Here is a 144,179-nt window from a genome sequence, read left to right on the forward strand (position 1 = left end):
TGTGTGTATATATATATATATATATATATATATTACACACACACAAAAATATGTGGACACCCCTTCCAATTATGAGATTTGGCTATTTCAGCCACACCCATTGCTGACGTGTATAAAATCAAGCAAACTGCTTTGCAATCGCCATAGACAAACATTGGCAGTAGAATGGCCTTACTGAAGAGCTCAGTGACTTTCAACGGGCACCGTCATAGGATGCCAGCTTTCAGTTTGCAACAATATCTGCCCTGCTAGACCTACCCCGATCAACTGTAAGTGCTGTTATTGTGAGGTGGAAACGTCTAGGACCAGCAACGGCTCAGCCGCGAAGTGGTTGGCGACGACACAAGCTCACAGAATGGGACCGCCGAATGCTGAAGCGTGTAAAAATCGTCAGTCCACGGTTACAACACTCACTATCGAGTTCCAAACTGCCTCTGGAAGCAACGCTAGCACAATAATTGTTCATCGGGAGCAGCCGCACACAAGCCTAAGATCACCATTCGCAATGCCAATAGTCGGCTGGAGTGGTATAAAGCTCGCCGCCATTGGACTTTGTAGCAGTGGAAACGTGTTCTCTGGAGTGATGAATCACGCGTCACCATCAGGCAGTCTGACGGACTAATCTGGTTTTGGCGGATGCCAGGAGAACACTACCTGCCCCAATGCATAGTGCCAACTGTAATGTTTGGTGGAGCAGGAATAATTGTCTGTGGCTGTTTTTCATGCTTCGTGCTAGGCCCCTTAGTTCCAGTGAAGGGAAATCTTAACACTACAGCATACAATGACATTCTAGACGATTCTGTGCTTCCAACTTTGTGGCAACAGTTTGGGGAAGGCCCTTTCCTGTTTCAGCCTTGACTATTTTATTTTATTTTTATTTCCCCTTTATTTAACCAAGTAGGCAAGTTCTCATTTACAATTGCGACCTGGCCAAGATAAAGCAAAGCAGTTCGACACATACAACAACACAGAGTTACACATGGAGTAAAGCAAACATACAGTCAATAATACAGTAGAAAAATAAGTCTATATACGATGTGAGCAAATGAGGTGAGATAAGGGAGGTAAAGGCAAAAAAAGGCCATGGTGGCAAAGTAAATACAATATAGCAAGTAAAACACTGGAATGGTTAATTTGCAGTGGAAGAATGTGCAAACTAGAGAAAGAAATAATGGGGTGCAAAGGAGCAAAATAAATAAATAAAGTAGGGGAATAGGTAGTTGTTTTGGCTAAATTATAGATGGGCTATATACAGGTGCAGTAATCTGTGAGCTGCTCTGACAGCTGGTGCTTAAAGCTAGTGAGGGAGATAAGTGTTTCCAGTTTCAGAGATTTTTGTAGTTCGTTCCAGTCGTTGGCAGCAGAGAACTGGAAGGAGAGGCGGCAAAGGAAGAATTGGTTTTGGGGGTGACCAGAGAGATATACCTGCTGGAGCGTGTGCTTCAGGTGGGTGCTGCTATGGTGACCAGCAAGCTGAGATAAGGGGGGACTTCACCTAGCAGGGTCTTGTAGATGACCTGGAGCCAGTGGCGACGAGTGTGAAGCGAGGGCCAGCCAACGAGAGCGTACAGGTTGCATTGGTGGGTAGTATATGGGGCTTTGGTGACAAAACGGATGGCACTGTGATAGACTGCATCCAATTTATTGAGTATGGTATTGGAGGATATTTTGTAAATGACATCGCCGAAGTCGAGGATCGGTAGGATGGTCAGTTTTACGAGGGTATGTTTGGCAGCATGAGTAAAGGATGCTTTGTTGCGAAATAGGAAGCCAATTCTAGATTTAACTTTGGATTGGAGATGTTTGATGTGAGTCTGGAAGGAGAGTTTACAATCTAACCAGACACCTAGGTATTTGTAGTTGTCCACATATTCTAAGTCAGAACCGTCCAGAGTAGTGATGCTGGACGGGCGGGCAGGTGCAGGCAGCGATCCGTTGAAGAGCATGCATTTAGTTTTACTTGTATTTAAGAGCAGTTGTAGGCCACTGAAGGAGAGTTGTATGGCATTGAAGCTCGTTTGAAGGGTTATTTAACACCGTGTCCAAAGAAGGGCCAGAAGTATACAGAATGGTGTCGTCTGCGTAGAGCTGGATCAGAGAATTTCCAGCAGCAAGAGCGACATGATTGATGTATACAGAGAAGAGAGTCGGCCCAAGAATTGAACCCTGTGGCACCCCTATAGAGACTGCCAGAGGCCCGTACAACAGGCCCTCCGATTTGACACACTGAACTCAATCAGGAAAGTAGTTGGTGAACCAGGCGAGGCAATCATTTGAGAAACCAAGGCTACCGAGTCTGCCGATGAGGATGTGGTGATTGACAGAGTCGAAAGCCTTGGCCAGATCAATGAATACGGCTGCACAGTATTGTTTCTTATCGATGGCGGTTAAGATATCGTTTAGGACCTTGAGCGTGGCTGAGGTGCACCCATGACCAGCTCTGAAAACAGATTGCATAGCGGAGAAGGTGCGGTGGGATTCGAAATGGTCGGTAATCTGTTTGTTAACTTGGCTTTTGAAGACCTTAGAAAGGCAGGGTAGGATAGATATAGGTCTGTAGCAGTTTGGATCTAGAGTGTCCCCCCCTTTGAAGAGGGGGATTCCAATCTTTGGGAATCTCAGATGACACGAACGAGAGGTTGAACAGGCTAGAAATAAGGGTTGCAACAATTTCGGCAGATAATTTTAAAAAGAAAGGGTCCAGATTGCCTAGCCCGGTTGATTTGTAGGGGTCCAGATTTTGCAGCTCTTTCCGAACATCAGCTGACTGGATTTGGGAGAAGGAGAAATGGGGAAGGCTTGGGCGAGTTGCTGTGGGGGGTACAGTGCAGTTGACCGGGGTAGGGGTAGCCAGGTGGAAAGCATGGCCAGCCGTAGAAAAATGCTTATTGAAATGTTCAATTATAGTGGATTTATCGGTGGTGACAGTTTCCTATCCTCAGTGCAGTGGGCAGCTGGGAGGAGGTGTTCTTATTCTCCAAGGTCTTTACAGTGTCCCAGAACTTTTTTGAGTTTGTGTTGCAGGAAACAATTTTCTGCTTGAAAAAGCTAGCCTTGGCTTTGCAATGCCCCTGTGCACAAAGCGAGGTCCATACAGAAATGGTTTGTTGAGATCGGTGTGGAAGAAGTTGACTGGCCTGCACAGAGCCCTGATCTCAACCACATCACACACCTTTGGGATAAATTGGAACACAGACTGCGAGCCAGGCCTAATCGCCCAACATCAGTGCCCGACTTCACGAATACTCTTGTAGCTGAATGGAAACAAGTCTCCGCAGCAATGTTTCAGCATCTAGTGGAAAGCCTTCCCAGAATAATGGAGGCTGTTATAGCAGCAAAGGGTGGAAGATTCCCCGTCCCTGGGCTACTTTTGCACATTTGTTATCGTCTGAGTGAGGGAAATGCTGTTAATTGAGAGGAGTCGATGTGTTCTGAAAGATGAGACTTTAAGGATTATAATAAATTCCCATGATGTCACACAAGCAAACCACACCCATGAGTCCATATGTGCAGTTCACATTTCCATATTTGAAAACTCATGTCATTTACAGTAGCAACGATTTCTGATAGCTATGTTCGATCCACAGTTACAAGGATGAAATGCATAATACCCGGGGGTTGTCCTGAAGAGAAAGAGCCTGTGTTTGTCGTATTGTGAAGGACAAGCTTTCAAATGATGCCACACCTGATGGTGGGGACACGGGTCTGTGTTCCAAACCAAAAACTACTAGTGTGATTGCTTCAGTTCCTCAATGGCAAAGCTAGGAGTACTCAAAAAACAAAGTACTGTGCACAGTTTGGAGTGGTGTGTGTCCACTTGGAGACACCAGTTCTCCCTCTAACCCTTGTAATAGTTTTTTCTTATCTTGCGCTCCAAAGAAATGCACTGGATGTTCTTATTATGTTACTGAATGTATCCAGAGTACTTTCAGATGTTGCTATTGACAAATGCTGTGAAAAGTGCAGTAAATGTTAAATGCACATAAAATCAAAAGTGTAATGTTTGGATTCAGTCTTGTGTCAGGTGAGCTGTTGTGACCTCACCTTTTGGTCTGATAACTTCGCCATAATCTCCCAAAGTGTTATCTTTCAATTGCTACCGTGGTCATGTATATGCTTGTTATAGTTATTTTGTTAGAAACATTTAAATGTTGTCCCTATAGGCCAATTTCCAGAGTGTAAGGGGTATTAATGAGCAGCATGTCCTAGTGTCTGTAAATAAGAATGTGTTCTTATGACCTATTCTTAGGATCTCCTGACCTGCCTGTTTAAATTAAAATCAGTCAATTTCATTTAGCTCTCAAACTGTATATGTCTAGCTGCTTTTCTAAATGCAGTATTTTTAGGAGTGAACTTGCGATTTCAAACAGTCCTGCATTAATACTTCTTGGTTGACAAACTTTGGCAATTCATGATAACATGACTTGGAACTCATACCAACAATTCCTATTGCTTCCTGTGGCAACTGAATCATAATGAAGAGTGATGATAAGAGTTGATTAACTGGTATCCTGTGTGATACACTAAGAAATATTCTGTCTACTTTGGAAATCATTCACAATATCTTAGTGCATTCTATACGATTTTTCTTCAAATGATTATCAGAAATGTATTTCTCACGTCATAGACATTTTTGGCGTTCCTAAATGAATTGCATTTGTCTACAACCTATAGAAGGTTAGAAAATATGACATAAGAAATCTTTCATGATACTGATTTCTAGAAGAAGAAAAAATTGTATTCAGAAATGTTAGTTTGTGTATCTTGGATTACATCTTGGGGATGCTGATATCAAGATTACAGTTGTAGCCTACAAAAAACATATAGGATTAAATAGGCTATACATTCGATAAATTCTTAACTAAACAAATGATCAGCATATTTTCCCATTGGCAAGTAAGTGCTATAGAATAACCGACTCACCTTGATCTGTAACAGACGCATTCGTTATACTTCCGATGATAACCCTTTTTGTCAAGGTTCTCAGCAGCGCATTAGTATTTTCAAGTTAACATTAAATAATACCCTATATTCAAGTTGCAGCATTTTTTTTTTTATCACCACATGTCCTAGGTATCAAGCCATTTTATTGTATCACACATCAAGTAGTAGACATATCAAGAAATCCAGACAACAAGCAACTGACTAACTGAACGGTGATATATATTGGCAAAACTCCACGGCTTTTTTCCTACGAGGTATGTGCTCAACAAGACAAGCGCACTGCGCACGCTGTGGACTCCTGTCTTGAAAGGAGCGCATATTATGTGTGGCCAGCTTCGAGAGTGTGCGCCATGGGGAGGGGGAGATGATGAAGCGCACTAAATGACGAGGGGGCGTTTTACCCTCACAGAAATAAACACTGCCTCAAGGGAGAAAGTCTACGCCTTATAAATTATTTCGGATCCATTTCTAGTTCAAACAAACAAGACCAACAGATATGCCTGGGGTTAACTGCCTGGGTCATTCCACGAAATCAGTCCATTTTACGTCCCTTTGATATTTTATATAGAAATTGTGTTCTAATATTGAATGTATATTATTCTATTAAAATTAAGTACCATGTAATATAGACCACATGGGAATTTGGTTGTACTTGCAATAATACCATGTAAAGTTATTTTGATAGGTTCTGAGCAATTTATCAGTCTTTTAACATTAATTGAACATGACATAATTCCCTTTTTCAAGTTGCAGCATTTTTTAAATCACCCCATGTCTGTGATTTAAAATACATTTTTATTGTATTGTACATAGACATATTTAGGAAACTACACAACAAGCCGCTAACTAACTGACTGGAGATATATTTTGGTAAAATTGCATGGCGTTTTTTCTACAGAGGTATGAGCGCAACAAGACGAGCGCACTGCGCACGCGGTGGACTCCTTTGAAGGCGCGCATATTCTGTAGCCAGTTTCAAGAGGGAGACAGAGAAGGAGGAGATTATATGAAGCGCATTAATGACAGGGAGGCATGTGTAAACCCTGACAGATATAAACATGGGGGGGGGGGGGGTCCATTAATCTCGCCTGTGCCCCATGTAGGTGTGAAAATTGATTGCATTCTGGGTATGAGCCAGGAGCCCAGCTCTGTCTGATGCAGGGTTCTTACATCATGAAAATCCTGGAAAAGTCATGGAATATAAAAATTGTGTTTTCCAGGCCTGGAAAAGTTTTGGGAAAATGTTCACATCTGAAAAGTTGTGGAAACGTAATGGGAATGAATTTAATCATTTCTGTTAATGTAATTTATGTAGGCACAGTTTTAAAATATTTAATAAATCAAATAAAAATCAACAAATCAGCCAGGATCAGAATAACACTAGTGCATCTATTTGAGCGCATCACGTGCATAGTGCCAGACTAGTGGGCAGTTGCTCAAGGAGAGAGAGCTATTCGGACTTTGTAGCAGCAGGTAGGACTAGCCTATAAAATATGAGAGAACAGATTAAGTAGCTAATTCAAAATATATATTGTACGTTCAAGTTAACTGTTTAGCAATTATTAGAGTGTGTTAATGTTTTCGTAATGTCCAAAACCTTTCCACCGACACTCACGAATAAGGCCGTAAAAAGTTTATTTACTTTTTTGAACGATGTATTTAAACGATTCATTTTGACAAAACGAAGTATTCACTTCGCCATTGTATTAGTTGGGTTTCGGTTCAATCGCGGTGAACATTCATTTTAGGAAAAATATTAGATGTAGCCTTTCTTGTGGAATATGGGCCTTCAAAACTTGTTTTGTACAGTGCCTTCGGAAAGTATTCAGACCCCTTGACTTTTCCCACACTTTGTTAAGTTACAGCCTTATTCTAAAATGTATTAAATAAATAAAAATCCTCAGCAATCTACACACAATACCCCATAATGATAAAGCGTTAACAGGTTTCTAGAAATTGCTGCACATGTACATACAGTTGAAGTCAGAAGTTTACATACACTTAGGTTGGAGTCATTAAAACTCGTTTTTCAACAACTCCACAAATTTATTGTGAACAAACTATAGTTTTGGCAAGTTGGTTAGGACATCTACTTTGTGCATGACACAAGTCATTTTTCGAACAATTGTTTACATACAGATTATTTCACTGTATCACAATTCCAGTGGGACAGAAGATTACATATACTAAGTTGACTGTGCCTTTAAACAGCTAGGAAAATTCCAGAATATGATGTTAGGGCTTTAGAAGCTACCGATAAGCCATTTGACATCATTTGAGTCAATTGGAGGTGTACCTGTGGATGTATTTCAATGCCTACCTTCAAACTCAGTGCCTCTTTGATTGACATCATGGGAAAATCAATAGAAATCAGCCAAGACCTCAGAATTTGTTTTTGTAGACCTCCACAAGTCTGGTTCATCCTTGGGAGCAATTTCCAAACGCCTGAAGGTACCACGTTAATCTGCACAAACAATAGTATGCAAGTATAAACACCATGGGACCATGTAGTCATCATACTATCGTACCATGGTACTATCGACAACCTGAGAGGCCGCTCAGCAAGGAAGAAGCCACTGCTCCAAAACCGCCATAAAAAAGCCAGACTACGGTTTGCAACTGCACATGGGGACAAAGATCTTACTTTTTGGGGAAATGTCCTCTGGTATGGTCAAAAATAATGACCGTCGTTATGTTTGGAGGAAAAAGGGGAGGCTTGCAAGCCGAAGAACACCATCCCAAACGTGAAGCACGGGGTGGCAGCATCATGTTGTGGGGGTGCTTTGCTGCAGGAGGGACTGATGCACTTCACAAAATAGATGGCATCATGTGGGAGGAAAATTATGTGGATATATTGAAGCAGCATCTCAAGACATCAGTCAGGAAGTTAAAGCTAAAATGTATTTGGCTAAGGTGTGTGTTAACTTCTGACTTCAACTGTATGTATATAATTTTTTTTTTTAAATGTCACTTTACGACCACGAGGTCGAAGGAATTGTCTGTAGAGCTCAGAGACAGGATTGTGTTTTGGCACAGATCTGGGGAAGGGTACCAAAAAATGACTGCAGCATTGAAGGTCCCCACGAACACAGTTGGCTCCATCATTATTAAATGGAAGAAGTTTGGAACCACCAAGTTTGTCCCTAGAGTTGGCCATCTGGCCAAACTGAGCAATCGGGTTAGAAGGGCCTTGGTCAGGAATTGACCAAGAACCTGATGGTCACTCTGACAGAGCTCTAGAGTTCCTTTGTGGAGAAGGGAGAAACTTCCAGAAGGACAACCATCTCTGCAGCACTCCACCAATCAGACCTTTATGGTAGAGTGGCCAGACGGAAGCCACTCCTCAGTAAAAAGCATGTGACTGCCCGCTTGGAGTTTGCCAAAAGGTACCTAAAGACTCTCAGACCATGAGAAACAAGATTCTCTGGTTTGATGAAACCAAGATTGAACTCTTTGGCTTGAATGCCAATCGTCACGTCTGGAGGAAACCTGGGACCATCCCTACGGTGAAGTGTGGTGGCAGCATTACGCTGTGGGGATGTTTTTCAGCGGCAGGGACTAGTCAGGATCGAGGCAGATGAACGGAGCAAAGAGATCCCTTGATGAAAACCTGCACCAGAGTGCTCACGACATCAGACTGGGGTGAAGGTCCACCTTCCAACAGCACAATGACCCTAAGCACACAGCCAAGACAATGCAGGAGTGGCTTCGGGAAAAGGTGTGTGCTTGCTTCAGCTGAATAAAAATGATTGTAGCCTGCCATAGCCATTTGATCTTTGATATATTGAATGAGCCAAATTATTTCAAAAGGCATGAAACGTATTTGATTGTAATGTTACAATGTTTTACATCAAGGGTAATCAACCATCCTCCAGGAGAGCTAATGGGCGTGCAGGTTTTTATTCCAGTCCCCCTCTAACAAACCACATTTTAGTAATGAGCTGCTCAACCGGACCTTGATAAACTCTCTGATGTTTTTGAGCAATGCTTGATCAAAAGCCTGCACACCCAGTGGCTCTCCAGATGTGAGGGCAGATTACTGATCGTTTTACTGTTTCGTCCGATGACGTGAGGTGCCTGAAACTCAGGCTCTTAGTATGACAATGTCATGGCTAATATCATCCAAAATAAAGGCCCGAGGTAAACTACCTGTTGCAAGTTATCAGCATGCAGCAAGCATATATGATTTTCTTTTTTTTTAAGCACCTAGGGGCTGTGTTGATGCAAACCTTCATCTAATTCAAATCAAATTGTATTCGTCACATGCTTTGCCAGTAACAGGTGTGGGCTAACAGGGAAATACTTACTTACGGGCCCTTTCCAACAATGCAGCGAGAAAGAAAAAAGAGAAATAATAGAAAAGTAAAACATGTAATAATAAAAGTAAAACTATATACACAATGACTATGGTGATGTACAATGGGTACAGAGCTGATGTGCAGGGGGATGAGGTAATTGAGGTAGATACAGTGCCTTAAGAAAGTATTCAGACCCCTTGACTTTTCCCATATTTTGTTACGTTACAGCCTTATTCAACAATGGATGAAATAAATTAAAATCATCATCAATCTACACACAATATCCCACAATGACAAAGCGAAAACAGGTTTTTAGACATTTTTGGTAATTGTATAAAAAATTTAAAACATACCTTATTTACATACGTATTCAGACCCTTTGCTATGAGACTCAGGTGCATCCTGTTTCCCTTGATCATCCTTGAGATGTTTCTACAACTTCATTGGAGTCCATCTGTGGTAAATTCAATTGATTGGACGTGATTTGGAAAGGCACACACCTGTCTATGAGGTCCAACTGTTGACAGTGCATGTCAGAGCAAAATCCAATCCATGAGGTCTGTAGAGCTCCGAGACAGGATTGTGTCGCGCCACAGATCTAGGGAAGGGTACCAAATCATTTCTGCAGCATTGAATGTCCCCAAACTGAACAATCGGGGGAGAAGGGCCTTGGTCAGGGAGGTGACCAAGAACCCGATGGTCACTCTGACAGAGCTCTACAGTTCCTCTGTGGAGATGGGAGAACCTTCCAGAATGACAGCCATCTCTGCAGCACTCCACCAACCAGGCCTTTATGGTAGAGTGGCCAGACGGCGGAGGCCACTTCTCAGTAAAAGGCACATGACAGCCCACTTGGAATTTTCCAAGAAGCACCTAAAGACTCTCAGACCATGAGAAACAATATTCTCTGATCTGATGAAACCAAGATTCAAGTCTTTGAAGCATGGTGGTGGCAGCATCATGCTGTGAGGATGTTTTTCAGCGGTAGGGACTGGGAGACTAGTCAGGATTGAGGGAAAGATGAACAGAGCAAAGTACAGAGCGATCCTTGATGAAAACCTGCTCCAGAGCGCTCAGGACCACAAACTGGGGCGAAGGTCCACCTTCCTACAGGACAACAACCTTGAGCACACAGCCAAGATAGCGCAGGAGTAGCTTCGGGACAAGTCTCTGAATGTCCTTGAGTGGCACAGCCAGAGACCGGACATGAACCCGATCGAACATCAGAACCCAAATACAGATGTGCCAAACTTGTAGCATCATACCCAAGAAGACTTGAGGCTGTAAGCGCTGCCTAATGTGCTTCAACAAAGTACTGAGTAAAGGGTCTGAATTCTTATGTAAATGTAATATTTTCATATTTTTTTTAAATAAATACATTTGCACAAAATTTGAGCAACCTGTTTTTGCTTTGTCATTATGTGGTATTCTGTGTAGATTGACGAGGGGGAAGAAACAATTTCATCCATTTTATAATAAGGCTGTAACGTAACAAAATGTGGAAAAAGCCAAGGGGTCTAAATACTTTCCGAATGCACTGTATGTACATATAATTGGGAATAAAGTGACAGATAGTCAACAGTAGCAGCAGTGTATGTGATAAGTTAAAACATTTGTGCAAAAGGGGTCAATGCAGATAGTCCGGGTTGCTATTCAGCAGTTTTTTAGGCTTGGGGGTAGAAGCTGTTCATGGTCCTGTTGGTTCCAGACTTGGTGTATCTGTACCGCTTGCCGTGCGGCAGCAGAGAGAACAGTCTATGACTTGGTTGGCTGAAGTCTTTGACAATTTTTAGGGCCTTCCTCTGACACCTCCTGGTATAGAGGTCCTGGATGACAGGGAGCTTGGGCCCAGTAATGTACTGGGCTGTACGCACTACCCTCTGTAGTGCTTTTTGAATGGATGCCAAGAATACCAATCGGTGATTTAGCCAGTCAAAATGCTCTCAATGTATAACTTTTTGTTACGGATGTAGCAGCCCACATCTAGTTGGCTTGTGTAACTGAGCAGCTCGCGGCTGGGTTTCCCTTTGTAATCTGGGATAGTTTGCAAGCCCTGCAATTTAAGATCTTAAAGTTCACATTAGGCATATGTAATCTAAATAGCCTACAATATAGTAGAAGTATGTAAAGTTTCAAAAGTCAAATAATAAGAATATTCTCGGTTTCCATGGTTGTCTCGGTTTTATTTCACACTGAAAGACACTTTACAGTTTCCCATTTTTCAAATTTCCCATTCTGCTCTATATGTGCCTCTATGGACCGGTACTGATGTGAAAGCCACTGCTGAGTCTGCACGATTCCTCTGTAGACTACTGACAGGAAATGCAATAATCAGGAAGACAATGAGAGTTTATCTAACGAAGGGAAACCATGGAGTTGATCCATATCAGACCGTGCCGCAGGTAATTGCGCCTCTAATTCCGTTGCCACCATTATGGTTCAAGACCTCACGTGGCCTCTCAAATTAAGTTAGTGTCTGCCAGCCTCCTTATAGCCAAAGCCCTTGGTGCTAATACGCAGATGGTTAAATAATGAAACAAACCGTGAAATTATGAATACATGGGGCATACTTAGAACTTTCCTTCTTTTTTCAAGAGCTTCAGCACTTCCCAAGGCAATTATAACATGCATTAGAGCCCATAGGCTTTGGCAAATTCCTCTGACTGGCTTGCAAACCACTCAAACAAATGCACATGGTTGTTGACCTTGTTTTAAAGTGAATGTCAATTCGCGAGCAAGAAGCCCCATTTTCTCATTTTAAATCGAAGGAATCCCAAAAGGCTTACAAGTCGTAGCCAGAAGAGGGTGTGAAATCCCCCTAAACAAACAGGCTAGAGCAGAAGCCTTGGTTAGCACACGATATTGCAATGTATTGTAATGTAAATGGTATTCTAAAATACCTCTCAGATTACAGATATGGCCACAGTCTCTACAAGGAGAGCTCTTCTGCCCATTCAGGGCAGGCCAGCCAGGCAGATGCTGCAAACCTACTAGCCACGGGCTACAAACAAGTTTCAGCAACTATGTTTCCATGTGATTTAGCCACAATTTTGTAAACCTGACTAATTCAGGGCTCTCCAACCCTGTCCCTGGAGAGCTAGCATCCTGTAGATGTTGTGAAAAATAACTTATAGAACTTAGCTATGCCCAATATTTCTTAATCATAGGCCTGAAAAGCAGGTGAAACAACATCATTGTTCAAGTGTCTGTGTGTCGTCAGACTTCTTTGAGGTATAGCCATTAGCCATCCATCAGCAATAGACAGCAATATACCATGTCTGTCCCTCGGACACAGAATAGAAATCCATTATTGATTTGCCTCCCATCTAGACGGTAATTAAGTTCCATCCATGGCTGAAGCATAGCTGCAGTAAATGCCCTCAATGGCATTTGAGGCTGCCTTCCTGGCACTAAATTCATCATTTGTCTAAGTACTACCAAGCATCAATATTCCCAACACCGCGGTAGCCCTGGTGTCAGGGGCTCTTAATCATCACCTAGTCCATTAAATATCACAATTCTGCAATATCACCTGTTATTTATAACGCCGCCTCCCTCTGTCCACTGTCATTAATGAAGCTTTCAATTATGGTCTCCACGCTAATGTGGGTGAACAAGTGGAATGGGGAAAAAGTTGTATGAATGGGGTAAAAATGGATTGGTATCAATGGGCTCAAATGTAAGAGAACAGGACGTAAGCACAAGGGATGGACAGTAAAACAGTTAAATCGATTCTCAGAAGGCCTATAGTCTATCTAAATGAACAGATGTGACACACGGCCTGAACAATAAGATGTACAGGGCGGTATTCATTTTTTATTTTTATTTTTTACATCCGTCAGACTAACTGCTATGAATGGTGAAGGTCGCTACAGTTCAAGATGGATGTTGTGTTTTATGTGTTACACATTGCTCTGACGGCTTTCATTGCATTTCCAATGCGTTGGGTTTTTCTTATAGAGATTGCTCAAGAGGCCTATGACATCTGCAAGTACACCTAATGCTCTTGGGGCAAACATGATAGGATCTTACACAATACCGCCAACACTTCATCTCAGTTTGACAGCTGTTCTGATGACAACTTTGGCCCGAGACCTCTCAAGCGCTATCGATTGACAGTTTTCTGAGCTCAAGCGTAATGAACAATTCAAGGTGTTGCCTTTTCATACAGCAGTGTGGTTTTTGAGGGTTACGTCGTGTTAATCCACTTTAGTTCCATCACCTCTAATTTCCAAGTCTCTACTCTGTGAATCTAAATCGAGTCATCCCGACGATAGAAGTTCCATCATCTTCATCAGGGGAGAAATAACTGGCAAATTTGCATCCATAACATGATGAACGGGGTCCATCGCTAGCAACTCTACCGTGTTTCCAGGTTGTGTATAATCAGTTTAGCCTAGTGTTACCTTACACATGGTTTCTCATGGCCGGGGCTAATGGGCTATGTGCTGTCTGGCCGACCTTATCTCAGGCACAAACTGCATTACAATTACTGCCACTGTGCAGCGTTTACCCGTCGCTTTTAATAAAGCCACGGCACAAAGCTGCACTGCCTTCATTTCAAAGGATTTCAGGCAGTCGGACCAGTCCATCATGCGGGACTGCAGGGAACACGAGGCGGGAATCAGATCATAACTAAGGTTGCCGCGACAAATCTCTCACCTTTTGTGCCACTTTCTGGTTCTCTGCGTCAAGGTGAAATGTAGGCAATGCACCTTTTAAGAGCAGGTAAATTGGGCAGGTAAATTGTCAGTTAGAAAGATGGCCTCCGTAGAAGATCACCAAGGTGACATTTTATGACTCATCCAGAGCTGCATAACACGATTTATGGTTGCATTACCTTTCACATCACAAGGCACTTGAGAGAGTTCGAATATCTGATTCGCCGGATGCGGGCGTTCACATCGACTTCACCTTAAACAGTTGGGTATTTATGGAATGTGTATCAAGGACAGTGAAGAATGTCAAGGATGTTTGGATGTATTGAATCGATAGGTCGTACAACTGACGGGATCCCACAGATTATTGAAATTGTGCCCCCAATATAATTTAAAACATGTCCCGAATTTCAAAACATCAGGTTGTCCTACAAGTATTAAATTCCTAGTGAATGAAGTGTGTGATATTCCTTGTGAAGGAAGTGTGTGAAATTCCTTGTGAATGAAGTGTGTGACATTCCTTGTGAATGAAGTGTGTGACATTCCTAGTGAATGAAGTGTGTGAAATTCCTAGTGAATGAAGTGTCTGAAATTCCTAGTGAATGAAGTGTGTAAAATTCCTAGGGAATGAAGTGAGTGAAATTCCTAGTGAATGAAGTGTGTGACATTCCTAGTGAATGAAGTGTGTGACATTCCTAGTAAATGAAGTGTGTGACATTCCTAGTAAATGAAGTGTGTGACATTCCTAGTGAATGAAGTGTGTGAAATTCCTAGTGAATGAAGTGTGTGAAATTCCTTGTGAATGAAGTGTGTGAAATACCTAGTGAATGAAGTGTGTGACAGGCTTAAATCAGGTAGCCTACAGTAGTATAGGGGTTCTAAATGTTATTTTTTAGAAACTGTGTCTGAATTAGCACTCCATCTTCATTGTTTTAATGTGAAAGCTGTTAAATGGCAGTCATGGAGGAGTTTGTATTAATGCTGTTCATGGAGGTGAAGTTACAACTAGAAGCCTCTGTAGTGGGGGAACCAAAGCTTCAAAAGCTTCGCTAAGGGCTTTGTGAATACGGCGTCTTGATATTCTTCAGATTAAACCGTCAACACTAACTGGTATTACCTGCTCAAAGTCTTGCAGATTCCCGCTCTTTGAACAAGATCACCTAATAATGCTTAACCACGCAAATCAACCAAACAAAGAACCCATAGGGAAACATTTATGATTTAAAATACGTATCACAGAACACAACATAACACAAAACAATCCATCTCATGGGAGGCCAAAAAGCCCCAACAAGCCACACCTCCAAGTCTTTCCAATAGGCTCCTGCTGCTACAATATATTTTGTCACAATACATTTTTATTGTTCTTGACACATACCAAAAGCATACCAAAAGCAAGGACTACAACCGTGATGAAGATCTTATCTTACCCCGCACAGACTGTTCAAAATGAATACAGTGGGGAGAACAAGTATTTGATACACTGCCGATTTTGCAGGTTTTCCTACTTACAAAGCATGTAGAGGTCTGTAATTTTTATCATAGGTACACTTCAACTGTGAGAGACGGAATCTAAAACAAACAAAACAATCCAGAAAATCACATTGTATGATTTTTAAGTAATTAATTTGCATTTTATTGCATGACATAAGTATTTGATACATCAGAAAAGCAGAACTTAATATTTGGTACAGAAACCTCTGTTTGCAATTACAGAGATCATACGTTTCTTGTAGTTCTTGACCAGGTTTGCACACACTGCAGCAGGGATTTTGGCCCACTCCTCCATACAGACCTTCTCCAGATCCTTCAGGTTTCGGGGCTGTCGCTGGGCAATACGGACTTTCAGCTCCCTCCAAAGATTTTCTATTGGGTTCAGGTCTGGAGACTGGCTAGGCCATTCCAGGACCTTGAGATGCTTCTTATGGAGCCACTCCTTAGTTGCCCTGGCTGTGTGTTTCGGGTCGTTGTCATGCTGGAAGACCCAGCCACGACCCATCTTCAATGCTCTTACTGAGGGAAGGAGGTTGTTGGCCAAGATCTCGCGATACATGGCCCCATCCATCCTCCCCTCAATACGGTGCAGTCATCCTGTCCCCTTTGCAGAAAAGCATTCCCAAAGAATGATGTTTCCACCTCCATGCTTCATGGTTGGGATGGTGTTCTTGGGGTTGTACTCATCCTTCTTCTTCCTCCAAACACGGCGAGTGGAGTTTAGACCAAAAAGCTCTATTTTTGTCTCATTAGACGACATGACCTTCTCCCATTCCTCCTCTGGATCATCCAGATGGTCATTGGCAAACTTCAGACGGGCCTGGACATGCGCTGGTTTGAGCAGGGGGACCTTGCGTGCGCTGCAGGATTTTAATCCATGACGGCGTAGTGTGTTACTAATGGTTTTCTTTGAGACTGTGGTCCCAGCTCTCTTCAGGTCATTGACCAGGTCCTGCCGTGTAGTTCTGGGCTGATCCCTCACCTTCCTCATGATCATTGATGCCCCACGAGGTGAGATCTTGCATGGAGCCCCAGACCGAGGGTGATTGACCGTCATCTTGAACTTCTTCCATTTTCTAATAATTGCGCCAACAGCTGTTGCCTTATCACCAAGCTGCTTGCCTATTGTCCTGTAGCCCATCCCAGCCTTGTGCAGGTCTACAATGTTATCCCTGATGTCCTTACACAGCTCTCTGGTCTTGGCCATTGTGGAGAGGTTGGAGTCTGTTTGATTGAGTGTGTGGACAGGTGTTTTTTTTATACAGGTAACGAGTTCAAACAGGTGCAGTTAATACAGGTAATGAGTGGAGAATAGGAGGGCTTTCTAAAGAAAAACTGGTCTGCCCTGTACAGAGCTCACCTGGGCCCGGTTGTGCCTTTTTCCCAGTCTGCCCAGTGCGGAGATTGTGTGCACACGGTATCCAAACGTGCATGTCTTGAGCTGCGGTCACCGGTCGAGTGTGTGTGTGTGTTTAGCAAGCTACCTAGTTTAAATATCACTTCCTAATTGATTTCCTTTTAGAATCATCCCCGCATGGAGGGTTTTGGAGGAGCTGCAACACCCTTCATAGATTGAAATACATTAGCCAAAGTTATAGTGTTACTGCTGTCTGTCAGAAATCAATGAAATCATTCAGAATAGACTACTACACCATGATTAGGACTATAATTTAGCCACTGAGGGTCAATAGCTATTCCAATAACAAGGTGTAGCCTACGGTCGGGAACGCCAGGCAAATATGCCAGTGAACAGCATGAAGACAAAACAGGCCTTTCGCAATATTTCAAATAAAATGGCGGGAAGTGGTTGGCTCCTGCTGAAAAGAGAAGATTCTATGTCTGCTGTAGACGAACAAGATTTATATCAACTTCCAAACAGGCCTGTTGAGCGAACATTGTTTTACATAGTTAAACAGGACGGAGATGAGCTTTTGGCACTAGCGCATTGGCCATTGCCGGCTAGTGAGCGGCGCATCACTGGGTGAGTCAGTGCAACTGGCAGTCTCTTTTAGGACTACAATTTCCTCCTACAATATGTGTCTCCACAGAGCTGGGCCTAGGCTATTGATGGATTCAAGACTAGGTTGTTTTGAAAGTTTGTCAAAGTAGCCTATCGTTTCAATAATTTGTGCGGTATTAAAAAATATTCGTCCGAAGTCTCCAGTCATGTAGAATTGCATGAGGTGTTTATAAAGGCAAAAGGTTTCCCGGAGCATAAAATGTTTTCTCCCTATGTGTGCAACTTCTGTAAGCGCTTCAACTCGACTGCAGTAATCTCTCCTTCAGTCTTCTTCTTCTTTGGACTTTGTATGTGGTGCATTGCCACCACCAACTGGGCTGGAGTGTGGACCTCAGTTCAGCTTTCAATCACCCACGTGGGTATATGCTCCTTAAAACCAATGAGGAGAAGGGAGAGGCGGGACTTGCAGCGCTCAAGCGTCAAAAATAGAACCAAGTTCTATTTTAGCACCTGGATACACAGACGCTCGCGAGCAGTTTGTATGAGATGTTTGAAAAACATATATGTGTACATTTATTTTGCAACGCTCGCGCCCGTAACGCCAGCGTTGTGGTCAGCATGTTAGTTGCTACTACATATAGAGCCAACATATTAAGGAACTGGCAGTACATCTGTGTCTCTTCTTCCTACCTCCTATGCATTCACCTCTGAGCTGTGTCTGCTAAGCCGAGCATCCGTTTCCACATCACTGGCACCCGAAGACCAGGGGACCACACTGCCTGTGCTGGGCCCAGCAACATCCTAGTTGTGAATGAATAAGCACATTTATTAGATAAAGAAGGAAGACTACTGAATGAATACCTAATATATGACCATTGGCTCATGACAGCCAAACTACTTATATTGCAAATATAAGTGTCTGGCTGTCATACATAATGGTTAATTAGTATAACATATAGGTCATATATAATGTAGAGCCAAAATATAAACAAAATGTGTCTCACTCTCTCTCTATCACTCTTTCTCTCTCTGTGTGTCTGTGTTTTCTCCCTGCGTCCACTACACTTGACTGCTGCAGCCTAGCATCACCGGGACCAGAAGACCAGGGGACCACACACCAACAACCCTCTAGTGTAACACTTTATTTTAAAGGCATTTACAAACCCTTTACTCACCAGTTGTACATTTTAGTAAGCTAGTTATTCACACATATATACATTTCCTTAAACATCCATTTTGGTGTGTTTGTTCTTTTACCAGGTACAGCAGGAATGTCAACCAATGGCATGCCCATCTTTTTGTGAGAAATTACACTGGTAACGCAAAACATTTATGAAGTAAAAATAGCACCCACTTTTGATTAGGAATTGCCAAAATATTTGACTAATGTTTAGTAAATGGTTTATTAATGTGGGACTAATGATAAATAAATGGGGAACACAATTTCTAAAAGCGGTTGGTAATGGAATTCATTTTGACAGTGGAAACACAGCCTATCCAGCCGTGACCCACACTGCCCATATGCTCATGGAACAAAATGCGATTTGGTGCCTGTATACTTCGTACTTAGAAACATAAAAAACACATGATTTTTCCCCATTTCGTTTTATTTGATTTAAAACAAAGCATAGCCTCCCCTCCTCTCAATGAAGGCTGTTTTCTTTTCGTCCTGCCCAACGTAATCAAGTAGGCTAGTCAAGACCGACGATAACGTTTTTTGGCTTGTGAGACCGCTGAGAAATACATCTTAATCACCAAAGCTTTATTCAAATATCAAGTTTGAGAGGAGTAAAACAGTGATCTTTTTATCTGTGTATTGTAGGCAGGCCCACATTGTTTTAGCCATCCTTTGGAGGCGTGTAAAACCCCCTCCCTGATGTAGGTGACGTGTCCATGCCCACCATGAAACGAAAGATGAGAACCTCTGTGAATACCGGTGAACCTCGTATTTAGAAGTTATTTTTCCATTTCATAATCTGCTACAACGAAGGCTGGTTCAACAGCAATATGCGTTGTCTTTTTATATGCTGCGGATTTTAGGACATCATTACATTTTACATGTATTTATTGTTTTTGAAAAAAATGAACAGATGGCTTGTCTTTCATTGCATTGTATCAAAACTGTTAGTTTGTAAATGAAGGTTCTAAGATTTCCCGGACGATTAGTAAAGCTTAAACCAAGTTTACTCACCCATTGGGTCAATACAACTGCATAAGACAAAGACATGGTTCCTCCAGTGGTAGTATATATACCCCAATTTGGGGTGGAATCTCCTCCTTCTCTCTAAACATGACATCTTTGTCACTAGGCAGGAAATTCAGTGATGCATGCAATAAACTGTTCCTTCTCCCTTAATAATTATTTTGGGATAGGGGGCAGCATTTTCACTTTTGGATGAATAGCGTGCCCAGAGTGAACTGCCTCCTACTCTGTCCCAGATGCTAATATATGCATATTATTATTCGTATTGGATAGAATACACTCTGAAGTTTCTAAAACTGTTTGAGTGATGTCTGTGAGTATAATAGAACTCAAATGGCAGGCGAAAACCTGAGAAAAATCCACCAGGAAGTGGGAGTTTTTCAAGTTTTTCAAAGCTTGGCCGACCGAATACACAGTTGGATATGGATAAAGTTGTACTTCCTACGGCTTCCACTAGATGTCAAGTGTCTTTAGAAACTTGAATGAGGATTCTACTATAAAGGAGGGGCTCATGAGACCTCTGAGTCAGTGGTCTGGCAGAGTGTCTCAGGCTCGTGACGCGCGATCCTGACAGAGTTACCTCTCGCTCCAGTGCTTTTCTTCAGACATAGGAATTCTCCGGTTGGAAGCTTATTGCTGTTTTATGTTAAAAACATCCTAAAGATTGATTCCATACATCGTTTGACATGTTTCTAAAGGACTGTAATGGAACTTTTCGAGTTTTTGTCTGGACGAAGTGCCTGCGCCTCATGAAGATGGATTACTGGGCTGAACACGCTAACAACAAGTGGCTATTTGGACATAAATGATGGACTTTATGGAACAAATCAGTCATTTATTGTCGAACTGGGATTCCTGGGAGTGCCTTCTGATGAATATCATCAAAGGTAAGTGAATATTTATGGTGTTATTTCTAACTTCTGTTGACTCCAAAATGGCGGATATTTCTCTGGCTGGATTGGGCTCTGAGCGCCGTTCTCAGATTATGCTTTTTCCGTAAAGTTTTAAAAAAATCTGACACAGCAGTTGCATTAAAGAGAAGTCTATCTTTAATTCTGTGAATAACAGTTGTATCTTTTAGCAATGTTTATTATGAGTATTTTTGCAAAATCACCGGATGTTTTGGAACAAAACATTACTGCACGTAACGCGGCAATGTAAACTGAGATTTTTGGATATAAATATGCACATTATTGAACAAAACATACATGTATTGTGAAACATGATGTCATATGAGTGCCATCTGATGAAGATCATCAAAGGTTAGTGATTAATTTAATCTATATTCATCTATATTTATCTATATTAATCTATCCCATCCACGATGGGCAGATTAACACAATGTTTATCTTTCATTTGCTGTATTAGACTTGTTAATGTGTGAAAGGTACATATTTCTAAAAAATATTTTTGAATTTCGCGCACTGCCTTTTCAGCGAAATGTTGTCGAGGGGTTCTGCTAGCGGAACGCCTGCCCTAGAAAGGTTAACGTGACCTGATCTGACCTCGGCCCCTTTCCTCACTAAACCACATCTCTCCACCATTATCAGTGGCTGCAATCATGTGATTGCCTCCCCTCTACACAGTACATTCCAAAGCCCCCTGGGTCCTATCCAACCTTCATTGACCCCACCACATACTTTCCTCCTACAGATACCCATTACTTGTGGTGTATAAACCAGACTATGGCACTCCTCATGTCTCTAGTAGAACTGATGATTAACAATATTTCAAGTTTAGAAATCCGAACCCATCAAAACCAAACTTATTAGAATGATTAACTGTCCTTGTTTATTGTGAGAACATCCGTGTCATGCATGCATATCCACTTCTGGAGAGGTTCGAATGCAATCTGTTAGATGGTTTGGTTCCTATATGTACAGTGGGGGAAAAAAGTATTTAGTCAGCCACCAATTGTGCAAGTTCTCCCACTTAAAAGATGAGAGAGGCCTGTAATTTTCATCATAGGTACACTTCAACTATGACACAAAATGGAGAGAAAAAATCCAGAAAATCACATTGTGGGATTTTTTATGAATTTATTTGCAAATGATAGTGGAAAATAAGTATTTGGTCAATAACAAAAGTTTATCTCAATACTTTGTTATATACCCTTCGTTGGCAATGACAGAGGTCAAACGTTTTCTGTAAGTCTTCACAAGGTTTTCACACACTGTTGCTGGTATTTTGGCCCATTCCTCCATGCAGATCTCCTCTAGAGCAGTGATGTTTTGGGGCTGTTGCTGGGCAACACGGACTTTCAACTCTCTCCAAAGATTTTCTATGGGGTTGAGATCTGGAGACTGGCTAGGCCACTCCAGGACCTTGAAATGCTTCTTACGAAGCCACTCCTTCGTTGCGTTTGGGATCATTGTCATGCTGAAAGAACCAGCCACGTTTCATCTTCAATGCCCTTGCTGATGGAAGGAGGTTTTCACTCAAAATCTCACGATACATGGCCCCATTTATTCTTTCCTTTACACGGATCAGTCGTCCTGGTCCCTTTGCAGAAAAACAGCCCCAAAGCATGATGTTTCCACCCCCATGCTTCACAGTAGGTATGGTGTTCTTTGGATGCAACTCAGCATTTTTTGTCCTCCAAACACGACGAGTTGATTTTTTACCAAAAAGTTATATCTTGGTTTCATCTGACCATATGACATTCTCCCAATCTTCTTCTGGATCATCCAAATGCTCTCTAGCAAACTTCAGACGGGCCTGGACATGTACTGGCTTAAGCAGGGGGACACGTCTGGCACCCCAGGATTTGAGTCCCTGGCGGCGTAGTGTGTTACTGATGGTAGGCTTTGTTACTTTGGTCCCAACTCTCTGCAGGTCATTCACTAGGTCCCCCCGTGTGGTTCTGCTCACCGTTCTTGTGATCATTTTGACCCCACGGGGTGAGATCTTGCGTGGAGCCCCAGATCGAGGGAGATTATCAGTGGTCTTGTATGTCTTCTATTTCCTAATAATTGCTCCCACAGTTGATTTCTTCAACCAAGCTGCTTACCCATTGCAGATTCAGTCTTCCCAGCCTGGTGCAGGTCTACAATTCTGTTTCTGGTGTCCTTTGACAGCTCTTTGGTCTTGGCCATAGTGGAGTTTGGAGTGTGAATGTTTGAGGTTGTGGACAGGTGTCTTTTATACTGATAACAAGTTCAAACAGGTGCCATTAAATGTTTCAAATTTTATTAGAATTATTTGCTCTCTTTTTAGTGAATGTAACTTGCAATGCTTTTTGGCATGTCCATGCTCATCCATAATGTAATTTACAGTTGGCCTAGCCCAAACATCAGTGTGAATGCTATTGAAGCTATGCAATTACTTTGAACAATGTGGACTGCAAACAGGTTCAAGTTAACATATTTAGCGAAGATAGGACAGGTCTACATTTTGTTATTTTGTTTCTGTAAGCTGTTTAACAAACTTTAACGGACTAACATTGGAATTGGAGTTGATTCCAAGGCAATACATAAAAGACCGAAAATACTCAAATTGAAGCAACAATATATTTAGCCATGGAGCACGTTCTGATTGGCCAGTGAGGGGACAAGCCCTAACACACTCACAACTTGTTTATTCATCAAAACCTAGGCCCTTCTCACCAACGCCAGCAACTGTGCAGATAATTGTGGTTGTGAAAATAGCTAAAATATTTCGGACATACCCAGTGCGTTCAGAAAATATACAGCCTTATTCTAAAACGGATTAAATAAAAAAAATGCATCCTGATTAATCTACACACAATACCCCATAATGACAAAGCAAAAACAGTTTTTTATAAATATTTGCTAATGTATTAAAAATCATCACAAATACCTTATTTATATAAGTTTTCAAAGCCTTTGCTATGAGACTCGTAATTTAGTTCAGGTGCATCCTGTTTCCATTGATGATCCTTGATGTTTCCACAACTTGATTGGAATCCACCTGTGGAAAATTCAATTGATTGGACATGACTTGGAAAGCCGCCGACCTGTCAATATAAAGTCCCACAGTTGACAGTGAACGTGAGAGCAAAAATCAAGCCATGAGGTTGAAGGAATTGTCCGTTGAGCTCCGAGACAGGATTGTGTCAAGGCACAGATCTCGGGTAGGGTACCAAAACATGTCTGCAGCATTGAAGGTCCCCAAGAAAACAGTGGCCTCCATCATTCTTAAATGGAAGAAGTTTGGAACCATCTAGACTCTTCCTAGAGCTGTCTGCCCGGCCAAACTGAGCAAACAGGGGAGGAGGGCCTTGGTCAGGGAGGTGACCAAGAACCCGATGGTCACTCTGACAGCTCTAGAGTTCCTCTCTGGAGATGGTTGTCCTTCTGGAATGTTTTCCCATCTCTGCAGCACTCCACCAATCAGTTCTTTATGGTTAAGTGACCAGACGGAAGCCACTCCTCGTTAAAAGGGACATGACAGCCCGCACCTAAAGAACTCTCAGACCATGAGAAACAAGATTCTCTGGTCTGATGAAAACATGATTGAACTCTTTGGCCTGAATGCGGTGGGTATGGAGCATGGTGGTGGCAGCATCATGCTGTGGGGATGTTTTTAAGAGGCAGGGACTTGGAGACTAATCAGGATCGAGGAAAAGATTAAAGGAGCAAAGTACAGAGAGATCCTTGATGAAAACCTGGTCCAGAGCACTCAGGAACTCAGACTGGGGCGAAGGTTCACCTTCCAACAGGACAACGACCCTAAGCACACAGCCAAGACAATCAAATCAATTATATTTATAAAGCCCTTTTTACTTCAGCTGATATCTCAAAGTGCTGTACAGAAACCCAGCCTAAAAACCCCAAACAGCAAGCAATGCAGGTGTAGAAAAAAACACCTAGAAAGGCCAGAACCTAGGAAGAAACCTAGAGAGGAACCAGGCTATGAGGGGTGGCCAGTCCTATTCTGGCTGTGCCGGGTGGAGATTATAACAGAACATGGCCAAGATGTTCAAATGTTCATAGATGACCAGCAGGGTCAAATAATAATAATAATAATGGTTGTCGAGTGTGCAACAGGTCAGCACCTCAGGAGTAAATGTCAGTTGGCTTTTCATAGCCGATCATTCAGAGTATCTCTACCGCTCCTGCTGTCTCTAGAGAGTTGAAAACAGCAGGTCTAGGACAGGTAGCACATCCGGTGAACAGGTCAGGGTTGAAACGGCCAGGTGGACTGGAGACAGCAAGGAGTCATCAGGCCAGGTAGTCCTGAGGCATGGTCCTAGGGCTCAGGGAGGGAGGGAGGGAGATAGAGAGGGAGGGAGATAGAGAGGGAGATAGAGAGAGAGAGACCAACTTACCATCCTGAGACAAGGTCGAGTATGGGGGGGGGGGGCTGTGGGGGCTCCAATCCAGACAGGAAGACCACGTCAGTGACGCATCCCTCCTAGGGACGGCACGGAAGTGCACCAGTAAGCCAGTGACTCAGCTCCTGTAATAGGGTGGTTCGTTGCTCCAGTGCTTTTCCGTTCACCTTCACACTCCTGGGCCAGACTACACTCAATCATAGGACCTACTGAAGAGATTAGTCTTCAATAAAGACTTAAAGGTTGAGACCAAGTCTGCATCTCTCTCATAGGTAGGCAGACCATTCCATAAAAATGGAGCTCTATAGGAGAAAGCCCTGCCTCCAGCTAGAAATTCTAGGGACAGTTAGGAGGCCTGCGTCTTGTGACCGTAGCGTACGTGTAGGTATGTACGGCAGGACCAAATCGGAAAGATGGGTAGGAGCAAGCCCATGTAATGCTTTGTATGTTAGCAGTAAAACCTTGAAATCTGCCCTTATGGTTAGAAATAGTGTTGGGTTAGGAGTTAGGGTTAAGTTTAGGGGTTAGGGAAAATAGGATTTTGAATGGGACTGAATTGTGTGTCAAGGTTAGTTATACAAGACTGTGTGTGTGTGTCATGAGGGGAAGCAGGAAGGGGCTCGTTGGGCTTGATGGATTTCCTGAATGCGGTACAGATGGAAGGGAGTGGGAGCAGGATGTATCCCACGCTGGCTGGCGCAGGGCCAGGGGCCCTCCTCAATATGCTATTTATTTGCTTATTTGTTCATTTATTTGGATCCCCATTGCAGAAGCAGCAGCAACTCTTCCTGAGGTCACCCAAAACGCACAAAAACATGACAAGTAACAAAACACTTTTACACTGACAGACAAGGACAGTCACACACATTTCAAATGCAATGATATAAAAACAACGCACTAATAGCATTAGCGGCATAGGACCAGGCTAGTTCAGTCAGTGTACCGTTCATTGTACTGTTAGTGTCTTTTGCATCCCTTTGGTATGTTAAGTAGAAGTTGTGCACCAATATTGCATTTTTAAAAACCTGTGTATATGTAATCAAGTGCCCTTTAATATATACCACATGGTGAATTCAATAAATCTGATTTTCAATAGGAATAAAGACAATATGAATGTCCCTCCATACACCCTCTGTGACTTTTAGGGAGATTTTAACCCACTAACCCCCGAAAATACTCCCAAGTTTTTACCGTCATTGTAAAGCCCTAGTTATTTTATTGTCACCAGCTCAGGAGCCGTTCGAGTGGATTTTTCCCAGATGTGTTAAATTGTCCCTTCCCACAACGCACTATAACACCGCTATAACCCCTGATTGGAAGCACAAGACCTAGATCTACACTTTGACATATTGTGGAGTGTTGTACGATGTATAGTTCTGGTTTAAATCGATACAAACTCAAATAAATGATACAACCATCCTAGTTCCCGATCTGGATTTGTTTTCTATTTAATTAAGCTGAAGAGAGGCACTTACTATAGTCATTTAGTTTTTTAACTTCTTGTGATGGGAAAACATGTTTTTTGTGTCTAGTTGAACATGTGCTCTTCACGACAGAATCTGAAAGGTTAGGGTTTTTACTCACCATCACAATTTAAATTATATCATTGCCAAATATTTGGCTTGATGGCAAAAAAAAAAATGTGTCTCCATTGAACAATACATCTATTGTCATTTAAGAAGCCGAATAAGGAACCATTGGCCACCCTGCAGTCTAAATGTCATAGCCATTTATTTCTGGAATATTGTCAGGCATGACATACATTTGAGCTATGTATCTATATGTATTTTTTTTTCATGGGACATGTCGACAGGAGAATTTAATTTTTAGCCTAATGCGAAGAACATTTTTGCACTTCAAATCAATTTTCACGTTTAATTACTAGCAGCTTTGCATTAGCCACAGGCGACCTGACTACTTTGCATATTTTAACCACATTCCTGCTTGTAAATGTTGACTTTTACAATCAGATGTTTGACTCCATTGTTGCCAGATGGGCATTTATCATGTACTCATCCATGTTAGATGGAAGCCATACTGTCTTGTGTATGATATTAGGTGAATATAACATCTCTGACAGACATTTATTAGAATGTCATTGGCCAGATAGACAGTTCAAAGCAGGTCAGGTGTTTTAAACTTAATCTTACCTTGGCTTTGGGTTTGGTTTAAAATGATGTGCCAAGAGCATTGAGATCACCGGAGGCATATGGTCGACAGCACCACACACAACTGTGATACGGAACAGAAATCACCTTTCCACAATAGCGTCTATTTAATTAGGAGTGATACCGTGATAGGATTCCTTTCATTACCTTCTCCTCGGTCCTCACCCGGATATACAGCATGGGGCCTGACACCTCATTCATCTGTAATGGTTCAGAAGGCTGCTTGAGGACAGCTCCCAAGAATCAACTCTTAAATATAACCTAGCTTTCTTCCTTAAAGCCGCCATAGAGTTTGCAGTCATATAAGAGAAACAGAAGAATCTCATCGTGCCCAATGACCATTGAAGAAGAAGACGAACAAGAACAGGAAACAGTTTCAAAGCCTTGTATTTCAGAAGAGACTCCAGCCTCCACTCTCCCCACAGTGGCTCTAATGAATGGAAGACACACAGTATCTAGGTTACATAACAAGAAGGGCAGTGTGCTCGTGGCAAGGCCCCGGGATTTCCACTCCAACTCAAGAGGTTGTTTCCGCACTGCCCTCGCTCCAAATGGTTCCAGTAAATTGTAGGCGCAATCCACAGAACCACTAAATCAATAGTATGTGTGTCTCTCTCCCGGATTCGTGCCTTGATGTGGGGAGGTAATGATATCTTATTATCGGTGCTCTCTACCTGGCTGCCTCCACCAAAGGTGGGGGTGGGGGGGGGCATACATCTGGCAGGTTTTATCAGCACCGCGGTGCTCTTTAACAGTCTGCTCGGTAGGGTAAATAAGACCATAGGAAGCAGGAAACGTGATGGTATTATACCAAATTATAAATCACAATATATTGTTGGTTTGTAGCTGATATGGAGATGCGGTTATGTCATGCATACCCTTTTACGGGCCTGGCAGCCAAATGTAAATAGCAGGCATTTGCACTGTGATAACTAGGTTTTTCTTTGCCAAAGAGAGTCGATTTGTGTGTCCTGAATTGCACCTGGAGTTCTGAAACGTGACGGCTTAAATAGATGAGATATTTGATGGGGATATCACACTTAATCCAACCAATCAAAATAGCAGGATCTAACAAAAATCCCCCTCGTTCACACTGCAGGGAGGTTACTTTTGAAGACCTTCAACAAACTCAGATTGATATGGTAAGACCTTGGCCGCCGGCCGCCCGAGGCGCATTTGCTATTGTTTTTGTTTTGAGGAAATGAGCATCCCGCATCATACAAAGAAAATTAATAATAGTGGTACAGTGTCATGCAGTGATGTGCAATGAGGGGGAAAAAAACACATGGTTTGTTGTTTGAAGCTCTACGGAGTCGGGCTTTAAGGAATGAAACCGATTTCACAACAAACTAATTAGAAGGTAGATTCAATTAGCCTCGCTTCTCTTATCCAAGGGAGAATTGAACGATGTTGCGTATAATACCTGCATCACAATTAACTGCCATGGGGAAGGGAAACACATGATGAAGGATACAAAGTATATTGAAAGCAGGTGCTTCCACACACGTGCTTACTGAGTTAATTAAGCAATTAACATCCCATCATGCTTAGGGTCATGTATAAAAAATGCTGGGGCAGGCCATTATTTTGGCTACCGTGGCTATGCCCCCCCCATAGGATGACAATTCCCCCGTCCATGAGTGAGTGGTGACTGAATGGCTTTGATGAGCATGAAAATCATGTAAACCCCGTCTGTTAAGTGTTTTCAACCACCATCAACAAAACACCATATGATGGAAGTTCTCAGGCAAGAAAGGTGTCACATCATTCCTCTATGTCAAGGTGAATTGAAGCTGTTCTGACTTGTGGAGGCCCAATGCCCTCTTAAGACGCTTTATGTAAGTGTTTATTTTATTTTGGCAGTTACAGTTGAAGTCGGAAGTTTACATACACCTTAGCCAAATATATTTCAACTTAGTTTTTCACAATTCCTGACATTTAATCCTCAAAAAAAATTCCCTGTCTTAGGTCAGTTAGGATCACCACCTTATTTTAAGAATGTGAAATGTCCGAATAATAGTAGAGAGTGATTTATTTCAGCTTTTATTTCTTTCATCACATTCCCAGTGGGTCAGAACTTGGGTCAAACGTTTCGGGTAGCCTTCCACAAGCTTCCCACAATAAGTTGGGTAAATCTTGGCCCATTCCTCCTGACAGAGCTGGTGTAACTGAGTCAGTTTTGTAGGCCTCCTTGCTCGCACACGCTTTTTCAGTTCTGCCCACAAATTCTCGATAGAATTGAGGTCAGGGCTTTGTGATGGTCACTCCAATACCTTGACTTTGTTGTCCTTAAGCCATTTTGCCACAACTTTGGAAGTATGCTTGGGGTCATTATCTATTTGGAAGACCCATTTGCGACCAAGTTTTAACTTCCTGACTGACGTCTTGAGATGTTGCTTCAATATATCCACATAATTTTCCTGCCTCGTGATGCCATCTATTTTGTGAAGCGCACAAGTCCGTCCTGCAGCAAAGCACCCCCACAACATGATGCTGCCACCCCCGTGTTTCACGGTTGGGATGGTGTCCCACGGCTTGCAAGCCTCCCCCTTTTCCCTCCAAACATAATGATGGTCATTATGGCCAAACAGTTCTATTTTTGTTTCATCAGACCAGAGGACATTTCTCCAAAAAGCACAATCTTTGTCCCCATGTGCAGTTGCAAACTGTAGTCTGTCTTTTTTATGGCGGTTTTGGAGCAGTGACTTCTTTCTTTCTGAGCGGCCTTTCAGGTTATGTCGATATAGGACTCGTTTTACTGTGGATATAGATACTTTTGTACCTGTTTCCTCCAGCATCTTCACAAGGTCCGTTGCTGCTCTTCTGGGATTGATTTGCACTTTTCACACCAAAGTACGTTAATCTCTAGGAGACAGAACGTGTCTCCCTCCTGAGTGGTATGACGGCTGCGTGGTCCCATGGTGTTATTTTACTTGCGTACTATTGTTTGTACAGATTAACGTGGTACCAACATGCGTTTGAAAATTGCTCCCAAGAATGAACCAGACTTGTGAAGGTCTGCAATTTTTTTTCTGAGTTCTTGGCTGATTTCTTTTGATTTTCCCATGATGTCAAGCAAAGGGGCACCGAGTTTGAACGTAGGCCTTGAAATACATCCACAGGTACACCGCTAATTGACTCAAATTATGTCAACTAGCCTATCAGAAGCTTCTAAAGCCATGACATCCTTTTTTGGAATTTTCCAAGCTGTTTAAAGGCACAGTCAACTTAGTGTATGTACACTTCCGACCCACTGGAATTGTAATACAGTAAATTATAAGTGAAATAATCTGTCTGTAAACAATTGTTTGAAAAATGACTTGTGTCATGCACAAAGTAGATATCTTAACCGACTTACCAAAACTATAGCTTGTTAACAAGAAATTTGTGGAGTGGTTGAAAAACAAGTTTTAATGACTCCAACCTAAGTGTATGTAAACTTCCGACTTTCAACTGTACCTGTAGAATTCATGGTTAAAAATAACAACAGACTATGTCAGAACTCTGGATCCAGCTGTCATGAAAAATTCCCCACATATTGAATGAGCGAGTCGCTGCTTGGTTATTGAACCACGAGACCACTCGGTTGCGAACTACTACCAGTAGGCTATATCACCCCTCACTGTTTGTCCCACACAGACCCACTGAGAAAGAGAGTTGATTATTCCAAATGCAATGTTCTACTTTGCAGTCAGAGTACATCTGCCTGGGTTGTAATATAGGGAGAGGGAGAGGGAGGGAGCGTGAAAGACTGATGCAAGAGATGGGGAGAGAATATGAGGGAGAGCAAGGGAGAGAGACAGGGGAATAAGGGAGAGAGATTTTTGGTCCATTACATGTGGCCAGAATCTTCCACAGAAATTATATTACATTGGCTTCTTCAATGAGAACTTTGTGAGGTGGCCACCCAACTACCACCGAGAGTCAACTACCACCCACCTGCATTTTTTCTTTCATTATACCTCGATGATTGAGCACTGTAAAAACAAGACAGTATTGCTATTTCCAGTGAGGTAAAAGGAAAGACACTTTTTCGTTGATGATTCATGTCATTTTTCTATCTTTGAGAGGAAGTGTTAAAGGAGCAATTTACTTAAAATATCTGAAATGTAAAGCTGCAATATGTAACGTTTTGGGCGACCTGAACAAATTCACATAGAAATGTGAGTTATAGATCTGTCATTCTAATTGAAAGCAAGTCTAAGACGCTGTAGATCTGTTCCCGATTTCTATGCTTCCCATTCTTTAGTTTTAGCATCTTTTACTTTCGTTTTTTTACACCAGCTTCAAACAGCTGAAAATACAATCTTTTTGGTTATTGAAAATAAAACTGTGGTTTAGATGGTACAAACTGAAATTAGGCAAACTATTAGTATTTTAGCAAGCAGGCAATGGTGGAGCAATTTCTTTATATTGCACCTTTAAAATAGTGTGTTTCCCAAATGTTCTAGATATTTCTCATCAGTTCACCATTATTATGTTCTTACATATCATTATTTTGCACATACACAATCATGGAGTGGAACGACATTTATTGGATATTTCAAACTTTTTTAACAAATCAAAAACTTAAAAATTGGGCGTGCAAAATTATTCAGCCCCCTTAAGTTAATACTTTGTAGCGCCACCTTTTGCTGCGATTACAGCTGTAAGTCGCTTGGGGTATGTCTCTATCAGTTTTGCACATCGAGAGACTGACATTTTTTCCCATTCCTCCTTGCAAAACAGCTCGAGCTCAGTGAGGTTGGATGGAGAGCATTTGTGAACAGCAGTTTTCAGTTCTTTCCACAGATTCTAGATATGTTTATTTTTGAACCATTCCATTGTAGATTTTGCTTTATGTTTTGGATCATTGTCTTGTTGGAAGACAAATCTCCGTCCCAGTCTCAGGTCTTTTGCAGACTCCATCAGGTTTTCTTCCAGAATGGTCCTGTATTTGGCTCCATCCATCTTCCCATCAATTGTAACCATATTCCCTGTCCCTGCTGAAGAAAAGCAGGCCCAAACCATGATGCTGCCACCACCATATTTGACAGTGGGGATGGTGTGTTCAGGGTGATGAGCTGTGTTGCTTTTACGCCAAACATAACGTTTTGCATTGTTGCCAAAAAGTTCAATTTTGGTTTCATCTGACCAGAGCACCTTCTTCCACATGTTTGGTGTGTCTCCCAGGTGGCTTGTGGCAAACTTTAAACGACACTTTTTATGGATATCTTCAAGAAATGGCTTTCTTCTTGCCACTCTTCCATAAAGGCCAGATTTGTGCAATATACGACTGATTGTTGTCCTATGGACAGAGTCTCCCATTCCCAGTTCATCCAGAGTGATCATGGGCCTCTTGGCTGCATCTCTGATCAGTCTTCTCCTTGTATGAGCTGAAAGTTTAGAGGGACGGCCAGGTCTTGGTAGATTTGCCGTGGTCTGATACTCCTTCCATTTCAATATTATCGCTTGCACAGTGCTCCTTGGGATGTTTAAAGCTTGGGAAATCTTTTTGTATCCAAATCCAGCTTTAAACTTCTTCACAACAGTATCTCGGACCTGCCTGGTGTGTTCCTTGTTCTTCATAATGCTCTCTGCGCTTTTAACGGACCTCTGAGACTATCACAGTGCAGGTGCATTTATACGGAGACTTGATTTACACACAGGTGGATTGTATTTATCATCATTAGTCATTTAGGTCAACATTGGATCATTCAGAGATCCTCACTGAACTTCTGGAGAGAGTTTGCTGCACTGAAAGTAAAGGGGCTGAATATATTTGCACGCCCAATTTTTCAGTTTTTGATTTGTTAACCTGTTGCGACGACCAAACCCGGATCCGGGATTCTATTTATAGACCTAAGCTCATTACCATAACGCAACGTTAACTATTCATGAAAATCGCAAATGAAATGAAATAAATATGCTAGCTCTCAAGCTTAGCCTTTTGTTAACAACACTGTCATCTCAGATTTTCAAAATATGCTTTTCAACCATAGGAAAACAATCATTTGTGTAACAGTAGCTAGCTAGCGTAGCATTTAGCGTTAGCATTAGCGTTAGCATTAGCGTTAGCATTTAGCAGGCAACTATCACAAAAACAAGTAAAGCCTTCAAATAAAATAACTTACCTTTGAAGAACTTCTGATGTTTTCAATGAGGAGACTCTCAGTTAGATAGCAGATGCTCCGTTTTTCCAAAAAGATTATTTGTGTATTAGAAATAGCTCCGTTTTGTACATCACATTTGGCTACCAAAAAAAAAAAAAAAAAAAAAAAAAAAACGAAAATTCAGCCCTCAAAACGCGAACTTTTTTCCAAATTAACTCCATAATATTGACTGAAACATGGCAAACGTGGTTTAGAATAAATCCTCAAGGTGTTTTTCCACATATCTCTTCAATGATATATCCTTCGTGGAAGCCTGGTTTCTCCTTGCTCTCAAATGGAAAAATAATTGCACCTGGCTTTACGCTCCAATTTCGACGCAGGGACACCAGGCGGACACTTGGAAAATGTAGTCTCTTATGGTCAATCTTCCAATGATATGCCTACAAATACGTCACAATGCTGCTAACACTTTGGGGGAACGACAGAAAGTGTAGGCTCATTCCTTGCGCAATCACAGCCATATAAGGAGACAATGGAAAACAGAGCTTCAGAAATTCTGCTCATTTCCTGGTTGATGCATCATCTTGGTTTCGCCTGTAGAATGAGTTCTGGGGCACTTACAGACAATATCTTTGCAGATTCTGAAACTTCAGAGTGTTTTCTTTCAAAAACTGTCAAGAATATGCATAGTCGAGCATCTTTTCGTGACAAAATATCGCGCTTAAAACGGGAACGTTTTTTATCCAAAAATGAAATAGCGCCCCTAGAGATCAAAGAGGTTAAAAAAGTTTGAAATATCCAATAAATGTCGTTCCACTTCATGATTGTGTCCCACTTGTTGTTGATTCTTCACAAAAAAATACAGTTTTATATCTTTATGTTTGAAGCCTGAAATGTGGCAAAAGGTCGCAAAGTTCAAGGGGGCCGAATACTTTCGCAAGGCACTGTACATGTTGCAGAGCTCACCGAATGGTGGGTCATCAAAATTGTGTTTTGGCAGGAAGTAATCACAGGCCCACTGTTAGTATAGCTATGGGGCAAAATGTGCAAAATCATGTGCAAAATCATTTGAATTTGAGAACATTCAGGTGGACTGAATAGAAAGCGTTTTAAATTTGAAATATATGATAAATATATTTTAAATGAATGTTTCTGGGCACATGGTGTGTCCCAGTACTGTCTTAACAATGCATGTATTACACAGTTAAACGTGAATGTCTAGTGTCCTCGGTAACAGCAGAAGAAATTTACCCACAAACCCATGTAATGCAATCTCAATGTTTTGTCTCCTCCGATTCCGCAAATACTTTCGTAATTGAATGTGTAATCATCCTTAAAATCGAATGTTTACATGTACGTTATGTTTGCTGCAGTCATTAGTTCAATTTACCATCCGATATGCCATATTAGGAAAAGAAATGCCAGCACTGTTGGCATCAGATTACATTTTTACAGTGAATTATTTCATGGTTTGTTATTAGTTCTAAATAGGCCAGTGGGAGACTGAATTGGATGGAAAGGATATCGCCGACTGAGAAAACACTGCTTCTTATCGCTACAGTAGTAGGGACACTTCCAATCATGCTGAAACCACCACAAACAATAATGGACAAGAATTGAGCACAACTGAGGATATTTCTGGGACTTGTATATTCAGAGCCTGAGAATCCCCATAGACTTAACTCTCCATGTATCCCAAAATAATGCATTTCATTCAGAAGCATGGCAATGTTACTTACAGTGCTATCTACTGGGAGTGTAGGTAAGGGCAACAACAGGAGGAGTAAATTAGCACAATATAGTATTAAAGACAAATACAATAGGCTAATTGAAAAGTTTCACAAGGAAGAGTAGGCATATGCATTTAGTTGAAAGGCATAGGTCAGTACATTCACCCTGTCAGAGTATGGCATTAACAGTGACAAAAAATTGCACCTTGTCCATCCTGTCATAATGTCATTATTGTCTGTATAATTTTGAGCATCAAGGCCATGATGTCCATTATATACTATCAAAACAATGCCTTTATCAGGAACAACAATTTAAAAAAGAATAATAATATTGCTGTCCATTTATAGACTGTTATACACAAATGTATATGTATATACCAGATGTATATACCAGATGTGTAGGATGTTTACTCTTCTTTTGTAATGCGTCTGTGTGTGGCTGGTGTAGATGAGTCAGGCGCAGGACAGCAGATGTGAGTAATGTACGCAATTTTACTCAACAATAATCACAATACACCTCAAATATATCCAAGGCCACAATAATGGACCGCAATACAATAAACCAACATGGGGGAACAGAGGGTAAATAATGAACAAGTAATTGGGGGATTGAAACCAGGTGTGTAAGACAAGGACAAAACAAATGGAAAATGAAAAGTGGATTGGCCGCCGAATGCCGCCCGAACAAGGAGAGGCAACGACTTTGGCGCAAGTCGTGACACCTTTAAACGGTCAAAACTTTAAACTAATAAAATAGCGCAAGTTGAAGAAGAAAAAAAACGACTATCACCACAAACGTGACATTTCCCATAATGCTTTTTTTAAATGTCATGTACAATGATAATGCAGTGATACTGATAGTGGGACACCATTTAAGCATTCCATATTCCGCAGTCATTTCAACCAGTGTCTTTGTATTGTCATGGCCATTTTGTTTTACGATGCCATCCTGATGGTGAAGGGAACGAGCAGGGTGATACTGTGTTTAGCAGCGTTGGGGAGCCCAGGTACAACACGGTGCCCGTTCCACACAGAGCTGTGAGGTAGGCGTTCATCCTGCTGCAGATGATCTTCCTCACTGTCAAGCAGAACTGCAGGGAAGAGGATGAAACAAGAGTAAGCATCCTTTGCATCTTTTTTTTTTATCCACCTGATGAATAAAAGCTTGCGAAGCGCTTTAAATCTTAACGTCGTGTTAACGTCGTGTTAACGTCATGTTAACGTTGTGTTAACGTCGTGTTAACGTTCGTGTTAACGTCGTGTTAACGTCGTGTTAACGTCGTGTTAACGTCGTGTTAACGTCGAGTGAACGAGAGGAGAGCTTCTTTGCCTTTGTCTTTGAAAGCCTTCGTCTTTGTTTGATTCAATTGGGGCCTTTGATAGTCTAATGGCTAATCGTTATTGTTAATTGTATTTATTTATTCATCCATGTCCATTTGTGACCATTGAGATGCAAATCTCTTTTTAAAGGAGTTCTGGCCAAGATGCAGCATCCCAATTCACACATACAAATGAAGTACAATGACGATGCAACAGTTAATGAAACAGCGTGAGATGTCTTAATGTGACAAGAACATTGTGATTCAACCATAACTACCTCTATTCTATAAAGTACTGTGTAGCAGTGGTTCCTATCCGGGGCTACTGGCATTCCGTCCTGAAGTGTTTGTCATTACTTTGATTTATATAACAAAGCATTTCTTATTTAAAATGAGGACTTCCTGTGTCTACATTAAAGGGGCAATCTGGGATTCCAACAACAGCAAAGTGGGTACCCCTCCACTGTTTTGGTAAACAGCCGCAGCCAAACAGCGATGCCTTTAATGCATTAACACTAGATGGTGCTGCTCACCAGTGCATTACGGTCCAACTCGACAAGTCTGTGGACTTGTCCCAATTCTCTACTTGCACACGTTCTCTCATGGATTTAACCAATGTTAGTAACTCCCTCCCTCCGCCACTGCTTACACCAATCAGATGCTTTTGAATGCATTGATGGGGGTGTGCAAGTGCACACTTTTGGAGAGGGGTAGAGAATCGGGATGCAGCTTTTAAGTTCACATTTCGTTGGCCTAAAAGCAATCTATCCACAGCAAAACACAATCATCTGACATTTTCAGAGAAATGTACACCCTTTTAACCGCTCTCATCATACTGTACATTGCATCAGTCTGCAGTATTCCCACATTGATTGGCTATTGTCTGAGCTAGGGGTGATCCCAGCATGTCTAGACTAGACGTTGGTACCAGCACACCTGTGTCGTGTTCAGATAGAAATGCCATGATTAGAGCTTACCCCGATTCTTTACTTACATGCCAGAGAGGTTGCATGTCTGTTCTACCCAATATATTTCTGAGCGTTCCACAACACTGTGCCCTGCTGATCTCAGACCAGGATCCGTATTCATAAGAGTGATTAGGTGTGCTGATCTATTACCAGCTTTGACTTTTAGATTCTAACGAATGGATAGCAGGGATCTGATTACGGCGTAAGACTCCAAGTCTGAGACGCTTTTTAAATGTGGTGCCTGATGACACTCACTAATTATGCTCCAGAGATTTTGAGGAGCCTGTCCGTGAACCATGAACCGTTGATCATTTGAACCAGGCGTTTTACTGCTGGGCTGTAACAAATGAGCCACCTCCGGTGTATGCCAACTGCCGCCATCTGAAGTACTCAAAAGTAGGCTGCTATAAACAAGAGACGTTGTAAATCCGTTCTCAAAAACCAAAGGAGTTGAGCAACTAAGCCGCTATTTCCCCGTAGTTTTCAAGACAGTCAGTCGATGTCAGCGTGAAACAGCACTTTTACTTGAAAGACCGAAACATATCTGACAGTTGAAGAAGGGTTTCATCCTATGCGTTTCCATTTTGACCTATGTTCCGATTTGGCACGTGGGGTGACGGAGGGTCAATTTAACGACAGGACATGATAGTCCCATAATCTGTGTTTTTGTTTCATAAAATCCATTGAAATATCTGGCATATTTCCCACGTAGCCCACATGCCAAAACTCTTTCAGAAAAATATCCCTCCAGTGTGACCTTTTGACCCAATGACATAGGTGACTGGATATATAGAGACACTTTTGTGGCTACAATTACATGTACCATGTAATTGTGTACTTCCGATAGTTTGAAGACTAAATATGCTCTGAGCTAAACGCAGATTCCTTCCAATAAACATGTATTGTGTAGCCTAACGCTCTAACAGCAAAGCAATGCACTACTGCAAGTCATTAAACAACATGTTTTTGTAGTTTTTGCTTCCCCAGCGTATTTATCGGCAGCAATTCACTTTAACATGTCTCAGTAGGTTCTTCACTCAGTAGTATATTGTTAGGTTAGATTACTCGTTGGTTATTACTGCATTGTCGGAACCAGAAGCACAAGCATTTCGCTACACTCGCATTAACATCTGCAAACCATGTGTATGTGACAAATACAATTTGATTTGATATACGAATAATATTACAATAAGTTTGTCTGACCGTAATTTGAACCAGCAGTAACTCTGACTTGCCTAAGTTAAATAGAGGTTAAATAAAAAAACTACTCCCACCATTGGTTCATTGCCCTGAGTATTATGTAACACCAAGTACAACAGTGTACTATTGGCTCATGGTCTCCAATGTTATTCCTACAATCTCATTGTACCCCCAGCCATTCTACTGATCTAATCCAGTCCTAGTCCGGCACACAACTATTATAGGGCTTGATGATTGACAGGTGGATGTCAGGTGTGCTAAAACTGGGATAGGTCAAGTCAGTGGACTGAAAGTTGAGGGGACGTTTGGTAATCCCATTTGTCTAAAGTGACACCCTCCTTTACAGTGCCCTGGGGGGGGGGGGGGGGGGGGGGCACTGAGAATTTGCAGTGACTGATCTTAGTCGTCCGGGAAATCACCATAGATTTTCCGATCACATACTAACCACAAAACGTGTAAGAACAGCGCCCTTTGACAAAGGAGAACCCCATACTCCACCTGGTAGGTCTGGTAGCTGATGGCCATGCTGTAACTGCAGTACATGATGTAGTGTTCAGTTGTACCACAGCAAGCTGTAGGTTATGGAGCCCATGAGCTTCTCTGCCCTCCTGGCCACCTCGTCCCCTTCCAGGGGGGGGGGCTGGCTGCACAGCTTGTCCATGTGGTTGACCAGGATCTCCGAGCCATACGCAAAATCCGCCAACGAGTCACCCTGGCGCTCGTCGACTTGGCGATCATCCCTAGAATCAGCCAGTTGTTGGTCACCGTCTTGCTGATGGCACCCTTGTTCTTGGTGAAGACCGGAAGGATGTCCGGGATGAAGTGGGCCACCCGGTTGTTGCCCAGGTAGATGCCGAAATGGGTGAAGAGAGTTCTAGGAACCTCCAAAAAGGTCGCCACGCTTGTACAGGGACGGGTCATACTTAGAGTCTTTGAGCCTTGTCCTCTTCGTCCACTTTAGAAGCGATGAAGGAGGAGGAGTTGGAGTAAGGGAACCATGGTGGCAGAACTAAACTATGGTTTGACACCTGGCCGTTTTATCGAGGCTAAGGGTCTGGGAGGAGCCAAGCACGTGGGATTAGAGGTTTCTCAACGTTGCAGTGCAATTTTGACAGAAATAAAAGAGCTTTCCACTAATCGTGAGGTTTCAAGGGCGACTTAATTTCACAACCGGGGGGGTTTAATCGGGGGGTTATGTTCCAGTTATGTGGCTTTCATTGGCAAATCAGAATAACAACCCCCCAGTTTAAAAGGTCAGAAATATCTTATTGCCTGTAGAAACAGTCAGGTTGAGATGTATAATGCTGACTCATTCTTGATATGTCTGGAACTGTGAATACCCCGTACAGTAGAAAGAAAATAATAATGTATAGTCATTACTCAGCAATATTATCCAGAGAATGTGTGTATTTTATGAATGTAGCCTTTGCGCAAATTGACCCTATATGATTAAATATTTGGGTTTGGAAATATAATGGGGATATATTGGGTTTTTTATGTGGCCAATCATGTCAATAACATGATCATTTGAAATTGCTGTGGGTGGTATTGACAGAGATTCAATGTGAGTATTAAGATGCACTGTGATTGCATGTACCTAACTGTGTGGGAAAATGCTTTGTTAATTAACATATTTCCTGGAACCAGACCAAAACAAACCAAATGACAACTTCCAATATCTTTATTAACATTTCTGATATTTACAATGTATTTGATTGAAAACGAAATGATCTGCTCTCAAAACACATAAGTATTGTATTAATCAACGTAGTACTCTTAGAGTTTCAAACTGTATCTATTCCAAAAATTATACAAGAGTATCATCATTGAAGAAAATACATTATTTACAGATTAGACGACAGTGACTTACACAGTAAGATACAAAGTAGAAAGTGCGCCTTGGCCAATCTTTTGGGGGAAATATGGATAATACATTGTTCACAGAGGGATCATATGGCCTTTATAAAGGCTATATAATGCCTTAATGGCCTACATACGATACAGTAAGTGTTGACTTGAACACTCACATGTAAAATTGCTAGGCCTGCAACCACATTGCCCTGTGTTTACTTTTGGCTGGCAAGGATCAAATCAAAAGTGAGTGAATGCTAGCGCTTGCTGTAACAATCGACTATTATATGACGTTCCACTATAGGCCTATACCAAAGTCAAATGAGTTGGGAGGTGCCAATTAATGTCATCACAAGGACCAATGAAAAGACACCATCCCAAATAGTTTCTATTGAAATTTCCATATAGGAGTGTTTAAAGGCTTTGAACATTGGCTTCTCAGCCGGCCATCCACAGAGTGAAAGGGATGAGGATTGTGGGTAACGTAGTTGAAGGCGCCAGGCCAAAGCATATGATGTAGATAATTCCCAGGAGAACACTGAGAAAGACACTCCTCTGGTCTCGGATGATTGATTTCAGGAACTCACAAAACTGCAAAGAAAGGAGATAAATAATTAATACCCATTTAGGATTTTTATTAACAATTCCTTTTAGGCATATTTCATGTATTTATGTTATAAATCTAAACTTGCATGAATTATGGAAGAAAAGAGAGAAGAAGACCTTGGATGCAACAACACCAAAACAACAAACCAAAGCCCAAATACCCGTATTTTCAGTAACACTGAATAAAACACAATGTTTCTGAATATAGTTGCCTATTAAATTAACCATGGCATAACATAATTTAAAATGGAGAAGCATTGTCATGAATATAAATACAAAATATGGGATGGAAATATCAAAGGTTGAAGTTGCTGTGCACAATAAGTATTACAACCAGGTCTAACATAAATCAACAATTCAATCCGATGCATTTGTAATAATTTTAATCTAAATGCAAATCTCTGAAAACATTATCTATGCCATAATCTAAAGATTACAGTCCTCGCTGTGATACAGGTCACGCATAGGCAAAATATTTTAAGAAGACACTACATTATCTCCTGTAGCGTAAAAGTTAACGGGTCAGAATTATGCACAACGTAATTGTATTGAAAATAAATAGGAAAAGGAAAATAAAATTACCATTTCCGTTTGCTGACTTTTCGCTGAACCGTATCTGCAGTATGTAACAAAATGTTCGCAGTTATTCCATAGTAAACTGTAAGGGATGGCGCCGACGAGTTGTTCTGCCCTCTCGGCAACCTCTTCATTTGGGAACGGTTGTTGCGCCTTGCATTTTCTATCCATATGATTCACCAATATGTTTGAGCCATATACAAAGTCATCCAAGGTGTCCACGCGCACCGTGGCACACTTGTACAAGCAACCCATGATGAGTCTCTTATTTGTGATAACTTTTTTGATTATCATCTTATCATTGGTTAGCACGGGCATGATATCTGGGATCAGATGAGCGACTTTGTTGTCACCCAAGTAGATACCGAAGTGCGTGAACAAAGTCCTCGGCACCTCCAAAAGGTCCCCTCTCTGGAGAGACAACGGCGCGACTGTATGACTATATGTCGTGCGCTCTGTGCATCCCGCCCCTTTGCGTTTCCCATCCGTCCATTTAAACTCAAAAAGTTTGAAGTTCGAGAGAAGGGATAGCTTTTCGACGAGAAATGTCAACGAGTAGAGCATGGTGAAAGTTCCTGTCCAAAGTTTTCTGAGAGTTGTCTGGGAGAAGTGGGTTTATATGCGCACTAGGAGGGGACTAGTGCAGCTTAAAGGTAAACCCAGAAGACACGATTGGCCACAAAGGACATTCCCATGGTGTTTATGGCACTTATGGCGTTTTTCTTTAGTCTACAGAAAGTGCCATATTGTTTACTTTACTTTAAATTATTTATTTATGCTTAAGGTGTAAGTTCATTTATATAATTTAAGTTCACAACCATTACATTTGTAGGATATATAAATCAAATATTATATTATAAGCCTATAATTACAGGCTCATTGGAATCATATTGAACAAATACATTCGATTTTGTTATTTACAATTTTATAATCAGAAACGCAGATTTTTTAAATAAAAAAATGATGACCGTGTGCCTAGATTATTGAAATTATTTAACTTTATTATTTTATTACATACAGTATTTTATTTAACCTGTATTTAACTAGGCAACTCAGTTAAAGAACAAATTCTTATTTACAATGACAGTAGGCCCTATGTGACAGTCAAGACAACATTTTGAAGAGCACCTTGTCTGGCCAATTAGGCCTATATTGTCTTTTAATCTAATCTAACTCGGGGATCATTACAGTTGTTGTATTCTAAGTCAATTAACCTTGTCTGCCAAGCATTGTGCTACAATTGGACTTTTACCCCATTTTCTCAGCAATTTCGTGATATACAACTGGGAGTTACCCAGCTAGCACGGTGGATCTGGGACTATTCCGGCTGGGAGTCGGGGCACCCTGCTGAGAGCCAGACTCGGCCGACGTCATGTGGCCCGGCCCGAGTCTGGGCCGCCTTCAGCAGTATTACTTATGGCTAGGATGCGGGGATTGAGCTCAGGCCGATTCCGGTGTGAGTTATCTGGCCCAAATGTATTACTTGGGGCTCGGGCTACTCTCTGTCAGATGATTACATGGGCTGCTTTATATATAATTAACATGAACACTAACACTACTATGTAGTATTTTGATACTTTGTGCAATGCAATTGATAAAAGCATGAACAACTCTGTGGATGGAGCCTCCCGAGTGGCGCAGCGCTCTAAGACACTACATCACAGTGCAAACTGCATTGCTACAGATGCTGGTTCGAGACCCATGCCGGCCGCGCCCGGGAGGCCCATGAGGCGACCAACAATTGGCCCAGTGTCGTCCGAGTTAGGGGAGAGTTTTGTCGTCCGGTATGTCCTTGTCCCATCGCCCTGTAGCGACTCCTGTGGGGGCCAGGTGTAAGGTGTTTCCACCGACACAAAATGTGTTTTTTTTGTGGATGGATATAATTTGTATGTATAAAATTTATAATAGTAATATTTAAAATTACTAAATCGGGTAATTTTGTTTACATTTATTTAAATTTGCATCGGCCGCTGTACAAACATCAATCATTCCCTGTTAACATGTATAATATGTTAGCATAAACGGGTCCATTCCTTAGCTAGCTAACTACCTAAAAGAATGAGGAGATGATAGCTGAAGTTGAACAGGAGAACTGGGTTTTATTGTCCTCAAAATACAGGCTAACAGAAGGTTAGGAGGGCTGCCTTGGTAAGGTTGCCTTAGCGGGGATATCACTGACAGTCCAGTTTCGGTATGCCTTCGCTCTTGCTCCAACGGCCCCCATCAAGCCCAAAACTAGTCACTTATGATGTTATCATTGAAACTGTACATTAACTAGAGGTCCATGACAAAAGCTCCAAAGTGGGTCAATGTTGGAAAATACAAAAGTAAACAAAAGATAGGGTTGAAATGTGTTTGCATGAACTTCTAACCCCCCTCTTATCAACTATAATATTTGGGGTTGAAAGTTGAGGTCTGACCGTCACTGACCTCTGTAGGACTGCAGATGTGAAGTGATCTTTTTTGGGGTCAGAAAAGGGTTGTGTTGTGGCCACATCAAGGTCAAGTCAAGAGCCTGTTGACATCAAACTCCCCTCAAACCCTAACTGACTGGCGTCTTAAGATAATACATCCAACAGGATTTGCAGTTCAGTGCTGGTCTAAGTCTGGACAGATGTTTAGATCTTGACAGTGCCTGGAGAAGTGTAGACTTATCATGAACCACTAACGATCATAACACATGCGCAGAACCTGTGTAAATGCACCCTGCTCCCATTGTGTTAGAAAGTAACGTGACATTTTGTAATAGTCAAAATGAGAGTCCAAGGGCTTCATTGATAAAACGTTCGGGAGCACAGATTTGATCGTAAATTGTGCATACGACGAAATCCACAGCAACAATAGCTAGGTTTCCATCCAATTGGCGACAGATTTTCGAGTGAAATATTCAAAAATCCCGATTACCCCACCAGTGGAGTTTCCACAAAATTGACTTGTTGCAGATAAACATCAGTGCCTAATAATAGTTTTCATGCACCAAATACAAATCTAATGTTCAATATGTTTCCATTGCATTTTCAACTCTACTGATAGTTTTGTCACAAAAACTGTTGTGTTAAATTGCAGTGTGCCAGGTCTGGTCTAGCCAACAGCTTGCAGATACAGTGTGGGTAGGCTCTGCGGGTAGGTTAGTCTACAATAGCCAAACTTCAGTCAAGCACCGATCATCACGTCACCAGAATAAGACCCTCAACATTTATTGGAAAGGAGTATCAAGCTCATTACAGTGCACTTTCACCACCCTGTGAAGTTCATAATTAATTGAATCTGTAAACGAATAAAATACATGTTTTTGTAGTGGGAGGACCACACACCATGTCATCGTGTGACTCCAAGTTTACTTTGACATGTTGGTTATTATATCAATATTTGTGAATAAAGGAAGTTCCACCTCCATTTCTTTCATACGTTATTTTACCGTCACAAAAAGATCCCACCATGTCGAATGAACAAGTTATCTGTCGGCATTTATACAACTATACCACAACTTCCTGCTTCCATCACGGTGTGAATTTACTTGCATAACAACTGTGGATAGAAACGTGGTTGGAGTGATTCGTAAATCTTGACGTTTACATAGAATTATGCCATTTACATCGATTTTGCATGACATTTTTGGAAATGAAACATAGGCTTACTTATTTGTGAATAACAACTTTATTCATGGCTGTATATATTATTATAACAACCAAATGGTGTCATATTTTAAGAAATGATCATATGCAGAATGTGGTATAAAAATTAAGAAGATTATGATAACCACATGTCAACCAGCGCTCTCACGTTCCACATTCAGTTGAATGAGCTTACAGTTCATGACCATACATTGAACTCCTGGGTGGCATTAAAACAAACCTTTGGCCTCTCCCCACTCAGAGATTTACTTCCCAGTCAAATGGCCCCATAGTTATAGCAGTCACCACTGGGGGACTTTTAACAAGGGTCCTGAAAGGTAATTCCGTGAGGGCCACCAATAGTCAGGGTCGGCTTTGTTCTTGACTCCATAAACTTGAGATTATTACTGAGAGAAGCACGTTGGCTATTTGCTAGGTGAGTCACCAGTTTGAGGATAACCCAAAAACGTCTCGTTATGCACTTCTTTTGAATGAACTGTCAGTGATATACACTGTATAACTCATTTAACCATTTAGGGTTGCAAAGGCAAATAGGGGTGAACCCTAACTTCCACTTAAAGCTGGAATCCTTCATGATAAAACTGCCAGGTCTGTTTGTGATACAACAACAAAGAAGATACTGCAAATCCCCAGGGGAGCTCTTTCCCCCTCCAGCGGATTCCATCTTTAAGCAGATTTCCCACTTGGTCATGAATTGATGTCATTGGGAGACTAAATTAACATTTGACTGAGGTTCAAGCCCCCCCCCCCCCCACCCCCCATACTGAGACTTAAAATTCTTAGACTAACTGGCTGAACAGCTAACTGTACTGTATATTAATGAAAAATGAAACACATCTATCTCTTTGTGGTGAAGCCTATGTAATGGCCAATGAGAGGCTTTGACGCCGTCGGCCGCCATATTGGTACCCCCAGAAGGAGCAGTCCCTCCATAGGAATTAAGAAAATTATAGCGCACCCCCCAAAAAAATATGCAATGGAGGCATACCGCCAAAATGGCTGCGTGGTGTCTTCAATACAGCGCCCCTGACAGTCATCCACGGTTTATACACATCAGTGGGTGCAGCAGACCAAATACAGGACTGGAAAAGGGCAGATTGCAGGTTCAAATATCCATACAGTTACCTCAGTGTAACTAACTAATGAACTAGATGAGGTGTTCTGTTTTCTCATGTTAATGCATACGTGACTGAAAACTCTCCAACACAAATTCCCTTCAACAGACAGTCACACCAACACATGACAGAGCATCCAAGCCCTATCTAATCAGTTGGTCCCAAGCCTAGAAAATAAGTATTTTTCCTGGCACTTGAGAGAGCACGAGAGCACTAGGAAACACTTTCCATCTGGCGTCTCTCCAGTTTCAAGGAGGAGGAAGAGGCCAGTTCAACGAGAGTTCAGGGAGAGTTTACTGTTGTTTAGGTTTGGGGGCCCGACAGTTGACTCCCAGGTCAGCCAGGCCTTATCTGTCTGGGTGCCTGGGTTTCACGTGTTGTTTCCCATAGTAAGAGTGGGTCATCGAGAGGTAGCCAAGGTGTGATTTATCACCTATGTCAACAACGGGGGCTACAGATGTAACTTTATATCCCACTAGGCATCATTATGAATCCGCCAACTGTTTGCTTTGGTGTGGAAAGCGAAACAGAACTGAAAGAAGATCTAGGACACCCTTGCCAGAAATGTAGCCTGGCTACCAGTAAATAAGATACAACTAGCATTGTGTTTATGGTGGTGTGCATGGTGACATTAGAAGAGTCAGTTACCGTTCATTTACAGCATATTACATGTTGATCCGTCAAATAGAGACCCTGGTGGGAAATCAGAAAATGCTGGAGCACTGCCTGGGTGAATATGTATAGGCCTATTTGTACAAATAAAAACAATTGCAATGCTCTCTTTAGACTATAAATATTATAATGCCCTAGTTTTGTAATGGGTACAAGAGCACAGGCAAGTGCTACCCCAGTATAGCCAAGTTCTTGAGAGAACAGTGAGTGCATTTTCTAGAGGGGAATACCATTGAGAATGCCATGTATTATAGGTGGAAGTGGGACGAAGTAGAGGAGCACAGCCAGGCTTACCGACCCACCGACTGACCTCCCAGCATGCTGTATGTCGAATATAATGGGCCCCTATTGGGCGAAAGCAGTTCTGAGAAAGTGGTCACCCAGATCTCTCACAGGAACAGCATTTGAAATATGTGGTCTAGCGGCCTATGGTCTGTGTTTTAGTGGTAACAGACGAGGGTTGGGGCCGACTCGGCCGATTATATAACTCAATTGGATGTTGTGATATTTGACATTGACAATGTGGAAGACTATACTCTATTTGAACTTCACAAATCAAAACTGTGCCATTCTAAGATTTATCTAAAGCCTAGTTTTTTTTCCCCGCCACACAAAGATGATTTCATGAGAGTGTGACTATGATATTGTAAATAGGGATAACAATTGGACAGTCTGCAATGATGGAGTCATTAACGGTGCAAAACGATTATATCAGATAGGGCGATATTTGGAGTAGCACATCGTAGAAGAGGTCTCCCCAAATATCGTCCTACCCTATATCATACTACTCCTAGCAATTATACACTGGGTGTACAAAACCTTCGGAACACCTTCTTAATGTTCAGTTTGCCACCCTCTTTTGCCCTCAGAACAGCCTCAATTCGTTGAGGCATGGACTCCACAAGGTGTCAAAAACATCCCACCATGTATTTCTTTTATTTAACCTTTACTTAACCAAGCAAGTCACTAGGCAAATGTTGACTCCAATGCTTCCCACAGTTGGGTCAAGTAGGCTGGATGTCCTTTGGGTGGTGGACCATTCTTGATACACACGGGAGACTATTGAGCGTGAAAAACCCAGCAGCGTTGCAGTTCTTGACACAAACCGGTGCACCGGGCACCTGCTATCATACCTTTGAACCTTTTGAATCTTTTGTCAAACCCATTCACCCGCTGAATGACACGCATATGTAATCCATGTCTCAACTGCCTCGAGGCTTAAAAATAATGATTTAACCTGTCTCCTCCACTCCATCTACACTAACAAGTGACATCAATGAGGGATCATAACTTTCATCTGCATTCACCTGGTCAGTCTATGTCATGGAAAGAGCAGGTGTTCCTAATATTTTGTACATTCGGTGCAGGTCGACCCCTGACACTGGTGGTTTGATTGCCATGTCCACCCTACCTACTCTATCTCCCCCTCTTCTTCTAATCGGTCTAAATGAAGCATAAAAAGATACCCCCAAAAAGTATTCCAAGTATAGGGTTATGTGGTGGAACACGCAACCACACAAAACCCAACAGAACCACGTAGATACGCTCCAAGCAACCTATTACTGTCTGAGACAGAGACAAATCTGAAATTAGTTTGAGGTGTTTTGACTGCACTGGCGCAGTTTGTCCTCATTTAAACCTTTGAATACATTCCATTGTGGAAACGCTATAAGCGACCCATTACTGTCTGAGACAAACCCGAGATGTGACAGTCTCTCCCCTCAGTAACAAAACTGAAATGAGTGTTTTGGTTGCAATGGCACAGTTTGTCTTCGTTTAAACCTTTGATTGCATTCAGATGGCAGTGCTCAGAGCAGAACTACTGCCCAGTCAGAGATCCCAATTCCTCTGATTTCTCAACCCCCTGAATGCTTGAAATCCCCTGGAAAACAGCGTAGAGGGGTGTCCAACGTATCAGAACACCGAGTTCAATTCAATCAAACTCTCATTCTGGATTTTTTTTCACCACGAAACTCTTTTGCCCATGGTCAAATAAAAGCACGTGAGAGCTACAACATTGACATTGCATTCCTAGTCATCTTTATTGAAGTCTAGTTGGGAATCTCAGTACATTTCTGTATCGTATTGTAACAAACAGCGACAGGGGAATGTCCCCCCCCCCCCCCAATTCCTGCTTGGGCCACCCATGTGAAAAATGTATGGAGGCACTACTTTTAAGTCACTTTAGATAAACGTGTCTGCTAAATGAGATACTTCTGGAGATCATAACCAGGCCGTTTAGGCTAGGGTCAAGGCTGATAATCTGTGTCGGGGGACTGAAAAAACAAAGACCTAGAACGCCCTGATGGTTCATATTCAGTAGTTTAAGAAACAAACAGGAAATATTGTCTCTTCCGTGGCCTCAAATGAACCCAAGTATTCCTCTTCAAGTCTTGGGACATATGAGGACACTGATGTGTTGTTTATGGTCTCGATGCCAGAAACAAATGGCCATCTGGTTCCAACCTTCAAAAGTTCTTTAAGAATACATACCAGATACCGCAGCCAATTAGCAGCAAATTGCCCATTGGAAGCCTTTGTTTTTGTTCATAGGCTTTGTGCTAAAAATGTGTCCCAACGCTACGTTGGGACTACACAGTACACACAATGTGTGTAGCGTTGGGACTACACAGTGCACACAATGCGTGTAGCTTCAGTGTTAGCTTCAGGGCTAACAATGTGTGTAGCGTTGGGGCTACACAGTACACACAATGTGTGTAGCTTCAGTGTTAGCTTCAGGGCTAACAATGTGTGTAGCGTTGGGGGTTACACAGTACACACAATGTGTGTAGCTTCAGTGTTAGCTTCAGGGCTAACAATGTGTGTAGCGTTGGGACTACACAGTACACACAATGCGTGTAGCTTCAGTGTTAGCTTCAGGGCTAACAATGTGTGTAGCTCAGAACAACTCTCTTCCCAGGAGGACCGCAATGAAAAGGACTGTCACAACATTTTTGAATGGTTGTTTTCACAACGGTGGTTAAAGTAATTGATTACAGACCGGTGATTGATTTTGGACAAATGTGTCATAGCTTTCACATCCTGACTCATAGGAAAACTTGGTGTGTCAGTATGTCTGAAAAACTTTCTCAGGAGGTTCAAAGCCATTTTAGGTCAAGAACTGGCTACAGTGATGTTTATTCTTTTCGACAGGGGGGCAGGAGATGCATGGATATCCCGGAATATAAATAGTGAATGACCTCTTGCAATATCTCCAGAGGGCTAAATGCTTTACCAATTTTCCACAACAAACAAGTCTTTCTATTTTCAAAAGGAATTAATGTTGAATCAATGTGTAAGGCCTATACATTGAAATACAGTCAAGTCCCAAATTATTGTCACCTTTGATCAATGAATGTATTTATGAATAGACAAAGCCATCTATCACGTGACACCACTCATACCTATGTGAACACTCAATGGCGCATTGAAGCCAAATGAAGTCGGTTAAGATGGTGTCTCCGGTCGGGAACAGTTTGTGCTGCAGGCTGAGATGAGCAATTATCAACTTATTATGATTTCAAAATAATTTCAAAAAAAATAATTTCAAAATAATTGGTTCAAGGACATATATCTGGTGTATTGGAAACAAATGTTAGTACCATGATTGTCTTTGAAAATGGTGTATATTTATATGAAGAATTTTTCCCATTCACTATAATGGGGATCCTGTTTTTGTCTATCAGTGCCTGCAGTACAGAGGTCGGCCTTGAACCTCGTGGCTTCAATGAGAGGGGGCAGTCGTTCTCCAGTGCTCTTTTTAAAGATGATCAAACAAGACTATACAAAATAAATAATATAATGAGCTACAGTACCAGTCAAAAGTTTGGACACACCTACTTATTCAAGAGTTTTTTCTTTATTTTTTGACTATTTTCTACATTGTAGAATAATAGTGAAGACATCAAAACTATTAACTAACACACGTAGTAACCCAAAAAGTGATAAACTAATCAAAATATATTTTATATTTGAGATTCTTCAAAGTAGCCACCCTTTGCCTTGATGACAGCTTTGCACACTCTTGGCATCCTCTCAACCAGCTTGAGGTAGTAACCTGGAATGCATTTCGATTAACTGGTGTGCCTTGTTAAAAGTTAATTTGTGGAATTTCTTTAATGCGTTTGAGCCAATCAGTTGTGTTGTGACAAGGTAGGGGTGGTATACAGAAGATAGCCCTATTTGGTAAAAGACCAAGTCCATATTATGGCGAAAACAGCTCAAATAAGCAAAAAGAAATGACAGTCCATCATTGCTTTAAGACATGAAGGTTAGTCAATCCGGAAAATTTAAAGAACTTTGAAATTATGATGAAACTGGCTCTCATGAGGACCGCCACAGGAAAGGAAGACCCAGAGTTACCTCTGCTGCAGAAGATAAGTTCATTAGAGTTAACTGCACCTCAGATTGCAGCCCAAATAAATGCTTCACAGAGTTCAAGTAACAGACATATCTCAACATCAACTGTTCAGAGGAGACTGGGTGAATCACACTTTATGGTCGAATTGCTACTAAAGTACACCAATAATAAGAAGAGACTTGCTTGGGCCAAGAAACACGAGCAATGGACATTAGACCAGGAGAAATCTGTCCTTTGGTCTGACGAGTCCAAATTTGAGATTTATGGTTCCAACCGCCGTGTCTTTGTGAGACGCAGAGTAGGTGAATGGATGATCTCTGCATGTGTGGTTCCCACCATGAAGCATGGAGGAGGAGGTGTGAAGGTGTGGGGGTGCTTTGCTGGTGACAGAGTTGGTGATTTATTTAGAATTCAAAGCACACTTAACCAGCATTGTTATTACATCATTCTGCAGCGATACGCCATCCCATCTGGTTTGTACTTGGTGGGACAAAAAAAAATCAACAGGACAATCAACCAAACACACCTCCAGGCTCCACAATCACCCGACCTCAATCTAATTGAAATGGTTTGGAATGAGTTGGATCACAGAGTGAATAAAAAGCAGCCAACAAGTGCTCAGCAAATGTGGGAACTCCTTCAAGCCTTCCAGGTGAAGCTGGTTGAGAAAATGCCAAGAGTGTGCAAAGCTGTCACCAAGGCAAAGGGCGGCCTCTAGTTTATCACTTTTTTTAGTTTATCACTTTTTGGGTTACTACGTGTGTTATTATTTGTTTAACAATTTATTGGTTACTACATGATTCCATATGTGTTATTTCATAGTTTTGATGTCTTCACTATTATTCTACAATGTAGAAAATAGTAAAAAATAAAGAAAAACTCTTGAATGAGTAGTCTATCAAAAGTGTGTAAGTTTTAGCATGTGTCTAGCAGTGTGCCTAGACTTTTGACTGCTACTGTATGATTACATTATTTAAAGATGGAATACGCAGTAGGAGTAAACAGCGCCACGGCCGCACTACCACCATTGTTGTTGTTTTTGTTGCCGAGCTGTGGAGATGTCGCACCGTATAGTCAAAAGTATTACTGTATGCTAAAAAAAACAGTGTTCGTTGTTTGCAGCAGCTTCTTTGTTGTGGTAATATTGCAAACAGATGTGGCTGTTTCACCATTACGGATTTCACCTTTAAACTAATACAATTGCTCAGAAGAATTGACTTTGTTTGAACAAGTCATATTTTTTTCTCTCAAAAAAGATTGGGGTCAAAATAATTTGGCACCACTGTTTTCAATAGCTTGCGAGACCTCACCTTCCGAGGATAACAGCACTGATCCTTTTTCTCAAATGATTTAGGGGATCTTAAACCAGTCAAATCTTATTGTATTTGTCACATGGGCCGAATAAAACAGGTGTAGACCTTACAGTGAAACGCTAACTTACAAGCCCTTATCCAACAAGGCAGTTTTAAGAAAAATAAGTGTTAAGTAAAAAATAGAAAAGTAAGAAATAGAGAAATAAAAGTAACAAATATTTTAAGAGCAACAGTAAAATAAATATAGCGAGGCTATATACAGGGAGTACAGATACAGAGTCAATGTGTGGGGGCACTGGTTAGTGGAGGTAATTGAGGTAATATATACATGTAGGTTGAGTTAAAGTGACTACGCATAGATAATAAACAGAGAGTAGCAGCAGTGTAAAAGAAGGGGGGTCAATGCAAATAGTCTGGGTAGCCCTTTGATTAGCTGTTCAGGAGTCTTATGGCTTGGGGGTAGAAGCTGGTAAGAGGTCTTTTGGACCTAGACTTGGCGCTCCGGTACCGCTTGCTTTGCGGTAGCGGAGAGAACGGTCTATTACTAGGGTGACAATTTTTAGGGCCTTCCTCTGACGCCGCCTGGTATAGAGGTCCTGGATGTCAGGAAGCTTGGCCCCAGTGATGTACTGGGCCGTACGCAATACCCTCTGTAGTGCCTTGAGGTTGGAGCCGAGCAGTTGCCATACCGGGCAGTGATACAGCTCTCAATGGTGCAGCTGTAGAACCTTTTGAGGATCTGAGGACCCATGCCAAATCTTTTCAGTCTCCTGTGGGGGAATAGGCTTTGTTGTGCCCTCTTCATGACTGTCTTAATGTGTTTGGACCATGTTAGTTTGTTGGTGATGTGGACACAAAGAAACTTGAAGCTCTCAACCTGCTCCACTACAGCCCCGTCGATGAAAATAGGGGTGTGCTCTGTCTTTCTTTTCCTGTAGTCCACAATAATCTCCTTTGTCTTGATCACGTTGAGGGAGAGGTTGTTGTCCTGGCACTACACATCCAGGTCCCTGACCTCCTACTTAAAGGCTCTCATCGTTGTCGGTGATCAGGCCTACCACTGTTGTCTCATCTGCGAAGTTGATGATGGTGTTGGAGTCTTGCCTGGCCATGCAGTCATGAGTGAACAGGGAGTACAGGAGGGGACTGAGCACGCACCCCTGAGGGGCCCCCGTGTTGAGGATCAGCGTGGTGGATGTGTTGTTACCTACCCTACCACCTGGGGGGGGGCCCGTAAGCAAGTCCAGGATCCAGTTGCAGAGGGAGGTGTTTATTCCCAGGGTCCTTAGCTTAGTGATGAGCTTTGAGGGCACTATGATGTTGAACACTGAGCTGTAGTCAATGAATAGCATTCTCACATAGGTGTTCCTTTTGTCCAGGTGGGAAAGGGCAGTGTTGAATGCAATAGAGATTGCATCATCTGTGGATCTGTTGGGGCGGTATGCAAATTGGAGTGGGTCTAGGGTTTCTGGGATAATGGTGTTGATGTGAGCCATGACCAGCCTTTCAAAGCACTTCATGGCTACAGACGTGACTGCTACAGGTCCTCCATACAATATCTTTCCAGATCCTTAATACCCTTAATTTGTGCTAATGGGCTGCCCTCTTCAATTCAAACCACAGGTTTCCAAGTCCGGAGACTGAGATGGCCTTTGCAAAATGTTGATTTTGTGGTCAATTAACTATTTTAGAAAAAATGCTCAGTGTCTTTATCCTCTCAAGGTGAAGTATTGAAAGGTATTGAAAACAGTGGTGCCAATCATTTTGAACTCTTATCATAAAAAATAAAAATAAATACATTACTTATTACTAATTTTGGACCTGACTGTAGCTCACCTTAACTGTGAAACGAAAGAAACCTCTAATCGTTTCGCTCTCTTACCAGTAGGCATGCGTTTGCTACAATTCACTGACGTCAAACAAGGCACTCTTGAACATACTGCATTGTCCCTGTGTCCCTTTCGAGTGGGGACATTTGCATGCAATGTACGTAGGCAGGTCAGTTTTTTCTTCTTTTGGGGGGGGGGGGGGGGGGGTACAGCATTGGAAGTAGCCTCCATTCTTACTTTTCTCTACCCTATTTACCCCCTACGTGCTCTGCTAGGCTCCAATTCAAATCACAGTCCCAATAGCCTAATTGTTGGTGTGAGAGTGTCTCAAGAATACAAAATAACAACTTTTTAAGCTCTTCAACAACAAAAAGCTGCTTTGTTTTTGCGCAACATCAACACATGGAAATGTGTTTGCCCAACAGGCCGAAGCCAAACTAACAATTAAATGCCCACATGTTACTGAAACTATAATTCAAGGCCCTTCTCGTAAAACAGTCATTTGATGCCAGTGAGAAACTGACGTGGACTATTGTGTTGACATTGCATCACCACCGACCGTGCCGTCTTTGCCCGCCTCGTTCTGTCTCAACGGAACACAAAGGTCTTTTCAGAAGTACCATGAACATTATTTGTGTGTTTGTTCAATCGGTTTGATTCACTTCATAGGCTTAACAACGCTCATTCAGATAGATTGACGGGTTAAAGAGATGTCTCTGTCATGCTGTGAATCACAGTTCTTTTTAATGGCGGCGGGAACGTTTCCTCTTTTTCACTGTCTGGAAAAAAGGATGGTTGTGGGAACGTTTCCTATTTTTCGCTGTCTGGAAAAAGAATGGTTGTGGGAACGTTTCCTCTTTTTCGCTGTCTGTAAATAGAATGCTTGTGGGAACGTTTCCTCTTTTTCACTGTCTGTAAATAGAATGCTTGTGGGAACGTTTCCTCTTTTTCACTGTCTGTAAATAGAATGGTTGTGGGAACGTTTCCTCTTTTTCACTGTCTGGAAAAAGAATGGTTGTGGGAACGTTTCCTCTTTTTCGCTGTCTGTAAATAGAATGGTTGTGGGAACGTTTCCTCTTTTTCGCTGTCTGTAAATAGAATGGTTGTGGGAACGTTTCCTCTTTTTCGCTGTCTGTAAATAGAATGGTTGTGGGAACGTTTCCTCTTTTTCGCTGTCTGTAAATAAAATGGTTGTGGGAACGTTTCCTCTTTTTCGCTGTCTGTAAATAGAATGGTTGTGGGAACGTTTCCTCTTTTTCACTGTCTGTAAAAAGAATGGTTGTGGGAACGTTTCCTCTTTTTCACTGTCTGTAAATAGAATGGTTGTGGGAACGTTTCCTCTTTTTCGCTGTCTGTAAAAAGAATGGTTGTGGGAACATTTCCTATTTTCTGAGAATAGTTGTGAAAACGCTTCCTATTTTTCAGTGTCGGTAAGACGAATGTTTGTGGTAATGTTTCCTATTTTTCTATGTCTGTAGAAAGAAGGGTTGTAGGAATGTTCCCTTTTGTAACTGTCTGTAAGAAGCTGAGATCCAAACTGAGGCTGTTATAATATGGACACCGTTGTCTTAAATTTAGCTCCTGGGTGAAGTTTCCCCTCTGTACAGCTCTCTCTCCCCCAATCCTAACCTTTACCATTAGTATGTAAAATGCTAAACTGACCCCAGATCAGCATCTAGAGGCAACTACATCCAACAGCTGAATTGTTTATGGCCTCTCCAGTGTTCCTCAGATCATGGTAGCTCATCTCCCTCTGGTGGTTATCCTAAGAAATGCAGCCATGGTTGGAATAGGACACATTTGCCCGCCCTACTACTGACAGAGGCTCATTACCAGGGGTGGAAAGAGTACTGAAATATCCTACTCAAGTAGAGGTACTGTTACTTTAATGACATTTTACTCAAGTAGAAGTAAAATCACTGCTATAAAAAAGTTGCTCGAGTACATGTACAAAGTAGCTCATTTAAAAAGTACTCAGAGTAAAAGTAATTGAGTTACTTTTTAAATAAAAACATTGACCTTGTTAATTAGCTAATTTTGCTAAGGTTACCTGAACATTGTTGCATTAAACTGAAAAAGGAAGAGAGTAAATCAATGTACAGCAGGAACTAAGTTAATTTATTTTACGAGTCGCAACCAGGCACATCTTTTTATTTTATTTTATTTCACCTTGATTTAACCAGGTAGGCTAGTTGAGAACAAGTTCTCATTTACAACTGCGACCTGGCCAAGATAATGCAAAGCAGTTCGACACGTACAACAACACAGAGTTACACATGGAATAAACAAACATACAATGAATAATACAGTAGAAAACTCTATATACAGCATGTGCTAATGAGGTAGGATAAGAGAGGTAAGGCAATAAATAGGCCATTGTGGCATCTGTATGTAAAAGATGAAGAATTTGTCCAATATACTATTACATTTGAAAATAAATTAAACATTCAATGTAAATAAAATGTCCCCCATTCAATCCCTCGTTCATCTCTCTGTTACTTGTTACGTGTCCATGTGACCGGCTGACATTCACTCACTCATTAACAGTCCCCTCCCTCCCTCCCTCCCTCCCTCCCTCCCTCCCTCCCTCCCTCCCTCCCTCCCTCCCTCCCTCCCTCCCTCCCTCCCTCCCTCCCTCCCTCCCTCACCAGGGGTGGAAAGAGTACTGAAATATCCTACTTAAGTAGTACTTTTACTTTAATTAATATGTACACAAGTAGAAATAAAATGACTGCCTTTGAAAAATACAAAAAAAAAATTACAAGTACTCCGAAAAGCTACTCAATTACAGTAATGAGAGTTTTTGTAATTAGTTACTTTATACCTCTGGTTATTATTCATCATTACAGATGCTTTTCATCCCCCTATTTGTTAAAATTAGTATTGGGGAAAGTGACCCCTTCCATTAGGGGGGGATCAAGGATAATCTGGTCTGTGGTTAATAGCAATTCCTACTTCGACTCTCCTCAGCTCTTTTTCAAAACCCATTGGATTAGAAAGCCAGAAGTCTCAAAAAGTATGCAATTGAGATTCTCCTATGGTATGCCAGAGCATTGATTCATACCAATGTCTCCTACAATCATCAGCAAGAAACAGAATAGCATCAGCAACATTGCTCCAACTGTCTGCCTCAGCATTGCCTATCAGAATCTACTTGGTTACTAATATTAACACAAATGAGTCTCCATAATGCTAGAGAACAACTTCAGCCTGTTGCAAATGAGCACATCTGAAATGTACACCACTTTCACAACGACCGTTGTGAGGAAACAGTTGTAAACAAACGAAGTTACAGAGTTTGTCTTACTAGTACTTGTGAAACTACTATAAGTGGAACTCTCTTCAAATGAAGTTGCTGTTTTTTCTGTTTCATTTTCACATCTTGTTGGAAGGTTTGAAGAGAGGAACAGTCGGGCACTACTTCCAATGTTTGGAAAATAAATATTGCATTAGTGGTAATCATTAGCTTGAGGCTGCCTACAGTACGTACAGTGGCTTTGTGCCCACAAGTTGTGTTGGTATTGGGGGAGGATGGATCAAGTTGTTCCTAACTGCTGATCCGGGGCTAGGTCTTTTTTTACTCTCCTAATGTTCAATGGAAGGATTTGGGGTTAAAGGGTCAATCTGCACTTTAAACAATAACAAAGCCGTCACTGTTTCACTAAACAGCTGAGTGATGGGCATGAAGAAATGTTGGCACTTTCAAATTCATAGACAGAGCTATGGATGAAAGGACTGATCGTCCATGATATCCACATGATAGTTTTAACCATGTTTTAAGGTTAAACAGCCGTTGTTTACAATCACATTGTTTACAAACAAAGCTTATACACTACATGACCAAAACTATGTGGACGCCTGTTCGTCGAACATCTAATTCCAACATCTAAGGGCAGTCAAGTTCTTCCACACCGATCTCGACAAACCATTTCTGTATGGACCTCGTCTGTGCACGGGGGCATTGTCATGCAGTTGGAAACACAGAATCATCTAGAATGTCATTGTATGCTGTAGCATTAAGATTTCCCTTCACTGGAACTAATGGGCCTGAACCATGAAAAACAGCCCCAGACCATTATTCCTCCTCCACCAAACTTTACAGTTGGCACTATGCATTAGGGCGGGTAGCGTTCTCCTGGCATCTGCCAAACCCCGATTCGTCCATTGGACTGCCAGATGGTGAAGCGTGATTCATCACTCTGGAGGAAGCGTTTCCACTGCTCCAGAGTCCAATGGCGGCGAGCGTTACACCGCTCCAGCCAATCCCTAGCATTGCACATAGTGATCTTAGGCTTGTGTGCGGCTTCTCGGCCATGGAAACCCATCCCATGAAGCTCCTGACGAACAGTTATTGTGCAGACATTGCTTCCAGAGGCAGTTTGGAAATCGGCAGTGAGTGTTACATCCGAGGATAGATTATTTTTACTCACTACGCGCTACAGCACTCGGCGGTCCCGTTCTGTGAGCTTTTGTGGCCTACCACTTCACGTTGTTGCTCTTAGACGTTTCCATTTCACAATAACAGTGCTTACAGTTGACCGGGGCAGCTCTAGCATGGCAGAAATGTTATGAACTGACTTGTTGGAAAGATGGCATCCTATGACGGCGCCACGTTGAAAGTCACTGAGCTCTTCAGTAAGGCCATTCTACTGTCAATGTTTGTCTATGGAGATGGCATGGCTGTGTGTTCGATTGTATACAGCTGTCAGCAACGGGTGTAGCTGAAATAACTGAATCCACTCATTTGAAGGGTTGTCCACATACTTTTGTGTATATAGTGCATCACTCTTGCCACAAAAACAGCCAAAGGGTAGAGGACTGTAACTTGAGGAGTGATTGCGGTCCTAAAATAACCTTAAAGGGGGCACACAAATTATAGACCTTTTATTTAGAAAACACTCTAATATAATATCTAATGTAGTATCTTGTCGTATGTTTTATACTGGTTGGATTGGAATTTGCAAGGTAATGATATGGCATGATTGACCCAGTGTTGTTTTGACCCCAATGAAGTTCACCACGCAAGCCTGCTGCCCACAACTTTCCCTGTGATCACAAAGCCATGGAAGGAACCACACCAAACCTGTTAATCAAATCTGTTAATCAATCCCTGTCACATCTGGGAAATGACAAGTAGTAGGACATTTGAGTCACAACGTTGTTGAGTCATCTACTAGGACATGAGTTGGATGACCCGGTTCTGTTTACACGCGGACCCCTTATCTGCAACAAAAAGGAGGACCTTGATCGGATAAATATACCATCAGGGGCCAGAGGCTCTTCATTCTCCAACTGGACAACACCACAACTGGTGTATCAAAGGCTAGTAACATGGCTCCTTCCCTTTTGTCCACAGCCGCAGGCGTTATTTTGCTGTTCTCCCTCTCCTCCGCAGTAAGTGTCACATTTCAGTGAGCCTGTCTGAATTGAGCGTGTTCTCGTAAACAGTGTTCTGCAACAAGAGATACAGTGGCATCTACTAAGATTACAGACTGTGCTGTTTTGCTTCTGTTCCACAGCAAACGAGGGGAGACTATTCCGAGGACTGCACACCAAGGGACGGATTTGTAAGTATGATTGTAGATGGATGCGCCCAGGTCCTCTACTCGTTAAGCGGTGTGTGTTCAGGAAGAAATTACCCCGTCTCGCTATTTCATCCTCTTTGTGCCGAATACTTATTGACATTGTTATTTAGATGGATTTGTTGCTGAATGATATTCCTCTCGCGCATTATGATATGTAGTTAATGCTGGGACATTACAACCAATTTAGTGGGTGCCTCTTCAAAGAACACACGTGATTAAACCTTTTCTAGTTTCTTTCAATCCAATGACGTTTTCCAATACTCACACACCCACTGTCACAATATAGCAATATATTGTAAATATGTGTCCCCAATGGCACTCTATTCCAATATAAAGTGCTCTACTTGTGACCAAAGATCAATGCGCCCTGGTCAAAAGGCAGCGCACTATAAAGGGAATAGGGTGTCCTTTGCGACACAGACACATCTCTCACAGAGTGTTAAAATGAAAGCATCTGTGTTCTGTGCCTGTTGTAGGGCAAGTACTGCCCGACGACATGTGGCGTGGCTGACTACCTCAACAGGTACAAGCCGGTGGTGGACAAGGACCTTGATGAAATGGAGGACATCCTGGGTAGAATAACCAACCTTACCACGGGGGCCACGGAGAAAGTCACCTACATGAAGGATTCGGCAACACAACATCAGAAGTCTGGTGGAGGTGATTGACTTTTCTGTATCTTTGGTTACTTGACTGTGTTAACCTGGCTAACACAAAAATGAGAGAAAAAAAATCAACACTATTAGATGTGGTGCTAAGAAGTGGAGGAGTCAGTAGCAGAAAAGTCCAAACTTTAAAGGAATACATCAATGTGGCACACTCCGCTTTTCATTGCTACGGGATTTGATTTTATATCACTTCACAAACGGTTTGTCTCGAACCTTCATCGGGGTTGTGTTCAATAGGGAGAAAACATTTTGAAACAGAGTGAATCCGGGAGGTAGTGTCTGAACTTTCTACAGTTTGCCCTACTGAAGACACCCAGGTGTTAGGCTCATTTTAAAAGAAGTATAGACTCTGGCCACTCATTTAGGTTACTGTAACTGAAGCAGGTATTGTGATTGTTCCGCAGACGTCCACTACAAAAGGTCAGCGAGCATACTGGATGATGTCCTGCGCTTCGAGAAGACCATCGTCTCCCAGGAGGAGCAAATATAGTAAGTCCTTCTTTTAAACCATTTATTTTTTTATTTTTTTTACATCAGAATCTAATTTGGTCTCAATTCACTTACAATTGGACTCAGAACTTTTCCTTAGTAGAGCAATTCACTTCTGGAATTGATTGGGATTTAGTTGGAATTGACCCCAATGCTTGTATGTCTCTCAGCGGCTAAAGCTGGTTGAAACCATTCAAAGACATCATTACAAACAATCATTCCCTGCTGGGGACGAATTACCTGCTAAAATTGGAAATACCCGGACTAAGTAAGGGTACAAGTGTCAAATGCTGTGTACTTCAAACGCATTGATAGTCAAATCACACACCCGCTGGCTGACCTACGATATAAACCGCAATCTAAGTTTATATCCAAATCACCTGAGAAACATTATCCGTCTGTCCCCCCCCCCCCCCCTTCTGCTCAGTCAACTCCAGGGGATGCTGGAATCCAATAAGAAGAGGATGTTAGACCTCAAACAGATGTCCATTCAGCTGGATCAGAAATGCCAAGATCCCTGCAAGGACACCGTGGAAATCAAACCCATTACAGGGAAAGGTAAAAATCGACAACGTTCTGTAGGTCGTTCCCCATTTCATCAGAGAGGTTGCTCAATCCTGCTCCTGGAGAAATCGCTCTACGTACCCATCATTTGTCCTTGTTGCTTGTTTAGTCAGAAGCGAATCAATGGCATCAATCAATAGAGGCTGAGACGATTTGTCCCAATCCAGTTATATGGATGCACTTTAGCAATGGTTAATGAATTCATTTGTTTATATCACTTGTTGGCATTTCTAAGTGATATTCTTTAAGTAAGGGGTATCAATCCAGTTATATGGATGTACTTTAGATTAGTTTAATGAATTACTTTGTCATTTATTGGCATTTTATAAGGGATTCTTCCATAAATAGGTATACTGTAGCTTTCATTTAATTGAAATGATCAAAAATGGCTGTTAATAAATGCCACAGAGTGGATCATTACCAGGGACAAGGGACAATAAATCAACAATGCTCAAGATCATAAGAACATAATCAGCAATGTAATAGAGCCAGAGCTCATTTCCATCTGTAGTCCAGGAACAGGCTAAAAACACTACAAAAACATTGTGCATAGCGCATTGCCTTATGGGAACAGTAATCTTTGTTATTAACACGTAACAACATGGTCCTGGCATGTCGTTTTCCCCCGTATTAGATTGCCAGGATATTGCCAACAAGGGGGCCAAAGGCAGCGGTCTGTACTACGTGAAGCCACTGAAGGCTAAGGAGCAGTTCCTGGTCTACTGCGAGATCGACAGCTTCGGCCGCGGCTTTACCGTCCTGCAGCGGGTACGTGTGTTCTTCCCTTGCAAGTGACACGTAGCATATTCATTATGGTTGGCCCATGCAGGATTCAAACCCCCAACCCCACCAGGCTCCAACCCACTGAGACATTGGAAGTTGGAACCAGGGTTGGGAGCAATTCCATTTCAGTTATTTCAGATAGTAAACATTCCAATTGGGATTTCAGTTCCCGGATTGACTAAAGTGAAATGGTATTGACCCACACCCGATTGGAACCACATATTGTATTATTGCCATAACCACCGTCCAACATATATCTCCACAGAGACGTGATGGCAACGTGGACTTCAACAAGGACTGGATCCAGTATAAGGAGGGCTTCGGCTACCTGAGCCCAGATGACACCACCGAGTTCTGGCTGGGCAATGAGAAGATGCATCTGCTTTCCACCCAGTCCTCCATCCCATACGTGTTGAGGATCGAGCTCACCGACTGGCAGGGCAACAAGAAGTACGCACTACTAAGTTCTCTACTAAGGCTACTACTAGTGCACACTTAGGGCCTACATTCCCCCTCTCCTGAATAGAAAATGGTGTACAAAATGTAGTGGGAACAGCTCAAAGTCTTATCCCAGCAGGTAAAACTGGTTGCAATGATGTCACTGCAACCCGTTGTAAGGCCGTTATAATGACATAATTGCAACCATCTTGACCCACTGGGATGCTTACCAATCCAATTCTGTGGTGTCTAGGTTTCACGCTATAGAAATGCTATAAATACCAGATTTTGCTATTATCAATTCCCCCTCAAATTTATTGGGGGCTGGGCACCATTGGTCTTGCCTATATGACACATTTACTCGCGCAATTCTCTCCACTAAATTAATGAAATATTTCAGCAAGTCAAATTTTCACTTAGTCCTTAATGTCATTAAGAGACTAAGTTGACATTTGACTTAAGTGGAAATTAGGATTTGCCCCTTTTAATATATTTAGTCCTGAAATATTTAGTGCCATTTAGTGCTATTTTATATGATGAAATGTTGGAAATAAGCAGCGGTAAGCCTTTTCTTTGGTGAGGTGTCTAACTTAAAAAGAATATGTTTCTCCACACATCTCAAACCTCTGGACTTTAGTTTGTGGAATAGATTTTCTGGTGCCAAGTTACATAGCTGAAAGAACTGACCTCCACAATCAAAGCAACAAACTTCATGACACTGGTTTTTGGAGGCCATGACCCAAGCCGTCAGGATAGTATGCTGCATTTTAAATGAATACTTTGTGGCCTGTGTGGTCTAGTGCTTTGTGCAGCGGACCCCAGTACACACACCACAGTAGGCATGGGTTCAAATGCCTTCCTGACCTGCGCCGCTCATGCTTTTCTTGTCTTATGTATTCAATAAAACCACACGAGTAAAAAAATATAGAATGTATTTCTTTTCTTTCTTTAGGCATGCCGACTACGCCATGTTCAAAGTGGGTCCGGAAGTCGACATGTACCGTCTGACCTACGCTTACTACTTCGGCGGTGACGCGGGTGACGCGTTTGACGGCTTTGACTTCGGCGATGACCCCAGCGACAAGTTCTACACGTCTCACAACGGCATGCAGTTTAGTACCAGCGACAAGGACAACGACAAGTTCCAGGGCAACTGTGCTAAGCAGGACGGCTCCGGTTGGTGGATGAACCGATGCCACGCCGCCCACCTCAACGGGAAATACTACCCGGGTAAGGACACACACACGTACACAGACACGTGCGCACTCTCACACACAGACACATGCACGTTCTTGCGTTTTTCTGTTTTTCTTTGAAAGAATACTACTCTCCAAGTAACATGAACCATGCTATAGTTATACATTTATGCAAGTCACTACCAACCTATACCAATGTCACTACATTTTTACTGTTACCTTTCCGAGAAGGCCACATTTAGGAGTAGGCCCAACACTGTGATTTTCTTACTTGTAACAAACGTTTCATTGACACTTCTCTCTTTCCGTCTTTCCATCCCTAGGTGGGAAGTACACGGAGAAGGACGCCGGCGAGTCAGGCTACGACAATGGCATCATCTGGGCCACGTGGCACAGCCGCTGGTACTCCTTGAAGGAGACTACCATGAAGATCATCCCCACCAACAGGATCACGGCGGGGGACGGACAGCAGACCGGAGGGGTCAAACAGTTTGGAGGCCTGGGAGACAACTAAAACACATACTGTGTCCTGGGAAAGTTCAAGGAAGCTCAAACTTCCTTGAATTTTGCCGGGCACAGATTAAGCCAAGTCCTAAAACGCACATGGAGAATCTCTATTAAACATGTAGTCCAGGACTAACTTTAGGCCTAATCTGTGTCTGGGGAAAAGGCCCTCTGTCTTGTAACTTTTTTTTATTGGTTCGATCAATTTCGTTTTTTTGCCCTCTTGCCTAAAATATTGTCTATGATCAAATCGCTGTTGTTGGACCTTGGAAGATTGGTTCAACTTCTTCTATTTAGCACCATCTTAGAACAAACGTTATCTACTGTCTATGGAGAATAATTAGATCTGGTTGGTTTAACCAGTGAATAAATGTTGTATTTGTCTACATGTAAAATGTATTTTGTGCTGGTTTTAGATACCCCTGCAACGACTACATGATCTAAGACAGGGTTTGAACCTGGGTGGTCTGAAAGCCATAAGACTGTGTAAGCCCTCTAAGCTAAAAGCCAATACCTCAGGGAGATAACACACGTCTTCAGGTCTCAGGCCAAGGTGCCGAATCACCTCAAATAGCATTTAAAAGACCATGCCAATTTCTTTATTGTACTTTCCCTGATATCCATTCCTGGTACCACTTGTAATTGTTCTAAATGTGATAAATGATACCCACATTTATATGATATACATTTCATTTAGAAATCGAACAAGCAGTATATGATGAATTGCACATAGGCATCGGATGATAAATTAAATAACCATGGAAGTTGGTGGCGGCATTGAAAGGATTTTAAATAGAAGGCTCTGTGCTGGGAGGACCAAACTCAATCAATTAGTTCAACGATTTTTAGAAGCTATTCTGATTCACTGCTATTTTGAAGTTCTTGGAAATCATCTATTGGAAGTTCTTTGAACCAATATTCAAATGGCCTGGTTTGAATTCTGAGAGGATGTGTCAACGGGGAAACAAACTGACGCTATTAGGTAGGAATGTTAAGTAGGAATTTACCGTATTAAAGAGGGTATGTGTGTTTTGCCCACCAAATCCAGGGTCATGTTCAGTATGGACAAAACGTTCTGAGACAGAGTGAAACTATTACAAATCCTGTTATGTCATTTATGCTGTTCTATTACAAAATAAATACCAACCTGAACATACGACTAAGTCAATCTTTTCTTTCCTACAACACCAACAGTACAGGAATTAGAACCTATACTTTTGTTGTCCCATTGGTGCGTGGCATTATCAAGACAAATGTTCTCCATACATGTTTTGAGAAGAACATGTTGTTATCATTGTCACGTGATTTACTTGACTGTGCATGGACAAAACCATGTTTGGATGTCATTCGGTAGATGTGGCACTATTACCAAAAAGCCTCTGAGGCTCTCGCTTTTTCTCCCGTCTAATCAGAGGGATCTCAGAAAGGCCTTGTGTACGGGTGTGTGCATGTTTGCTTGTGTGTGTGTGTGTGTGTGTGTGTGTGTGTGTGTGTGTGTGTGTGTGTGTGTGTGTGTGTGTGTGTGTGTGTGTGTGTGTGTGTGTGTGTGTGTGTGTGTGTGTGTGTGTGTGTGCGTGTTTGCTTATGTGTGTGTCTGTGTGTGTGGGTGGGTTTCTGCTGACTGGTAAGTAGGCTATGTGTGGGTGTTTATTTGTCTTTGTTTGTACATTGCACAGGTCCCCTATGTGAACACTCTTTATGTCAATATTACCCAACATGCATTGCATTTTCCTATCAGCATTTTTATGGAGTCAACCAAAAGCCAAAATTAGTAAATTCATGTATTTCATAACGTACTGCTGCAATTGTCATCAATTTACAATCACTTTTCCATCCAAGAGATAAATGGGATCAGGGAACACTTTTATTCAACACTTTTGGATAGTAGTATCGATGTTGGTTGAATAGAAGTCCACGTCTCTGACAGACATTCCATACGTGTTACTCATATTGAGTCAAATATGTTAGCTGCAATATGCTTAATCATGTTTTCGAAGCATTGGACTGCAGGGAAATAACACAAATATGCTAGAATCTACAGTAGAGATTAAGAGATTTCTGTTTGCTTCTTGATTGTGATCGAAATACTACCTGCACTCCAGTACACATAACAGCACCCGATGTCAAAAGAAGGCCAAAAAAAGCATCAATGAAAACAACCACCCGAGCCGCGGCCTGTTCACCCCGCTATCATCCAGAAGGCGAGGTCAGTACAGGTGCGTCAAAGCTGGGGCCGAGAGACTGACAAACGGCTTCTATCTTAAGGTCATCAGACTGTTAAACAGCCATCACTAACCGGCTTCCTCCCGGTTACTCAACCCTGCACCTTAGAGGCTGCTGAACTATACATAGACATGGAATCACTGGCCACTTTAATAATGGAACACTACTCACTTTAATAATGGAACACTACTCACTTTAATAATGGAACACTGGCCACTTTAATAATGGAACACTAGTCACTTTAACAATGTTTACATACTGCTTTACTCGTCTCATATTTATATATTGTATTCTATTCTACTGTCTTTTAGTGAATGCCACTCCGACATTGCTCAATCTAATATTTATATTTTCTTAATTCCATTCTTTTACTTTTAGATTTGTGTGTATTGTTGTGAATTGATAGATAATACTGCACTATTGGAGCTAAGAACACAAGCATTTCGCTACACCCACAATAACATCTGCTAAATATGTGTATTGTACCAATGACATTGGATTTGATTTGAAATGCACATTGAAAATTGCCAAATGCAGAGGTGTGTCTTGAATGGGGGTCATTTAGAATTGAGTGTATTAGACACATATTAATCAATGTACTTTCCTTGGCAAACATGGTCCAAGTACCATAGTTTCCAAAGGTTTTCAAAAGGCAGTGTTGACGTATACAGAACATAAAGCACACGATGTCACAGGAAGGCCAAAAAGACCAACCACCCGAGCCACTGCCTGTTCACCCCACTATCATCCAGAAGATGGAGGTCAGTACAGGTGCGTCAAAGCTGGGACCGAGAGACTGACAAACGGCTTCAATCTCAAGGCCATCAGACTGTGAAACAGCCATCACTAGCACATTAGAGGCATAGACTAGGAATCCCTGGCCACTTTAAGGAATGGAACACTAGTCACTTTAATAATGTTTACATATCTGGTATTACTAATCTCATATGTATGTACTGTATTCTATACTATTATACGGTATCTTGGTCACTTAATAATGTTTACATATCTGTCATTACTCATCTCATATGTATATACTGTATTCTATACTATTCTACGGTATCTTAGTCAATAATGTTTACATATCTTGCATTACTCTTCTCATATGTATATACTGTATTCTACACTATTCTAAGGTATGTTAGCCACTTAATGTTTACATATCTGGCATTACTCATCTGATGTTTATACTGTTTTCTATACTATTCTACGGTATCTCCTTCACTTAATAATGTTTACATATCTTGCATTACTCATCTCATATGTATATGCTGTATTCTATACCATTCTACTCTATCTTAGTCCGTTCTGCTCTGACAGCGCTCGTCCATATACTGTACAGTATATAGTCTTAATTAATTCCTACTTAGATTTGTGTGTATTGGGTATATGTTGTGTAATTTGTTTTTATATTACTGCACTGTTGGAACTAGAAGCACAGGCATTTCGCTACACTCGCAATAACTTCTGCTAATCACGTGTGTGTGACCAATAACATTTGATTTGATAAAGTCAGGATGAAATCCAAATAGACAATTTGAAATGTTCGAAAGCCTCAAGAACAACAACGGGCCTATGCTTTTACATGTGATTATGGCTTAAAATGTAAATAAGGCATTGAAAATAAGGCCTGAATTGTTATGTTGGGTTAAGCAGCGCTGCAGAATTAATCAAATACTTGTACCGTAAATGTTACTAGATGTGGCCATGGAGTGGCGCTCATCGTCAGGGGGAGAAAAACAAATTTAACCCGGAAATGAACACGTGAACCGTATTGTTTACATCCGGTGCATCGGAACAGCATCTGCGTTTGTTTAGAAAGCTGGACCTAGCTAAATTTCTACATCTGTTTTATCTAAAGTTTTTTTTTTTTACAGATCGTAAAGGTATCTGGCTAAATAACATCAGAAATGACTGAGGTGTGTGCTCATTCGTGCATCTTAATGTCAGTAAAGCTGAAATAACAATAGGTGTAGCTGACGCGCCACTACCTAACGTTAGCATGATGCCTAGACTATTTGAAGCACACTTAAAATAATTCCATTTGGGAAATTAATATTAGTCGGATCAACTTTATATATACATCTAGCCCAAGTAACATCCGCGGATGTGGTATCGTGGAGTTGAGATATACTTGGCAAGCTAGCATGTATCATGAATATGTAGCTACAGTAGGTAACTAGCAATGACAGATATTGCTGTTGTTGAAAGTCATGTTTCCGTGTATTTTATTTTTCAGGATGTGCAAAAGCACTCTGTGCACACGCTCGTGTTCAGGTCCCTCAAGAGAACTCATGATATGTTTGTGGCTGACCATGCCAAACCAGTCTCCTTGGATGAAACAAGGTACTCGTGTTTTGTAAAACAATATGCTGTCTTTGTTCTCCCATCTAGCTAACGTTACTCGTTTCTGTGTGAGATAAAGATTAGTTGTGTGTGGGTGGGTCCTGTCTGTGTGTTCAGGATAGACATAATAGTTTCCGACCCTACACTTGTTTACAGCTGCGCAGGGGGTCGCACAGGCTTTCTGTTTAGATTAAGATACCGGGACCCAGCGCATCTTAGAAACCCTACCTCCACCCAGGGATGAGAAATTCGTTGTACTCCGAATTGGCCCATCATCCAGTAAAATACAATGTTATTTGTCACATGCTTCGTAAACAACACGTGTAGTGAAATGCTTACGTACAGGTCTTATTTACAAGTCTTTTCCAAAAAATGCAGAATTAAAGATATAAATATTAAATAGAAATAGTAACACGAGGAATAAATACACAGTGAATAACGAGTAAAAATAACATGGCTATATACAGGGAGTACCAGTACAGAGTAGAATGTGCAGGGATACAAGGTTGAGATCTATGTACATATAGGTAGGGACTAGGCAAAAGGATAGATAATAGACAGTAGCAGCAGTGTATGTGGTGAGTGTGAAAGTGTGTGGTTCAGTATGCATGTGTGCGCCTGTTACTTGTGTGTAGGTAGAGTCCACTGTGTGCTCATAGGGGAGTTAGTGAAAACAAGTATGTGTGTGTTGGGGTGTCAGTGTAATACGTATGTGAGTTACACTTTTTTATTTAACCTTTATTTAACTAGGAAACTCAGTTAAGAACAAATTCATATTTACAATGACGGCCTACCCCGGCCAAACCCGAACCATGCTGGGCCAATTGTGCACCGCCCTACGGGACTCCCAGTCATGGCCGGTTGTCATACAGCCTGGAATCGAACTAGGGTCTGTAGTGGCGCCTCTAGCACTGAGACGCAGTGCCTTAGACCGCTTTAAGTAAACTGACGTTTTCATCATGCTAGATAGCAGTAGCCACTTGAAAATAAAAGGAGAGCCGCACACTCTTGGAGCTCAGATGCAAAAATTTAATACCAACGTTTCGACAGCCATGCTGTCTTTGGCATCTATTGGCATCGAACATGTCACCCTCCCTAGGAGAGGGGGTGACCTTGATAATTTATTGTTAAAACGAGAGGCTGCCTGGATCTTTAATTTAAAGACCCTTGCGCCCTTCGGTCTCAACGTAGACTTTGATCTGAAGCCAATCTTGTGATTATTGTGACTTTGCCACTGTAATTGTGTGTAAACTTGTATAGTGAAATTAATCTATGATCGTATGCTATCCATTTGTTTGTATGCTGTTCTTTGTATGACATTTTAATATTTGATTATTAACCAATGATATTAGGCCACTCCTGGCCATGATTACAGACACCTGTGTCTTTTGACACTATATAAACGACTCATCCCGCAGTGTTTGTGATTATACCCTGATGAAGACAGCATGGCTGTCGAAACGTTGGTATTACATTTTTGCATCTGAGCTCCAAGAGTGTGCGGCTCTCTTTTATTTTCAAGTTTCCACTCCGCTGGCCAGCACCTTGTCTTAATAGGTGTGCGTTTCTTTTTCTTCTAGATAGCAGTAGCCACACAGCCATTATGGAATGGCACGTCTCATTGAACATAGGAGCTGATTGGCTGACATATTTTACCTTTAATTGTACGACAAAGCTTTTTAAAAAGTATACAGTGCCAGTCAAAAGTTTGGACACAGGGTTTTTCCTTATATTTACTATTTTCAAAACTATGAAATAACACATATGGAATCATGTAGTAGCCAACCATTGCCTTAATGACAGCTTTGCACACTCTTGGCATTCTCTCAACCAGCTTCATGAGGTAGTCACCTGGAATGCATTTCAAATAACAGGTGTACCTTGTTCAGTTAGTTACCTACTAAAGGACACCAATAATAAGAAGACTTGCTTGGACCAAGAAACACGAGCAATGGACATTAGACCGGTGGAAATCTGTCCTTTGGTCTGATGAGTCCAAATTTGAGATGTTTGATATCCGCATGTGTAGTTCCCACCGTGAAGCATAGTGGTGTGATGGTGCTTTGCTGGTGACACTGTTGGTGAATATTTAGAATATGAGGTACACTTGACCAGCATGACTACCACAGCATTCTACAGCGTTATCCCATCTGGTTTTGGTTTAGTGGGACTATCATTTGTTTTTCAACAGGACAATAACCCAACACACCTCCAGGCTGTGTAAGGGCTATTTGACCAAGAAGGAGAGTGATGGAGTGTAGCGTCAGATGACCTGGCCTCCATAATCACGCGACCTCAACCCAATTGAGATGGTTTGGGATTAGTTGGACCGCAGATTGAAAAGCAGCCAACAAGTGCTCAGCATAAGTGGGAATTACTTCAAGACTGTTGGAAAATCGTTCTAGGTAAAGCTGGTTGAGAGAATGCCAAGAGTGTGCAAGGCTGTCATCAAAGCGTGGCTACTTTGAAGAATCTAAAATCTTAAATATATTTTGATTTGTTTAACAGTTTCTTGGCCACTACATGTGTGTTATATCATAGTCAAGATGTCTTCACTATTATTCTACAATGTAGAAAATAGTATAAAATAAAGAAAAACCCTTGAATGAGTAGGTGTGTCCAAAATTTTGGCTGGTACTGTGTGTATATATATATATTGTGAATCACCTATACGTTTGAAAAGATCAAGATGTGATTTTTAGGCCATATCGCCCACCCCTACTTTCATGCTCTGATATGTTCAACTGAGTTAACTAGCGTTTCCCTTCGCAGTCACAAGGTGAAGATGGCAGCGAAGCTCAGAGCAGACTACAGTGCCGTTCTACACATGCCCGTTCTGAAAGAGGGCAAGGACAGACCACTGGGCTCCAACATGCCTGGCAATCAGAACTATGCCCAACCTGGTAAGAATGCCATCACTTCAACATCAATCATTGACAAATCATTATTGATTTCATGGGCAACGAATGAGAGCAAAACCTCCCAAGTATTTCTCATTTATAACCCTCTGGTCTTCCAGGTGATGATCCAGAGTACTTGATCACTGGGACACACGCATACCCCTCAGGGCCTGGTAATTACAACAGTCTTACCCAGGGTTCCCTTACTCTGGTCCTGGAGAGGTACTGGGGGTGCAGGCTTTCGTTCCAGCCCTATCCTAACACCTGATTTCAGCGAATCATGGCTGAAGATCATGCTTATTTGAATCTGGTGTGTTAAATGATGGGTCGGAACAAAACCCTGCACACCCAGTATCTCTCCAGGACCAGACTTGGAGAACCCTCCCTCTGGTCTAACCCCATGCAATGCTACTGTTGCACGTGACCTTTATAACGCTGTGTATTGTCGTTCCCCAGGGGTGGCTCTGACGGCGGACACTCAGATACATAGGAACCCCAGTGAGGGGGGAGTTCACGCCATGGCTCTTGCCCTGCCGCCATCACAAGCCAGGTACTTCCTTTCAGATGATGCACGGTAGATGTGTCAAAGTGAGAAGACACCAGAGCAAACGGAATTCCCCGCAATTCCGTAGCACCACAACCTCCTGTACAGACCCCAGATGTTAGAGACATGAACAGAGTGTTATTGTATCCAAGCAACACGGGACTCCAATCGGGGTTGCCTATCTTATTAGAGTGCACTTTGAGACCATCCAGCATCCATTTCTTTGCGTGTGTGTAATTGCAGGCTGGACGCTAGTCGCACTGCAGCAGGTGTCGGGGACATTCACAGAAACGCAGGGGGGGCCGAGAGGTCTCCTGCTCCTCACTCGCACGCTATGGTGGGGTAACGCTCTCCGATACGTATCATTACACTTCGCATGCATTTCTGCACCACCATTCCATTCGGTCTTGTATGATATAATGCTACCACTGTGAATAATACTAATCGTTTTCTGTCTTATTTCTAGTCTCTTTTGGAAGGAGGCGGCACCAAGAACTCGTCCCTCGTTGCCAGAAAAGCCCCCACTATGCCCAAGCCCCAGTGGCACGCTCCATGGAAGCTGTTTCGGGTAAAGGACGTCGTTTTGTCATGTCAAGGGCTTCTGAATGCACTTACTTCCTCTACAGTCCACACACTTTATCAAATGCACAGGGCACACTCACAAAAAGCTTGGATGTTTTGTAAGGAACTGTCCTTTGGACGTACTACAATAATAGTAGAATATCTTCATGCAAGGCCTATGCGTTTTAAGATAACTTCATGTGTATTGACTTGCTCCCTGTTTTGTGTGGTAACTGATACAGGTTTGCTTTATCCCTTCCAGGTCATCAGTGGTCATCTTGGCTGGGTGAGGTCCATTGCCGTAGAGCCCGGCAACCAGTGGTTTGTGACAGGCGCTGGCGACAGAACCATTAAGGTGAGTACAGAGAGAGACCGAGAGATCTGTAACTTCTAAACAGCGGTTTTGAGGCTGGTGTACAAAACCGAAAGTAAAAGATGCAAAAATGAAACTTAAGAATGGGACGCATAGAAATAGTGTACATAGAACAAATATACCGCTTCTTCTACTTGCTTTCAATGAGAAATCTACAGCTAGCATTTATGTGAATTTGGTCGGGTCCCCCCAAAAAGATACATTTTGAAGCTTTAAAGGAAGAGTAACGCCTTTGTTTTATCATTGTGTGTGATTGACAGGAGAGATGTGACCAATACAATTTGTTTGATTTGAGATGATGAGAGGGGCTACGTTTTTACCACTATCATCACTACAGGGACTGAAGAATGGGTAGATCGCCTCTGTAAAGGTGCAGCCAGTGAAACAGATATGATAATAAGAAGTGACATCATAAGGGTTTTGGGACACCCATTTGATCTATTCAATGTCAGTCAACTGGTGGCATTTAGTCATGTATCTCGTAATACGTCAGCTATAAGTTCGCCCGTGACATCAAATCCTCATTGTTTCTCATTCTCCTGACAGATCTGGGACCTAGCCAGTGGGAAGCTAAAGCTCTCCCTAACGGGACACATCAGCACAGTGCGCGGTGTGGCCGTGAGCACCCGGAGCCCCTACCTGTTCTCCTGCGGCGAGGACAAGCAGGTCAAGTGCTGGGATCTGGAGTACAACAAGGTATTGTACTAGTACCCTTTCATTTCTGCTTTACTTTATATGATGTGTTACAATGGACTGTTGGTCCATTATTATCTAGTTAAGTATTTAGTATAGTTACGCCCACTCATTTCTGCTCTACCTCACTTTCACATTTTTTTTTTAGGTTATCAGGCACTACCACGGCCACCTCAGCGCCGTGTACGACTTGGACCTGCACCCAACCATCGACGTGCTGGTCACATGCAGCCGAGATGCCACAGCCAGGGTAAGTCTTGCTAATTACTAGTTGTCTTAACTTTCAAAAACGTTATTTTAGTGGAACATTTTGGAGTGTATTGGGAGATCAATATGAAATCTCTACGTCTATAGGTGTGGGATATCAGGAGCAAAGCCAACGTGCACACCCTGTCCGGACACACCAACACAGTGGCCACAGTCAGATGCCAGGCCGCCGAACCGCAGATCATCACAGGTACGGACAAGGATATGTTACAACTGCTTTGCCTTGCAGTGTTCATATATTGGCTAGTTGACTCACTCCAAATTACCATCAATGGATTATCATCTTGTTACGTTCTATTATGAGCTGGCGCAAGGAGAAATCAGGATTTTTAAATTTTGACCTTTTCTCCTGGGTCATGTTCAGTAGGGAAAAAATAGGATAGAACACTTGAACTTGTCTGAATAAGAACGCAGCGTTTTATTGTTAGTTTCAAAACATTTTGCTACGGTGTGACCTGAACACGACCTGGCTTTTTCCGTTCCAGGGAGCCACGACTCTACCATCAGGCTATGGGATCTGATAGCTGGGAAGACCAGAGCCACTCTCACCAATCACAAGAAGTCTGTCAGAGCACTGGCCCTACATCCCAGACAGTACGTCACTTCCTCATACGTAGTAAACGGTGATGCATATGTTGCACCCAAGTTCGTCATCTTTTGTTATCTAGTTGTAGTTAATGATAGGGTTGATAGGCTCGCCCATTTTATTTGTGCGTTTTGAGTTATGGCACTGAACCATTGGTTGGCTGAATGTTACAGGTATACCTTAGCCTCTGGCTCTGCCGACAACATCAAGCAGTGGACGTTCCCAGACGGCAACTTCATCCAGAACCTCTCTGGACACAACGCCATCATCAACGCAATGGCGGTCAACTCAGACGGCGTGCTGGTATCAGGAGGTATGAAAACGTCCTTTACTTTTTCCAACAGGGATATCCTTGTCCCATCGCGCACTGGCGACTCGTGTTTGAACAAAAAATATATTGTCTATATGTTGCGATTGAAATAGACAGTTTTGAGCCTCTGTCAGGATGACTGGGTCAGATTATTTCTAGTCATAGTACATTGAATGATTCTGAAGGGCTTTGTTGCTTCGAAAGCGCATCAACAAATGAAAGGGAAGTGGTAACTGCAGAGGCTGGAAGCAAATATATTGAATGGCTAAGTGATAGGAAATCCTACATACGGCTAGATCCTAGACACCGCTGTCTATCTATGCCGATGTCTTGGTCTAGATACAGCTAATCCTTACATCTTTTTATTGCCTCCGTTAGCTGACAACGGCACCATTCACCTGTGGGACTGGCGGACCGGCTACAACTTCCAGCGTATCCACGCCGCCGTGCAGCCCGGCTCACTGGACAGCGAATCGGGGATCTTCGCCTGCATGTTCGACCACTCGGAGAGCAGGCTGATCACGGCCGAGGCCGACAAGACCATCAAGGTGTACAAAGAGGACGACACCGCGGTAGGGAAATACTTTTATCCTGTGCTGTATAGCTACACAAGTTTTTGTTGATTTGAGATGTGATTCAGTAATGGACGTGTTAATTACAACCTCATACAAAGTGGATGTTTATTCAGTCAGGGAAAATGACAGTCACTAAAACATTGCTAAGCTAATGAAACTGTGGTATTACTTTGAGTACTTCATAAGTTCTTGTTTCTGACTAGGGTGGGATTGTTTTTTTCTTTCAGACCGAGGAAAGCCACCCAATCAATTGGAAACCGGAAATCCTCAAGAGGAAAAGATTCTAGTTTTGCAACAAACAAAAAAATACATTAATTCATTTCTGTTGTCAATATTCCCATCAATAGAACTCCCATAATTTTTTAAAGAAGAATATTCGCACAAAAACAAGTTGGCTTTTATTTTTACTGTAATTTTGGGGGGTTTCAATGTAGTCCTTATTCTAAGTACCATTTTGCGATCTTCAATGTACAATGTTAGTCCAACAAAGCAGCCATTTTGGACAGCCAATAACCTTCCAGAATGTTTGTTCTTGATGATGAATGCTCTCTCATATCTCTGGTCACTCTCGTCCACCATGAGAAGCCACTTCTCAGCTTAGTGTACACATATTCCCCACTCGGGTCAAATCTAGTAAACGTAGATTTACTCATCATTAGAAATGTTTTCTTTTATTTCTTTATTTCAGAAACACCAACTGTATATACAAGAGAAACGTAATTTGTTGTGCAATCTGGTTTATGAAATAAATCACTGTATGATTATTAACAGAACCATAAAAAGAAAAGAAAAATGTTGCATCTCATTTTGGATTTTTGTGAAGCGTGACTCACCCATGTAACCATTGGTGACAACATTCCCATCGTGTTTGCAGCTGTTTGCATTGATCTCCCAGTATCCGTCATCTCCTGGGTGGTCCTGGAGCTCTACCGTATTCCTGGTTTCACTGAGAACATGGAACTTCTGCTCACCTGTTAGACAAAGCAGATGTTCACTGTAACAAAACTACTTTATACGGTAATTTGGGGTATTATCAACAGTGAAATACTGTTTTACTGTAGCATATTGTAAATTATGGGCCATTGTGGGAAAATGTGGGCGGAGAAATAATTGGTCTATTTTGAGTGGTACTCTAATTCCAACCCACATAATACAGTATCTGTACTGTATCATTGGGAGTGCCAAAAATGGTATTGTTTCTGGCTTAACATATTTGAGGCTTTGTAAGAGGCTACATTGCACCTGTGAGTGAGAATGCTGTACCAATTTAAGTCCTATATGGTTATAGTGCCCCATCAATTTAAAATGAATAGGGGACAGATTGGAGTGGGGCAAGTCTTAAACCTTAAATGGTTGCACATTTTGCCATGTCCTGTGCTCTGTTTTCCCCTGTAGTCGCTGCCAGTTTGGAAGCGTTGTAAGACACCAACTATTCATTAATATGCAGTAATGTGTAAACACTTAGCAGCCAACCTGCTTGCACCAATCCCTTGTAATTACAGTAAACCATTTTTATCAAACATTATGATTACGCTAATATTCACTTTAACAGTATAATAAATATTACGGTATTGTACTGTCATTACACAGTGCTTGCTTTGATACTGTATTTATTACAGAATTTGACTTGCCACAGTAAGTTACTGTCAAATTCAGCAACCCCTTTACAGTGTAAATTAACTCACCCACATGCATTAAAGGGGAAATATGCAGTTTCTACATCAATTGTTAGCCTTTTAAATTAATTCTAAATACCCATTCATTCTTGAAGAATATAACTCATAAATCCAGTCCACTTTGATATCTTGATAATATGCAGCTCTTTAAAGGGCAAGTCCACAGATGAAACAACAAAACGATTTCCCTGCCTCTGTTTTGGTAAAAAGCTGAGGGATGGGCCTGGAGAAATGTAAACACTCAGATTAATAGACAGCTATGGTTACAAGGACTGACCATCAGTGATATACAAATTAATGTTTTAACCATGATATGGTATACAGTGTTTGTTTACCTTGGACAGAGTCTCCCACCTCAGCTGTAGATCTCTGCAGTTCATCCAGAGTGATCATGGGCCTCTTGGCTGCATCTCTGATCAGTCTTCTCCTTGTATGAGCTGAAAGTTTAGAGGGACGGCCAGGTCTTGGTAGATTTGCAGTGGTCTGATACTCCTTCCATTTCAATATTATCGCTTGCACAGTGCTCCTTGGGATGTTTAAAGCTTGGGAAATCTTTTTGTATCCAAATCCGGCTTTAAACTTCTTCACAACAGTATCTCAGACCTGCCTGGTGTGTTCCTTGTTCTTCATGATGCTCTCTGCGCTTTTAACGGACCTCTGAGACTATCACAGTGCAGGTGCATTTATACGGAGACTTGATTACACACAGGTGGATTGTATTTATCATCATTAGTCATTTAGGTCAACATTGGATCATCCAGAGATCCTCACTGAACTTCTGGAGAGAGTTTGCTGCACTGAAAGTAAAGGGGCTGAATAATTTTGCACGCCCAATTTTTCAGTTTTTGATTTGTTAAAAAAGTTAGAAATATCCAATAAATGTCGTTCCACTTCATGATTGTGTCCCACTTGTTGTCGATTCTTCACAAAAAAAAATACAGTTTTATATCTTTATGTTTGAAGCCTGAAATGTGGCAAAAGGTTGCAAAGTTCAAGGGGGCCGAATGCTTTCGCAAGGCAGGTACAATGTTTACAAACATTGGCGAAAAACATGCTTATATTTTGGGTTCTCAAGGAGTGTGACAGTTGAACTGAACTCATAAGTTATTCAAGAATCAATGGATATATATATATACACACTACTGGTCAAAAGTTTTAGAACACCTACTCATTCAAGGGTTTTTACTTTTTACCATGTTCTACATTGTAGAATAATGGTGAAGGCATCAAAACTATTAAATAACATACAGTGACATACAGACACAAACCCATGTTCAAGATTAAACTGATCCTCTCTTGCCCCACAGCTCTCACAAAAGAAAAGAGGACATTGATTGTTTTCTTTAATTAGAATGCAAAAAAAGGTTTAACAATTATGTTATTTAACAAAAACTAATGATGGGAATAGAGATACAATAATAGGGAATCACGTTTTCTATGGATACAGTTTTACAAACTCAGTAAGCAGTAATGACTCAACGTTGCCACAATGTAGGGATTGTCAGTTATGATCATGCATTGCCTCTGACATGACAACTTCAGTACTTGTAGGACCTGCCTTTCAAACATTAGAGTAATATCAAACATCCTCAGAGTAAGTGGCTCATTCATATTTGATCCACCGTAGTAACCTGATCCTGTTATCGGGCGTGGGACAACAGCTTGCACAAATTTAGAATAAAAAAAGAATGTCCATGCAAGAAGACTTTGAACAAGGTATGATGGAGTTATTTCAGACATGAAAAGTGCCTGTTAATTATCTATTATGCTGGTCAGTTTTGCCAAAGCACAGCCCCCACACAACTAGAGGGATATCTTCAACCGCCAACTTACCATCCTGAGACAAGGCCGAGAATAGCCCACAAAGATCTCCGCCACGGCACAAACCAAGGGGGGGGGGGGCCAACCCAGACAGGAAGACCACGTCAGTGACTAAACCCACTCAAGTGACGCACCCCTCCTAGGGACGGCATGGAAGAGCACCAGTAAGCCAGTGACTCAGCCCCTGTATTAGGGTTAGAGGCAGAGAATCCCAGTGGAAAGAGGGGAACCGGCCAGGCAGAGACAGCAAGTTGCTCCAGAGCCTTTCCGTTCACCTTCACACTCCTGGGCCAGACTACACTCAATCATAGGACCTACTGAAGAGATGAGTCTCCAGTAAAGACTTAAAGGTCGAGACCGACTCTGCGTCTCTCACATGGGTAGGCAGACCATTCCATAAAAATGGAGCTCTATAGGAGAAAGCCCTGCCTCCAGTTGTTTGCTTAGAAATTCTAAGGACAATTAGGAGGCCTGCGTCTTGTGACCGTAGTGTGCGTGTAGGTATGTACGGCAGGACCATTGTGGAAAGCTGGGTAGGAGCAAGTCCATGTAATGCTGTGAAGGTTAGCAGCAGAATCTTGAAATCAGCACTTGCCTTAACAGTAAGCCAGTGTAGGGAGACTAGCATGATCAAATTTTTTGGTTCTAGTCAGGATTCTAACAGCCGTATTTAGCACTAACTGAAGTTTATTTAGTGCTTTATCCGGGTAGCTGGAAAGTAGAGCATTACAGTAGTCCAACCTAGAAGTAACAAAAGCATGGATTCATTTTTCTGCATCATTTTTGGACATAAAGTTTCAGATTATTGCAATGTTTCGTAGATGGGGAAAAAAGCTGTCCTTGAAACAGTCTTGATATGTTCTTCAAAAGAGAGATGAGGGTCCAGAGTAACGCAGAGGTCCTTCAGTTTTATTTGAGACAACTGTACAGCCATTAAGATTAATTGTCAGATTCAACAGAAGATCTCTTTGTTTCTTGGGACCTAGAACAAGCATCTGTTTTGTCCGAGTTTAAAAGTAAAAAGTTTGCAGCCATCCACTTCCTTATGCCTGAAACACAGGCTTCTAACGAGAGCAATTTTGGGGCTTCACTATGTTTCATTGAAATGTATAGCCGTTTGTCATCCGCATATCAGTGAAAGTTAACATTATGTTTTCGAATGACAACCCCAAGAGGTAAAATATATAGTGAAAACAATAGTGGTCCTAAAACGGAACCTTGAGGAACACCGAAATTTACAGTTGATTTGTCAGAGGACAAACCATTCACAGAGACAAACTGATATCTTTCCCGACAGATAAGATCTAAACCAGGCCAGAACTTGTCTGTGTAGACCAATTTGGGTTTCCAATCTCTCCAAATGAATGTGGTGATCGATGGTATCAATAGCAGCACTAAGGTCGAGCAGCATGAGGACAGATGCAGAGCCTCGGTCTGACACCATTAAAAGGTAATTTACCATCTTCACAAGTGCAGTCTCAGTGCTAGGATGGGGTCTAAAACCAGAATGAAGCATTTCGTATACATTGTTTGTCTTCAGGAAGGCAGTGAGTTGCTGCGCAACATCTTTTTCTAAAATGCTTGAGAGGAATGGAAGATTCCATATAGGCTGATAGTTTCTTATATTTTATGGGTCAAGGTTTGGCTTTTTCAAGAGAGGCTTTATTACTGACACTTTTAGTGAGTTTGGTACACATCGGTGGATAGAGAGCCGTTTATTATGTTCAACATAGGAGGGCCAAGCACAGGAAGCAGCTCTTTCAGTAGTTTAGTTGGAATATGGTCCAGTATGCAGCTTGAAGGTTTAGAGGCCATGATTATTTTCATCATTGTGTCAAGAGATATAGTACTAAAACACTTGAGTGTCTTCCTTTATCCTAGGTCCTGGTAGAGTTGTGCAGACTCAGGACAACGGAGCTTTGGAGGAATACACAGATTTAAAGAGTCCGTAATTTGCTTTCTAATGATCATGATCTTTTCCTCAACGAAGTTCATGAATTTATTACTGCTGAAGTGAAAGCCATCCTCTCTTAGGGAATGCTGCTTTTTAGTTAGCTTTGCGACAGTAACAAAAATACATTTTGGATTGTTCTTATTTTCCTCAATTAAGTTGGAAAAATAGGATGATCGAGCAGCAGTGATGCTGCACGGTACTGTCTTTCCAAGCTAGTCGGAAGACTTCCAGTTTGGTGTGGCGCCAATTCCGTTCCAATTTTCTGAAGCTTGCTTCAGAGCTCTGGTATTCTGTATACCAGGGAGCTAGTTTCTTATGACAAATGTTTTTCGTTTTTAGATGAAACTGCATCTAGGGTATTGCGCACGGTTAAATTGAGTTCCTCAGTTAGGTGGTCAACTGTTTTTTGTCCTCTGACGTCCTTGGGTAGGCAGAGGGAGACTGGAAGGGCATCAAGGAATCTTTGGGTTGTCTGAGAATTTATAGTAGAGGTCGACCGATTATGATTTTTCAACACCTATACCGATACAGATTATTGGAGGACCAAAAAAGGCCGATACCGATTAAATCTGACAATTTTTAAAAAATGACAATAAATGACAATTACAACAATATTGAATGAACACTTATTTTAATTTAATATAATACATCAATTAAATCAATTTAGCCTCAAATAAATAATGAAACATGTTCAATTTGGTTTAAATAATGCAAAAACAAAGCATTGGAGAAGAAAGTAAAAGTGCAATATGTGCCATGTAAGAAAGCTAACGTTTAAGTTCCTTGCTCAGAACATGAGAACATATGAAAGCTGGTGGTTCTTTTTAACATGAGTCTTCAATATTCCCAGGTAAGAAGTTTTAGGTTGTAGTTATTATAGGACTATTTTCCTCTATACCATTTGTATTTCATTAACCTTTGACTAATTGATGTTCTTATAGGCACTTTAGTATTGCCAGTGTAACAGTATAGCTTCCGTCCCTCTCCTCGCTCCTCCCTGGGCTCGAACCAGGAACACAACGACAACAGCCACCCTCGAAGCAGCGTTACCCATGCAGAGCAAGGGGAACAACCACTCCAAGTCTCAGAGTGAGTGATGTTTGAAACACTATTAGCGCGCACCCCGCTAACTAGCTAGCCATTTCACATCGGTTACACCAGCCTCATCTCGGGAGTTGATAGGCTTGAAGTCATAAACAGTGCAATGCTTGACCCACAACGAAGAGCTGCTGGCAAAACGCACGAAAGTGCTGTTTGAATGAATGCTTATGAGCCTGCTGCTGCCTACCACCGCTCAGTCAGATGCTTGTATGCTCAGTCAGATTATATGCAACGCAGGACACGCTAGATAAACTAGTAATATCATCAACCATGTGTAGTTAACTAGGCAGTCAGTCTCCTTGTGGAGTGCAACGAAAGGTGGTTATAGCGTTGGACTAGTTAAATGTAAGGTTGCAAGATTGGATCCCCCGAGCTGACAAGGTGAAAATCTGTCGTTCTGCCCCTGAACGAGGCAGTTAACCCACAGTTCCTAGGCCTTCATTGAAAATAAGAATGTGTTCTTAACTGACTTGCCTAGTTAAATAAATAAAAATAATCGGCCAAATCGGTGTCCAAAAATACCGATTTACGATTGTTATGAAAACTTGATTTCGGCCCTAATTAAAATCGGCCACTTCCGATTAATCGGTCGACCTCTAACTTATAGCACGACTTTTGATACTCCTTGGTTGGGATCTGAGCAGATTATTTGTTGCGATTGCAAACGTAATAAAATGGTGGTCCGATAGTCCAGGATTATGAGGAAAAAAATTAAGATCCACAACATTTATTCCATGGGACAAAACTAGGTCCAGAATATGACTGTGGCAGTGAGTAGGTCCAGAGACATGTTGGACAAAACCCACTGAGTCGATGATGGCTCCGAAAGCCTTTTGGAGTGGGTCTGTGGACTTTTCCATGTGAATATTAAAGTCACCAAAAATTTGAATATTTTCTGCTATGACTACAATGTCCGATAGGAATTCAGGGAACTCAGTGAGGAACGCTGTATATGGCCCAGGAGGCCTGTAAACAGTAGCTATAAAAAGTGATTGAGTAGGCTGCATAGATTTCATGACTAGAAGCTCAAAAGACGAAAACTTAGTTGTTGTTTTTTGTAAATTGAAATTTGCTATCGTAAATAATAGCAACACCTCCGCCTTTGCGGGATGCACGGGGGATATGGTCACTAGTGTAACCAGGAGGTGAGGCCTCATTTAACACAGTAAATTCATCAGGTTTAAGCCATGTTTCAGTCAGGCCAATCACATCAAGATCATGATCAGTGATTAGTTCATTGACTATATCTGCCTTTGAAGTGAGGGATCTAACATTAAGTAGCCCTATTTTGAGATATGAGATATCACAATCTCTTTCAATAATGGCTGGAATGGAGGTCTTTATTCTAGTGAGATTGCTAAAGCGAACACCGCCATGTTTAGTTTTGCCCAACCTAAGTCAGACTCCACTAAGCTGGCAGGCTGGCTAATAGCCTGCTGCCTGGCCTGCACCCTATTTCATTGTGGAGCTAGAGGAGTTAGAGCCCTGTCTATGGTCGTAGATAAGATGAGAGCACCCCTCCAGCTAGGATGGAGTCCGTCACTCCTCAACAGGCCAGTCTTGGTCCTGTTTGTGGGTGAGTCCCAGAAAGAGGGCCAACTATCTACAAATTCTATATTTTGGGAGGGGCAGTAAAACAGTTTTCAACCAGCGATTGAGTTGTGAGACTCTGCTGTAGAGCTCATCACTCCCCCTAACTGGGAGGGGGCCAGAGACAATTACTCGATGCCGACGTATCTTTGCTGATTTACACGCTGAAGCTATGTTCGGCTTGGTGACCTCTGACTGTTTCATCCTAACATCGTTGGTGCCGACACGGATAACAATTTCTCTATACTCTCTACACTCGCTAGTTTTAGCTTTAGCCAGCACCATCTTCAGATTAGCCTTAACGTCGGTAGCCCTGCCCCTGGGTAAACAGTGTATGATCGCTGGATGATACATTTTAAGTCTAATACTGCGGGTAATGGAGTTGCCAATGACTAGGGTTTTCAATTTGTCAGAGCTAATGGTGGGAAGCTTCAGCTTCTCAGACCCCGTAAAGGGATAAGTAGAGATCAGGGAAGGCTCGGCCTCTGACTCCGACTCGCTGCTTAATGGGGAGAACCAGTTGAAAGTTTGTCGGCTAAATGAGAAACACCGGTTGAGCATTCCTACAGCATTTCCCTCCAGAAGCCATGAGAAAGTTGTCCGGCTGCGGGGACCGTGCGAGGGGATTTATACTAAGGTTACAATCTGTACTTACTGGTGGCACAGATGCTGTTTCATCCTTTCCTACACTGAAATTACCCTTGCCTAATGATTGCGTCTGAAGCTGGGCTTGCAGCACAGCTATCCTCGCTTTAAGGCGATCGTTCTCCTGTATATTATGAGTACAACGACTGCAATAGCCCTTATGCACATTCCATGATCAAACGTTTTAAATACACTTCCTATCGGTTTGGCAATTTCCGGTCAGTCTAGTCGAACCAGGGACCCTCTGCACACATCAACAACTGACACCCACGAAGCATCGTTACCCATCGCTCCACAAAAGCCACGGACCTTGCAGAGCAAGGGGAACAACTACTTCAGGTCTCAGAGCGAGTGACGTCACCGATTGAAACGCTATTAGCGCGCACCACCGCTAACTAGCTAGCCATTTCACATCGGTTACATTCACCCCCCTTTTGACCTCCTCATTTTCCGCAGCAACCACTAATCCGGGTCACGGCACCAATGTAACAGTATAGCTTTCGTCCGTCCCCTCGCCCCTACCCGGGCTCGAACTAGGGACCCTCTGCACACATCAACAGTCACCCTCGAAGCATCGTTACCCATGGGTGTCAGTTGTTGATGTGTGAGTAAGGAAATAATTCCAGACTGCTTGAAAATCTCCTTGTCACTCACAGATCCAGCACACAAGGATGACACAAAAGCGACAGCTCCATGTGGTGACATTCCCAACATGCCCTTAAAGGTACAGAGTGACTTGAAGGAAGAAAACACTTCACTCTGCAGTAGTAGTGAAGATGGTGTCTGGCAGCGGAGTTCAGTGCAGTCGATCACTACCTGGGTGTCTGGATAGTCCTTGAACTGGTAGGTGGGCTTTGATGGTTTTCTTGGGGATCCATATCCGTGCTGATCCAAGCAGACAGTAGAGGAAGTTGGCCCAAGAGATAATAATCCGGCTCACTGTCGATTGGTGGATGCTGAACCGGTGGGCTAAATCCTTCTGCTTCAGACCCAGCGACAGATGAGTCATAAACAAGAAGAACTCATCGATTGATGGCAGTGTCTGAACGTAAAGAAACCCATTTTAGTACAATAGTCCTTATATTCGGTCCATAACAAAAAGTAAATGATGTTTAACAATTACAGTAAGATCAAATATTATACTTTTAAGTATTTAATGAAGTTGTCCCTTACCGGTTTTCTTCGAATAACACTTGTTTCAGATGGATTGGTGTTTGTTCCAGTATTCTACCATTCCAGTGTTTTACTTGCTATATTGTATTTACCTTGCCACCATGGCCTTTTTTGCCTTTACCTCCCTTCTCACCTCATTTGCTCACATTGTATATAGACTTGTTTATACTGTATTATTGACTGTATGTTTGTTTTACTCCATGTGTAACTCTGTGTCGTTTTATCTGTCGAACTGCTTTGCTTTATCTTGGCCAGGTCGCAATTGTAAATGAGAACTTGTTCTCAACTTGCCTACCTGGTTAAATAAAGGTAAAATAAATAAATAAAAAATTGTGGCTCTTATAAACTTGGTCTCTGCTGCCCGCTCAATGAAGTGCCAGAAGGCCATCAGGTGGGTATAGCTTGCAAATCTAAAGATGGACCCAGAGTATTTGAATAACAAAAAAGCTCATTACTGTTATTGCCCATCTTCTCTAAGCCCTAGCACTATACATGACCTAGCTGCTATTGTAGCCTGTTTTCTTGTTACTGCAATTCGTACTGTAATTCACAGCAGCTATCATCACAGCAGTGAATTTGTTTTAAATGTTCTGTTATTTAACCTGGAAAGTGGACTAAGAACCAAATCTTATTTGAAGCAACGACCTGGGAGCATTTTTGGGGGTTAACTGAAAAATAATGTAAAGACAATACTTAGGCTAAGATATGCTAGCCCAGTATCAAATAACAATGAACATGTACTTAAAGGTAAGATGGACTTTAGGATAATAATACTAATAATTAATAGTAAATAATAATAATGCTGGATAATAATAAATTATTACTGTACCTTGTGTAAAAACGTATATCATCGTCAGATCCAGCAAATCGTTGTAGACCAAAGCCGCGTTGGGTGGTCAGTTTCTCCAGCTTGGCTCGAAGCTCCTCAATTTCTCTTACGTGCTCATGGATTGCCATTAGGGCCAGGGCCATGTCCAGGGCTGCGGGTTCAGGGACTGCACAGTAATCATGGGTCTGGATCGGATCAGAGACGGCACAGTCCATAGGCAGCGCACCTGGTTCTTCATCCCCCTCCGTCGGAGCAGGAGGTTTCAGTCTTCTTTCCCAAGCATCAGGTCTCTTTTTAATGTGCCAGTTCAACGCGAAGACAGTAGGAACAACACCTCTTTTTAGGTATTGTCGCCCCCCAATTTTCCCTCAACAAAGTCACTTTCGACTAAATGTGTACTACACACCTTTGTGTGTTTGGTGACAGTAAAGTTGTCACGACGTACTGCCACCAACCACCTTTTTCTGAGCTCTACATCGACCGGGAAACGATGGAAGCTCACAATACCATTACATTTGGAATAAACTGAACACGGAGGCACTGAACAATGTTCATTAGCACCTCCTTCTCGGGGCTGTAATTTAAACGTAGTCATTGCTAACTATTTCAGTCAGAGATGCATCGACGATAGCTAGTAAGCTAATGCTAAAAACAATAGCAGAACTCGCTCCGGAAGTCATCAACTCGAACGGAAGTAAATTAGAACGTTGGAGGCGGTATAATGCATAGAGCCTATTAGAAGGCATCATGTTAATGTTACTACTTAGCTTCGGCTGTTGGAAGTCCTGACGAACCATATCCAGATAAAACGTCCGGAGTAAAAACAGTTGAGTGAGGGAAAAAATAAAAATATAAACGGTAATTCAAAAGTAAAAACCGTAAAGTTCTCAGGTAGCAAAGTAAGGTTGGCAACAAAACGCACAGCAGCACGTAAACAAGTCTGCAAGTTGTGACCGGAAATGACGCTCAGGGATTCGACAAGACTCAACTAGTCTATTGTAGAATTCTATTGTAGTTGTTGATTTTAGAATACCTTCAATGCATCTGCAGTAATTCCTTGTCTAGCATTTCTGATTCACACTTTTGTATCAAGAATGTTTCATGCATGAAGAGAGATCAGCCATGTGAAGGGTTAATTCTGTTCCAGAGCACAGAGCAGCACTGGGTGGGGAGGAGCATGCAACGTCACTTTACTGAAGTGTGTAGACGTACTGTACGTTGCCCACACATGCAAACGGTCTCACACTCTTGTGGAAAATCTAAGACAGTAGCGATAAATCGGAGAAAGTGCCCACCCTCTTTCACACAGAGAAACAGGTGAGCACAGATTTACAGGGGCAGGTGAAGATGCATTCTAGTGTGTGAATTCTTGTATTCTAATGAATTCCTTTATTCTCCCGTTTTTGGCTACAGTACCTATGTTTAACTTTATTTTGTACATTTACTGATTTATACTGTATGTTGTATTTACTTTAATCAACATTGGTTAGTGTCTCTAAACGCCGTGTTGACAGTGGCACTAAAACTATCAAGAGCTGACTCTTTCCAGGAAATAATTTATAGTTCCACCTCTCTCTAGATATGGCTTCCTCCAGCAGTCTCCTGTCTGAAGAGCAGTTCCTGTGTTCTATATGTCTGGATGTGTTCACTGAGCCAGTCACCACTTCATGTGGACACAACTTTTGCATGGCCTGTATCAGAACGTACTGGAATAGCAAGGACCTGTACCAATGTCCACTGTGTCAGGAGAAATTCTCCAGACGGCCTACACTTCGTGTCAACACAACTTTCAGAGAGGTTGTAGAGAATTTTAAAAAGAGGAGAGAAAAAGGTAGACATGGGCCCCCTCCTAAACCTGGAAAAGTTGCCTGTGACGTCTGCACTGGGATGAAGCGCAAGGCCTTGAAGTCCTGCCTGGTGTGTCTGACCTCTTACTGTGAGACTCACCTGGAGCCTCATCAGATAGCCTCACCCTTAAAGAGACACAAACTGATCGACCCTGTGGAGAATCTGGAAGACAGGATGTGTAAGAAGCATGACAGACTCCTGGAGTTGTTCTGTAGGACTGACCAGACATGTGTGTGTCAGTTCTGCACTGAGGCAGACCACAAGACTCATGACACTGTCTCTATAGAGGAAGAGTGTGGAGAGAGGAAGGCTCAGCTGGGGAAAACTGAGGCGGAAGTGCAGCTGATTATCCAGGACCGACAGAAGAATGTTAAACAGATCAAACTCTCAGTAGATCTCAGCAAGAAGGATGCAAAGAGAGAGATAGAAAACACTGTACAAGTCTTTACTGCTCTGGTGCGCTCCATTGAGAAAAGCCAAGCTGAGCTTGTTGAGGTGATTGAGGAGAAGCAGAAAGCAGTAGAGAGGCAGGCTGAAGGGCTCATTAAAGATCTAGAGCAGGAAATCACTGAGCTACAGAGGAGAAGCACTGATCTGAGGCAGCTCTCACAGACTGAGGACCACCTCCAACTTCTCCAGAACTACCCATCACTAGTGCACAAACCTCCACCCACCAAGAACATGTCTGAGATCAGTGTTCACAGTGATCTCTGTGTGGGGACTGTGAGGAGAGCTGTGTCCCAGCTGGAGGAGATACTGAATAAAGAGATGGAGAAGCTGCCTGAAGTCAAACTGAAGAGGATTCAGCAGTATGCAGTGGATGTGACTCTGGACCCTGATACAGCACATCACAAACTCATCCTGTCTGAGGATGGGAAACAAGTGAGAACTGGAGACGCACCACATAATCGTCCTGACAATCCAAAAAGGTTTGACGGTCATCGATTTGTCCTTGGAAAGGTTGGCTTCTCAACAGGGAGATTTTACTATGAGGTGATTGTTAAGGGGAAGGCTAGATGGAATTTAGGAGTGGTCAGAGAGTCCATAGACAGGAAGGGGATTATTATACTGAGACCTGAGGATGGACTCTGGACTGTGTCCCGAAGGGACGTAAATGTGTACGTTAGCTGGATCTTCCCCCCTGTCCTCCTCTCCCTGAGAAAGAAGCCCCAGAAGGTGGGGGTGTTTGTGGACTATGAGGAGGGTCTGGTCTCCTTTTATGATGTGGAGGCCAGGTCTCATATCTCATCTTACACTGGCTGCACCTTTACAGAGAAACTCTTTCCATACTTCGGCCCCTCTGATAACGATGATGGTCAAAACTCAGCCCCTCTCATCATCTCTCCTGTCAATCACACACACTGATTAAACAACGGAAAGGGAATGGATCATTCATTAATTGCCTTAATAAATCATTAAATATATCAATTTAGAAATTGTTATATTTAGTCAGTTGACATGACACATGATTATATTTTCCATGGATGTCCTCTGAAATCTCATCATCAAATGAAAAGTGAAACCTCTTTACTCTGTTATTACTGCGAGAGGGGTGGTCCGAAATAGGGGAGGGTTGTCAAACCTTTTTTTATTGCTTTGGGGATGGTCGTGTGTTTTCTTTTGGGGGGGGTAGTGCAATTTTTCCTCGTTTACATTCACCATTCTGCTCGTATTCTCCCTATATACAATGACTTACTTTTGATATTACCCTAATACAGTTTTGAAACGTTTGGGAAATTTGGTATGGTTTGTCTATTTTTAAGCTATAGCTACTGCAGGCCTTTGATATGATGGAAGTGCGCCCGGGCTTTTCAATTGATTTCGACAGTTGAATTTGAGGTGAGGAAGACTTTCATGCCAACCAGAGTTACCCCTATAATCTAACAATATAATGCTCATCTTTATACAAAATATTTGGATCGAAAATCTACTTATTACCCTCCTTTGGTACATCTATTTCTGTATAACAGACGCGGTAGCCATCTGACATAAAGAGATGCCCTAATACCAGCAGCCCCAAACTTCTAAAGAATAAGCTACCAGCCAAACAAGCTGGTAAGAATTGCACTTAAACTCCCCCCTCATATTTGTCTGGATGTTGAAAATGTTTTGTCTATCTTTGTAATATGTCTATATCTATGTCATTATATATGTACATGTAGTTATGGAAATAAGTCCCTGACTTTATTGTTCAATCCCGCTCACTTTAAAAAATCTTTGTTTATGTTGTTGTTCATATTACAACAATTATGATAATTGTGTTGTTTGGTGTATAACATGATAATTCATATGCCTTGCCAGCGTGATATATACAGTGGGGCAAAAAAGTATTTAGTCAGCCACATATTGCGCAAGTTCTCCCTCTTAAAAATATGTCATTTTCATCATAGGTACACTTAAACTATGACAGACAAAATGAGGAAAAAGAATCCAGAAAATCACATCGTAGGATTTTTTATGAATTTATTTGCAAATTATGGTGGGAAAAAAGTATTTGGTCAATAACAAAAGTTTATCTCCATACTTTGTTATATACCCTTTGTTGGCAATGACAGAGGTCAAACGTTTTCTGTAAATCTTTTTCACAAACTGTTGCTGGGATTTTGGCCCATTCCTCCATGCAGATCTCCTCTAGAGCAGTGATGTTTTGGGGCTGTTGCTGGGCAACACGGACTTTCAACTCCCTCCAAAGATTTTCTATGGGGTTGAGATCTGGAGACTGGCTAGGCCACTCCAGGACCTTGAAATGCTTCTTACGAAGCCACTCCTTCGTTGCCCGGGCGGTGTGTTTGGGATCATTGTCATGCTGAAAGACCCAGCCTTGTTTCATCTTCAATGCCCTTGCTGATGGAAGGAGGTTTTCACTCAAGATCTCACAATACATGGCCCCATTCATTCTTTCCTTTACACGGATCAGTCGTCCTGGTCCCTTTGCAGAAAAACAGCCCCAAAGCATGATGTTTCCACCCCCATGCTTCACAGTAGGTATGGTGTTCTTTGGATGCAACTCAGCATTCTTTATCCTCCAAACACGACAAGTTGAGTTTTTACCAAAAAGTTATATTTTGGTTTCATCTAACCATATGACATTCTCCCAATCTTCTTCTGGATCATCCAAATGCTCTCTAGCAAACTTCAGACGGACACGTCTGGCACTGCAGGATTTGAGTCCCTGTCGGCGTAGTGTGTTACTGATGGTAGGCTTTGTTACTTTGGTCCCAGCTCTCTGCAGGTCATTCACTAGGTCCCCCCGTGCGGTTCTGGGATTTTTGCTCACCGTTCTTGTGATCATTTTGACCCCACGGGGTGAGATCTTGCGTGGAGCCCCAGATCGAGGGAGATTATCAGTGGTCTTGTATGTCTTCCATTTCCTAATAATTGCTCCCACAGTTGATTTCTTCAAACCAAGCTGCTTACCTATTGCAGATTCAGTCTTCCCAGCCTGGTGCAGGTCTACAATTTTGTTTCTGGTGTCCTTTGACAGCTCTTTGGTCTTGGCCATAGTGGAGTTTGGAGTGTGACTGTTTGAGGTTGTGGACATGTGTCTTTTATACTGATAACAAGTTCAAACAGGTGCCATTAATACAGATAACGAGTGGAGGACAGAGGAGCCTCTTAAAGAAGAAGTTACAGGTCTGTGAGAGCCAGAAATCTTGCTTGTTTGTAGGTGACCAAATACTTATTTTCCACCATAATTTGCAAATAAATTCATAAAAAATCCTACAATGTGATTTTCTGGATTTTTTTCTTCTCATTTTGTCTGTCTTAGTTGAAGTGTACCTATGATGAAAATTACAGGCCTCTCTCATCTTTTTAAGTGGGAGAACTTGCACAATTGGTGCAAGTTTGCCCCACTGTATATCCCACTACCCTATCACATGGAAACACCAGCAGGATCACTGGCATAAGGGGGCGAGTAGTACCTTCCTTTGTAAGTTCTAAATAGACAGTACACAGATAGGTCCCTGTGCTGAATGAAATAGCGTCTGATTCCTCTGGCCGTGTAGAACTAAGACAGGGAATGCAACACAGAACCAGTGTCTACTGAGTAATCCACATAGATGTGCACCCGATCATAGGCAGTTCATTCTCAATTACTGTCACGTCAATTGTCTTTCAAAACGTGGTGTCGCTGTCATCTTTCAAATAAACACAACCAAGATATGTATGTGCAAGACATATTTTATTTCAAGGCAATAGATATATACAGTTGGCTGATAGAAAAGTAGAAAAGGGTAGGTACAAAAGGGTATACACATTACTCAGGTGTAATATGGTTGATTAATGTAAGGTGTAAAATCGTACACACGTGAAATTGGTAACAATATACAAACATCATTGCTCTACTTTAAAAGAAACTGTAATACTCTATGGTTGTGTACACGCGAGTGAGACCAATACCATCTTCGCCACTGTTGTGGTAGGATCTAAACTCCTCAACAATATCGATGTAATTACCTCCGGAATTACCATCTGAGGGGCATGTGAACATGTTATTGGCATTCCTGCCAATGAAGCAGTAACTGCTATCATCTTTGGCCCGTTGCTGGGCCAGGTGAGGTGTTACTGTTTCCATCCCAATCCCGGAGGCCAACAAAGCTATGACATGGACCAAAATAGCACCTTCACTGGGTTTACAATCTAACACAAGGTTAAGCCGCCTGTCTTGTGGTGACACGTACTGAGCTGTAAACCACCCACAAAGATAGAATACCATTCTTCTAAACTATGCTCGAGGTGAGGTTTCTCAGTGTGTTGCCAACAACTGTGACTACCTTAGACTGCCCTCTCCTGGGCAACGAAGTGCAGCACATAGTCAAAACGATCAGTTTCTTCAAGACAAAACGGCACCAATGAAACCTGTAGTCATCAGGTCCGATCAGCTTCTCCGTTCTGGGAAGGGGACGGGTTCCCACCACAACGTGATCCCAGAACCCAGGTACATGGGGTATGCAGACATATCTGTAGGCCACCTCTTCTGGCATTGCTTCGTTTACCCAGTACCTGAAGGACATGGTGTCATTCACTGTGATGAGATGGTTGAACGCTGCGTGGGAAGAGAACACTGTCAGTCCAGCTACATTATCAGGGCTATTCATAGTAGTATAACATAGACATAGAGAGATATATCTATAAATGGTAATATACATACCTCTTTTCAGGGTGTCAACTCCAGGGGATTGCTCCTCATTCATAATCAGCTGCAAATGGACGTTGACCTCCTTGTCAGTCTTGAACATATCATCTATGTTGAGTTCCAGATCCCAGTCTCCTACATTCTCCAGAGCAGGGCCATTTTCAAGGGTGTTGGCTGTGGTGCTTACAGCGGCCCTTGTGGACGATATATTGTGTAGGCGGCAACCACTTTGTTCACTGTAGCACAGTGTGCACAATACACAGCCGCCAGCACATTGCATGGGCCTGTTCAGCTGAATCGAGTAGTTGTTACAGATGAACGCTCTGTTGAACTTCTTTTTTACATGTGCCGCATATAATCAACTGTTTCACCACAGGGATTATCATCGCAATGGACGACACGGTAGCCCCGTCTCTGTCCAGGTTATATCGGCTGGGACCAGGCACGGGTTCTTCATAGGTGACAGCCGCTTCGGATTGTGGTGGTGTGGGGAACAATGTCCTTTGCGACTGTAAAGATGTCACTGGCTTGAGTTTGCACACGTTGAACCCGTGTGTATATCAACAGTCTGCTGTGACGTTTCAGGAACTTGAGATGCTGGTTGTTCGGGATGTAGGACCCGGGCCTCCTGCTGCGGTCTAGGCACTTGATGAAATGTTTCCAGATGCACCTCAACCTGCTGGGTCTCTAGAGGCTGTGCCGACTGTTGTTCTTGTTGAAATACATATTCACCACAGACCCTCTCAAGAGCTAACATGGAGTTGTCTGGGTACCCGAGAGGGTCCATGTCACCAATACAGGCATTGAAGGCGTTGAGTTCCACATCTGTAGGCTGGGTTACCACATTAGAGATGGCGCTTGAAGGTGGTATCATAGTGGGAAGGGGATCGGTTGTAGCAGAAAATATTGAACCTGGACAAGAGTCAACGTTCAACTGTGGCCATACTGAAATGCGGCTCGGGATGCATAGATTTGAGACACTTCACACTCTTGAAAGGCGTTTGCATATTCCACATCGGTTAGCATATCATCCGGAACTCTCTCGGTACCCCTGTAACACAAGGCAGAAACAAGTCACCACTCTACCCAAAGGCAATAGATGACTGTTCAGTAATAACACAATGTGTGTGATAGTTACACTTATGTGACACATGTCATGCTATCCAGGGCAGCAGCAACCTCCTCTGATGTATCACACCCAGACATGGCTGTGATGCTATCCACGGCAGTCTCAGGTTCCGTTGAGGTAGCACACCCGGCCCTGGTTACGTGCTCTGTCGCAGAGACAACTTCATCAGCCCTATCTTGATACCCAGACGCAGCTAATACAATTGCATGGTCAACTTTACATTCAGGCACATTGTGAGACATTTCACATGTTTCACCAATAGGTTGTTGGAACGATGGATCAGTTGTAGACTGGGGCTTGCGTATAGCAGACACTACCTCCTTGGTCTGAGTCGCATCAGAGTCTGGCTCCTTGGTCTGAGTCTCATCAGAGTCTGGCTCCTCTGTCTGTGTCTCAGCAGATTCTGGGGTCTGAGTCGCAGCAGACACAGTCTCAGCGGACACTACCTCATTGGTCTGAGTCTCATCCAAGTCTGGCTCCTTGGTCTGAGTCTCATCAGAGTCTTGGTTCTGAGTCTCTGCAGACACAGTCTCAGCAGACACTACATCATTGGCCAGTCTCATCAGAGTCTGGCTCCTCGGTCTGCGTCTCAGCAGATTCTGGGGTCTGAGTCTCAGCGGACACTTCCTCCTTGGTCTGAGTCTCATCAGAGTCTGGCTCCTGGGTTTGCGTCGTGGGGGAATTAGGCACAGTGCATACCGTCCCAGAACAGGCAGCATCCTCTGTGTACTGATACATCGCGAGTGTGAACAGAGTCACTGGAGGAACTTGTGTTGCTTTCATCTCCGCTATCATCTGCACCGGGTTCTCTAGGTAGGTTAGCATCCTCATTGGTATCCGTGACATGGTTTAGAACCTCTGATGTGCTACTGTCTACTTCTTCACTGTTGTTCGGTCTCCTGTTGAACATCCAGAACCTCTTTCTGCAACCACTTTTAACGCTCGACTGAGGACCAGGCTGATTGTAGGACAAGTCGACCGATCTCTTCTTAATATTGTCCACAGTCACAGGTTTCTGATGTGTGCCAGTGGACGGTCTATGTGATCTAGGCATGCTGTGGCTTTGTGAAGAAAACCTGTTTTCATGTCTGCCAATCTTTGCCGATGTGACGCTGCTACCAAGACCACCATTGCGGCCGCTGCTACAGGAGACTTCGGGACACAACCTTTGAGCTTTAAGGCCTGTATTGGGTTCTTTGCTTCGCCTACAGTTGACAGAACTATGGGTCATGTCTCTGCTGCCGCTGGTGGTGTGAGCTCGGCTGTGGTCCCTGGGAGACTGGGCCCTGATGCTGTCCCTTGGGGGGTGGGACCGACTGCTGCCCCTGGTGGGCTGGGGCCGACTGCTGACATTGTCATGATGTCTGTGTCTCTCACCAGTCTTGCGTTGTTTTTTGTCAGGGTGTCCTTTACAGGGTTGCAGTATCCATTCTGGAGGTATACGGCGTTTCACCTTTGCTGTAGTAGGAGCATGACAAACGTTTTGTGGCCGTTTGTTGTACCGAGTTGGCGGCCCATTGTAAACCTTGGTCTTCGGTGACAGTCCTATGTCATGACTAACTTGTTGTAACCTGTTTTTGTCAGACCTACATCTTAAGTCAAAGGGTTGGGGGTGTCTAGGGTACACAGGTACATTGTGTGGAACCAGAAGGTCGTGTTGATATGTGTTCTCTGTGTTATGCAGCCTGTCATTAGAGACTCTTTCATGCCTCCTTCTCTGCTGTATGTTGCGCAAGGGAGAGGGTGTAGATTCCCTCAACTGTGCATATTCCTCAACTCTTAGGGCCATATTGTGATGCTGGTAGTACCATTCGCCTCTGTTATTGTATGTTGAATAAATGTCATGTGACATTCTGTCTTTTGTTTCTAATTCTTGTTGTTTTGTAAAGTACTTCACACTAGCACTGGACCATCTTCATGGTTCAGCTGCAAATATACACTGAATTATCCACTGTCTATGTAACTAATCTTATATATGTAGCTGAGGCTCCTCCTAAAAGCTTCAAGGCCTTTGAAGTAATCACCACAATGTGGCATCAGGTAGACTATTTGTATCTTTCCTGTTTCACTGCTTAGGTGTCAACCTGAGGTGACCTAGTTTCAATGTCTCACTGTGTATCCAACCAACTGCTGTTTCTACGGGCTTCTGATACGTCCAACCGCTGCTGAATTGTCCATTCCGATGTTATGCACATAACCTCGAATTGTCCAATAACTCCCGAGTCGTCCAACCGCTGTTCATCGAACATTGCTCATACAATCCAAACAGAGCTGACACCTCCGGCCGCAGCTGGGTCTTCCAACCACTGTTACGCAGATGAAACTCACACTTTCCATGTACAGGTGGCTCACCCAACTAAAGTTATCTCCATGGGGCTCAAACATCCAGAGCAAGGTAGATCGTCCAACCACTGTTATGTATATGGGGCTCGAAACATCCGACGCCTGCAGGGGTTTCCAACAGCTTTTATGTCAATGAAGCTGAGACTGTCCAAGTGTGAATGATTCACCCAGCTACTGCTATCTCCATGGTGAGCAAACATCCACACCAGATAGATAGGTCATTCGTTTAGCCATTTCAACTACAGAATATCAAGCTTTTCTGTTTGGGAGTCTAAGGTGGAAGCTGTTAGTAACTGATTGACTTTGGACCTGTTGCCGTGCTACCCAAACACGATCTGGTGTAAACAAGGGGACCTTATCTATAAGGCATGTTTGTTCATCCAGCACATTTTCTGTGTGAACAGATGCAATGAAGGTGACCTGCATGGGAACATTGGAGAGTGCTATATGTCTACCGGTTACACATTTAAATGATGGTGAGTGATAACGATGACTCTGACAAATCAATGGTCACAGGTCTATTACAGTTTTTTCCAACTGCTTACACACGTTTTCAAAACTGTCTCCTTTTTTCAAAACTCTACACACAATTCCCAAAACTGCACACACAGAATGCAAAATGCCTCACATCTCCTTCAAAATGTAACACTGCATTCAAAATGCCATAAACACATGTCAGAATGAAGCATTTGCGTCAAATGGCAAACACTGCTTTCATAATAGTACATTTTTGGATATACCATGTAAACAAATCTAAAGCTCTTTGGTCTTTCATAGGCTTATATCTACATTTCAATACAATGTTCTACAGTGAAAGTAATCTGCTAAGAGGGGTAACAAGTACACTGTAAACACCAATGCAATGTAGAAACAGAAAATATTTATTAGGCCAAACATTACTGTTGTATACAGTAGCATACAACAAAACCATAAACATATGTAAACCAAAAATATTTTCTTTAGAATACAGTAAAGAACACAATTGTGTGTGTGAGGTCCCGGGGGGCAGTCCAGGAATTGGTAGGAGGGGGTGGGCAGTCATCAGTGCTAAGCTACGCTTCATCTCTTCTCCGGCCTGGGTCTGGCCACAATATTTTCTCTTGCCAAACATCGAGGGAAGTATCTCCTAGCATGTGTATCCAACCTTGGACAGAGGCAACCTCTATGTCCCCACATGCATCCTCCATTGCCTGGAGAAGCTGCATGCGGGCATAGGGTTGGCGATCATACACTTTCCAGCGCCAGGCTGAGAAGAATTCCTCAATGGGATTTAGAAAAGGTGAATATAGGGTAGGTACAAAACTACAAATTGTGGATGGGTGGCAAACCAGTTTTGGACCAGAACAGCCTGGGGAAAACAGACATTGTCCCATAAAACCACAAATCTAGCAGGCTCCTGATCTGGATCAGGGACAAGCATTGTGTAAATTGCATCCAGAAAAGTGAGCATATGGCCGGTGTTGTACGGACCCAGTGTGGCATTGTGATGGAGGACCCCGTTTTGAGTGATGGCAGCACACATAGTTATATTACCCCCACGCTGTCCAGGGGCATTGGTAATTGCCCTCTGTCCTATTACATTTCTTCTGCAGTGCCTGCCTGGTTTTGGTGAGGTTGAAGCCAACCTCATCCACATAAATAAATTCATGGCGAATTACATGGGCATCCAGCTCCAATACTCTCTGTAACAGACAAAAGGATATACAGATGAGTAAATATGGTATGTCTGAAGTACTGGAAGTAGTGTTGCATACATACCTCTACAAAGTCATGTCGCATATTCCTGACTCTGTCAGAGTTTCTCTCAAATGGCACCTTGTAAAGTTGTTTCATCGTCACTCGGTGCCGTTGGAGGATGCGTTGTATGGTCAACAGGCTTACAGCATTGATGTTGTTAAATATGGTGTCATTATTCAAGATATGCTCTCTTATCTCTCGAATCCTAATTGCATTGTTGGCCAAAACCATATTTATACTTGCAGTCTTTTGTACATCTGTAAACAAGCGTCCTCGTCCTCCATGATGTCTTTGCCTTTCCACTCTGTACAGAATTCAAACACAGTATGTGTTCAGCATAGGAACTGTAAACAATGTACAAAAAAATGTAGTACAGCATGATAACCAACCTCATTCATTCAATGCAGTGCAGTAAATGGATGGCTTAGAGTTACAAATGTTTATGCAATACTATACAGTCATACGCATTTTACAGTACATTACTGTAATGCTAAAATAGTAATTAGATAGTTGCATACCTGTTCTCATTTCTGAAGGTTTGAATTATGGACGCCACTGTAAATCGACTCAAGTTGGGCTGGACTCTCAGTCCAGCCTCTCTCATGGCCAAACCGTGGTTGATCACATGATCAACAAGTGTTGCCCTAATCTCATCAGAGATGGCTTTCCTTCCTTCGCTTCTTTGCCCTCGTCCTCTTCTTCCTCTTCCTCTCCCTCATACTCCTCTTGCTCTCTGTCCATTGTTGGCATCCATTGTTCAAAACAGGTCATCTGACCGTTGACCTATTTATAGGCCTATACTACAGTAAAGCAGTGATTGGTTAGTGATCAGTTAAGCAATTAGTGTTTGCACATGTGAGGAGTGTGTGTGTGACCTGGTGAATACAGTAAGTGTAGTATTTTGTTTGGTTGTGTTTGGAAAAGGAAAGCAAGTCACTTCCTGTTAGAGTTTAACTGAAACAACCAGGAATAACATCATTTATTGTTGGCAGGTAAAATATTTGGATGTTGTTACTGGTATAAAGTGTAATTACAAAAGGCTGCACATTATAATGCAAGTTGTACTCTACTTAGTGTGTGTGTGTGTGTGTGTGTGTAGAGACATGCACAGTATACATTGTTGTCACTCGGGTTTATTGAGCAGTATATCACAAAACAAAGCAGTGGTACATATCAGCAAGCTATAGCTCAATAGAGACATGTTGCAATGGCACATTTATAGAACTAATACTGTTCAGTGTAGTAAAACAGTTTATCATTGACTACATATCCTAGGGACTGAGGCCAGCTATGTACTTTTTCAACTGGTCTGCCAGGCTGTTTTGGTTCATTTCCCTCAGTGTTTTGTAAATGGTATCCAGGTAACTGGTATCCAGGTAAATGAGCCTTGAAAGTTGACAAGGTAACCTGGATAGGCATCTATGCACACCTCCGGCAACCCGACGTCAGGACACAGTTTAACATTGAAGTAATAAACGGGACAGCTGGGCTGAGGCTCTAGGTGTAGCCCTTCGGGACTGACCATCTGCCAGTTCCCTACACTGAAGCTTGGGTAGGCGATTGTCTGGACTATCAAACAGCAGCTCCCCGAAGGTGGACATGTGCATGTCTCGATCCTCGTGGTAGCTCTTGTTGTCTAGCCTCAGAGTAATTCCCTCGCAGCCACAAGCCGTCAGCACGGCCACCAGGTCCGAGTCTCCGGTGCACACGGTCACGCTACCTTTCAGAACGTTGGCCAACTCCACGAGCAGCGTGTTAGCCTCTGTGCTCGTACATCCTAGACACGCGTCCCTCAATGTAGACAATTGTATAGTCTCGGGGTCGGCGGAATTCGCCACAAAGACGCCCTCGTGTCCCTCAGGCCTGTCTATCGAACCGTCAGCATAGCCGGGATCTAGGTCTGACAGCTCACCACGCTCAGGAGGGTTCAGATCTTGGAACGTGTTCACGAATAGAATGTCGTCCTGACACTCCCAGTACACCAGGTACGTCTGGTGGAACGACACCAGGTTATCGACCGAGGTTCCCTCTAGGGGTTCGTCCTCGGAGGAGGCTCCTTTCGCGCCGGTCACTAGGAACAACTTGTTTTTCATACCCATGTCGGCCAAAATCTTCATCATGGTGTATTCTATTGCGCACAGATTACGCTTACAGAATGCTATGTGAGGTAGCGGGGGTTTAGTCTGATCTCCCTCACGGCCGGCTTCTGAGCTCCCACGCCGTCCATTATATGCACTACACATCGGCTGTGTGCATTTTCCGAGATGTAACAAGACGCCAGGGTTCTGGCCATGCTAACTACGGACGCCTGAGGATCATCCTCGATATAGTCACTGTCCTTGACTTTGTGGATTACCATGAGATGGTCTATCAGTCCAATCCTGTTTTTGCCACGGTCTGTCGATCAATTCAAGCGGCGCCAGGTGAGGGTTTGCGAGCATCGCGTGAAGGGCCTTGTGTTTCAACCCCATGTCCATCAATGCGTTATACCATCGAATAGAAGAAGGATGGAGTAGGTCTAAAGTATGTCTACAGGGACAGTGTAGCCGGGCAATATGTATGGTTGGGTCTTTCATGCACCTCTGGGCAAATGCTGTACGGTTGGAGCCCTGGTTGGACAATGAGCCCTGCTACAAGGAACTGCTCTAGTGTTGGCGACTCGAGCCCTGTTTGGATGGTCGCAAGGGAACTATTGCATTGCAGGAGCAAGGACACTACATGTACGTTTATTCGTCTTCATCGTGGTCGATTCCAACAGGAGAAACGACATCGGTGTCTCGGGTGATTGTCACCTGTACACTCTTCCTGATATTCAGTTTCTCCTGGTTGAAAAGTATGTTCCTGTAACACAAATCGGTAGGCTCTAGCCTTGGGGTCGCTCCCCTTGCAGTTGAGGCTCCGCTGGCCTCGACCCTCTCCACTCTCATGTTGACACACGTAGGTGCCAGACAGTTAACTTCTTATGGCTGCAATCCAGTTAACGGGAGCGATTTGACAACAGCCAGTCAAAGTGTAGGGCGCCATTTTCAAAATATCAAAAATCTCATAATTAACATTCCTCAAACACACGTGTCTTATACCATTTTAAAGCTTTTCTCATTGTTAATCCCACCAAAGTGTCCGATTTCAAATATGCTTTTCAGCAAATGCATTACAAACGATTATGTTAGGTCTCCACCAAACCACAATAAGCACAGCCATTTTCCAGCGAAATATAGCATTCACAAAAAGCAGAAATAGAGATCAAATTAATCACCAACCTTGAATTATCTTCATCAGATGACACTCATAGGACTTCATGTTACACAATACATGCATATTTTGTTTGATAAAGTTCATATTTATATAAAAAAATCTGAGTTTACATTGGCGTATTCGATTCACTAGTTCCAAAAACATCAAGTGATTTTGCATAGCCACATTGTTTCAACAGAAATACTCATCATAAATGTAGATGACAATACAAGTTATACACATGGAATTATAGATATACCTCTCCTTAATGCAACCGCTGTGTCAGATTTCATTTTTTTTTTACGGAAAAAGCAACCCATGCAATAATCTGAGACGGAGCTCAGAACAATAGCCAAATTAGCCGCCATGTTGGAGTCAACAGAAACCAGAAAATACATGATAAATGTTTCCTTACCTTTGATGAACTTCATCAGAATGCAGTCCTAGGAATCCCAGGTCCACAATAAATGCTTGATTTGTTCGAAAATGTCCGTTATTTATGTCCAATTAGCTACTTTGGTTAGTGCGTTTGGTAAACAATTCCAAAGTCACAAAGCGCGTCCACTATAACGTGATGAAATGTCCAAAAGTTCCGTAACAATCAGTAGAAACATGTCAAACGATGTACTGAATCAATCTTTAGAATGTTGTTTACATATATCTTGAATAACGTTCCAAACGGAAAATTAGAATGACTTCAGATGACCGGTGGAACGCAGGTCCTTCCCCTGTGAACGCGCATGGTGAAAGCATGGTCAACTCGTGGCAGTGGTGACTATTTCCTGTCTCATTCGACCCCTCTTCACATTAGAGTCATCAGACAAAGTTCTATTGACTGTTAACATCTAGTGGAAGGCGTAGGAAGTGAAATCTGAACCATATCTCGCTGTAATTTCAATGAGAGCTTGGTTGAAAATCTGCCACCCCCAGAAAAAATACAAACAGGAAGTGGAATTTCTCAGGTTTTTGCCTGCAATATGAGTTCTGTTATACTCACAGACATAATTCAAAACAGTTTTCTATCCAATACTAATAATAAAATGCATGTATTAGCAACTGAGACTGAGGAGCTGGCCATTTACAATGGGCACCTTTTCATCCAAGCTACTCAATACTGCCCCTGCAGCCATAAAAAGTTAAGCACCTGGGAGCAGAAACAGTTCATTCACGGGAACTTCCGTCGCATTGTCTTAGAGATCGTGGGCCTTAAACAACTCTGTATGGTAACCTGGTTGGTGCATGGCCTGACTATCATCAGATACGCAGCAGACCGCTCTACCATGCCGGGGTACGTGAGCGAGAACATCAGCCACGTATGCCACAGTTGCGTGTTGTAACGCCACAAGGTGGCCTGGTCTAGAACGTCTTTGTTCCTGGTCTTGAGCTCCAGCAGGGCTACGTCTCCCTTTACGGTGTCGTGGGCCACTAGGTCCACCTTGGTTTACATAACCTATCGGGCTTTAGCACACTGGCAACCTTGAGGCCTGCGCAAATGGGAGCAAGACGCAGAGCCTCGAGCTGCGTGAGATTGAGGCGCGACATGGGGCCGACGTCTCGCAGTCTCTTCTTTCCGTTGAATACGTCTTTGCACTGCACGTCTACCGCAATGCCTATGACTGTGGACATATGGCTCATATCTCAGAAGCGCCTGCAAGCGGCTGGAGTCAGGGGTCTACACTTGAACAGTTGCAGCATGGCTTCCTTGACCACCGATCCCTTGGACTCGGGCGCGTTAAGGTTTCTTAGGTACTCAGGCAGCAACTCCAGCGAGCTCTCGGGGTTGGCGTTCAGGTCCTGCACATCCCTGGTGAACAGATCCATGTTTATCATGTTGTGGCCCGTTGAGCACTTCCTGCAGCACATGGTAGACGCTAAGGTTCTGGTGATTGTACCAACGGTGGTCAGCTGTAGACTTGGCACACAGCGCACCACCGAAGCCCCAGAACTCGATCACAGGGTCCTGGAGCTTCATTGTATTAAATGTTCTAGGATTGTTAGGTTGCTGTGATAACCCTGTCCCTTTGTGAGAAACAGAAGTAGCACAGCTAAGGTACCCATACTATTGCAACGCCAGTAAGTAAGGAAGTTCAAAGCAGAAGGGGGAACAAGGCCCCAGGGATCCCCTCTGAGAGGGGAGGGTAGCCTAGTGGTTAGAGCGTTGGTCTAGTAACCGGAAGGTTGCAAGTTAAAATCCCCGAGCTGACAAGGTACAAATCTGTCGTTCTGCCCCTGAACAGGCAGTTAACCCACTGTTCCTAGGCCGTCATTGAAAATAAGAATTTCTTAACTGACTTGCCTAGTTAAATAAAGGTAAAATAAAAAAATAAAATAAAAATATGAATCGCAAGAAACCTGTTTAACAACAGAAGGTTAGGGGCCCCGAACGGCCCCATACTGAGCGCTGCCCGTTTCAGGGGCAAGAGCCTCCATCGCAGTCATCACATCTCTCATCGTGGGGTTTCTTACCATCTCCAACAACATTCTGTACTTCATCAACAACAAACACGGTACAAGGACCTCAGACTCGCAGCAGTTGTCCCATTCCGAAGGCAGACCTGACTATGAGTACGCGTACATCCACTCTGGGATTGCCCTCGTCACGCTTGGTTATCTTGCCATGGTGGTGAGCATAGTGCTCAGCTACTTCGCCTCCAAGTGCAAAAAAAATTGACAACTTTGATGGCTTCTACAAGCGTCCGGAGTCCGTCAAGAGTACCAGGACCATGATGGCATGCCTCATCATGATGAACATTGAGCTGTTCATGGCCGTGATCTCGGGCTGCATGGAGCTGCTTTACCAACCTATGATCAGCGACGCCCAAAGGTTGCATAACATGGAGTGTGCTATCGCAGTGTTCAACATCATAATCTACATCATGTACGTGGTGACCATGGTGCTGACTTCAACTGTTCTAAAGGGGAAGCACAAAGTGATCACGGTTGATGGTCCGCGAGACATCCCTGAGGTTGTGGCGATACCCTTCTCAGCTCGTGACTGCATCAGCAGAAGCATCAATTCGTACAATTCACAGTCGAGCTTCATCTAAGGACCTCGAGCCTCTCCCCGAAGTCTCCGCCGCTTGGGCTCAGTGGCAAAGGGGAACGTGGAGCAGGACCGCAGCCCAACCACGCAGGACCCAACCTCTCTTGGCTCACCCTGAGGGCATCATTGGGAGACCTTTGCCTAATAGGTGTAGCTATTATAATATTTTGCAAGGAACCCTAAGTGTGTCCTGCTGCATTGTGGTTACATTTCAATTGTCAGGATGTGCATCAGCAATAGCGAGAAGTGGATGCTCTGTACCTGGGTGCGTCTGAAGACATGAAACCAACCTTGAAAGCAGTCTCCCAAGAATGGACCCTATATCTTCTTCTAATGACTTGTTAAGTAACATGTTGTGTATGGCATATCTATTTCTTTATTAGTTCATGGAACCGAATAATAGACTGGAGGCAACAAGTAAAACCATTGTCCAAACAGCAGTATATTGTCCTGTGTGATGTTACCATAGCCCTCTGGCTTCTCTCACATGTCACAGGTATATAGAGTGTGTAGCAGTGGGCAAAGCTGTGCTACCTATTTGAATAAATGACAAGGAACCAATGTGTGAGCTTCTGTTCAGTCTTTTATTGACACATGTTCAAAGGAATACATTTTGAATAGGCACATAGGTTTGAATAGGTTTTTAGGGTGATAGGAACCGCTACATTGGTCCGGTCCATATCGGCGCCACACTTCACTTCTTTATTATAACCAGAACATCGTTGCGGGTAGGACAGTAGGACAGTGGTAGACAGTGTCCATAAACTCATTCTTGAAGAACGGGTACATGAACGGGTACATGCAGCAGCCCACCACACACCTAGGGAATGACAGAGATGTGAGTTCTTAGTTTCGTCATTACAACAGGCTGCCACAGACATTACAACAGTTATGTGGAGAAGAAGGGTCTAAGAACCCACCTCACCCCATAAGTAAGAACAAGGCAGTCCTTGCCATTGCCAGGGAGTCGAACTTATAGCGAATTACCGGCGTGTCATATTTTTTACAATTATTCAACAGAGACATTGCAAAACTCTGAACAGCTCCAAGTGTACAGGAGGGTCACGGGGAGCGGAATGCTGAAGCGTATAAAGGTTAAGCGCTACAGTGTCCTGTAACCGAGCGCTCATCTCCTTTCGCACAGGGCTATTTACTGGCAGCCTGCTCAACAAACCGTTTCATGTGGTTACTATTAATATTATAATGAATATTACTATTCAAGTCATAGTCCGGGCAGCAATGAGTGAAGAACGTTAACCTGTGTAAGCTATTATCCCTGGCAACAGCAAACACTGACCGGCCAGTGTCTCTGACAGCAACTCCCTTCGCTTTCTACTAAAGCTATGGCAGCCTGGTACGACTGCCTCCTCTTGAAGAACAGGACCCTGACAGATCACGAGAAGGAAAAGCTGGACCGTGTCAACGTGAGATCCATCAGCGCCAACGGTGTCGATGTGATGATAGGCCCAAAGGAGAGTCTCTTCACCAGACCCATGTGCGTGCAGTTGACACACTGCCACCATCTCGACACCCTACTAGCCATCATGGCGTGCTACTTCTACCCGGGAGTGGAAAGTTCTTACGACTATCCCGTGAGACAAGTTCACCATGGGGCAGCCGCCCGACCACGCAGCACAATCCCCCGTCAAGTCAGAGGGGAGAGGAGAAGAGTAAGGAAAGTATAGATACAATAATGCTAAAGTGAATATTACCATCCTATTCACACTACACCCACCAGCGGAAAGCCCATGTTCCACCCTGGACCTGTTCCACTTATCCTTATTCTGTCAGGGAGCAAACCTCAAGACATTGACTTGGCCACCAGCTACCGAAAACTGTGTCTCATTTGGATGCATGTATGTGTATGTATGTATGTATGTATGTACTATGGCCATGAAAAATAATATGAATAAATTGTTCAACAGTCCATCTCACAGTTCCGTGTCTGTTGTTACATTGACTATGTATCGCTACCCCTACACCTGTCTCTCCCTCATTACTATGCATGGCATAGCTCGCAGTGTTTCATATCCCAAATAGGATAGGCTTTGCACTCCCATCACTTATATTTTCAGCTCCAGGTTGGTGTTTACATTGGGAGGGGAAAGCAGCATAAACCACCCCTGACAGAGATACGGTTGATTAGTCAGTCCTGCCAAGCAAATCCCCCCGAATGCACTCTGTGAGACTGTGACATGTGGTTACTATTAATGGGGTAGAGTAGCATATTGTTGCCTAAGTCAGTTGCATACATTTTTGCCACAGAGACATTTAGACAGAGAACAGGACAGTGTTTCATAGAGACTCCACAATAGCCACCGGTGAGAACCCCCAGACATTATTCATATCACAGGCCTTGTGTTATGTGGCCCAATAACACTGTTATGCCAAGTTCACACATCACCCGCACCGGGTAAACACAACCTACCAACGGTCCTGGTATATGTGACAACTATTTCATGTGCCGCATCGGAGTGAAAAGAGAGGAGCTGAACCCCACCCTCAATTCAACAGCACCACTGTGGCAGCCAAGTGCAGGGACTATTACCTAGATCGGATAGAGCAGGACGTGAGACCAACAGTAGGGGGAGATGATTGGAAAGCACATGCCGAAGCACACAGGCTTTTCGGCTGCTCACAATTACTATTATGCTCACCCGCTACAGTGTTCCTAACCAAGAGATATGTTATTGATATAGTTTTAGAAAAGTTTGAGAAAGAGTTAGGTGTAAAGGGACAGACTGCTGGAAATCAACCCCGCGTGTCCTGTCTGTGAAATCTCCAGGATGTGAGTTGAGGCAGGACCTCCCGCTAGTGTCCACGCGGGGGTACTGTTGTATAATATAAGTGAAATGTGTTTGTGGATAAATAACCCTCCCGTCGTCCTGGGGTCAGAGCGACCCAGCCAGCCACTGGCGAGGCGTATGCCATTGAGTGTAGAGAGTCTGAGAGTGTGGCGAGGTTGTGTGTGGCTCCTCGCTCTGCGCTCTGTGCTAATGGGTCAGAGCGACCCAGGCCCTGTGTTTCCAGGGCTCCCGCTCTGCGCCCTTGAGTCAGAGCGATCCAGCCAGCCACTGGCAAGGCGTATGCCATTGAGTGTAGAGAGTCTGAGAGTGTGGCGAGGTTGTGTGTGGCTCCTCGCTCTGCGCTCTGTGCTCGTGGGTCAGAGCGACCCAGGCCCTGTATTTCCAGGGCTCCCGCTCTGCGCTCGTGAATCAGAGCGACCCAGCCAGCCACTGGCGAGGCGTATGCCATTGAGTGTAGAGAGTCTGAGAGTGTGGCAGACGATTCCTCTTCTGAGGAAGACCCCGAGGAAGCCCCCGAGGATGAGCACGAGGACAAACACGAGGACCAACGCAAGGACGAGCACGAGGACCAACGCGAGGAAGAGATCTCCTCGGCTCCGGACCAAAGGGAGACGTTGCTGTCGAAAAACGGCAACATAGAATGGTCCCCCGTGGCCTACGGCCACATCCACAGGGCCCGTGTGATCTGCCGGACCGGACGAGACTCCGCGACCCACACCTGCGACATCGCATCCACCTTCCACCTGTTTGTCCCCCCGGCGATAGAAAGGATACTTCTGGAAATGACAAACCTGCATGGGGCCAGAAAATACGGCGGCGGCTGGCGAGCCATGGACGCCACGGACCTGCGTGCCTACGTAGGGCTGCTGATCCTAGCGGGCGTCACCAGGTCCCGAGGCGAGGCCGTGGCCAGCCTGTGGGACGCCGAGAGCGACAGGACCGTGTTCCGAGCCACCATGCGGCTCAAGGTCTTTCACAGGTACTCGAGGCTGCTGCGATTCGACGATCACCAGTCAAGGCCCGCCAAACTCGCCACTGACAAACTCGCAGCCATACGAGACGTCTGGGACCATTGGGCTGAGTGGCTGACGGCCCTCTACAACCCGGGGCCTGACGTGACGGTGGACGAGCAACTGGTCCCGTTCAGAGGTACTGTGCATGTGTGCGTGTGTGTGTGTGTGTGTGTGTGTGTGCGTGCGTGCGTGCGTGCGTGTGTGTGTGTGCGTGTGAGTGAGTGTGCGTGTAGGGGATGCGTGTTGTCCTCGATCTGACAACGGGACTGAGCTGTTGCAATGTCACCTGTGACAACGTCTTCACCTCCTATAAACTGGGCCAGCGCACGAAGCGGCGTCAGCGCTCGTCAAAGTCCTACAGGGTGCTACCGCTGCCCCGCTCGCTGCCCCGGCCACCAGGGCAAGTAAGAGGAAGAGGTGTCAGCTCTGCCCACCCAAGAAGGAGTCCAAGACACACACGGTGTGCTGCAGGTGTAAGAAATCACACTTGCGCACATTGGGCCTTTAGCCAAGACGGGACAGGGTGACCCAGAGGACGCGGGGTCTAGACACTATACGAGGACGATGGGTGGGTTAAAGAGAGTGGTTTTGTAATTTGATGATGCTATATTTAGAAAGAATCTAAGTAATTTCAAGTCTCATTCATGCAGTTTGTTTAATAGGAACTATGTCATATAAAATATTTCATATTTTAATATTTTATAAGAATTTTAGCTTGTGCCCTCAAAAGTGACTATACCTCAGCAATTTATAATTATTTTTACAAGAAAGGTTAGCTTTTAACTGTCTTTTGGAGTATGCAGCATTGCTAGTTGTTGCTTGTCTTCTCATTATAAATACTTTCTTTCGGGGATCATGTAGATTACATTTTAGATTAAATGTAGTTACATTTATTAACACATCACAATCACAAGCGTTTAATTTAATTAAATATATTATTTTATTGTTGGGTATACAGTGCATTCGGAAAGTATTCAGACCCCTTCACCTTTTCCACATTTTATTACGTTATAGCCTCATTCTAAAATATATATATATATTTTTTAATCCTCATCAATCTACACAATACCCCATAATGACAAACCGAAAACTGCTATGAGACTCAAAATTGAGCTCAGGTGTCTCCTGTTTCAATTGATTTTTATAAATTTTATGTTATTTCACCTTAATTTAACCAGGTAGGCTAGTTGAGAACAAGTTCTCATTTACAACTGCGACCTGGCCAAGATAAAGCATAGCAGTGTGAACAGACAACAACACAGAGTTACACATGGAGTAAACAATAGACAAGTCAATAACACAGTAGCAAAAAAAGAGTCTATATACATTGTGTGCAAAAGGCATGAGGAGGTAGGTGAATAATTACAGATTAACACTGGAGTGATAAATGATCAGATGGTCATGTGCAGGTAGAGATACTGGTGTGCAAAAGAGCAGAAAAGTAAATAAATAAAAACAGTATGGGGATGAGGTAGGTAAATTGGGTGGGCTATTTACCGATGGACTATGTACAGCTGCGATCAGTTAGCTGCTCAGATAGCAGATGTTTAAAGTTGGTGAGGGAGATAAAAGTCTCCAACTTCAGTGATTTTTGCAATTCGTTCCAGTCACAGGCAGCAGAGAACTGGAAGGAAAGGCGGCCAAATTAGGTTTTGGCTTTAGGGATGATCGGTGAGATACACCTGCTGGAGCGCGTGCTACGGGTGGGTGTTGCCATCATGACCAGTGAACTGAGATAAGGTGGAGCTTTACCTAGCATGGACTTGTAGATGACCTGGAGCCAGTGGGTCTGGCAACGAATATGTAGCGAGGACCAGCCGACTAGAGCATACAGGTCGCAGTGGTGGGTGGTATAAGTTGCTTTAGTAACAAAACAGATGGCACTGTAATAAACTGCATCCTGTTTGCTGAATAGAGAATTGGAAGCTATTTTGTAGATGACATCGCCGAAGTCGAGGATCGGAAGGATAGTCAGTTTTAGTAGGGTAAGTTTGGCGGCATGAGTTAAGGAGGCTTTGTTGCGGAATAGAAAGCCGACTATAGATTTGATTTTAGATTGGAGATGTTTGATATGAGTCTGGAAGGAGAGTTTACAGTCTAGCCAGACACCTAGGTACTTATAGATGTCCACATATTCTAGGTCGGAACCATCCAGGGTGGTGATGCTAGTCGGGCGTGCGGGTGCAGGCAACGAACGGTTAAAAAGCATGCATTTGGTTTTACTAGCGTTTAAGAGCAGTTGGAAGCCATGGAAGGAGTGTTGTATGGCATTGAAGCTCGTTTGGAGGTTAGATAGCACAGTGTCCAAGGAAGGGCCAGAAGTATACAGAATGGTGTCGTCTGCGTAGAGGTGGATCAGGGAATCGCCCGCAGCAAGAGCTACATCATTGATATATACAGAGAAAAGAGTCGGCCCGAGAATTGAACCCTGTGGCACCCCCATAGAGACTGCCAGAGGACTGGACAACATGCCCTCCGATTTGACACACTAAACTCTGTTTGCAAAGTAGTTGGTGAACCAGGCAAGACAGTCATTAGAAAAACCGAGGCTACTGAGTCTGCCGATAAGAATATGGTGATTGACAGAGCCGAAAGCCTTGGCCAGGTCAATGAAGACGGCTGCACAGTACTGTCTTTTATCGATGGTGGTTATGATATCGTTTAGTACCTTGAGCGTGGCTGAGGTGCAGCCGTGACCGGCTCGGAAACCAGATTGCACAGCGGAGAAGGTACGGTGGGATTCGAGATGGTCAGTGATCTGTTTGTTGACTAGGCTTTTGAAGAGTTTGAGTTTGAGTTTATTTTTTATTTTTACAGGGACAGTGTACATTAATCAACGTTTCAGTAAAAGTGCCGGTTTTAGCCGGCTAATTTTCAACCGCAGTCCCTGGGCAGGTTATTAAAAACAATTACAATATAGACAATAGCAGCATAGAACAAGCAAGACATAGCAACATAGGACAAGCAAGACATAGCATACAGACAGAGCAACATAGGACAAGCAAGACGCAGCATACAGACAGAGCAACATAAAACAAAAAGCAGCAAGACAAAATTCATAAAAGCAACAAAGTGTTTCCACACCTCACAAGCTACAGACAACAGACAACATGGAAAGCGGCAACACACAGCTAGGGACCATGTTCACAAATCTGATTGACCTTTAGCCATGTCTTCAAGCATTTTGTGAAAGTGTGATATGTGGTGCAGTTATGTGTGTCTGATGGCAGTGTATTCCAGACATGGGAAGCTCTCACAGAGAATGCAGATTTACTAAAGGTGCTTTTCCTTAGGGGAACTATACAGTCACCTCTCATGGCAGACCTTGTGGATCTGCTGCCATATGTCTGGGTTTTCTGTTTAACAAAAATATTGAGTGGAGGGGGAGCCAGGCCATTAAGGATCTTGAATACAAGACATGCGTCGGTGTATTGCACAAGATTTTCCCAACTCAAGAGCTCATGCTTTCTAAGGATGTGACAATGATGATGGCTATTGGGCTTCCTATCAAGCACTTTGAGAGCCTGTTTGTAGACAGACTGAATAGGTTTTAATGTTGTACAGCAAGCTTGGGCCCAACTAGTCAAGCAGTATGTTAAGTGGGGGAGTATCATAGATTTGAAGTACAGTTTTGCTACCTCTGTAGTCAAACAATTTCGTATAAATCGGAAATTAGCTAGGTTGAATTTGGTTATTTGAATTACCTTTTTCACATGCTTTTTAAAAGAGAGGTTGGAATCAAGTATGATGCCAAGGTACTTAAAATCGGATACCACCTGGAGCTTCTCCCCTGACACATAGACATCTGGCTCAGTAGCATCTGTTGCCCTCTTTGTGAAGAACATGCAAACAGTTTTTTTCACATTGAGATGCAAACACGAGTCACTGAGCCACTTTGTAACCTGGATCATTACAGTAGTGAGTTATTGTGCAGCTTGTTGTTTGCTCTTTGCATGCACATATATCACTGTATCATCTGCATACATTTGAACTTCAGACCCAGTACAGACAGAAGGCAGATCATTAATGTACAGGCTGAACAGGAGGGGCCCCACTATTGACCCTTGGGGCACGCCCACATCATAGTTACGAGTGGGCGACAGCTCATTGCTCACTCTGACACACTGAGTTCTGCCTTCAAGGTATGATTTCATCCATCTCAAGGCATCAGGGGAAAAGTTGAACTTGGACAATTTTGTGATGAGAATCTCATGGTTAACAGTATCAAAAGCCTTCCTTAGGTCCAGAAACACAGCCCCAACAGCACCCCCTTTGTCCATCTTGGACTTCACATTTTCCAGAAGAAAGCAGTTGTCCGTTTCTGTGGAGTGTTTCGCTCTGAAGCCAAACTGCATGGAGTGTAATGTGAAGGGGCTGTTGTTGAGGTGGGCAATCAGTTGTTCTGATACACACTTTTCAACAACCTTTGACACCACAGGTAGTATACTAATGGGCCTGTAGTTACTCACGTCAGCAGGGTCGCCTGATTTAAAGATGGCCGTTATTATGGCCGACTTCCATACCCTTGGAAACACACCGAGACCAATAGATGTGTTGGTGACCTTAGTAATGGGGCCAATGAGTGACTCTTTGTAGTTTTTAAGAAAGGTAGAGTCCATCCCAAACACATCTTTGGCTTTAGAGTTCTTTAGTGAGCTAATCACCTTGTTCACCTTTGACTCAGAAACCTCCCTTATGATGAAGACAGGTTGAGTGTCATTCACTAGCACTGAGCCCAAGAAACAAGTGGAGGGGTTCTGTGTCAGTACCCTGACAGAGTCAATAAAGTAGGAATTTAAGGCTATTGCTATTTCAACTGCATCCTGTGTTAGATTGTTATTCACCATGATTTCTAGTATTTTTGCAGTGTTACTATGGTCTTTCCCTGTTAACTTTTTTAGATTCTCCCATATCAATTTAGAATTTCCCTTTGCTTCACCAATTCTGTTAATAAAAAAGTTTGCCTTGGCCTGTCTGATTTCTTTCATCACCTTATTTCTCAACATGGTTAACCTACGTCTGTCATGCTCTAATTTAGATTTTAGGGCTATTTTTAGAGCTATTTTTAGAGCATAATCTCGTTCTTTTCATCAATTCAAGTCTTCATCAAGAAGACCTTAGATAGGCAACTGATCATCCTTGAGATGATTCTACAACTTGATTGGAGTCCACCTTTGATAAATTCAATTGATTGGACACAATTTGGAAAGACACACATTGTTCTATATAAGGTCCCACAGTTGACAGTGCATGTCAGATCAAAAACCAAGCCATCAGTTCGAAGGAATTGTGGGTAGAGCTCAGAGACAGGATTGTGTAGAGGCACAGATTTGGGGAAGGGTACCAAAACATTTCTGTAGCATTGATGGTCCCCAGAGCACAGTGGCCTCCATCATTGTTAAATGGAAGACGTTTGGAACCACCAAGACTTTTCCTAGAGCTGGCCACCCGGCCAAACTGAGCAATCGGGATAGAAGGGCCTTGGTCAGGGAGGTGACCAAGATCCCGATGGTCACTCTGACAGAGCTCCAGAGTTTGTCTCTGGAGATGGGAGAACCTTCCAGAAGGACAACCATGTCTGCAGCACTCCACCAATCAGCCCTGTATGGTAGAGTGGACAGACGGAAGCCACTCCTCAGTAAAAGGCACATGACAGCCCACTTGGAGTTTGCCAAAAGGCACCTAAAGGACTCTCGGACCATTAGAAACAAGATTCTCTGGTCTGATGAAACCAAGATTGAACTCTTTGATCTGAATGCCAAGCGTCACGTCTGGAGGAAACCTGGCACCACCCTACGGTGAAGCATGGTGGTGGCAGCGTCATGATGTGGGGATGTTTTTTCTGCTATACACGTGCATGTGACAAATAAAAATTGATTTGATTTATAAAAAATAAAAAAAGGTTTTGCTGCATTTGTTACATTCAGTAAATGATCAGACTATTCCTGGACAATGTGGGGTAAGTGAAACATAATATAAGAAAAAATGGGTTTGAAACAGAGAACTAACTGGTGTCTCCAAGTGGACACACACATCTCCAAAGTATTGCCAATGCACATTTAGGACTCAAAGAAGAGTCTTTAACTATAAGGTGCTTTTTTAGGCTCTCCTATCCGTGCCATTGCGGAACTAGAGTAGTTGTTTTGTTTGGAACACAACCCTGCATCCCCACCATCACACACTTGCTGTTGTTGTTTATGCAGTCCAAAAATAAAGCTTGTTCTATTGCCAACACGACTAGCTAGGACTAGCCATGAGTGCATTCAGGTGCTTGTTCTGCTGCAAAATTGCTTCACATTAGACAAACATAGGCTCATTCTGTTCAGAACAGGGTATGATGCCATGTCATCTTGTAACAGTACATCACACATAGTGATCAAAAACGTTGATACTGTATAGACTTGAGATTTATGATATGGAAATATAAAGCACACATTTTGGACGTTCAGGTGTTTGGTTTGCTTGTATGACATCAAAGCGGTACTTATTATAATCCTCAATGCCTCATCTTCGAAAATACATAGAGTCCTCTTAATTTACAGCATTGCCCTCACTCAAACATCCAAAAGTTGCCCAATTAACGGGAGGGATGGAGGCAACTTCTTGTCGCGTGCAGTGTGGCACTTCAGAATGGCTGTCAGTCAAAACCCGTACAGCACTGCAAGGTGCAGAGCCTGAGCTCTGACACCATTTATAGCATGTTAGTGTACAGCCACTGAGTTCCAATTTAAGTGCTTATCAGTCCTGAAATTGTCAACCTGTATACAGGTACGAATGTAAAGGGCTACCACAGGCTTAACACCTAAAAAACAATGTATTCTCTGATTTAATGGTTTTGTTTACTGTTTATGGGCATCATCTCATGACCGTCACGGGCTAATCCCTTCAACCAATTGTGTTACTTTTCTCTACAAACTCATGGAGAAAGAGAGAGAATGGAGAGAGAGAGTGACCGTGTGTGCATGTAGACATGATAGTCTAATTTACTGTAATATGTGCATAAACACTATTTACCATATAGAGAAGCAGTAAAAGTAGCACTGGGTAAAAACCAATCAATCAATCAAATGTATTTATAAAGCCCTTTTTACATCAGCTGATGTCACAAAGTGCTATACGGAAACCCAGCCTAAAACCCCAAACAGCAAGCAATGCAGATGTAGAAGCACGGTGGCTAGGATAAACTCCCTGAAAAGGCAGGAACGTAGGAAGAAACATAGAGTGGAACCAGGCTCTGAGGGGTGGCCAGTCCTCTTCTGACTGTGCCGGGTGGAGATTATCAGAGTACATGGCCATTTAAATTCAGATTGAACATCTTGAAGAACAAACGTTCATGGATGACCAGCAGGGTCAAATAATAATCACAGTGGATGTAGCACGTCCGGTGAACAGGTCAGAGTTCCCTACCCGCAAGCAGAACAGTTGAAACTGGAGCAGCAGCACGACCAGGTGGACTGGGGACAGCCAGGAGTCATCAGGCCAGGTAGTCCTGAGGCAAGATCCTAGGGCTCAGGTCCTGGGGAGGGAGAGAGAGAGATAGAGGGAGCATACCTAAAATCACATAGGACACCAGATAAAACAAGATAATTAAACCAGATATAACAGACTGACACTAGCCCACTGGCACATAGACTATTGCAGCATAGATACTGGAGGCTGAGACAGGGGTGGATCGGGGGACACTGGGGCCCCGTCCAACGATACCACCAGACAGGGCCAACCAGGCAGGATATAACCCCGCCCACTTTTTCAAAGCACAGACCCCACACCACTAGGGGGATATCAACAGACCACCAACTTACTACCCTGAGACAAGGCTGAGTATAGCTCTCGAAGATCTCCTCCAACGTACGAGCAAGAGGGGGCGCAAAACCAGACAGTCACATCTGTGACTCAACCCACTCAAGTGAAGCACCCCTCCTAGGGACTCATCCCCCGTAATAGGGTCAGAGGCTCTTACTGGTGGCACAGGTGCTGTTTCATCCTTTCCTACACTTAAATTGCCCGTGCCTAACGATTGCATCTGAAGCTGTGCTTGCAACACGGCTATCTTCACCATAAAGCGATAGTTCTGCTGTATGTTATGAGTACAGCGAGTACAACGGTGTTGATGGTGGCCACTCTGAGGGCATTCTCCACCAGGATGATGAAGGTGTCACACGCCGACGTACAGAAACTAGTGCTGTTGATCGCTGTCGCCGTGTACGCGTTCTAAAACAGACAAACACGAGACAGAAGTATCATCAATAACAATTGCAGTCTTCTTGGAATAAAATTCAATGAATTTATAAAGCCTTTTTTTTTATCAGCAGAGGTCACAAAGTGCTTATACAGAAACCCAGCCTAAAACCCTAAACCCTAAACGGCAAGCAATGAAGATGTAGAGGCATCTCCATTGTAAATTAGTCTCCATTGTAAAATAGACTGTTGTCAATGATATAGCGTGGAATCGTAAGAACAATCCACAACTCAGATGACAATAAATCGGATTCTGATAAAACACTAAATTGATTCACGTATGTTAGACACTTCTTCAGGCTCCACAAGCAGCAGATGCAGGCTTTCGGCATACAGCGAGCACAGGCATTTTCCTACAAACAGTAAAGGGTCAAAGGATATTCTGCATTTTTGTCCCTACCCATCGTCTGACATGATAAACTGGTAGTTTGTATAAGTGAAAGTGGACATGTTTAAAGGCACAGTATGGGATATTTCTTGCTTATTCATTAACGGTCAAATCTGCCAAGACAACCAATGTGGAATTAGAATTCTGTTGTTGTTGATGTCAGAAAACCTTCCATACACCTGCAATAGGTCCTTGTTTCACATTTCTGATTCACACTCATTCTGCCTAGACTAGTAAAATAATTATAAAACTCTTGTTTAAACTGTTCAACCCTGTTTGTATTGAGATAAGAAAACAATGTATCAAGAATGAAGAGAGATCAGCCATGTGAAGGGTTCATTCTGTTCCAGAGCACAGAGCAGCACTGGGTGGGGAGGAGCATGTTGATGTCACTTTACTAAAGTGAAATTGAAGTTGCTAGACGTGCTGTATGTTGCACACACGAAGACACTATTTCAAACTCTTCAGAAATCTCTCTTAAAACAGCTACACAGTCTCCGTTGTTTTTTTAAAACTACAGTATATACTAGAGAAAAATCAGAAAACACACCCTCACAATTTTACGCAGACACAGGTGAGTAGAGATTTACAACGATCGATGAAGAAATATTACTGTGTATATTTATTTTATGGTAATCTCCTGTTTTCTTCATCTACAGTAAATATGTTTAACTATATTTAGTAAATTCACAAATGTATACTGCATGTAGTACGGTTAAACAACTTTAAACAAGATTGGATAATGTCCAGGGACCTTTGTCGTGTTGACAATGTCACTGAAACTATCGAGAGCTGACTCATTCCAGGAAATGGAAAATGCTCCATTATATTGTATTAATGACTGATTGATTATAATCTGGAGCTGGAGTCTGTTATTATTTTGATCTGAAGGTTTGCTGCAATTTGCTACATAAAAATTTTGAACTTCGCTCTCTCTCTCTAGATATGGCTTCCTCCAGCAGTCTCCTGTCTGAAGAGCAGTTCCTGTGTTCTATCTGTCTGGATGTGTTCACTGAGCCAGTCACCACTTCATGTGGACACAACTTCTGCATGGTCTGAATCATAAATTACTGGGATAGCAAGGACCTGTACCAATGTCCACTGTGTAAGGAGACGCTCTACAGACAACCTGAGCTTCGTGTCAACACAACGTTAAGAGAGGTTGTAGAGAATTTTAAAAAGATGAGAGGCAGAGGTAAAGACGAATCCCCTCCCAAACCTGGAAAAGTGCCCTGTGACGTCTGCACTGGGAAGAAGCTCAGTGCCATGAAGTCCTGCCTGGTGTGTCTGGCCTCTTACTGTAAGACTCACCTGGAGCCTCATCAGATTGCCCCAGCCTTCAAGAGACACAAACTGATCGACCCTGTGGAGAACCTGGAAGACAGGATCTGTAAGAAGCATGACAGACTCCTAGAGCTTTTCTGTAGGACTGACCAGACATGTGTGTGTCAGTTCTGCACTGAGGCAGACCACAAGACTCATGACACTGTCTCTATAGAGGAAGAGTGTGGAGAGAGAAAGGCTCAGCTGGGGAAAACTGAGGCGGAAGTGCAGCTGATTATCCAGGAACGAATGCAGAAGGTTAAAGAGATCAAACTCTCAGTAGATCTCAGCAAGAGAGATGCAGAGAGGGAGATAGCAGACAGCATACAGGTCTTCACTGCTCTGGTGCGCTCCATTGAGAAAAGCCAGGCTGAGCTGATTGAGGTGATTGAGGAGAAGCAGAAAGCAGTAGAGAGGCAGGCTGAAGGGCTCATTAAAGATCTGGAGCAGGAAATCACTGAGCTAAAGAGGAGAAGCACTGATCTGAAGCAGCTCTCACACACTGAGGACCACCTCCAACTTCTCCAGAACTACCCATCACTAGTGTACAAACATCCACCCACCAAGGACTGTTCTGAGATCAGTGTTCACAGTGCTCTGTGTGTGGGGACTCTGATGAGAGCTGTGTCTCAGCTGGATGAGACACTGAATAAAGAGATGGAGAAGCTTCCTGAAGTCAAACTGAAGAGAATTCAGCAGTATGCAGTGGATGTGACTCTGGACCCTGATACAGCACATCACAAACTCATCCTGTCTGAGGATGGAAAACAAGTAAGACACGGAGACACGGAGCTGAATCTTCCTGACAATCCAAAAAGGTTTGATCGGCATTGCATTGTCCTTGGAAAGGATGTCTTCTCCTCAGGGAAATTTTACTATGAGGTGAATGTTAAGGGTAAGACTAGGTGGACTTTAGGAGTGGCCAGAGAGTCCATAGACAGGAAAGGGGAAATCACACTGACACCTGAAGATGGACTCTGTGTTGTGTACCGAAGGAATGTAAATGTGTACAAAGCCAGTAACTCCCCCCCCTGTCCTCCTCTTTCTGAGAAAGAAGCCCCAGAAGGTTGGGGTGTTTGTAGACTATGAGGAGGGTCTGGTCTCCTTTTATGATGTGGAGGCCAGGTCTCATATCTACTCTTTCACTGGCTGCACCTTTACAGAGAAACTCTTTCCAATCTTTGGCCCCTCTGAAAATGATGAAAACTCAGCCCCTCTCATCATCTCTCATGTCAATCACACAGGCTGAATCAATGATGGAAAGGGAACAGATAATTAACTAATTACATTCACAAATCATTGAATATATCAGTTTAGAAATGATCATATTTAGCCAGCCGACATGACACATGATTGGAATTTCCTTGGATGTCCTCTGTAATCTCATCATCAAATGAAAATGTAAACTTCTTTACTCTGTTAGGGACAGATTGAATATTACTGGAGAGGGGTGGTCCAAAATATGGAAGCTTTGTCAAACCTTTTTTTCGCTTTGGTTGTGTGGGTTTTGTGGGGTTACAGGGGGAGGGTAGTGTGCTTTTTCCCGGATTTACATTCACCATTCTGCTCGTATTTTCCATACAAACAATGGCTTGACTTACTTTTGGTATTACCCTAATAAAGTTTAGAAACGTTTAGGAAGGATTGGTATGGTGTGGCTATCATTAAGCCTTAGCCACTGCAGGCCTGTGATATGAAGGCAGTGCCCCCCTGTTCTCCAGGTGAGGGAGATAGTTTCAGGCCTACCAGAGTTACTCCATTACTCTACCAATATAATGCTCATCGTTATACAAAATATTCAGATTGAAAGCCTATAAATTTGCCCTCCTTCTGTGTGTCTATATCCGTGTAGCAGACGCAGTAGCCATCTGCCATAAAGAAATGCATGTCAGTGTCGTAGCATGCCACCAGCATCTCTCTCTCTGGGGTTAAGCTTATGTTCCTATATATATGCTACGTATATATATATATTGATTTAAATGTTAATATCATACAGTGTACACCTAAGCCTATTGGCCTTTGCATATGCAATGCCTTGATACGTTTAGTAATCAAATCTCTGACAGCTGAACCGTGAGGTGGACAACTATTATTTTAGGAAAGTACCCCCCCCCCCCCCCAAAAAAAAAAAAAAAAAAAGAATTGGCTATAAAGTTTTGCATATGCTACACATCGAAACACAGTCAATAGTGTTTCTGTAAATTGTTATAGTCTGGTTTTAATTACATGTAAATATGGTTTAATTAGCCAACATTCCTAATTTATTGAAGGTGCTGGCTGTCCAGGTTGGATTTGAATGCATAGAGATGTTGCATTTCTCAAATGTCTGGTAAATTAAAGATTTTCCTGTCATGTTGTCCAGAGCCAGAAATGGCACATTGAAAAAGGTTTTAGAATCAATTCAAACAAACCTTTGTTTCATCACAAAACCTGGAGAGCAACCTTTGTTCAGTGAAGTCCCCAAAGCATATTGCATGGAACAAACAGTTACATGACCTACAGCAAGTTAGCATTTCTGACATTTTAAGACCACTAATGATTTAGAACCACAGAGAGTTACCGCAAGACGCAAAGAAAACAGGAGCTGCCTCCACTATTCCAGCACCATTTCAACTTAGACATTTCAACATCATCTGATGCTTTGTCTAATTCAGTGACAACTAAAAGATACCAAAAACAATTTAGTCCAATCAACGTAAGCTAAATATGATGTGGCTGTCCATGGTTCTAATTTCTGTGTGTGTTTGTGTCTGTATGTACAGAAACTCCAATGCCATCCTCTCTTTCATGGAGATGAAACGGTCTATCACTCTGTCAAACAGTACACACTTTGTTTTTTGCCGTCCTAGGCTACTTGGCTACAATGCTTGCTTCCTAGTTTAACTTCATTTCATGGGCAACGTTAGCTAGTTACAGTAAGATTAGCCGTCTATATCTAGCAACATATTGAACTTCCATCCTCTCAGGCCAGGGGCACTATGTATGTATTTATGGTTGGATCAGAATTGCCATTTAAATCAGTGTCCAGTATGGAGAATTAAGTAAAACCACAAGTCCAAATCCCTATCTCCAGGAAAGAGACAATTTTAGCTAGCTAGCCACCGGAGGACAACAACACAAAGAGATGCAAGAATTCAAGTTGTTTCTGTCAATGACGTATGCTCTCGATGCGATTGGAGAGAAGCCGATTCCAAACCAGCTTCTATTGACACTTTTTTTTGGTGCGCCAGGACCATTCATAGTAGAGCTCACTCAGTTTAGCACTGATTGGCTATTATTTCATACTTTTTTATCAAGGGAGGCCAAATGCTCGCTGGCTTCCCTTGCATTCAATGCTATGGGCGGCAACAATGTCATACTCTTTTGGACCAGATAGCATCAGATAGATAGCCTACACATACTGAGGCTGTTTCACTCGTGCAGAGGTTTCTCCGGTGAGATACATTGAAGGAAAATTATGAAACTAAGAGAGACGATAGATCAATTATTTTATATGTTTTCATTTTTCTCTTGGGCCATGAATATATGGATACAGAATTACAATCTCACGAAGCAGTAATGACCCAATGTTGCCACGATATAGGGATTTACGTCCTGTACAGGTCCAGACCGATGCACCTATTTGATTGTATTTTAACCCAAGCTCAAGATCACAGTCTGGGCATCGTAAAGGACCATAAATGTATTACCATTATTGCTCTTTGTTTTTGTTGTCAATTGTCTGTCAATGTTGTTTTATCTGTTGTTGTTTATGGATGCTGTGTGGGTTGTCTGCCACCAAGTGGCATGTTTTGTCATGTCCACATACTCAATGAGCAGTAATGATCCAATATTGCCACAATTTAGGGATTGTCAGTTATGATCATGCATTGCCTTTAACGTAAGACAACCTCAATATTTGTAGGACCTCCATTTCATTAAAAACCACAAGCAGCAGATGCAGGCTTTTAGCATACAGCGAGCACACAGGCAATTTCCTACAAACAGTAAAGTAATTCTGCATTTTCTCCCATTCACCCATTTTCTGTTACTTGACTTGATAAACTGGTAGTTGGTATAACTCAAAGTGAATATGTTTAAAGGAAAAATCTGTGATATTTCCTGATTCTTAGTTAATGGTCAAATCTGCCAAGACAGCCACTACTTCTTCATCCCAATGTGGAATTAGAATCCTGTTGGTTGTTGATATCAGAAAACCTTCTATACACCTGCAATAATAGGTACTTGTTTCACATTTCTGATTCACACTTATTCTACCTAAATCAGTAAAACAATTATACAACTCTTGTTTAAACTGCCAACCTTGTTTGTATTGAGGTAAAACAATGTATCAGCCATGTGAAGGGTTAATTCTGTTCCAGAGCAGCACTGGGGCAGCACAGAGCAGCACTGGGTGGGGAGGCGCTTGTTGACAAAGTGAAACTAACGTTGCTAAACATGCTATATGTTGCACACATGAACAAACTCTAAAACACTTCAGAAATCTCTCTTCAACCGCTACACAGTCTCCGGTGGTTTTTAAAACTACAGTAAATACTAGAGAAAAATCTGAGAACACGCCAACACAATTTTAAACAGACACGGGTGAGTAGAAATTTACAAGGATGTGTGAAGAAATATTACTTTGTACATTTATTTTATGGTAATCTCCTGTTTTCTTTATCTACAGTACCTATGTTTAACTATATTAAGTAAATTGACAAATGTATGCTGTATGTAGTACAGTTAAACAACTTAATTTTAAATCAAGATTGGTAACGTCGCTTAGTACCGTGTTGACAACCGCACTGAAACTATCGAGAGCTGACTCATTCCAGGGAACAGAATTAGCTCCGTTAAAAACATATATATTGTATTATTGACTCATTGATTATAATCTAGAGCTGGAGTCTATTATTCCTTTGATCTGAAGTTTTTCAGAGAGGGTTTAAGCAATTTGCTAAATTAAAACGTTTATATTTTCGACATTGCTCTCTCTCCAGATATGGCTTCCTCCAGCAGTCTCCTGTCTGAAGACCAGTTCCTGTGCTCTATCTGTCTGGATGTGTTCACTGAGCCAGTCACCACTTCATGTGGACACAACTTCTGCATGGTCTGTATCACAAATTACTGGGATAGCAAGGACCTGTACCAATGTCCACTGTGTAAGGAGAAATTCCCAGAACGACCTAAACTTCGTGTCAACACAATGTTAAGAGAGGTTGTAGAGAATTTTAAAAGGATGAGACACAGAGAAAAAGATGAGTCCCCTGCAAAAGCTGGAAATGTGCCCTGTGACGTCTGCCCTGGGATGAAGCGCAAGGCCCTGAAGTCCTGCCTGGTGTGTCTGGCTTCTTACTGTAAGACTCACCTGGATCCTCATCAGATAGCCCCAGCCTTAAAGAGGCACAAACTGGTCGACCCTGTGGAGAACCTGGAAGACAAGATCTGTAAGAAGCATGACAGACTCCTGGAGCTTTTCTGTAGGACTGACCAGACGTGTGTATGTCAGTTCTGCAATGAAACAGACCACAAGACTCACATGACTGTCCACATAGAGGAAGAGTGTGGAAAGAGGAAGGCTCACTTGGAGAAAAAAGAGGCAGAAGTGCAGCAGATTATCCAGGTGCGACTGAAGAAGGTTAAAGACATCAAACTCTCAGTAGATCTCAGCAAGAGAGATGCAGATAGAGAGATAGCAGACAGCATACAGGTCTTTAGTACTCTGGTCCGCTCCATTGAGAAAAGCCAGGCTGAACTAATTGAGGTGATTGAGGAGAAGCATAAAGCAGTAGAGAGGCAGGCTGACGGGCTCATTAAAGATCTAGAGCAGGAAATCACTGAGCTACAGAGGAGAAGCACTGATCTGAAGCAGCTCTCACAGACAGAGGACCACCTCCAACTTCTCCAGAGCTTCCCATCCCTAGTGTGCACCCCTCCACCCACCAAGAACTGGTCTGAGATCAGTGTTCACAGTGCTCTGTGTGTTGGGACTGTGAGGAGAGCTGTGTCTCACCTGGAGGAGATACTGAATAAAGAGATGGAGAAGCTGCCTGAGGTCAAACTGAAGAGGATTCAGCAGTATGCAGTGGATGTGACTCTGGACCCTGATACAGCACATCACAAACTCGTCGTGTCTGAAGATGGGAAACAAGTAAGACGTGGAGACATACCACAGAATCTTCCTGACAATCCTAAAAGGTTTAATCAGTATTGGATTGTCCTTGCAAAGGATGGCTTCTCCTCAGGGAGATTTTACTATGAGGTGACGGTTAACGGTAAGACTAGGTGGACTTTAGGAGTGGCCAGAGAGTCCACTGACAGGAAGAGGAATATCACATTGAGCCCTGAACATGGACTCTGGACTGTGATACTAAGGGATGGGAATGAGTACCAAGCCTGTACCTCCCCCCCTGTTCTCCTCTCCCTGAGAAAGAAGCCCCAGAAGGTGGGGTTGTTTGTGGACTACGAGGAAGGTCTGATCTCCTTTTATGACGTGGAGGCCAGGTCTCATATCTACTCTTTCACTGGCTGCACCTTTACAGAGAAACTCTTTCCATACTTCGGCCCCTCTGATAATGATGATGGTCAAAACTCAGCCCCTCTCATCATCTCTCCTGTCAATCACACACACTGATTAAACAACGGAATATTTTTCCAGATATTTTAAAATTCACATTTACATATTGTAAACATACTGACAGGTCACATAATTTGAATATCCACATTGTCCTCTGAAGTTGTATCCTCAAATGAGAATGTAGAGTATTCTGTACATCTTAGCATGGATAATAAATGTGTGTATTTACTGAATAATGAAGACTATTAACTGTTATGTTGCTTTGATTATTCATATAATTTACCCATAATTATTACAGACTGAAAACTATCCTTTAAAGTGACGTTCCTTTTCTCTGTTTCTCTCAACCTCTTATTGTGTCTCTAAGTGAATGTGATGATTAACGACGTACTCAGCCTTTGAACTTGTTTTGGATGTAGGTGAATGTGACAAAGGACTTTGAAGCGCAAATCCACAGTTGAAACGGTAACAAAGTGCTTTGGTAAAAAGCTGAGGGATGTGCCTGGATTGAGGCAATACAGTTTATTTGAACATTTAATATGTTTACAAAAATTGGAGAGAAACAAGCTTGTATTTTGGGTTCAAATGGAGTGTGACAGTTGAGCTAAGCTGACGAGGCATTTATGAGTCATATTTTTCAAGAATCAATAGGTGTACATCATTCATTTCGAAGTCCAAAAATGGATTGTGTAACTACAGATTGCCCCTTCTAGCTTGATGTTACTGCTGTATAAGTGAATGTGGTAAAATACATACTCAGCCTCTGAGCTGGTTACACAGTTCCGCGCTTCGATAAAGGACATACTTTTCCATTGAGCTGGCTGTGGATCCAAGACAGTGAATATAATATAACCTGTCTTCAGCAGGTTGTTGGTTTAGGATAGTGATTTTGATAAAACAAATACTTTTCCTTTGAGCTGGTGGTGGATGTAGGTGAGGATGAGGCCAGGGATCTCCACCAGGGGGATGATGAAGGAGCCTTTGGCCACGTTGCCCAGGTTGTAGTGGGCCAGACGCAGCATAGACGACAGGATGAGGGTCAGTGGCAGGTGGGATTTATTCCTGATGTCCACCACAGGGTACATGAAAAGCAGCGTTAGAAATAGACAAACTCATACAGGACAGACCTGGGTTCACAATATATTTGTTTTCTTTCAGATACTTTGAGCGTTTGATTGAGCAGGTATGGAGTGCCATATGAGCGGAGTCTGTGCTTTTGGGTCTATTTAATTTCTTCTGTTGCATCAGGAGAGCTCAATTAAGTGCAGCTAATGTATTTGACAGAAAAACAAATACTATGAACCCTTTCATTGTATGAATTCATTTGTATGAATTAAATATACTGTTTTATTGTTAGGTGTATATATATATATATTGTTTTTAGGACATCCTGACACAAACCCATGTCCCCCATAGAATGGATCCTCTCCTGCCCCACAGCTCTCACAAACACAGATGGACATAGCTTGTTTTCCTTTCTGTTATTACTCTGCACAAAAATGTTATCAAAAATATGATTGGTTAAAACGTATGAAGGGAATAGAGATACAGTCATATACGATCCCTTTGTTCATACAGTATTACAAACTCAATAAGCAGTAATGTTTCCACAATTTAAGTATTGTCAGTTATGATCATTCATTGCCTCTGACAAAAGACAACCTCAACATTTGTAGGACCTGCATTTCGTATATTAAACTAATATAAAAACATGCTCATCAGAGTAAATGGCTCTTTCATATTTGATCCAGTGTAGTAAAATGATCCTGTTAACAGGCGAGGGAGAACACCTTTTCACAAATCAAAAATCACTAACTTTAAAACATGTCCATGTAGGAAGGTTTCTGTTATGCTAGTCAGTTGTATTTGTCAAAATTGTATTAGATGTACCAATTCAACACAAGATGCGAACATGATCATCATTACCACAATCCCAAAATTCATTTGAGATACAAAACACTTGTAGTGTACAGTGGTAGTGGTGACAAAATAACAGTGATGACACAGAATGCATTTTCAAAGTCAATCGCAATACTTTCGCTCAAGAGGCTTAACTTAAATACATCACCTCTACAGCCTGTAAAATAGCAAACTACACTAACTAATATTCTTGATGGATGTACTTCTGTTACCTACAACATTTGTCGCAAAAACACATTGTGCTTTTAAAAAGTCCAAAGCTTTTATGGAACGTGTTCTATAACTTAATAAACAGGTTACCAAATATATTGTGGTCCCCGGAACTGGCGTAATATCATGGAAATGTTTGGAATGCCTTTTGGTTTCTGTCTTCTGGTTTGGTCAAGCTAAAGTCCCTCCTCCATGAGTCTACAACAGTAAACAAATGGAGTGTAAAACTTCACAATTGTCTTCATCAGCATCATCATTTTGGGTATATCCTCACCTACATCCGGAGCGGCAGGTAGCCTAGTGGTTAGAGTGTTGGGCCACTAACCGAAAGGTTGGTGGCTCGAATCTCTGAGCTGACAAGGTAAAAATCTGTTGTTCTGCACCTGAACAAGGCAGTTAACCCACAGTTCCCAGGCCGCCATTGTAAATAAGAATTTGTTCTTAACACACTTGCCTTGTTAAAAATATTAAATCTGAAGGTGAATGAATGTATTCTCTGTTGGAAAAGCTTTTTAAACTCACCATGGGTTTTATCTCACCTCCGGCCGATCTCTTCCCGCCATATTCTTACTGTTCTGTACAAACTCCTAAAGAGGGAGAGAGAGAAAGAATGAGATAACCGGGTAAGTTTGGTGTAAAATGTGCACAAACGCTATTCGCCATATAGAGGGAGTAAAAGTGGTACTCTGTAAAAACAAAGGCTATGTTACATTGTCCACACTAACAAACCACTAAGAATGTACAGTGGAATGCTAGTGTGGATAATGGAACAGAGACATATATACAGATGTACAGTACAGATACAGTGGTGTAAAGTACTTAAGCAAAAATATACTATATAAAATGTACTACTTAAGTGGTTTTGTTAGGTATCTGTACTTTATTTTACTATTTATATTTTTGACAACTTTTACTTTTACTTCACTACATTCTTAAAGAAAATAAGGTACTTTTTGCTCCATTTATTTTCCCTGACACCAAAAAAGTACATTACATTTTACTTTACATTTTACATTGTACTCGTTACATTTTGACAGGAAAATGGTCTAATTCACACACTATTCAAGAGAACATCCCTAAAACCAAATACTTTTAGACTTCTAATCAAGTAGTATTTTACTGGGTAACTTTCACTTTTACTTTAGTCATTTTCTATTAAGGTATCTTTACTTTTACTCAAGTATGACAATTGGGTACTTTTTCCACCTCTGCATTTATAAGGCAATGTCCCGATTCTCCATCCTTCTTCCAAAGTGAGCACAACATGAATTTAACAACAGTGGAAACTCCCTCTAGCCAATTATTACACCAATCCATTCCTTTTAAATCCATGACTGGTGGAGAATCAGGACGCAGCCATAACCTCCCACCCAGCCTCGCCTCCCTTCTCCTCACCATGAGGGACTTGTCCATGTAGAACAAGTGTCTTACATCATTTAAAAGCTTAACTTCTTGTTAATCCAGCCGCTTTGTCATATTTCAAAAAGGCTTTACGGCGAAAGCATACCATGCAATTATCTGAGGACAGCGCATTAAAAATATTTTCCAACCAAGCAGATGCATCGCGAAAGTTTGAAATAGCGATACAATACATCCCTTACCTTTGAAGATCTTCATCTGGTTGCAATCACAAGGGTCCCAGTTACATAACAAATGGTAATTTTGTTGATAAAGTCCTTCTTTATATCCCAAAAAAGTAAGTTAATTTGGCACGCTTCATTCAATAATCCACCTGTTTTCCCCTGTTCAAAATGCATACAAAATTAATCCCGAACGTTACCAATAAACTTGGTCCAAACATGTCAAACAACGTTCCTAATCAATCCTCAGGTACCCTAATATGTAAATAAATGATCAAATTTAAGATGGAAAATAGTATATTCAATACCGGAGATAAATAACCAAGTGCTCGCCCTCACCGGAGCGTGTCATAAACATTTTCCAACCAAGCAGATGCATCACGAAAGTCAGAAATAGCGATAAAATAAATCGCTTACCTTTGAAGATCTTCATCTTTTTACAATCTCAAGGGTACCAGTCACAAAATGAATGGTTGTTTTGTTCGATAAAGTCCTTCTTTATATCCCAAACATGTGGTTTATTTGGCGCGTTTGATTCAGAAATACACCTGTTCCAACTCGCCCAACATGCCTCCAAAGGAATCTAAAAGGTTGCCTGTAAACTTGGTCCAAACATTTCAAACAACATTTCTAATCCAATCTCAGGTACCCTAGTATGTAAATAATCAATAAAATTTAAGACAGAATAAACTGTTTTCAATACCAGAGAAAAACAACGATGAGCACGCACTCATTCACGTGCACCAAAAGACTAGAGTCCTTCTGAGTGACAGAATACTAATACTTTAAAATTTCTCAACAAAGAAAACATCTAAAAATTTCTGAAGACTGTTGACATCTAGTGGAAGCCACAGGAACTGCAATCTGGGTCCTAATAATTAGGCCTTCCCATAGAAAAGCATTGAAAAGTTCAATGACCTAAAAAAAATCCTGGATGGATTGTCCTCGGGGCTTCGCCTGCCAAATCAGTTCTGTTATACTCACAGACATTATTTTAACAGTTTTAGAAACTTTAGAGTGTTTTCTATCCAATACTATCATGCACATGCATATCCTAGCTTCTGCGCCTGAGTAACAGGCAGTTTACTTTGGGCACCTCAGTCATCCAAACTTCCGAATACTGACCCCAAGCCTTAGGCACAATCTGGGATTTTTCCTGCTGCTTATCTGCAGTAATTCCTTGTTTAGCATTTCTGATTCACACTTTTGTACCAAAAATGTATGAAGAATGAGGAGAGATCAGACATTTGAAGGGATAATTCTGTTCCAGAGCACAGAGCAACCAGCACTGGGTGGGGAGCAGCATGTCAACGTCACTTTCACGCCCTGACCTTAGAGAGCTTTTTATTATCTGGGATTTTCATTATCTGTCTGAGGATGGAAAACATGTAAGACTTCAAAACATACCACAGAATCTACCTGGCAATCCAAAAAGGTTGAATCAGTATTTAATTGTCCTTGGAAAGGATGGCTTCTCCTCAGGAAGATTTTACTATGAGGTGACGGTTGTGGGGAAGACTGACTGGGATTTAGGAGTTGCCAGAGAGTCCAATGACAGGAAGGGGATTATATCACCTAGTTCTGAGGATGGAGTCTGGACTGTGGTCCTGAGGGATTGGAATCAGTGCATAGCCTGTGCCTCCCCTCAAGTTTATCTCTCCCTGAGAGAGAAACCCCAGAAGGTGAAGTCTCATATCTACTCATACATATATACTTTAAAGCAGGGTTCCCCAAGTGTTGGACATAAAAGAGTGTAAAAACACCAGGAAATAATCTCCAATTGATTTAAATTTTGGAAACCTGTTCCAAAGTATTCCTTATGCATAATTTAAACTTGATTGTATACAAATGTAAGCAAGGTTTGAAATCAAATTTGATATTTGTTTGTGCTTTGTGCAGTAATTTTTGATTTTAGTTTATTCGGATCCCCATTAGCCGACGTCAATGGCAACAGCTAGTTTTACTGGAGTCCGACACATAACAAAAACTACATTACAGACAAAATACTTGAAAATGTACATTCATTTAAAATATTAACATCTAATGTGCATCTATCAGTTACATATACATGTCAGTACATACACACAAAAAGTAGGTCACATGGGGGAGAGGCATTGTGTCATGAGGTGTTGCTTTATTTGTTTTTTGAAACCAGCTTTGCTCTTCAATCCTTGCGCTAATGAGATGGAAGGGAGTTCCATACATTCATGGCTCTGTATAATACTGTTCGATTCCTTGAATTTTTTCTGGACCTGGGGACTGTGAAAAGACCCTGGTGGCATGTCTGGTAGGGTAAGTGTATGTGACAGAGCTGTGTGTAAGTTGACGATGCTAACAATTTGGAATTTCCAACATATGTTTCTTATAAAAACAAGAAGTGATGCAGTCAGTTTGTCCTCAACTCTTAGCCAAGAGAGACTGGCATGCCTCATATAAATACTAGCCCTCTGATTACAATGAAGAGCAAAACGTGCCACACTATTCTGGGCCAGCTACTAGATCCGTCCTTGCAGCACTTGACCATATGACTAGACAATAATCAAGATAAGATAAAACTAGAGCCTGCAGGACTTGCTTTGTGGAGTGTGGTGTCTTAAACGCAGAGCATCTCTTTATTACAAACAAACCTCTCCCTATCTTTACAACCATTGAATCAATATGTTTTTACCATGAGCTAACATCAAGTCATTTCATCTCCTCAATTTGCTCAACAGCCACACCATTCATCACCAGATTCAACTGAAGTCTTGAATTTAGGGAATGATTTGAACCCAATATCATGCTCTTAGTTTTAGAGATGATCAGGACCAGATCATTACCGGCCACCCATTCTAAAAATGTACAATCTAGAAATGATGTGTAATTATTGTTCTGGCCCTCAACCATCCACTCAAAACAAAATGGCCCGCTGCTGAATCGAGTTGATGATTAAAGACGTACTCAGCTTTTGAACTGTTTGTGGATGTAGGTGAATGTGACAAATGACTTATTCTGCCTTAAAGCTGGTTATTGATACTCTAAGTGAATGTGATAAGGGACATACTCAGCCTTTGCGCTGGCTCTGGATCTGAGACACTGAATATGACAAGGGACGTGCTGTGCCTTTAAAGGCCCAATGTAGACGTTTTCATCTCAATATCAAATCATTGCTGGATAACATTACTGTAATAGTTTCCATTAAAATGGTAAAAACAAATATATATTTTTTACATTTATATTTAGCAAAAAAACAATTGCACAGGCAAGAATTTTGCTAGGACTGTCTGGGAGGGGCGGCAGGGTAGCCTAGTGGTTAGAGCGTTAGACTAGTAACCGGAAGGTTGCGAGTTCAAACCCCCGAGCTGACAAGGTACAAATCTGTCGTTCTGCCCCTGAACAGGCAGTTAACCCACTGTTCCCAGGCCGTCATTGAAAATAAGAATTTGTTCTTAACTGACTTGCCTGGTTAAATAAAGGTAAAATAAAATAAAATAAAAAAAGAATTTTGCTAGGACTGTCTGGGAGTGGTCTGAGTGAGGGACCTAATTGGAGGGGCCTAATGGGAGGGAGATGTAACCTGAAAACTAGCTGTTATTGGCAGAGAGGTTTGGAACGCTCTGTTATTGGTCTATTAACTTATATCGGCTGGTGATGTCACCAGGCAGGCTATAAATCCCCCCATGCAACACCTGTTGATTTAGAAGGTCCTGTGTAGATTGTATTTAAAACCAGAAACCATCAGGAAATAACACTGATCAAATTCTTTCACACTTTTACTATGTTAGCAAAGACAGTAGAGTATGAAGATAGGCAGAAACTGCTTCTCCAATAGAGATCCCCGGTCACACTTGTAGGCGATGTCATGGTGACGTTGGCTAGCTAATCTCATGCACAGTGTCGAAGCATGTCATCAGGTCTACCGGTCGTTTCGCCCCGAACTGCGCCTTTGGAGGCCGTCAAATCAAAGGCAGCCCTTCGATATGAAGTTGTTTTTGACAAACCACTGCGCCACCTGGGAGGCCCTATGTCTAAAGTATTTTAACATGTTATTAATCCAACCTCGTGAAAGTGACAAATTAACATGTTTTCAATTGTCAAAAACAACTTCATATCGAAGTTTTGACGGCCTCCAAAGGCGCAGTTCGGCGCGAAACGACCGGTAGACCTGATGACATGCTTCGACACTGTGCATGAGATTAGCTAGCCAACGTCAATCACCATGACATCGCCTACAAGTGTGACCGGGGATCTCTATTGGAGAAGCAGTTTCTGCCTCTCTTCATACTCTACATTGGTTAGAATCGAGGTTGTGTCTTCAGAGTTAGAGATAATGGACAGGTAGGGAAGAATTGTTCACTTCTCTCATTGACTTTTCAAACCCAAAACCCAGGCCTGGTCTACTTGGTCTGCTTCGCAAGCGTTTTGGAAGTCTCTGGGTTTGACATTTTGACTTCACATGGGTGAGGACAGGGTTCCTGGATTCACATATTTGCATTTGTTTTCTAAAATAATTATTTGTGTTTGATTCAGCCCAATGTGCATTGATTGTATTTTACACACATGTTTGGACAATATCACTTAACACTGTCTGCATTATATATGATTAATTGATCCAAAGGGCAATATTTATACGTCATTGATGTTCCCTGTCGCCCCTCCTTCGATATCCATCCACACTGGCAGGTTGTCTTTTAGGGACGATCAAAGATCCTTTTCACCAGGGCCTGGTCGTGCCACTGGTATGACGGCATCACATGAGATGGCATCTTCTCCCCTCCAGATAGAATGCAGTTGACACAAGCAAAGTTAGGACATTCTGGCAGAGTTGGCTGTAGCTCCTGTTGGTTGTCTTTTAATTAAGAGGGAGGCAGCATGAGAATGTGGCTTAGACAATGCGTACGCGGCTTGGTTTCCCAGGGAGCACGGTAGGCCTACTTAGACCAATGGGATGAGGGACACCTGCTTACTCTAGAGATGCACATTGTGTGAAATATGTACCTAAAGCACATTATATTTTAGCATTTCTCTGATGCCTCCAAAGCATGTGTTAGGGTTCGTTCCTTTCGTCCTTGTTGATCCTTATTGGCTCATTGGTGAAATTAGCATTATGACAATATATTTAATTAAATCATTCAAAAATCTTTATTAATGCAATTACAGACAGAAGTTGACAATCAGGAACATAGTACGCATGTTTCCGAGTAAGTTCTGCATCAAACAAAAAGTCTCAAGTTGTTTTGTTACACGCTCAGTCTAGCCTGGTGATGTCACTACCTACGTCATTACCTTTTTAGTCCTGAGACCAAAACCCTGCCTACCAAGCTATTTAAACAATGGCTTTTAGTGGTATCGAAAAATTAGCAGGAAACGTACACTCCCCAAAATGTATTTATTGTGGAATGTTTGACTAGTCTTATCTCCTCCACTCCCCTGCAGAGCTCTTTCTCCACAGTAACACATTCTCAGAGGGGCCACTTTATAAGAAAGAGAGAGAGAACTAAAAAACAACTGTGGAATACTAAACCTCTACAATGAATAGATATTGTTAATCTGTAGTCTAGGACCCTATAAATGTAAGGAGGGAGGGATCTTATAACCCCTTCTATTAATACAACATAAGAATAATCAATTATTCTAATACATCAAACATTTTGGTACAACCCTTTTCATGACCCCTAGGTGAACCCGACACATGTTGACTGATGATGGTAATGTGCACCGCAAAGGGGGAATTTGTAGTTTAGACATCCCTTTTTCTATGAATACAGAATTACCAACTCAATAAGCAGTAATGACCCAACGTTGCCACGATTTAGGGATTTACGTCCTGTACAGGTCCAGAACGATGCACCTATTTGATTGTATTTTAACCCAAGCTCAAGATCACAGTCTGGGCATTGTAAAGGACCATAACTGTATTACCATTATTGCTCTTTGTTTTTGTTGTCAATTGTCTGTCAGTGTTGTTTTATCTGTTGTTGTTTATGGATGCTGTGTGGGTTGTCTGCCACCAAGTGGCATGTTTTGTCATGTCCTGCATTTATGTTTTATAAACTCCAATAGAATATATGAAAGAGACAAACTCAATAAACAGTAATGATCCAATATTGCCACAATTTAAGGGATTGGCAGTTATGATCATGCGTTGCCTTTAACATAAAACAATCTCAATATTTGTAGGACCTGCATTTCATTGGACACTTCTTCAGGCATCACAAGCAGCAGATGCAGACTTTCAGCATACAGCAAACACAGTCATTTTCCTACAAACAGTAAAGTAATTCTGCATTTTCTCCTTTCAACCATTGTCTGGCTTTACTTCATAAACTGGTAGTTGGTATAAATCAAAGTGAGTATGTTTAAAGGCACAATCTGGGACATTTCTTGCTTCATAATGAATTGTCAAATCTGCCAAGACAGCAATTACTTTTTCATCCCAATGTGGAATTAGAATTCTGTTGTTGTTGATGTCAGAAAACCTTCCATACACCTGCAATAGGTCCAAACAATTATAATACTCTTGTTTAACTGTTCAACCTTGATTGAATTAAGAAGGTAAAACAATGTATCAGCCATGTGAAGGGTTAATTCTGTTCCAGAGCACAGAGCAGCACTGGGTGGGTAGGAGCATGACAACTTCACTTTGCTAAAGAGAAACTACAGTTGCTAGACGTGCTGTATGTTGCACACCTGAGTAAACTATAAAACACTTCAGACATCTCTCTTAAACCGCTACACAGTCTCCTGTGGTTAATCACAGTATATACTAAAGAAAATCTGAGGACTATTTTACACAGACATGGGTGAGTAGAGATTCACAAGGATCGGTGAATAAATATGACTGTGTACATTTATTTGATGGTAATCTCCTGTTTATATCTACAGTACCTATGTTTAACTATGTTTCGTAAATTGACTAATTTGCTCTGTATGTAGTACGGTTAAACAACTTTTATCAAGATTGGTTAATTTCCCATAATGCCGTGTTGACAACGGCACTGAAACTATCGAGAGCTGACTCATTCCAGGAAATGGAAAATGCTCCATTATATTGTATTAATGACTGATTGATTATAATCTAGAGCTGGAGTCTATTATTATTTTGATCGTAAGGTTTTCTGCAATTTGCTAAAAAAAAAAGTTTAACTTTAACTATGCTTTACAGTTTCAACTTTGCTCTCTCTCTCTAGATATGGCTTCCTCCAGCATTCTACTTTCTGAAGACCATTTCCTGTGCTCTATCTGTCTGGATGTGTTCACTGAGCCAGTCACCACTTCATGTGGACACAGCTTCTGCATCACATGTCTCACAAAGTACTGGGATAGAATGGACCTGTGTCAATGTCCACTGTGTCAGGAGAAATTCTACAGACAACCTGAGCTTCGTGTCAACACAACGTTTAGAGAGGTTGTAGAGAATTTTAAAAAGATGAGAGACAGAGGTAAAGATGAATCTCCTCCCAAACTCGGAAAAGTGCCTTGTGACGTCTGCACTGGGACGAAGCTCAGTGCCATGAAGTCCTGCCTGCTCTGTCTAACCTCTTACTGTAAGATTCACCTGGAGCCTCATCAGATTGCCCCAGCCTTAAAGAGACACAAACTGGTCGACCCTGTGGAGAACCTGGAAGACAGGATCTGTAGGAAGCATGACAGACTCCTGGAGCTGTTCTGTAGGACTGACCAGACATGTGTGTGTCAGTTCTGCACTGAGGCAGACCACAAGACTCATGACACTGTCCCTATAGAGGAAGAGTGTGGAGAGAGGAAGGCTCAGCTGGGGATAACTGAGGCAGAAGTGCAGCAGATTATCCAGGAGCGACTGAAGAAGGTTAAAGACATCAAACTCTCAGTAGATCTCAGGAAGAGAGATGCAGAGAGGGAGATAGCAGACAACATACAGGTCTTCAGTACTCTGGTGCGCTCCATTGAGAAAAGCCAGGCTGAGCTGATTGAGGTGATTGAGGAGAAGCAGAAAGCAGTAGAGAGGCAGGCTGAAGGGCTCATTAAAGATCTGGAGCAGGAAATCACTGAGCTAAAGAGGAGAAGCACTGATCTGAAGCAGCTCTCACAGACAGAGGACCACCTCCAACTTCTCCAGAACTTCCCATCACTAGTGTACAAACCTCCACCCACCAAGAACATGTCTGAGATCAGTGTTCACAGTGATCTGTGTGTGGGGACTGTGAGGAGAGCTGTGTCTCACCTGGAGGAGATACTGAATAAAGAGATGGAGAAGCTGCCTGAGGTCAAACTGAAGAGGATTCAGCAGTATGCAGTGGATGTGACTCTGGACCCTGATACAGCACATCCCAAACTCATCCTGTCTGAGGATGGGAAACAAGTGAGACGTGGAGACATACCACAGAATCTTCCTGACAATCCAAAAAGGTTTGATCGTTTTGCCATTGTCCTTGGAAAGGATGGCTTCTCCTCAGGGAGATTTTACTATGAGGTGACAGTTAACGGTAAGACTAGGTGGATTTTAGGAGTGGCCAGAGAGTCCTTAAACAGGAAGGGGTCTGTATCACCTAGCCCTGAATATGGACTCTGGTCTGTGGTCTTAAAGGATGGGAATCAATACACAGCCTGTACCTCCCCCCAAGTCATCCTGTCCCTGAGAGAGAAGCCCCAGAAGGTGGGGGTGTTTGTGGACTATGAAGAGGGTCAGGTCTCCTTTTATGATGTGGAGGCCAGGTCTCATATCTACTCTTTCACTGGCTGCACCTTTAAAGATAAACTCTTTCCCTTCTTCGTCCCCAGTAATAATGATGATGGAAAAAACTCAGCTCCTCTCATCATCTCTCCGGTCAATCACACAGGCTGATAAAAAAAATGGAGAAAGAGTCATTTTTCGGTTATTGCCATAAATTGTCATTTGTGTTGAAAAATGTTTTGAGCTTGTAATGTACCCTAATGCATCTTTTAACATTTATACAAAGGTATACTTAATGAATACAACACAGCTTTGATGTCACCCTGTCTCAAAAACAGATTTTTTCCCCCGCTTGGAACTATTGGAAATGAAGCTTTTTCTCCTGACTGTGCATGTAGTTGAATGTGAGAAAGTACTTGCCTTTGAGCTGGTTTTTGGTTTGTGACAGTGAATGTAATAGAGGACGTACTTGCCTTTGAGCTGGTTTTTGGTTTGTGACAGTGAATGTAATAGAGGACGTACTTTTCCTTTGAGCTGGTTGTGGATGTAGGTGAGGATGAGGCCAGGGATCTCCACCAGGGGGATGATGAAGGAGTCTTTGGCCACGTTGCCCAGGTTTTAGTGGGACAGTTGCATCATAGAGGATGGGGTCAGGGCCAGCTGAGATGTATTCCTGATGTCCACCACAGGGTACAGGTAAAGAGGAGTTTGAAATAGTATAAGTGGTACACTACAGACCTGGGTTCAAATAGTATTTGTTTTCTTTCACATACTTTTGCCGTTTGATTGAGCCGGTATGGAGTGCCAGATGGGCAGGGTCTGTACTTTAGGGACTATTCCATTGGTTCAACCGCATCAGGCGAGATCAATGAAGTCCACTGCATAAACATGTTATACAACATATTCTGGGTTGAACTCTGCTTTCATTTATGAATAAATATACACTTCTAGGCAATTCCTTTTTCTACAAACTCAAGCCATCATTTTGGGATTGTCAGTTATGATCATCCATTGCCTTTGACATAAGACAAACTAAGCACTTGTAGGACCTGCATTTAATATGTTCAACTACTATAAAAATTTCATCATCAGAGTAAATGCCTCTTTCATATTTGATCCACTGTAGTAATGAGTAAAATGATCCTGTTAAACCTATTGCACATAGCAATGGTTTCTGCAATGGTTTCTGTCTTCAGGTTTGGTTTTTCAAGTAAAAGTCCCTCCTCCATGAGTCTACAACAATAAACAAATGGAGTGTTAATCTTTACTATTGTCTTCATCAGCGCCATCATTTTGGGTGTATGACTCTAGATTATGGAGGTAAATGAATGTATTCTCTGTTGGAAAAGTTTTGTTAACTCACCATGGACTTCATCTCAGCACAGACTCCATCTGCATCGGACCGATCCCGTCCCGCCATATTCTTACTGTTCTTGACACACTCCTAAAGAGAGAGATAGAGAGAGAGAGAAAGAAAAGATAACGTGAAAAGAGTGTTGGGTGATGAGATAACAAGGTGAGCTCTGTTAAAAATGTGCAAAAACCGTTATTCGCCATATATAAATGGATTGGTACTCTGCAAAACACCAGTCTCAACGTCAACAGTGAAGAAGCGACTCCGGGATGCTGGCCTTCTAGGCAGAGTTGCATAGAAAAAGCCATATCTCAGACTGGCCAATAGAAAATATAAAAAATTAACACTGGATAGAGGAACTCTGCCTAGAAGGCCAGCATCTCGGAGTTGCCTCTGCCAGTTGAGGACTTGTGAAGTGTCTGTTTCTCAAACTAGACACTCTAAAGTACTCAGTTGTGCACCGGGGCCTCCAACTCCTCTTTCCATTCAGGTTAGAGCCAGTTTGCTCTGTTCTGTGAAGGGAGAAGAACACACTGTTTCACGAGATCTTCAGTTTCTTGGCAATTTCTCGCATGGAATAGCCTTCATTTCTCAGAACAAGAACAGACTGACGAGTTTCAGAAGAAAGGTCTTTGTTTCTGGCCATTTTGAGCCTGTAATCGAACCCACAAATGCTGATGCTCCAGATTCTCAACTAGTCTCAAGAAGGCCAGTTTTATTGCTTCTTTAATCAGGACAACAGTTTTCAGCTGTGCTAACATAATTGCAAAAAGGTTTTCTAATGATCAATTTACCTTTTAAAATGATAAACTTGGATTAGCTAACACAACATGCCATTGGAACACAAGAGTGATGGTTGCTGATAATGGGCCCTCTGTACGCCTATGTGGATATTCCATTAACAAAATCTGCCGTTTCCATCTACAATAGTCATTTACAACATTAACAATGTCTACACTGTATTTCTGATCAAGTTGATGTTATTTTAATGGACAAAAATGAGCTTTTCTTTCAAAAACAAGGACATTTCTAAGTGACCTCAAACTTTTGAACGGTAGTGTGTATAAGGCTGCGTCACGATTTTCCACCCTTCCTCAAAGTGAGCACAACATTAACTTAACAATAGTGGAAACTCCCTCTAGAAAATGATTACACCAATCCATTGCTTTTAAGTCCATGACAGGTGGAGAATCGGGACGCACCTCTCGGCCAGGGCTGCTGTCGTTGTGCTTTGTGTCCACGGCGAAGCAGAGGAAGAGCATGTCAACCACAGTCTCAAAGATAGACAGGAAGCAGTGGGTCACCAGCCAGGGGAACAGGCAGACGATGAGCAGGGGCAGCACCCACACCATGTTGTCCCGCTGGTAGTTGAGCGCCAACACACCGTGCAGCAGACGGTCAGTACCTGGATACACACATACGAAGGAAAAGACGGAGAGAAAGGGGGGGAAAGGGAAAAAAGAGGAAAGAGACAGAGAGAAAAAGAGTGAGACAGTGATAGATTGAATAGTAATACTATGCTTGTAAAATACACACAAATGACGAACTGACAATAAACAATTACAAAATGGCGCAGTGTGGTGGAAATTACCACCAGGGACTCAAATTCAAATTTAAATGAATCATTCTTTATTATCAGCAAGGTGTAGAGGTTCCAACAAACTCTCATGTCAGGTCCGTTTTGGAGAAGCTGATAGCATCACTGATACGCCAAGGCGGAGAAGTGCCTTTTCTTCCAGCAGGCGGACTCGTTCCTGGGCTATCGGATATCCACCGCGGGAGTGGAGATGGAAGAGCAGATAGTCAGTGCAGTACGGTCGTGGCCTGTTCCATCCAACACAAAGGCGGTGCTTCCTAGGTTTTCTGTTTCAGGCACTTCATTAGGGGTTTTCAGCACAGTGGTAGCCCCTCTCACCTCCCTTCTGAAGAGAGGTCCTCAACAGCTTCGCTGGACTGAGGAGGCCTTTGGAGCCTTCCGTGCGCTCAAGGAATGTTTTACGAACGCACCTGTTCTGGCTCATCCTGACCCACCTCTGCCATTCATTGTAGAAGTGGATGCCTCCGAGGTTGGAGTAGGGGCTGTTCTCTCCCAACGCACTGGATCGCCACCTAAACTCCAACCATGCGCCTTCTACTCACGGAAGCTGTCTCCCACGGAGCAAAATTACCTCGTGGTAGATTGTGAGTTGCTGGCCGTCAAGGCGCTGAAAACATGGCGGCACTGCCTGGATTCATTCCTGGTTTGGACAGACCACCGGAACCTAGAGTATATACGAGCAGCGAAGAGGCTGAACCTGCGTCAGGCCAGGTGGGCCCTATTCTTCACCAGATTTGAATTTACCCTTTCCTACTGGCCGGGACCTACAAACGTCATGACCGATGCGTTGTGTCAGGTTGATGACCCAGAGGTTTGGAAAGTGACACCCATTATTCCCCTGTCCCTCATTGTGGCTCCTGTCGTGTTCTTATGTGGACATGGACATCTGTCGAGCCCTGCGACAGGAGCCCTCAACTGCCCACTGTACCGAGGGGCGTGCTCTCTGATGTGCAAGACCGTCTCTTCGCCTGGGCACACACAGCATCTGTGTTGGGGCACCCGGGTATAGCCGTACTATCGTCTGTCTCTCTACCAACTACTGGTTGCCCACCATGGCCCAGGATGTCCGGGTTTATGTCTCTTCCTGTTCCACCTGCGCACAGAGCAAGACATCTAGACACCTCCCTCATGGCAAACGTATGGCAAAGGCTCTCTTCTCTCACATCTTCCGGCACTATGGGATCCCGGAGTACATGTGTGACTGTGGTTCTCAGTTCACTTCCTGTGTCTGGAAGACCTTCATGGAACGACTGGGGGTCACGGTCAGCCTCACCTCTGGAAACCATCCCCAATCAAATGGGCAGGTGAAAAGGCTAAATCAGGAAATGGGTAGGTGCCTTCGTAGTTACTATTTAGAAGAAAAAGAAACGCACACCTACAGTGGGGCAAAAATGTATTTAGTCAGCCACCAATTGTGCCAGTTCTCCCACTTAAAAAGATGAGAGAGGCCTGTAAATTTCATCATAGGTACAAAATGAGATTTTTTTTCTCCAGAAAATCACATTGTAGGATTTTAAATGAATTTATTTGCAAATTATGGTGGAAAATAAGTATTTGGTCACCTACAAACAAGCAAGATTTCTGGCTCTCACAGACCTGTAACTTCTTCTTTAAGAGGCTCCTCTGTCCTCCACTCGTTACCTGTATTAATGGCATCTATTTGAACTTGTTATCAGTATAAAAGACACCTGTCCACAACTTCAAACAGTCACACTCCAAACTCCACTATGGCCAAGACCAAAGAGCTGTCAAAAGACACCAGAAACAAAATTGTAGACCTGCACCAGGCTGGGAAGACTGAATCTGCAATAGGTAATGCAGCTTGGTTTGAAGAAATCAACTGTGGGAGCAATTATTAGGAAATGGAAGAGATACAAGACCACTGATAATCTCCCTCGATCTGGGGCTCCACGCAAGATCTCACCCCGTGGGGTCAAAATGATCACAAGAATGGTGAGCAAAAATCCCAGAACCACACGGGGGGACCTAGTGAATGACCTGCAGAGAGCTGGGACCAAAGTAACAAAGCCTACCATCAGTAACACACTACACCGCCAGGTACTCAAATACTGCAGTGCCAGACGTGTCCCCCTGCTTAATCCAGCACATGTCTAGGCCCGTCTGAAGTTTGCTAGAGAGCATTTGGATTATCCAGAAGAAGATTGGGAGAATGTCATATGGTCAGATGAAACCAAAATATAACTTTTTGGTAAAAACTCAACTCGTCGTGTTTGGAGGACAAAGAATGCTGAGTTGCATCCAAAGAACACTATACCTAATGTGAAGCGTGGGGGTGGAAACATCATGCTTTGGGGCTGTTTTTCTGCAAAGGGACCAGGACGACTGATCCGTGTAAAGGAAAGAATGAATGGGGCCATGTATCGTGAGATTTTGAGTGAAAACCTCCTTCCATCAGCAAGGGCATTGAAGATGAAACATGGCTGGGAATTTCAGCATGACAATGATCCCAAACACATCGCCCGGGCAACGAAGGAGTGGCTTCATAAGAAGCATTTCAAGGTCCTGGAGTGGCCTAGCCAGTCTCCAGATCTTAACCCCATAGAAAATCTTTGGAGGGAGTTGAAAGTCCATGTTGCCCAGCAACAGCCCCAAAACATCACTGCTCTAGAGGAGATATGCATGGAGGAATGCGCCAAAATACCAGCAACAGTGTGTGAAAACCTTGCGAAGACTTACAGAAAACGTTTGACCTCTGTCATTGCAAACAAAGGGTATATAACTAGTATTGTATTGAGATAAACTTTTGTTATTGACCAAATACTTATTTTCCACCATAATTTGCAAATAAATTCATTAAAAATCCTACAATGTGATTTTCTGGAATTTTTTTTTCTCATTTTGTGTCATAGTTGAAGTGTACCTATGATGATAATTACAGGCCTCTCTCATCTTTTTAAGTGGGAGAACTTGCACAATTGGTGGCTGACTAAATACTTTTTTGCCCCACTGTATGTCAAAGTGCTGTACAGAAACACAGTCTAAAACCCCAAACAGCAAGCAATGCAGGTGTAGAAGCACGGTGGCTAGGAAAAACTCCCTAGAAAGGCCAAAACCTAGGAAGAAACCTAGAGAGGAACCAGGCTATGAGGGGTGGTCAGTCCTCTTCTGGCTGTGCTGGATGGAGAATATATCAGAACATGGCCAAGGTGTTCAAATGTTCATAAATGACCAGCATGGTCAAATAATAGTAATCACGGTGAACAGGTCAGGGTTCCATAGCCGCAGGCAGAACAGTTGAAACTGGAGCAGCAGCACGGCCAGGTGAACTGGGGACAACAAGGAGTCATCATGCCAGGTAGTCCTGAGAAATGGTCCGAGGGCTCAGGTCCTCCGAGAGAAAGAAAGATAGAAAGAAAGAGAGAATTAGAGAGTGCATACTTAAATT

The 144,179-nt window shown here is 42.6% G+C and overlaps 6 protein-coding genes and 2 pseudogenes across 6 annotated transcripts; 6 read left to right on the plus strand and 2 right to left on the minus strand.

Annotated features, from left to right (window-relative positions):
• Positions 1 to 35,712: 35,712 nt before the first annotated feature.
• Positions 35,713 to 39,329, minus strand: LOC139419687 (lecithin retinol acyltransferase-like; annotated as a pseudogene).
• Positions 39,330 to 39,996: 667 nt separating this feature from the next.
• Positions 39,997 to 41,998, minus strand: LOC139419688 (lecithin retinol acyltransferase-like). Its single transcript, XM_071169672.1, has 2 exons — positions 41,370 to 41,998; positions 39,997 to 40,772 (listed from the first exon to the last, which is right to left on the minus strand). Exons 1-2 carry the CDS (start codon positions 41,925 to 41,927, stop codon positions 40,620 to 40,622), a joined length of 711 nt encoding a protein of 236 aa, XP_071025773.1. The 5' UTR covers positions 41,928 to 41,998; the 3' UTR covers positions 39,997 to 40,619.
• Positions 41,999 to 59,074: 17,076 nt separating this feature from the next.
• On the plus strand, positions 59,075 to 65,670 carry LOC139418860 (fibrinogen gamma chain-like). Its single transcript, XM_071168616.1, has 9 exons — positions 59,075 to 59,681; positions 59,807 to 59,854; positions 60,349 to 60,532; positions 60,945 to 61,029; positions 61,457 to 61,587; positions 62,228 to 62,361; positions 62,642 to 62,826; positions 63,767 to 64,044; positions 64,334 to 65,670. Exons 1-9 carry the CDS (start codon positions 59,619 to 59,621, stop codon positions 64,522 to 64,524), a joined length of 1,299 nt encoding a protein of 432 aa, XP_071024717.1. The 5' UTR covers positions 59,075 to 59,618; the 3' UTR covers positions 64,525 to 65,670.
• A 2,835-nt stretch (positions 65,671 to 68,505) lies between these two features.
• On the plus strand, positions 68,506 to 76,685 carry LOC139418859 (pleiotropic regulator 1-like). Its single transcript, XM_071168615.1, has 15 exons — positions 68,506 to 68,656; positions 68,977 to 69,083; positions 71,856 to 71,986; positions 72,103 to 72,156; positions 72,440 to 72,533; positions 72,771 to 72,864; positions 72,994 to 73,095; positions 73,351 to 73,443; positions 74,008 to 74,157; positions 74,303 to 74,404; positions 74,509 to 74,611; positions 74,907 to 75,015; positions 75,181 to 75,320; positions 75,696 to 75,889; positions 76,120 to 76,685. Exons 1-15 carry the CDS (start codon positions 68,648 to 68,650, stop codon positions 76,177 to 76,179), a joined length of 1,542 nt encoding a protein of 513 aa, XP_071024716.1. The 5' UTR covers positions 68,506 to 68,647; the 3' UTR covers positions 76,180 to 76,685.
• A 10,688-nt stretch (positions 76,686 to 87,373) lies between these two features.
• Positions 87,374 to 92,694, plus strand: LOC139418858 (E3 ubiquitin-protein ligase TRIM21-like). The gene is made up of 3 exons (XM_071168614.1): positions 87,374 to 87,998; positions 88,261 to 90,883; positions 92,328 to 92,694. Exon 2 carries the CDS (start codon positions 88,263 to 88,265, stop codon positions 89,892 to 89,894), a length of 1,632 nt encoding a protein of 543 aa, XP_071024715.1. The 5' UTR covers positions 87,374 to 87,998; positions 88,261 to 88,262; the 3' UTR covers positions 89,895 to 90,883; positions 92,328 to 92,694.
• A 25,849-nt stretch (positions 92,695 to 118,543) lies between these two features.
• LOC139418862 (E3 ubiquitin-protein ligase TRIM39-like) lies at positions 118,544 to 120,404 on the plus strand (annotated as a pseudogene).
• Positions 120,405 to 123,319: 2,915 nt separating this feature from the next.
• Positions 123,320 to 127,192, plus strand: LOC139418863 (E3 ubiquitin-protein ligase TRIM39-like). The gene is made up of 2 exons (XM_071168617.1): positions 123,320 to 123,505; positions 123,904 to 127,192. The coding sequence occupies exon 2, from the start codon at positions 123,906 to 123,908 to the stop codon at positions 125,535 to 125,537; it is 1,632 nt and encodes a 543-aa protein (XP_071024718.1). The 5' UTR covers positions 123,320 to 123,505; positions 123,904 to 123,905; the 3' UTR covers positions 125,538 to 127,192.
• Positions 127,193 to 135,809: 8,617 nt separating this feature from the next.
• On the plus strand, positions 135,810 to 138,915 carry LOC139418866 (E3 ubiquitin-protein ligase TRIM21-like). The gene is made up of 2 exons (XM_071168621.1): positions 135,810 to 135,972; positions 136,360 to 138,915. The coding sequence occupies exons 1-2, from the start codon at positions 135,969 to 135,971 to the stop codon at positions 137,991 to 137,993; spliced, it is 1,638 nt and encodes a 545-aa protein (XP_071024722.1). The 5' UTR covers positions 135,810 to 135,968; the 3' UTR covers positions 137,994 to 138,915.
• Positions 138,916 to 144,179: the final 5,264 nt, after the last annotated feature.

The sequence above is a fragment of the Oncorhynchus clarkii genome, chromosome 10 (genome assembly GCF_045791955.1).
Source record: "Oncorhynchus clarkii lewisi isolate Uvic-CL-2024 chromosome 10, UVic_Ocla_1.0, whole genome shotgun sequence".
Lineage (NCBI taxonomy): Eukaryota > Metazoa > Chordata > Actinopteri > Salmoniformes > Salmonidae > Oncorhynchus > Oncorhynchus clarkii.

What these genes read in the sequence shown, in the direction of transcription:
- LOC139419688 (XM_071169672.1), bottom strand. Translation starts at nt 41,927, where the DNA reads ATGCTCTACTCGTTGACATTTCTCGTCGAAAAGCTATCCCTTCTCTCG. An exon ending in AAAGTCAGCAAACGGAAATG is followed by an intron (nt 40,773 to 41,369) that starts GTAATTTTATTT and finishes CTTTCTTTGCAG; the next exon opens with TTTTGTGAGTTCCTGAAATC.
- LOC139418863 (XM_071168617.1), top strand. Translation starts at nt 123,906, where the DNA reads ATGGCTTCCTCCAGCAGTCTCCTGTCTGAAGACCAGTTCCTGTGCTCT.
- LOC139418859 (XM_071168615.1), top strand. An exon ending in GGGATCTGGAGTACAACAAG is followed by an intron (nt 74,158 to 74,302) that starts GTATTGTACTAG and finishes TTTTTTTTTTAG; the next exon opens with GTTATCAGGCACTACCACGG. An exon ending in GCCGAGATGCCACAGCCAGG is followed by an intron (nt 74,405 to 74,508) that starts GTAAGTCTTGCT and finishes CTACGTCTATAG; the next exon opens with GTGTGGGATATCAGGAGCAA.
- LOC139418858 (XM_071168614.1), top strand. Translation starts at nt 88,263, where the DNA reads ATGGCTTCCTCCAGCAGTCTCCTGTCTGAAGAGCAGTTCCTGTGTTCT.
- LOC139418860 (XM_071168616.1), top strand. Translation starts at nt 59,619, where the DNA reads ATGGCTCCTTCCCTTTTGTCCACAGCCGCAGGCGTTATTTTGCTGTTC. An exon ending in TGTTCTCCCTCTCCTCCGCA is followed by an intron (nt 59,682 to 59,806) that starts GTAAGTGTCACA and finishes TCTGTTCCACAG; the next exon opens with CAAACGAGGGGAGACTATTC. An exon ending in CAACGGGAAATACTACCCGG is followed by an intron (nt 64,045 to 64,333) that starts GTAAGGACACAC and finishes TTCCATCCCTAG; the next exon opens with GTGGGAAGTACACGGAGAAG.